Below are 144,179 nucleotides of genomic sequence, written 5' to 3'. Positions count from 1 at the left end.
AGGAAGTAAAAGAATTGGTCCAAAGTCTGTGTTCGGATCGTGATGATGTGCTCATTAACCGGATGAGGGATTCGCAGGTGATGGAGGAGAAGCGAAGAGAAAGAGGACCCGGTGTAAGTGGTGACCAATATGGTCGTGCGTATGATGCGCCAGGTGATTTAATAAGCTTGGGGGTCGAGATAGACCCGGATGTTCGTGAGAGGCCAAGAGTGAGGTGTATGGCTGGTCCGGAGGGTATGGAACGAGAGGTGCGAGGTGTGGGTGAGCAAGGTTGTGGTGGTATGGAATGGGTAGCGGGTTGCGGAGGTGTGACCCATGCATCGACACCAACAGGGGTAGTTGTTGGAGGGACCGGGGAGGCACGAGAGCCCCTTGGGGGTAGTGTACTGTGGGGGCCCGGCCGGTTCGGCCCCGCGCTGACCCCGCAAGGGGCGACGCACGGGGTCCGGCCGGCGGGCAACGACTCGCATACGAGGTGGTCCCACAAGGTCCCACTCGCGCCGTATGACGGCAAGAGTGATCTACGCGCGTACCTGGCGCAGTTCGACTGTGTGTGTAAGGGTAACGGTTGGGGTGAGGACGAAGGTGGAGTACACCTGGTGGCCGCATTGCGCGGCGCGGCGGCGGAGGTGCTGACGGCATTACCAGCGGGTGCTCTCACCCTGCCAGCCCTCCGCGACGCCCTAATTAATCGATTTGGAATAGAACAGCAGAGCGAGCTTGTTAAAGCTCAGCTCGCGCTGCGAAAGCGCAAGCCCCAGGAAGCCATCGGGGAACTTGCCCACGACATTCGCCGCGCAGTGGGGATCGCACATGCTAGCATGGCAGCGGATTCCCGGGAAAGCCTGGCGCTGGACCATTTTATCCAGGCCCTCCCGGATATTGAGCTCCGGCAACAGCTCGCCATGTGGCGCCCGCAGACTCTGAGCCAGGCGGCTGACGCTGCGGCCCGTTGGGAAGCAGCGAGGCCCCTGGCCCGGGGGGGCGAGCGTCTCGCAATGGCGGTCCGCCAGATGGGACCCCCGATGGAGGGCGGACCCCTTAGGGGGCCCGCCCCCGACGTGGGTCCTGACCTGGCGGGCATGGTCCGGAGGCTGGTGGACCAGCGCCTGGCAGGACCTGGACCATGGCAGGCGGCCCCGGAGGTGGCCCGCGGTGGACCACGAGCGGGTAATCCAATTCGGACCTACAGGGGGGGGAATTTGGAATTCCGGAGGCAAGCACCTTATCAGGTGAGGTGCTATACCTGCAACCGCCTGGGTCACCTGGCGCGGCACTGTCGAAACGCGCGCCGGGATGATCCCCGGCAGTTGAGGTCCTCAACTCCGCCCAGGGGGGAGCGGGTTAGCCGACCCCAGACACCCCCCCGCCAGACCCCGGGAAACTAGAAGGTGTCGGGCACGTAGGGCGGTGTTCGGCAGCAGAGGATGGAGGAGAGCCCTCATTGACGCGACAGGTCATTTATTGTGGCCAAATTGGAACCGGTAGCCTGACAATTAGATGCAAAATTGCCGGCGTGGGGGTAGACGCCGTCGTGGACACAGGAGCTAGCGCCACGATCATCAGCCCTGTGGTCCTTGATTCGAGCGCAGGTGGCTGGGATAAGATCCAGCGCCTGCAAAATTATAGTTTGCAGCTTGCTACCGGGGTAACGGCCCCGATCATAGGGCGTGGTTCTGTGACCCTCAAGTTAGGGTCGGTAAGGAGGGAGATAGATGTTTGGGTGGCGGAGGTGTGCGACCCATGTTTAATAGGGTTGGACCTGTTGACTGCCAGCGGTTGTAAAATCGACTTGTGCCGGGGGATCCTGCAGGTGGGAGTAGAAGAGCTGCCGTTAGGGGGAGTGAGCACGGCCGAGAGAGCGGAGCTGGAGGCTTCCGAGGCCGTGACCATCCCCCCCAGGGCCGAGGCGATAGTGCCGGCCCGGTGGGCAGCTCGCCCAACATGGCAGGAGTCCTGCGGCCTGGTCGAACCGGTGGCAGCGCAGTCCATACCGGGTTTAATCGTGGGCCGCACCCTTGTAAAAACGGACGGACCGGTAGTGGCCGTCCGAGTAGTAAATGTGAGTACAGAACCACGCACTATAGTAAGGGGCACGAGGGTAGCTGGCTGCACCCCAGTGGAGGAAGTCGCGACAGTGAGGGGCGAGAACGTCCAGCCGAGCCGACCCCGGGGGGAGCCTTCAATAACAAGTAGGAATTGGCCCGATCCCATTTGCGAGATGGTAAATCGTAGTAGCGTAGAGTTGGGAGGTACCCAGAGGGAGGCCTTACACAAACTGGTTGGGTCCCATTTGGACCTCTTCTCCCTGTCCACCGAGGATATTGGACGTACGGGCCTGGTGAAACATCAGATCCACACCGGTGAGGCCCGGCCTATTCGTCAGGCCGCCCGACGGCTCCCCTGGAGCAAGAGGGCGGAAGCTGACGAGCAGGTTGCAAAAATGCTCGACGCAGGTGTGATCGAGCCCTCGGGAAGTCCTTGGATGTCACCTGTTGTGCTGGTCAAAAAGAAGGATGGGACCACGCGGTTCTGCGTGGACTATCGCCAGCTAAACAACGTGACACTCAAGGACTCATATCCCCTGCCAAGGATTGATGACACCCTCGATGCCGTTGCGGGCTCCAATTGGTTCACAACTTTGGACCTCAAGAGTGGGTATTGGCAGGTGGAGATGGATAGGGCAGGGAAGGAGAAAACGGCATTTTCCACAGGTAAGGGACTGTATCAGTTTACTGTGATGCCGTTTGGTTTGTGTAACGCCCCCGCCACCTTTGAGAGATTGATGGAGCATGTACTAGGCGGCATGCCATGGCAGTCATGCCTGGTGTACCTGGATGACGTCCTGGTACATGCCCAAACGTTCCCCCAGGCACTAGCTAATTTGGACCAGGTGTTCGGGTGCCTCAGACAGGCAGGGTTGAAGCTGAACCCGAGTAAGTGCACTTTGTTTGCAAGAGAGGTGGCCTATCTAGGTCACGTGATTGGCCGCGAGGGGGTAAAAACAGACCCAGACAAAATTAAAGCGGTAGAGGAGTGGCCCGCACCACGTACCATCAAAGAGGTGCGGGGATTTTTGGGACTCTGCTCCTACTACCGGCGCTTTGTGGCGAAATTTGCGGAGTTGGCCCGTCCCCTCCACCGGCTTACGGAGAAGGGGACGCGATTTAATTGGACACGGGAGTGCCACGAGGCCTTCCAAAAATTGAAGGGGTGTCTAACATCCGCACCCCTTCTAGCTTACCCCACTAGTGACGGGACATTTACCCTGGACACGGATGCGAGCCAGGAAGGATTGGGCGCAGTTTTGTCTCAGACACAGGAGGGCGTGGAGAGAGTGATTGGTTATTATAGTCGGGCCTTAAGTAGGCCCGAGAGAAATTATTGCGTCACTCGCAAAGAGTTATTGGCTATGCTGGCTGCCATGAACCATTTCCACCCGTACTTGTACGGGCGGAAATTTTTGGTTAGAACTGACCATTCCTCCTTGCAATGGCTCCTTCGGTTCAAGGAACCGGAGGGCCAAATTGCAAGGTGGTTGGAAAAGTTGCAGCAGTACGATTTTGATGTGGCTCATAGGGCCGGGAAGGCCCATGGTAATGCGGACGCACTCTCTCGGCGTCCTTGTCTGGGGGAAAACTGTAAATTTTGTGCGAGACACGAGGAGAGGGAGCAATTGGGCGATTCCGCCCCGATTCTCGTCGTCCGGGCAACCCGGGTGAGAGGGCCAATTTTGCCACTAACCGCGGACGAGGAATTTGGAGAGTTGGCTTGGAGCACGGCCCAGCAGGAGGATCCTGTTCTGGGGCCGGTGTTCCAATGGGTCAAATTGGGGCAAAGACCAAAGGGGGAAGAGGTCACCCCCCTCGGGGCGCAGACAAAGGCATATTGGGCTCAGTGGCAGACCCTGGAATTGAAAGGCAACATCTTGTATCGCAAGTGGGTGGAGGTTCCCTCTGATCGAACTTCCTGGCTGGTGATAGTCCCTGACAAATTCAAGAACGTCATATTGCAACAGGTGCATGGTACCCGCTCCGGCGGCCATTTGGGCAGGACAAAGACAATATCTCGGGTCCGCCGGAGGTTCTATTGGGTGAATATGGGGCGCGACATACAGGACTGGTGTCGGAGATGCGACGCCTGTTCTGCCAAAAAGGGACCAGCACGGAGGATGAGGGCCCCCCTTCAATTACATCAGGTGGGGGCCCCCCTTGAGCGGGTGGCTATGGATATTCTAGGACCGCTGCCCCGCACCCGCCAAGGTAATAAGTATATCCTCGTTGTGATGGACTACTTCACCAAGTGGCCGGAGGCCTACGCCCTCCCCAACCAAGAAGCAGGGGTGGTAGCGCAGGCCTTCGTGGAAGGATTTGTGTGCCGGCATGGGATTCCACAGGAGTTGCACACCGACCAGGGACGAAATTTTGAGAGCAAATTACTAAAAGATGTGTGCAGTCTCCTGTCAATTCGAAAAACCAGGACAACGCCTTTAAGACCTCAATCTGACGGGATGGTGGAAAGATTCAACCGAACTTTAATCCAACAACTGGCACTGTTCACCACCACCCGTCAGGATGACTGGGACGAACATCTCCCTTACTTGCTCATGGCCTACCGAACCAGCCAGCACGGGGCCACCGCATGCAGTCCAGCGTTGCTTATGTATGGGCGGGAGTTACGGGCTCCCGCCGACTTGCTATGCGGTCCCGTGCCAGACACAGTGGTTAACCCGCCGAGGGAGGGGTACGCACGTCACCTAGAGGAAGGCATGGAGCTAGTCCATGCCTTCGCCCGCCGCCAACTCCATCTGGCGGGGGAAAAGATGAAGCGCAGGTACGACGACCGGAGCCAGGGGAGTCAATACGCTCCGGGGATGAAGATTTGGTTCTTTAATCCCCGGAGGCGGAAGGGAAGGTGCCCAAAACTCACCTCCCCCTGGCAAGGCCCAGGAGTCGTCCTGTCGCAAATCTGTGACGTGGTCTTTAAGATCAAAATGGGGCCACGAGCCCTCCCTCGGATCGTCCACGCCGACCGGATAAGACCTTACACCGGCGAGCAGGCGCCCCCGTGGATCGCCTCGGCTTTAGATGCCGAGGCGGGACCCAGTACCTCTGAATAAGGGGGGCTTATTAGTGCCAGAGGACTGGGGGATTGAGGAGCGATAGGCCCGGTGGGAGAGGGTGGCATCCCTGCCACCTTTCCCATGTGAGGGGGGCAAAGGAGCAATAGCTTATGGGGTGTATGGCAGTGAAAACTAGCCCGGGTGGGTTAGGATATGGTGTGTAGGGATCTAGCGAAGATGACAGTAGGTAACGTTAAGGTTAGTTAGTGACTGATACCTGTAGTGGGGACGCAGGTAGATTAGTGTGGATTATAATGACGAGGGAGCGCAATAGTTAAAGGGACGACTGGGAAGCGCAAGTTTCAGAAGGGAGTAGTTAGCTGAGATGATGCTGTGTGTGTGAGGATTGAACAGGTGTGATTGCACAGGTGTGCAACTGGACAGGTGTGTGGAGTAGTGTATGAGTAGTGAGTGTTGTGGATCAGCGCGAATGCGCTTGGGGAGAGAAGGGTGCCGGTGGCACCAGGTGTGAGAGCACAGGTGTGCAGGTACAGGTGTGTGGAGAGAGTTGGAGTAAGTGGTACGGAGTGGTGTGCATGGTGCGAAGGTGTGGATGGGGGAAGAGTGGACCCCCATCACGGATACCCGGGGCGGGTAGTGTAAGTGTTAGGTAGAGGGTGCAGGTAAATTGTGGTTGGATATTGGCATCTGTGGTGCGGTTGCAGAATGGTGTTGTGAATGGGTGCATTAGTGTTGTGGAAATGGCTGGGCGTGTAGCCTGTTAGTGTGTGTAGTTGGTTGAGCACTCCACCACTGTGAGGATGTCGGCCAGGTGAGGCCGCAGGGGGGCTCTGGGAGCCGGTAGAGTTGTGGATGGGGCCCGAGGATCCGGAGGACGGACCCGGGTAGCCCAGTGCCAGAGAGGGCACCGAGTGGGGAGAGTGCCAGAGGGCCTTCCCCAGGTAGTTAGGTTAGGGCAAGGAGCAGGTAAGCTCGGAGGCAACTGCAGTGGTGGAGGTGTGCAGGTGGGTAGACCCACTGGGAGAGGTACACGTCGCAGCCCTGAAATTGTGCGAGGGCACCGAGAGATGAATCGGGGGAGTGAGACCCCAAATTGAAGAGCACCACAGTTTGGCCAATGGGAATTGGTTTTTAGAACCCATAGTGTAAGAGGGCCAATGGTTTGGCCGGAGGAAGACCCCGGGTGGTGTAAAGTTGTTAAAGTCATTTAGGAAATAGTTAGGATTGAAGAACCTGTCGCACCATACGCAGCCACTTACCTGTGGTGATGATGATGACTCCACACCTGTGTTTTCTTTGTTCTGTGTGCAGGAAATGAGATTGCTGTGGATTTGTGAGACGCATCACGACGTGGATGAGACATTGGGGTGATTCCATCTCTCCCTCCCTAGGAGGGACTGATGATGAATTGGTGATGGCAAATTTTGATGTTCAGTTGGAGATGGCAAATTTTGATGAGAGTTGAAAATGGCAAATTTGATTGGTTAGGAGGGAGAGAAGACGAATTTGGTATACGGGAGGAACGGGGAAGACAGTAGGGATGTTTGTTGATTTGTAAAGTAGATGTTTATGAGTAGTGTAGTGTTGTGTGGATGCAGTAAGGGGTAAGGGAGGGGCCATGTAGGTTACCTGGTGGGGGGGGGGGCGTACGATAGGAACGTACCTGTCTCACCTGGTTCCCATGTGCCCCCAGTGTGCATTACCTTACATTGCGTGCACTTTTGCGCCCTTACCACCTTACTCACTTGTCTGCTTCTTTTGTCTCCCACCTCCGAGGATCTGGCTTTGGGGTAGAGAGAGAGGAGAGAGAGGTGCTGGCTGCGCAGTTGTGGGCCTGCACTTTCGCTGTTCGCTGCCTGGATCGGTACACCATATGGACCGCAATGTTTGTGGCCACCCACAATGGACCGCAGTTCGTTTGCGGCCAAGCACCACCCGGGGATGGACCTATGGATCAACGTGGCACCTATGCCATACAGGTGAACCACTAATAGTTAACACCACCAAGTGCACCACAAGAAGAGCAAGAGACACCTGCAGGGTTAGGGGTTGTCGCATTTATTTTTAATCATTGAACAATGGTGACTGCACCGATTGGTGGTGGGGTGGTGCTGTTGATGCTCGGGAAAGGGTGCTCTGCACGTTATTAAAGGCCGTCGGCCACAGAGCACTCGTGGGTTGGTGTATCGATGTTGGCAAGCGCGCTCTCTCTATGCATAACATCTGCATGTGTTCCTCCAAAAACAGGTCCTGGATCGTAGTGTAAATAGCAGCGTAGTCTTGTAAATAATGCTCCCTACCGGCTGTATGTTTAGTTTGAGAATTCTTTCCGGATTCGGTTATCCTGTGGGTGTGTTTCTGTGAGGAGAAGGGTGCAACGTCGCAGGGGGACATATTTACTCATTTGTGAATATCTGTAAAACTGTCGCACTCAGGGTAGAGTTAATAGTAGAGGGAACTACATTGCGTGCCACACTAAAGTAGGTAAAAATTTATCGGGTCGGGACGCCCCGAGGGTAGAGAAGGGTGCAATGTTGCGAATATGGAATTTGGCCTCCATATCCGCTTGTAAATATTCCCCTATTTTCTCCGATACTCCCCAACTCTCCCTTACCCCATTCCCTAGTCCCATTGTCTGTAAACAACACCCATTAGAGCCGATCTTCCCCTTCATCCCCCCATTAAATGTCGTGCCCAGGTCCCCCGCACCACACGTAGACAATTATAGGACATCTTGCTAGTTATTCTTAATCTATGTCAGTTAAGGACTTGTTTCCATTAATTATGACTCTTCGTTGCACCAGAATGTGATTATATGGCACCTGTTAGGAAGTTTAGGACCTCCCCATACCTCTCCGCATCTCTTCCCCATGAAGAAGCGCCAACTACAACAACAACAACAAAAGAGGGGGGCGGCGCGGTGACGGCATGGGGAGTGGGCGTCCTCCTTCCGGCTCGGTTAGCCACCATTGACCACGCGCTCCACGGGGTTACCACGAAGGGGCTCCCTGTCGGCCCCTCGTCAAGGGCGGAGCCGGTAACCCCCGCACCCAATGAGAAGCCATGGGCCGATGCCATCTGGGGCGGCGCTAACGAGCCGAGGGCGTGTCACTCCCCGCCGGAGATATACGCGGCCCCGCGCCGGACGTGAGGAGAGATGCGCCCCGAGCTTGGAAGGAAAAGACGCCACCCTCCCGAGCGCTGAGCGACCTCCCCAGCTTGAGACCAAAGTCGCGACCCACAAGCGCTGTGATACCTTCACGCATCTCTGGACACCACCGTACGTGATTCTGTCCCTGAGCCAGGTGCACCTGAGCCATCGCGACCTGCCTCCCCTTTTCATCAACCCCCGTGTGAGTCAGCATTTTGTCCCGTGTGTCTGTCGTCTGTCCGGGGATAATATAAGAGTGTGTCTAAGTGCCTGTCTTCCTGTAATATACCTCTAGCCCCTGTAATCTAACCTTTTTCCGTACGAATATACTTGAGAATCGAAACCCTGGTGTCGTATTGTGTCATTATAACCCAGCCGGGTGTCTTCTCTTTCCTATTGAGCCAGCGTAGCGCGATTAGTCAACATTCGGGCACAATCGGGTAACTTGTACGGATACGGCGGCCATCCCGCTCGGCCCACCATACCATCAAAGTCGTATCTGTAACAATATATATATATATACAGACTTGTCTTTTAATATGGAATATTTTTTTGTGGGGGTGAACTTACTTTTCAAGATCTCTTAGAACCAAAAGTTCATTGGAATTATGTTGAAATTGTTCTAGATTTTGTTAATGTGACCTTTAAAAGTAACAAAAACCACATTTGACATTTCGAAGCAAATAAATTGATCCTTGAAAGTGATGTAAACTGATATCGAACTCAATTCATGGACAGTACTGTGATAAACTTCTGTACGTTTTCCAGAAGTATGTCTTTATTTTGCACATTAGCCAAATTTTTTTTTAGCAAAAACAAAAGTTAAATTACGACTGGGATTAGGGACTTTAAAATTACAGTTCAGTACTTCGTGTAACCCCTACGAGCATTCAGGAGAGCACGTACACGTTGAGGCATGCTGTTCACGAGATTTGCCAAGGTTTGGACAGGAATCGCTTGCCATGCAGTGACAATAGCCTGCTGCAATTCACGCACAGAGGTCGGCTGCTGGTCCAAGTGGTCGATTTGACGCATTAATTCTGCCCACAAGTTCTCTATCGGATTCATATCCGGGGACATGGCAGGCCACTCCATATGCTCTACACTACGGTCAGCAAGAAAGTGTTGGATCATGCGAGCACGATGAGGCCGTGCATTGTCATCTTGGAAGACAAAGTTTCCTCGAAAGGCTGCACGAGCAAATGGAAGCAATGTTTCTTCCAGAATGGCCCTGTACTTGAACTGGTTCAGGTTTCCATTCAGAACAACCAGGTCAGTTTTGCCCCCTGCATGAAAAGCAGCCCAAACGGTCACCCCACCACCTCCAGCTTGGACTCTTGGCACTATACAATCTTTGTTGTAGGCTTCATGCACTTGTCTGCGCACTCGGACACGGCCATCTTGACGATAGACCAGAAATCTAGACTCGTCACTGAAGATCACGTGATTCCAGTGTCCTGGCTGCCATTGACGGTGCTCTCTGGCCCACTGCAATCGGCGCTGGCGGTGTTGTCTGGTCAGGCGTGGCTTTCTCAGGGGACGCCTGGCACGATAGCCTGCTTGAACCAGTCGTTGGTTGACTAGCCCTCTGGATACAGGCACATTTGTCAGTTGCTGCCATTCAGCCCTAAGCCGATTATCTGACTTGGTACGGCCATTACGGACTAACCGGTGCAGCTGGCGATCATCTCTCCTTGTGGTTCTGCAGGGACGTCCTGGCCTCGGTATTGGAGTAGGGACACCCCTCTGAGCATTTCGTTTCAGGATCTTTGACACCTGACCTTGAGTGATGCCATACTGCCGAGCAATAGCACGCTCTTTCGTGCCGTAATTTCGTAAAGCCACCACTCCATGACAAACAGCATTGTCGAGTTGACGGACCATCTCCAGAGGAAGCGGCAATAACCTTTGGAGACATGCAGCAGTTGTTTTCCACTAATACAGAACGCAACAACCCTTGTATACCCGACTGTGAAGCCAATCGTCAAATGCACCTGTCCATTCATTTTGCCACGCCACCTGTGATATAATCCTGTTGTTGACTTCTTGCTGCGACAGACAATCAGCGACATGGTTCTTTCAACAAATAAATCACCAAAGTGTAAAAGAAACTCACCAGATTGATATACTGAGTTAAGAAATTAAACCCGTCAAGAAAAAAAAAAAATCCATATTAAATGCCAAGTCTGTATATATATATATATATAGATATATATATAAATAACTATAAGAAATAGTAGAAACTCCACAGTACGAGCAGGGCGTCTCATTTGCATTGAATAAATAATCGGGAGATTGAATAAGACGCGGACGTAGCTTCAGGGCTTCGATCTTTAATTCGACAAGCTTTCGACCAACAAAGGTCTTCTTCTGAGTCGGCCCCTTCCGTTGAACTTGGGGCCGACTCAGAAGAAGACCTTTGTTGGTCGAAAGCTTGTCGAATTAAAGATCGAAGCCCTGAAGCTACGTCCGCGTCTTATTCAATCTCCCGATTATATATATATATATATATATATATATATATTTATATATATATATATATATATATATATATATTTATATATATATATATATATATATATATACATATATATTTATATATATATATATATATATATATACATACATATATATATATATATATATATATATATATATATATATATATATATATATATATATATATATATATATATATATATATATATATATAGGTGAGTCATTGTACTCAGTCATTTGAAATTGATTATCACTTTAATAATAATTATATTTTTAAACTAATACTTTTTTATGAAACAACAAAAGTAAATCTGCTAGAACGGCACTCGGTAGAGAGCATACCACAACCAGGCTGAACATTTTACGTTTTGTATTACACTGATAAGCCAGACCTTAACCAAAATTGAATCAGCTTGTTCTTTTCGCCGAAACAACACATCCACCCAGTTTTGGCATAAGTCATCCGCAACTTATTGAAATATCATGCGATATATTGCTTTTGTCCCCGTCACTCAATGGTGAAGAATCACTAAAAAAATTTATCTGATCCAGATCTGGATTTGAATCCTCAGCAAAATCGAATCAATTTGGCCTTGTCGCAAACCCAACCTGTCCACCAAGTTTCGTCCGAATTCGTCCACAACATTGGGATATCATCCGATACATTTTTTTTTCCCTCTCAATTTTGAAGAATCATTTAAAAAATTTCTCGGATCCAGATTCGTATCCAGATCTTCACCAAAATAGAATCATTTCGTCCGAGTCACACATGCAAACTCTCCACCAAATTTAGTCTGAATCTGTCCACACCTTTTTGAGATATCCTGTTCACAGACAGAAAAACAAACAAACAGACAAACAGACAGGGGTGAAAACATAACCTCCATCCACCTTCAGTGGTGCAGGTAACAATCCTTTGAGTTATATTCTTTACAAATGTGCTGTGATGGTGGTGATGGTTGGGATGATTTTGGCCCCATCATTTTTGATGCACTTTACAATAGTAGTAAATAAAATTCAATAGTTTGAAAATTAAAAAGGAATAAATATACTAGATATCTGCAATCACAAAGCAATCACCAAGGGTAAGCTTCCCTAGTTTACCCTTGTTGACCGCCTGCGACTTACCCTTTGCCCGTGATCCAATGATGGACATATTTTTTTGGATCACCATATGACCTTGACCTTCAACATTTAGGGATAGGATGTAAATGAAGAAAGTGTGTCCCCATCTATATTCTATCCATAAAACCCAACGTCATGACAATCAGTGGAAAGTTTTTCAAGTTATGATCAAAAAGGTGTTTTTTGTTCATAGTCCGAAAGGTCACAAAAAGGTCACAATCCGAAAAAAGTAGGTTAAGGACACTAATGAATATCAGTTGCACAACTTCAGTGCAAGTACACTATTATAATGCAAAGACATCTTGGGAAGGCAAGTGGTGTTTGAGATTTCGCATTGGTAAAATTGAGCGATGACAAAAAAACACATTTTCTTCAGACCGTCATTTGCCCTTGACAGCGGTATCTATTCAGACCACCATTTGAAGTTGATCTTTAACTCGTAGGGGTATGATATCAATTCAGGGTAAATGCGACTTGCTCTAGGCCAGGGATTCTTAACTTTTTCCGCCTTTTATGACCTTGGTCCGACTTGACCAGCCATTCACCCCCACCACATGAGCTATTTGAACTCGTTGACTGGCCAATGAAATTTTGGCAAAAAAGATAGAAAAGCAAAACATTGATTATACCAGTATTTATTGTACAATAATAAATTGTGAATAAAGAGAGAAAATCATATTACACTCGTGTGAAACATTATACATGAAAAGGTTAAAATTACACTATTTTGGAGTTGGTATATTTACCCCCAACCATGGGATTTTTTTTACCCACGAGCGGTCAATTTGCCCCCGGTTAAGAACCGTTTCGATCGGCTATCTAGAGAGGGCAATTTAAATTTAAACGGAAAAACCTGAGTTGAGTTATGGTGGAAAATATTAAAATGTCAATAATTGGGTCATGACCTTTAAATTAGGTCAGGGCCAAAAAGATATCAACTCCACCTATATATATATATATATATATATATATATATATATATATATATATACAGTATATATATATATATATATATATATATATATATATATATGTATATATATATATATATATATATATATATATATATATATATATATATATATATATACAGTCACGTGAAAAAGTAAGTACACCCCATGTAAAGTTTTGACTTTTTCAACATATTTCAACATACAGCTATTTGATCTTCATTTCAACAATATTGATAGATAAGCATGATATAATATAACAAATATCATGAAACATTTACATTTTGTAGTCCATTGTATAATTTAAATAAACATAAATGCAAATTTCGCATGTGGAAAAAGTAAGTACACCCCTCCATTTATCACTACTTCAAATACCTAAAATTAGAATCAGGTGCACCAGCTCAGGTGGAAATGATTAGAACATCGTCAGAGAGGATCTTGCAGGAACCTGTCTTATTTAAACCTCAGACATTTAGTTTGGTTTGTTCTTTGTTGTTGAAGTGTGCGGCATCACAATGCCTAGATCAAAAAAGCTCTCTGAGGCCTTCAGAAAGAAGGTTATAGATGCCGACGAGTCTGGGAATGGATTTAAAAAGATCTCCAAACAATTAAAAATCAACCACTCGACTGTCCGGAATATCATCTACAAGTGGAGAAGATTCCAAACAACTGCCAACATGTTCAGGCCAGGCCGCTCCAGCAAGATCAGCCTGAGAGCAGACCGCACGATGCTGAAAGAAGTCGCTAAGAACCACAGAATGTCATCATGGGACCTACAGGTAGCTCTTGCCACTGTTGATGTCAAAGTGCACGAGTCTACCATTAGATAGAGGCTGCACAAATTTGATCTATGTGGGAGGTGTGCCAGGAGGAAACCTTTGCTGTCCAGAAAGAACATCAGGGCAAGACTAAAGTTTGCCAATGAACACCTCGGCAAAGACCAGCACTTCTGGAACAATGTTCTCTGGACAGATGAGTCAAAGGTAGAGCTATTTGGCCACAGTACCAGAAGACATGTTTGGCGAAAACCAAAGACAGCATTTGACTACAAGAACCTGATACCAACTGTAAAGCATGGTGGTGGAAACATTATGGTTTGGGGCAGCTTTGCTGCATCAGGGCCTGGGCAGCTCACCATCATAGAATCCACTATGAATTCTTCATTGTACCAGAGGGTGCTTGAGGATAATGTGAGGGCATCTATCAGAAAGTTGAAGCTCAACCGAAGGTGGACATTGCAACATGACAATGATCCTAACTATACCAGTAAATCCACCAAGGATTGGCTGAAAAGAAAGAAATGGAGGGTTCTGGAATGGCTAAGTCAAAGCCCGGATTTAAATCCCATCGAGATATTGTGGGGGGATTTGAAACAAGCTGTGCATGCAAGTAACCCCTCAATCATCGAACAGCTGAAAGGATTCTGCATGGAGGAGTGGGCAAAAATTTCTCCCAGTCGATGTCAGAGACTGGTAGACAGTTATAAGAAACGCCTACTTGAAGTTGTTTCTGCCAAAGGGGGCAATACCACCTATTAGAGCAAAGGGTCTTAAGCTGAATGCCTGAACTCTGTGTTTGCCTCTAAATCTTGTGACCCAAACCCATCCCTCTCTGTACCCACCGTACACAGTCGTACCCAGCTGCTCCTGGACTCTGTGCCCTTTCCTCCCGGCAAGGTGGAAAAGTTTCTGTCAACCCTCGACTCTGATTCTGCAACTGGACCTGACGGCATCAGCCCACGGGTTCTAAAATATTGTTCTCCCGCTCTTTCACTCCCTCTCTCTGTTCTCTTCACCCTCTCTTTTGCTCAAGGTCATCAGCCATCTGCTCGGAAATCAGCTAACATCACCACTTTACACAAAAAGGTGCAAAAACAGATCCTAGCAACTACAGACCAATCAGCCTTCTCCCAATTATCAGCAAAGTCATGGAATCCATCATTGCTTCGGATATGAAATCTTTCCTCTTCTCCAATGGCTTGATCTCTGATCATCAATTTGGTTTCAGACCTGGTCATTCCACTCTGGACATGCTGCTTCTGCTTTCTCAACAATGGATGGAGGTCCTCAATGCCAAACAGGAAATTAGAGCAGTCTCCCTTGACATATCACGTGCCTTCGATACGGTCTGGCACCCTGTTCTGCTCACCAAACTCTCCTCCTTTGGTATCCATGGAAATCTCCATGCATGACTGGCGGACTTCCTCTGTCGTCGTAGTCAACGTGTGGCCCTGAATGGGTTTCTCTCATCTCCTCTTCCTGTTCAGGCTGGAGTTCCCCAAGGCAGTGTTCTGGGCCCTGTGCTTTTTCTGGTCTTAATCAATGATCTCTCTGACTCTCTTGAAAATCCTCTCTATCTCTTTGCTGATGACTCCACTATCTGCCGCTCCATTCCTCATCCTTCAGATCGGAGGTCTGCAGCCTCCTCACTCTCTGCAGACCTGGACAAAATCACAGACTGGTCAAACAAGTGGAACATGTCTTTCAATCCTGACAAATCTCACATTCTTACAATGTCTCTCCGAAAGGACCGACTGGAAAACCCTCCCATCTACTTTCTCAACAATCCTCTCCAAGAAGTTCTGTCGCTCAAGCTTTTGGGTCTCACTATCTGCCATGATCTTTCTTGGGAAAACCACATTTCAAATCTGGCCTCCAAAGCCAGTCGCTGACTGGGCATCCTCCGTCATGCGAAGTCCTTCCCTGGCACACCTGAGCTCCTCACCACATACAAGGCTTTCATCCGCAGCTCAATGGAATACTGCTCTCCCCTCTGGGCTGGTGCTCCTGCCCCACACCTAGCTCGTCTTCACGCTGTTGAAACCAAAGCGTTCAGAATCATTGTAATCTCCCGCGATGAAGCTAACTCCATGGGCCTTTCACTCACTCACCGCAGGCAGGTTGGTGGTCTTTCCGTCTTCTACCAACTCCTCTCCAGCCTTGCCCCCCCCCCCCAGCTCTCTCTGGGCTCTGTCCCCCAAATATTCCTACAGGTCGCACAAGATCTGCCTGCAACCGTCTTGTGGTTAAACTGCCAAAATCAAGACTCTCTGCTCACCTTCACTCCTTCATTCCTCTTTTCTCCCGCCTCTGGAACAAACCCCCTCACTCTCTCCAATCCCACTCCTCCCTCCAGGTCTTTAAAACATCTGTTCACCAAAATCTCTTAACTTCCCACATCCAAAACCTTGATCTTTTCTCCCCCCGCTAATTTCACCCCAAATCCACTTTTTTGAAATACCAACTTCTGTCCTGGAAGTCCTTGTGTTTTATACTTCTCCAACCCCCCGCCCCCTTCCCATGCCTCCTCCCCCCAAGCCCTCTCCCTTCCACACATCTCCCGATGTCCCTGATCTCAAATGTGTTTGTGTGCATCCCCTTCTATCCCCATCTTGTCTACCGCTCCCTCTTTTTATATATTTTGTTTGTCTGTTTGAATGTTTGTGAAATAAATGTTAGCTCTTTCACGAGCCTCGATCCTGTATCCAAAAAAAAAAAAGAGGGTGTACTTACTTTTTCCACATGCGAAATTTGCATTTATGTTTATTTAAATTGTACAATGGACTACAAAATGTAAATGTTTCATGATATTTGTAATATTATATTGAAGGAGCTGTGCTCCCACGTAATCGGAAGAATGGACGCGACAAAAAGCTGGAATTCGTCCGAGTTTCTTTATTGTCACTAAACAACTCGGGTACTCTCAAAAGCCCGTTTATCGGGCAGCAATATATATACACACATTATCCCGGAGTGTTTGCCCGGGAAAGGCGAGAGGGGGCGTGGCCGGGCGTCCCGGACGCGGCCTGGCAAGTTGAGCGCGGGCCTGCCCGGGCGTCCTGGACGAGCCAGGCATGGTGATCGCTCCGCGTCCTTGGTAGGTGCAAGGCGATTGTGTAAACCCAGCGGTAGCCACTACACACGTCCCCCCAGAATCGACTTGCACCGGCAGGGTCAATTTGAGGGGGGTCCTGATGACCCGGCCGAAGCGACCCCTGGCGGGTCGTGGGGGGGGGGGTCCGGTGTGGTGGTGGGTGGTCGAGTGGGGGGCACTGTGGACGGGGGGCGGCCTCGCCGCGGCGGAAGGGCCAACCGTGGCGGTTGGTCGATGTCCACGTGCGCCGGCTTGAGGCGGTCCACCGCAATCCGGTCTGACCTGCCGCCGATGTCGATGACGAAGGACTTGTAGTCCCGTCGCAGGACCCGGAAGGGCCCGTCGTACGGCGGCCAGAGTGGCTCCCGATGTGCGTCATGACGCACAGAAACGTACTCCGCTGTGCGAAGCGCTGGGGGGACGTAGGACTGGGGGTCACCGTGGTGGGATGTTGGCACGGGGGCAAACCGTCGGGCAGCCTCCTGGAGGTCCGAGCGCTGGTGAGCTGCGGACCAGGGACTGGTAGCGTCGGGCATGAATTCGCCCGGGACGCGTAGCGCCTGGCCGTAGACAAGCTCGGCGGTGGATGCCCGGAGGTCCTCGTTGGGGGCCGTGCGGAGGCCCAAAAGGACCCACGGGAGCCGGTCGGCCCAACCGCCGTCTTGAAGGCCGGCCATGAGCGCGGCCTTCATGGAGCGGTGGAATCGCTCACACAACCCGTTGGCTTGGGGGTGGTAGGCCGTGGTACAGTGGAGCTTGACCCCCAGGTTGCGGGCGACCGCGCCCCACAGCTCGGAGGTGAACTGCGGTCCGCGGTCCGACGAGATGTCCGCCGGTGCGCCGAAGCGGGCGACCCAGGTGGCGATGAAAGCCTGCGTCACGTCGGCGGTGGTGGTGGAGACGAGGGGAACGGCCTCCGGCCACCTGGTGGTCCTGTCCACCATGGTGAGCAGGTGTGTGAACCCCCGTGATGGGGGGAGGGGGCCCACCAGATCCACGTTGACGTGGTCGAAACGTCGTTCGGGCACGGTGAAAGGTGCCAGCGGGGCCTGGGTGTGTCGGTGGACCTTGGCCTGTTGGCAGGCTGTGCAGGTGCTGGTCCAATCGCGGACGTCCCGTCGAAGGCCGTGCCAGACGAATCGCGCCGACACCAGCTTCTGGGAAGCTTTCCGGCCCGGGTGGGAAAGGCCGTGGAGGGAGGCGAAGATGCAGCGTTGCCAGGTAACGGGCACGATGGGGCGAGGCTGGCCTTGGGAGACGTCGCAAAGCAGGACAGTGTCCGCGAAGGGGATGTCGGCCAGGCGGAGGCCCGTGTCCGCCGCCCGGAGGGCTTGCACCGTGGTGTCAGTGGTGTGGTCCGCCGCCATAAGCGCGAAGTCCACGCCGAGGTGGACCGCGTTCGCGCTGGCCCGAGAAAGACAGTCGGCCATGGCGTTGTTTTTGCCGGCGACGTGCCAGATGTCCGTGGTAAACTCCGACACGGTGGAGAGGTGGCGCTGTTGGCGGGCCGACCACGGCTCCGTGACCTTGGCCATTGCGTAAACCAACGGCTTGTGGTCGACGAACGCCGTGAAGGGTCGGCCCTCCAGGAGGTGGCGGAAATGGCGAACAGCCAGGTGTAGACCGAGGAGCTCACGGTCAAACGTGCTTTATTTGAGCTCGTTCGGCCAGAGCTGCCGGCTGAAAAAAGCGAGTGGCTGCCAAACCCCGTTCACCCATTGCTCATGTACGGCGCCCACCGCGTAGTCGGAGGCATCCGTGGTGAGGGCGATGGGAGCGTTGAGCACCGGGTGAGCGAGCAGTGTTGCGTCGGCGAGGGCCCGCTTTGAGCTTTGGAAGGCCGCGTCCATTGCTGCGGACCAGACGATGTCGTGCTTGGCCGGCTTGCCCCGGAGGGCTTCATAGAGGGGCCGCATGAGTTGAGCAGCGCGGGGCACGAAGCGGTGATAGAAATTCACCATTTCCAGGAATTCCTGCAGGGCCTTTATGGAGCGGGGACGCGGAAACGTGGTGATGGCCTCGACCTTGGTTGGCAGCGGCACGGCCCCGTTCTTGGTGATGTGGTGGCCCAAAAAATCAACAGCCGTCGTGGCGAAGTGGCATTTGGCCGGGTTGACGATGAGGCCGTGCTCGCTGAGGCGCCCGAACAGTGTTCGGAGGTGGGGGAGGTGCTCGGCCCGGGACTTGCTGGTGACGAGGATGTCGTCCAGGTAAATGAAGAGGAACGGCAGGTCACGCAGCACGCCGTCCATCAAGCGCTGGAACGCCTGAGCCGCGTTCTTGAGGCCAAACGGTATCCGTCGGAATTCGAATAAGCCAAACGGCATGATGACGGCCGTTTTAGGGACGTCGGCCGCCCTGACAGGTACCTGGTGATATCCCCGTATGAGATCGATTTTTGAAAAAATGACCCGTCCTGCCAGACGGGCGGAGAAGTCTTGGATGTGCGGGATCGGGTACCTGTCGGGGGTGGTAGCGTCGTTAAGGCGGCGGTAGTCGCCACATGGACGCCAGCCGCCCCCTGGTTTTGGGACGATGTGTAGTGGCGAAGCCCATGCGCTATCGGAGCGCCGCACGATGCCGAGGTGTTCCAAAGCGTTGAACTCGGCTTTGGCCACGGCGAGCTTGGCTGGGTCGAGGCGGCGGTCTCTGGCATAGACCGGCGGGCCCGTCGTTGGTATGTGGTGCTCGATCCCATGTCGTACTGCGACGGCCGAAAACGTCGGCCACGTGAGGGCCGGGAACTCCGTGAGCAGGCGAGCAAACTCGTTCGCCGCCAGGAGGGCGCATGCCAGCTCGGTCGGAGCGGAGCTGCTCAATGTGCATACCAGGGAGCTGAAGGTCTCGGCGTTGATGAGGCGACGCCGTTGGACGTCCACCAGCAGTCCGTGTGCGCAGAGGAAGTCGGCGCCTAGCAGAGACATGGGCACGCTGGCGGTTACAAAAGTCCAAGTAAAGCGTTGGCCGCCGAAGCAGAGGGTGACATTGCGCTGGCCGAAGGTGCGGATGGCCGATCCGTTGGCCGCAACCAAGGAGGGGCCGCAAACCGCGGACTGCCTGTCCTGATCGGAGGCGAGTATGACGCTCAGTTGGGCGCCGGTGTCGCACAGGAAGCGCCGTCCGGATGCTTTGTCCGTGATGAAAAGTAAGTTGCCCGTGTGGCCGGCGCTCATGGCTGGTAATGAACGCCGGCCCGGCCGTTTCCCGGCCTGCCGAAGATGCACGGGGGTCGGCATGTCCGGGCCTTCTGTCCGAACCTGGCATGATAGTAACACCACGCTTGGTCAGGTGGAGGCCCCGGTCGTCGTGCTGGAGGTGGTCGGCTTGGCGTTGCGGCCGCCAATTGCGTCGGCAGTTCGGTCGTCGACCGTGCCGGGTGCTCGGGCGCCATGAGCGTTGCGTCGGACGGTGGTGGGCCCCGGGTCGCTGCTGCAATGCGTTGGCCTGCCGCGGAGATCTTGTCGGCTTCCCTGGCGAGGGCACGGGGATCCGTGATCGTTGTGCTCGCCAGGGCGAGGCGTACCGGGCTAGGCAGCTGACGGAGGAACAGCTCCCGGAACAGGAATGCCGGAGAGTGCTCGCCGAGCAGCGAAAGCATGTAGTCCATTCACTCGGACGGGCGCATGTCGCCGAGCTCGGGCAGGTCGAGCAGGCGCCGTGCGCGTTCCGCCGATGGGAGGGCGAAAGCGTCGAGGAGGAGCTTTTTAATTGCGCCGTATTTGTCAGCGGCTGGCGGGCTCTCGAGGAGGCTCAGGGCGCAGGCCGCGGCGACTGAACCGAGCGCTGCTACCACATGGTGGAAGCGGGTGTCGTCGGCCGTGATGCCTCGCAGGGCGAACAGGGAGTCCGCCTGGGCAAACCAAACCGCCGCGTGAGCCTCCCAGAAGGTAGGCAGTTTAAGGGCAACTGCCGTGTCCATGTCGGTAGGTCACCAATGAAGGAGCTGTGCTCCCACGGACTCGGAAGAATGGACGCGACAAAAAGCTGGAATTCGTCCGAGTTTCTTTATTGTCACTAAACAACTCGGGTACTCTCAAAAGCCCGTTTATCAGGCAGCAATATATATACACACATTATCCCGGAGCATTTGCCCGGGAAAGGCGAGAGGGGGCGTGGCCGGGCGTCCCGGACGAGCCTGGCAAGTCGAGAGCGGGCGTGGCCGGGCGTGCCCGGGCATGCCCGGGCGTCCCGGCCGAGGCCTGGCAAGTTGAGCGCGGGCCTGCCCGGGCGTCCTGGACGAGCCCGGCATGGTGATCGCTCCGCGTCCTTGGTAGGTGCAAGGCGATTGTGTAAACCCAGCGGTAGCCGCTACAATATCACCTTTATCTGTCAATATTGTTGAAATGAAGATCAAATAGCTGTATGTTGAAATATGTTGAAAAAGTCAAAACGTTACATGGGGTGTACTTACTTTTTCATGTGACTGTATGTATACACACTCGAGTATATATATATTGTTGCGGTTTTGAGTTTGTACAATAGAGGTTAATTTCCCCCTCATAGTTTAGTCGCACTACAACACGTAGCCTCGCGATAGTTCAGTTATGTCTTAGTAAATGTAAGCATAGTCCTTTTCCTGTGTTAGTTTTGCGTTGAGTAGAATAATGAGAGTTCTGTCCTTGCATTGCCTTATGCCGCCTCGATACTGTGGTTTTTGGCGCAAATTAACACGAGGCAGGCCTGACAATTCGAGGCAAGACCGAAGGAAGGCGGAGGAGAAGCCGACGGTAAGAGCGAGCCGCCAATCAGGGCTCAAGGGAGTGGCTTACCGCTGCGTTCGAAGGCGTGGTTTTAAAACATTTGAGCGAACTCAGGGGGTTGGCAATATAACCCGTTGTGCGAAGCCCCCGACGTGAGTTATGAGAAGGGAGAGGCGCTTGTTGAACGAGTTCAAAGAGAGAGAGACAAGACGTGCCTGAACCAAGTTATAAGGCTCTCTTACCAGTTAAACGCTCGGTTGAGCTTGAGGCAGAACCTCTATTCTACGCGAGTGAGTTACGCGAGTGAGAGCGCGCCGTTAATTAATCGCGCTATGAGAAACCGCCAAGCCTGGCGAGAGACGCATACATTTTCCCACCTGCCTGCTCTGCCCTTTGTTCAAGAGACGCGCTGCAAGCATCCCTCCCGCCACCTGCTTGCCTTCATCGAGGGACGTGATGTGACCGGGGAGAGCCACGCCGGGCGAAGCCGTTCCTGGACGACCAAGTCGGCGAGTTCAGCGCCTGAACATCATCCTTTCTTCATTTCCCCCTGTGAGTGTGATCGGGCTCGTGTCTGGGATTTTTTGCTTACGACTGCTTAGCTGAAATTCTGCTCTGTGTCTCTTTGCCTTGTACATAACAATAATTAAACCTGTGTTCTTCCTCTTATTCGACCGTCTCATCCCTTCCATCATTGACTAAGCATGGTACGAATAAAACCGCACAAATCAGGTTCCAATACCAGAGATCTGCACGGACCACGTGGTATGTCATCCGCTCGGACATACTCAAATTACGCGTGGTTCGTGCGAGGCTTTATCCCCGCTTCTGAGGCGACGTGAGTACTTAGATACGAGCGAGAATTGTCCCAAAACCCTACCTTGCATCTGCCCGAGAGGGGCGATTCAAGTCTCTCGGTTGCGACGACCCAAAAAGAACAAGGGGCTTAATCTCCCCTTGGTAAGGGCAGGAGGGTCGCGCGGAAACCTTAACAATATATATATATACCTCTTTTTTTTTCTTCTTTTTTTGTATACAAGATCGAAGCTCGTGAAAGAGCTAACATTAATCACACAAAAGGTCAAACCAACACATAAAACACAAAATAAGGGGAGTGGTAGACAAGATGGGGAGAGAGGGGGAAGGACACAAACACAACCTTTGAGAGCAGGGACATCGAGAGAACTGTGGGAGGGAGAGGGCTTGGGGGGGAGGTGGGAGAGGTATAAACCATATGGACACTGCAAGGACTTCCAGGAAAGAAGTTGGAATTTCAAAAAAGTGTATCTGGGGTGAATTAGCGAAGGTAGAAAAGATCAAGGTTTTGGATGGGGGAAGATAAGAGATGGTGGTGAACAGTTGTTTTAAAGACCTGGAGGGAGGGGTGGGATTGAAGGGAGTGGGGGAGTTTGTTTCAGAGGTGGGAGAAAAGGGGATTGAAAGAGTGAAGGTGAGCAAAAAGCCTAGATTTTGGCAGTTTAACCATAAGAGGGTTGCTGGCAGATCTTGTGCGACCTGTAGGAATATTTGGGGGACAGAGCACAGAGAGAGTTCGGGGAGCAAGGCCGGAGAGGTGTCTGTAGAAGACAGAAAGACCTCCAACCTGCCTGCGGTGAGTGAGTGAAAGGCCCTCGGAGTTAGCTTCATCGCAGGAGATTCCAATGATTCTGAAAGCTTTGGTTTTAACAGCATGAAGCCGAGCTATGTGTGAGGCAGGAGCACCATATTATACTGTATATTCACAATATATAACATTCAAAGGCAATATATATATTCACATTATTGATGCAAAATTTCATTCAGAAAGTCTCAGCGAACTCCGAGAAACAGCTCAGAAATTGAGAGTGTTGGGTGCAGGAAAAATATTTTTCCAAATGGTGGTTTAATACTGCTGCCTGCCGATCTGAGGGATGAGGAATGGAGTGGCAGAGAGTTTGAGGTAAGGGAGGGGATGGAGGGGGAACAAACACCAGAAAGAGATTTGACCAGATGCCACCAGGATTTGGAAGAGGGAGACAGGTTTGAGAGTTCAGTCTTGAGAGAGGAGATATATTGTTTCCTGGCTCTCCTGAGGGTGGACACACACTTGTTTCGGGCTTTGTGAAAGGAAATGAGATATCTTTCCGTTGGATTTGCTTTCCAGGAGGCGAAGGCAAGTTGTTTCTGGGCAACTGCCTCACCACAAGATTCCGTGTACCATGGACGGGAGGAAGGGAATGACAACTGAAGACGAAATGGGATAAATCTGTGTATGAGAGAGAGCAGTTTGCTTTGGAAGAATTCCCAGGAAGAATTGATGTCAGAGGCCGTAGAGATGGGAGACCATTCCAGATGATTGATGGCTGCTTGAAGACCGTGCCAGTTGGCCTGAGTGAAATGCCAGACTCGTCGACGCTGAGGAGGCTCTCTGAGAATGGTCAGAGAGATGTCCACTTTAACAAGCACATGAGCCGATTGGAGCAGGAGAAGAGCATCAGACATTTGCAGGGAAGTTAGTCATAACCAAGTCTAGAGGAGAAGATGCTCCGTTGACTGAGATCCGGGTCGGGAAATTGATAGATTGTGTCAGTCCCAGTGAGTCGCAGAAGTCCTTTGCTGAGGAGCCATGGCTGGTGAGAGAGGTACCCACACCCAGCCAACTGGGTATGGTGACAAGTGAAATCACCACATATGAGGAAGAGAGAGTTGGGATGAGTAGATAAAAGTTGGTCCATATTATCAGACAGCGAGATGTAGATGGAGTCATCACTGTTTGGTGGATGGTACAACACACATATGAACAAAAGGTGGGAGTGAAGGGGAAGCCGCAGCCAGAGGTACTCCTGGGGGTGAGGCGGAGAGAGGGCAGTGCAGGGAGAGTGAGGAGGACAGTTTTTGATAAAGATAGCAAACCCACCTCCAGGACGAGGCTCAGGTCTATCATACCGGAGGAGGGAGTCACCGGGGAGACATATTAAGGAATCAGAGACATCCTGAAGGAGGAAAGTTTCTGTTAAGCAGATCAAGTCTGGTTTGTCAGAAGCAACCTGCATGGAGAGATCAGTCAAGTTTGAGCCAAGGCCCTGGATGTTTGAGGTCCGTACCGTTAATGATGAGGAAGGTGAGCATTGGATACAAAACAGGGGGGGGAGGGGTAGGGTAAGATGTGGAAGAGGAGGAAGAGTTAGGGGGAGCTGTTGAAAGTGTGTCAGAGATTTCAGAATAGCTAGGAGAAAGGGAAGGATGGGGTGGACAAAAGGTTTGATGGAGATTGGGTGAGGCACAGTGAGGTGTTATATGAGGGGGGAGGAGGGAAAGAGCGAGGAAGAAGTTTGAGTGAGATGGAGGTGAGAGTTGGAAGGCAGAAGAAGCGTGGAGGATGCTTTGAGTTGTTAGGGTGAGAGGGGTGAGAGGGGGGAAATGGAGAAAAAAATGAGGGTGGGGAGATTATAAGGGGAGGGGTGAGAGAGAAGTTTGTGAGGGGAGGGGTTAGGGGGGAGTTTAGGATGGGAGGGGTGGGGGGAGTTTAGGAGGGGAGGGGCAAGGGGGAGTCTCGGAGGAGAGGGGTGAGGGGGGAGTTTAGGAGGGAAGGGGCCAGGGGGGAGATTTGAAAGGGATGGGTGATGGGGAACATTTGGAGGGGAGGAGTGAGTTTGGATTTTAGAAAGTGTTGTATGATTAATGGGAAACGAACATTTATTGCAAAATGAGTTTCTTGTGACCTTTGAGTCAGAGATACATTTGAGGACACTGGAGGGGGCGGGGCGGGGGGGGGGGGTGGAGTGCAGGTGAGTTTAGGGAATGTAGAAAGGAGGAGCTGTATGAGATGGAATTTTTTTTGGAATGAAGAGATTTGGTGAGCAAGTCCAAAGCAACCTTTTAAAGAACAAGAAGAAAAAGTGTTATAATATACGACAGAATACAGCACTTCAGGGGAACGTTTAAACATTCTTAAATTGAACAGTGAAAACTATCTGGGGAAATGAGGGTGAAAATGTGGGTGAAATGGGGGTGAAACACGTGGTCGAAGAACAAACGAAAGAAAAGAACAAAGAAGGAAGTGTTTTTGTTTTTTTTTAGTTAAGATTTTAAACAAGGAAGTATGGGGTGAAAAGACTGGGAAAAAACTTAGAGAACGAGAGTAGATGGACCACAATCGACCGCTGAGAGAAAACAAAGCCTCAAGGTTAAAGAACTTGGCCGCAAATAACGCGGCACGAAATACTCGACTATTTTATACAGGTATAAAACATTAACACCGAGCATCTTCCTAGGGACACACTATAGGTACACACATGTAAGATAAATACAGTTTCGACAAAAATACAGTTGTGAACAATCTTACTATAATTCACCAAATGTCTGTCTGTCCATTCGAAGGTACCGCAAAAAACTGCTGAACCGATCGCAAAGATATTTTGGGTGGATAATCCTGGGATCCCCAGGAGTAAAATAGGCTATTTAGTTTTCCCAATTTCAGCTTTAGTCTCCAGCATTCTCAGGTTTGGACTCCCGGATAACATTCGCGTTTGCATGACGTTCATTGTGACGTCTTCTTACGTTGAGCAACGGGACCCACCCTATGGCAGGGCTTCAATTGGGAGGCCCAAATGGCCTCCCAATCCATTAAATCTCGATCGGTGCAGTCGTTTGTGCGGCATCCGGGAAAATAACGTCTTGCGGGAGCAAGTATCAGCAGGATGTGGCAGTGTGGGAGTCCACGTTTGCACTGATCGCTGCACTGCGGACCACACAAACGGCTGCACTGATCGCTGCACTGTGTGCCGCACAAACGACTGCACCGATCGCTGCACCATGTGCCGCACAAACGACTGCACCGATCGCTGCACGGCTGCATCGACCGGATGTGGCATGAAGGAGGATCTGCACTTCGGCATGAAGGAGGATCAGATCTAACAGATCGCTGTCTCCATCGATCTTGCCAAGGCCGTAACACCTAACGGCTCAAAATCCTTTTAACTGTTGATTTGGTACAGTTACACGTTTCGGGAATTTGGTACACGTATCGGGAGTACATACGACATAGCGATTGTGAACACGATTATCAATCACGATTCATGATCACGATCATCATGATCATAGTGTATCGCTCACGATTTGAAACACGATGGAATAATATTTACCGATATGAACAGTGATGTGGCTTTTATTGAAATTCCAAAGATACTGTTTAGATTTTGATGATTTGCGTGTAATATGATTCAACGGATGTTTATATGAATCATTAAAAAATTTTTAAAAGCCTTCAATTTCTGATATTTTGCCATCGCCATATGCAGATTCGCCACGGACCCACGACCGTTTGTTTGCGAACAGGTACGTTTTTCATGGAAGTCCTTCACGAACTTGCTGTTCATGTCTGACGTGCGACTGAAGGTGCTACAGGAATGTGGAATTTATTGGTTTCATGCTTTAGCATTCAGCGTATCTGCATTGCCTGTTTGCTTCTGTCCTCCCTCCCGTGCGTAGCACGGGTATTTCTCTAGTTACTTAAATTCGAGCGTGCGTGAAGATCGTGGACAGCTTAGAAAAACCCATTTTAGACGGCTTTGCCCTATGGGCTATGCAGTAAAAAGGATATGCGAGAGTAACATGACTAATTTGTGCTCAAAGGTTGCTGCAGTTACTTTATGTTTGAAGTTTATATAACGGGTTGGACAATAATTATCTGCATAACTTATATGGCAAAATGTGTTCATTTGAAAGAAGTGGCTGCCACAAAATAAGTTGGATGGAAATTCATTAAATTTGTACTTGCAACATAATCATACATCTTTTTTCTTGGAAGAAACGACTATTACAACTACTACAACTACTACTACGACCAGGAAAGCAAAAATGAGAGAAATGTGGTGGAACACTGTTCTGTAGGCCTGATGATCTTACTACGCTCACACATTGTTTCAGAGTATAAGGCAGCAGGATATTGTAACACTGTTGAAAAGTTTAAGGAAACATGGACCATCAATGATGCACTTTGCAGTATTTCCCCACAAGTTACTTTGCTATTAATTGTATAAATGTTGTTACATTACCCAAACTCTGGTTACGGTGCCCCTCAGCGTGTCAAGAGGGAACGCGGCAGAAAGATTTGATATTTTGAGTGTTCTAAACCATGGTAAAACCACACCAATGCAATTGTGTAGAACAAAATAAGTAATTGTATTAAGAACTCTCACATACACAATAATAACACTCGCAACGAAAGTACCATGAAAACATCACTTGTATCTCATGAACAATACACATGATGATACCATCATTTCCCAATACTCTCAAATTAATAAACTCATGATACGCCAAACGTGAGTGGAATGTAACAATCCCAAAGTCCGTGCACAAATCCCCACGTTGGGCGAAGGTCAAAGTCGTGCAGAACGGCAAGAACAATGGTCAGGTATTGGCGCGGCTGCGGACGAGGAGTTACGAGGTGAGAGGTCGGGCAGATGGCGGCGCGGGGTAACGATCCCCCAAAATGTGAGTGCAATCCATGCCCAGGTCCACCAACAATTAAGCCGATATGGAAATCAAAGGTGATCCACAAGATGATGTCGATATGGGAATCCCAACGACAAAACACAATGCACCAGGAGGACGGCCTCCTCGAGGAAAAATGGTGGATCGGCCTGCAATGGAGGCGCTTGCTTTCCCGCCAACAATAGTTCACGCTTGGTACCAAAAACCTGCGACGCAGGTTTCATTGCAATCGCAATATGGGACGATGTCACGGGCAATCCCTTTCACAGGAAGCCTCAATTCATTCGCAGACAATATCGAGGAAGTCCGCTCGCAGCCTCGATACAACTCACGGCTGTCTCTTTCCCCTGTCGATTTTCCTCCTCTTCCGGTTTCTTTTTCGCGTTTTTCTTTTTCCTCCACAAACATTTCTTTTTACCTTTTACTAAATTCATCTCCATTTCAAACAGAAATCTTAACACCAATATTACCTGAAACTAAACATCCTACAAGTATATAACAACAAAGGTGGAAGTGACGAATCCATAACAATGTCTTATTTTGTTTTTGATCTTTTTTTTTTTTTTTGCTGTGATCTGTGATCTTTTACATCTCCTTCTATATTGGTATTGCTTTATCTTTTCAAGTGCTCCTTCCACCTTGTCCACTGCAGCCCTGAACGTGGGATGAGGAAAGTGAGCAACATTAAATAGAACTGTGGAAATCTAACAAAAGTACAAGTACAAGGGCTACTACTACGACTACTACTACTACTACTTTTACAACCTACCTGTGTCATCATGACAGGACGATCTTCAATAGAGGCACTTGCGTTGGATTCTTCCACTCCATCTTTTGCTGCGTTGGTTTTCAAATAGTTTGTCAGACGAGTGTAAATTTTGTAACGACCCCAAAAAAGTTTTTCACATTTATATTGAATGATAAAAGGTTATCCTCTTTGCTTCTATGTCTTCAAAACTGTTTTGTCAGTCCAGGTATAATTTTCGATACCTGTAGGTTTATCTACGCAACTTAAGGTGGACAAAGGTTGTGTTTTCAGTCCTGATTGTTTGTCTGTCTGTTTGACTGTCTGAGCAGGATATCTCAAAAAGTTATGGACGGATTTGGACAAAACATTGTGGACATGTTGGTTGTTGGTGTGCGACAAGGAGGAATTGCTTAGATTTTGGTGAATATCGGGATCTGGATACAATCATTACCTCCGCCACCGAAGGTGGATGGAGGTTATATTTTCACCACCGGCTGTTTGTTTGTCTGTCTGTCCGTTCGTTTTTGAACAAAATATCTCAAAAAGTTGTGGACGGATTCGGACAAAATTTCGTGGACAGGTTGGGTGCGTGACATGGGCAAAATGATTACATTTTAGGGAAGATTGCAATCCAGATCTGGATCAGAGAATTTTTTAACTGATTCTTCACCATTGAGTAATAGGGCCAAAAACGATGTACAGTGCCTTCAGAAAATATTCACACCCCTTGACGTTTTTCACATTTTGTTGTGTTAGTATGAATTGAAAATGAATTTAATTTAATTTTTTTTGTCAATGATCTACACATAATACCACATAACGTCAAAGTGGAATTGTTTTTTTAAAGAATTTTTTTACAAAATAATTACCTCTGCCACCAAAGGTGGATGAAGGTTTTGTTTTCACCCCTTTCTGTTTGTCTGTCTGTTTGTTTGTTTGTCTGCAAACAAGATATATCAAAATGTCGTGGATGGATTCGGACGAAATTTGGCAGAGAGGTAGTGTATGTGGCATGGACGAAATGATTAGATTTTGGTGAAGATCCGGATGCGGATCCGGCTAGTATAATTTTTTAAGTGATCCTTCACCATTGAGAGATAGGGACAAAACGATATATAGCAGGATATCTCAAAAATTTTTGGACGGATGTGGACGAAACTTGGTGGACAGGTTGTGTGTGTGACAAGGACTAATCGTTTCGATTTTGGTGAAGATCTGAATATGGATTCGGATATGAGAATTATTTAATTTTTTCAGTGATTCTTCACCATTGGGAGATTGGGCCAAAAACGATACATAGCAGGATATTTCAAAAAGTTATGAATGGAATTGGCGAAACTTGTTGGATAGGTTGTGTGTGTGACAAGGACTAATCGATTCTGGTTTGGTGAAGATTGTGAATATGGATTCAGATACGATAATTGTTTAATTTTTAAATGATTGTTCACCATCATTGAGAGATCGGACAAAATAAATATATAACATGACATTTAAAAAAGTTATGGACGAGTTGTGACTAAACTTGGTGGACGAGTTGGTTAGGTGACAAGAACAAGCAGATTAGATTTTGGTTCAGGAATTACAGCTTTAAGCCTTTTTGGGTATATCTGAATTAGCTTTGCACATCTGGGTTTGGGGAGTTTCTCCCATTCTTCCTTGCGTTCACAACAATTGCGTTCCTTGAATTCACAATTATATCTCAGAGTTTTACAAACAGTTCACAAACAAGTCAGTGAACAGCAATCTTCAAGTCGTTACACAGATTTTCAATGTGATTCAAGTCTGGGTATTGACGGGGCCACTAAATAACTTTCACCTTCTTGTCCTGAAGCCATTCCAGTGTTGCTTTGGCTGTATGCCTGGGGTCATTGTCCTGTTGGAATGTAAATATACGCTGCAGTCTCAGGTCTTTTAGACGCTGAAGAAGGTTCTCCTAAAGGATTTGCCTATATTTGGCTCCATTCATTGTTCCCTCTATCTCTACAAGTCTCCCAGTCTGTGCTGCTGAAAAGCATCACCATATCATCATGCTGCCACTATCATGCTTCACAATAGGGTGATGAGCTTCGCTCATTTTCCATCAGATGTTGCACATTGCATTCAGATCAAAGAGATCAATTTTCATCGGATTAGATCACATAATATTTGACTCATGCTCTCAGTCTTTCACGTGTTTTTTGCATACTCTAGGGGTGCTGTGATGTGCCTTTTTCTCAGGAGTAGCATCCATCTGACAACTCTCCCATAACGCCTAGATTTGTGAAGTGCTGCAGAGACTATTGTCCTTCTGGCGGGTTCTCCCATCTCAGCCAAGGAACTCTGCAGTTCTGTCAGTGTGGCCATTTGGTTCTTGGTCACGTCCCTGACCAAGGCCCTCCTTGCCCGGTTGCTCAGTTTAGTCAGACGGCCAGCTCTAGGAAGAGTCTGGATAGTTCCATTTTCTTTCCATTTCCTAATGATGGAGCTCACTGTGCTCTTGGGAACTTTCAACACACTATAAATTGTTTTATACCCTTCCCCAGATCTATGCCTCCTCACAATTCTATCTCGGAGTTTTACAAACAGTTCCTCGGACTTAATGGTAGAGTTTCTACTGACATGCACTGTCCACTGTGGACCCTAATATAGAAAGGTATGTTTCTTTCTAAATCATGTTAATTCAATTGAATTGGCCACGGGTGAACTCCAATAATGTTGTAGAGAAATCTCAAGGAAGGAAAATGAATGCACCTGAGCTCAATTTGGAGTGTCATGGCAAAGGGGTTGAATACTTATTGACTCAAGACATTTCAGCCTTTCGTTTTTCATTATGACCTTTTTCATTGATGGAAAAAGAACAAGCTACATAGATGACATTTGACAAACAATTTTGCAGGTGTTCTTTCAGTGTCGGTATTCGAAGTGTTTCTGTAAGCATACAAAAGTGAGCCAACAATGGATTGCATGTATTGATGAGGAACTCTATATTGTCAAGGATTGTTTTTAATATTTGATGCTGTATTGTAAGGTGGAAACAAAATATGTAAAATTCCGTTCCATTTTAATAGCAACTTGACTTGTTTGTAAGAACACTGGTGGTAACTAGTGCAGAGCACATGATGAGTAAGAATTTCACAGGAGACCCACTGTCTTCTCAGTACAGTCACTTATGTTAGAGGAACTTTGATCCTTTAATGTATAAATCAGCACAACCATGAAATTTTTCTTGTCTACTTTTGCAGAGTGAACATGGGAGGCATTTCCAAAGTGAAGAGACCCAGGACCGTGGAAGTAGAGCTACTGTTGAAGATTGGATACAGACAACTGCACAATGCAAAATATTGACTGACCAGGTTATATATTTACATCGACTGACCCTGTACAAGAGACACATTACAAAAACTCACCAACTTCCAGCTGCATCATCTCCACACAATGTGGACATCAAATGGTTCGACTGAGTCATAAACAATGAAGTTATTTAACGTGCTAACATGCCAAGTGTAGAGACAATCCTATTGGCAAGACAGTTGAAGTGGGTCAGGCCTATCATAACAATGAGAGAACACCAAATCCCTAGAGCTGTGTTCTCCAGGGAGCTCTCTCATGGAGCCCGCACTCTTGCAACACTCCCGCTCTCCCGCAACACTCCCGCACGCCTGCTTCTGTGGCTGCCCAAAGCTATGCTACAAAGACTCTGTGAAGAGACACATCACCACAGTCAATATACCACTCGTCAGCTGGGAGTAAATGACCAAATACAGAGAAGTATGGTGGCAAACCATCTGATGGGAAACATCAACTGCATATTCCCCACAAAATGCATTAGCAGCAGCCGGACTGGAAAGGCGACATCAACATCAGCTGCACCAGCAGAGAGATCTACAGTAACACTTGAAGGAGATCAACACCAAGCCTTCCAGTGTGGCATCAACAGAAGAATCAACAGTCCCATAGGTTTCTTCGCACACCAATGGAAGTGCAACCAACAGCATGACATCCTCAGCTCGTCACGTCATCATCGATGATGAGGGACAGCAACATTACATTACAGTACTGCTTGTTCAGCTAGAAGTGCCTGATGTTCATGGTAGGCCTCTGACACTCCAAGCTGCTCCACATTTTCCCCCTCAGTATGTTACATAAATTAGGATGACTATTCATCCTTCCCCTTTGGTACTTCTCAATCATGTTACTCATTCATTCAACTAATTTATTTGGTCTTGCACTGAGGACAGAAGCTACTGCTTTGATGATGGTGTCCCGTAGCTCTTTCCATTCTTATCCAATATCAGAAGTGTGCTGATGTGATTGGAGAGCTTGTTATGGTAGGCTTTCTCTGCAGCCCCTCTTCCATCTCATGCATATCTGCTCTCATCTTCAACTTCCGACTAGCATTCTGCTCAGGCAGAGAATATCTCACTACCTGTTTTCACAAATCCCTCAACATCACATACAATAATTGTAACCACAATCGGAACCTGAACAGCAAAGCCCTCAATTAAAATAGAAGCAAACCTATCAATAAAAAGCAATATTTGTTTCAGGATTTTGATACTCCTAAAATACACTCACAAACCTGCTTACCAGGACTTCCATTCCCTCCACAATTTCCAAAGCAATATAATACAACATTAGCAGCCACACCACAGTACTCACGGCAACACCCCAAACTTCACACACCGATTTTGACTAATGTTGGAATCATTCTTAATACTGCACTCCTAGATTTTGCATTAAAAGTCAACGTATGCTTTGTATACAGAATCAAGGCTCGTGAAAGAGCTAACATTTATCACAAAAAAAATAAATCAAACAGACAAACAAAATATATAAAAAGAGGGAGCGGTAGACAAGATGGGGAGAGAAGGGAAAGCACACAAACACAACATTTGAGAGCAGGGACATCGGGAGATCTGTGGGAGGGAGAGGGCTTGGGGGGAGGAGGCGTGGGAAGGGGGAGGGGGGTGGGAGAAGTATAAAACACAAGGACACCAAGGACTTCCAGGACAGAAGTTGGTATTTCAAAAAAGTGGATTTGGGGTGAAATTAGCAGGGGTAGAAGAGATCAAGGTTTTGGATGGGGAAAGATAAGAGATGGTGGTGAACAGCTGTTTTAAAGTCCTGGTGGGAGGAGTGGGATTGAAGAGGGTGAGGGAGTTTGTTCCAGAGGTGGGAGAAAAGAGGAATGAAGGAGTGAAGGTGAGCAGAGAGTCTTGATTTTGGCAGTTTAACCATAAGGGGGTTGCAGGCAGATCTTGTGCGACCTGTAGGAATATTTGGGGGACAGAGCCCAGAGAGAGCTGGGGGAGCAAGGCCGGAGAGGAGTCGGTAGAAGACGGAAAGACTACCAACCTGCCTGCGGTGAGTAAGTGAAAGGCCCTCGGAGATAGCTTCATCGCGGGAGATTCCAATGATTCTGAACGCTTTGGTTTCAACAGCGTGAAGCCGAGCTAGGTGAGAGGCAGGAGCACCAGCCGAGAGGGGAGAGCAGTACTCCATTGAGCTGCGGATGAAAGCCTTGTATGTGGTGAGGAGCTCAGGTGTGCCAAGGAAGGACTTTGCACGACGGAGGATGCCCAGTCGGCGACTGGCTTTGGAGGCCAGCTTGGAAATGTGGTTTTCCCAGGAAAGATCATGGCAGATAGTGAGACCCAAAAGCTTGATTGACAGAACTTCTTGGAGAGGATTATAGACTGTCTTGATGAAAATACTGTCCTGTCAAACAAGAAACAAGAATACTGTCTTGTTGAAAATAACATTTCCTCCATAATCAGCATCTTACTATAATTCACCAAATGTCTGTCTGTCCGTCTGTTCCCAGGTACCGCAAAAACGGCTGAACTGATCGCAACGAAATTTTTGGTGGGTAATCCTGGGACCCCTGGAGTAAAATAGGCTGTATTGTTTTTTCAATTTTTTCAATTTCCCAATTTTCCAGTTTTTCCAAACACGATGGAATAATATTTACTGATATGAACAGTGATGTGGCTTTTATTGAAATTCTACCAATACTGGTTAGATTTTGATGATTTGTGTGCGATATGATTTAACATATGTTTATATAAATCGTTTAAAATAAAAAAGCCTTCAATTTCTGATATTTTCCCTTTTCATTTGGGCCTCCCAATTGAAGCCCTGCCCATAGGGCAGGTACCGTTGCTTGTGTGCAAAATGGAACAGATGGCACATCGCATCGGAATGCTACCCTACAACCATAGCCAAATATTGAAGCAGTTTCACCACTTAAAAATCACCTTACTCATCTGTGCGCATGTGCGCACATGTACAAGATTCCATACAATTGGTCAAATTCAGAGGCAAAGAACTGCTAAACAGCAGGTTTGTGTTCCGATTCATGTTCCGAATCATGTTCTACATTGTTCAAAATATATAATTCAATTGAAATGAAGTCGTTCCTCGATCATAGCCTGACGTCTGGAGACAGTCAGGTTGAACCAATTGCTTAATCCCCGCTTTGCGCTTCGCATGCGGGGTAAATTACATTGCATATTGGATAAGGGTATGCAAGGCTGACCTTTATGCATTTGTTAAGTCCAGGCATAACACCGACAAATTATTCTTCTATTAATATTTAATATTTTATTCTATTAATTCTATTAAATATTCTTTCTTCAGGACAAAATTTCACATGTTCACCCAACACAGCAGGTGCTCCTTGTTGTTTGAGACTCACAGAATACAATGTTTCCGCATCCCCATCTTAATGTATGGTTCTACAGAGCACGCTTTACGATATATACTCGATCCTAGATCTGATTTTGAGGCGTTCCCGCGTGTGAGTTTGTCTAAGGTCAAAACAAAATGAGAGTTTGAACCATGTTACTGATATATTGTAACTGAAAAAAAAAATCGAATGAAATATGAACAAAACCACATGTCATAACACCAGACACGTTTTGATCGCTGTTACCACATGAGGAGCAGAAATGCAATTTTGCATGGACAGGTAAGAAAGTCAAATATACTTCACAATGAGATTCCTTGGTTATGAAAAGTGGCCGAAAATAAACATTGAAACAATATTCAGATACGTGATACAATGACAGATTGCGCAAGATTTTTCTTTGAAGATTTGAGTAACTAATTCGCAAGCTAGGTATATGTTTGGGACAAATGACAACTATAAGTATAGCACTATTATACAACACAACACAACATGCATTTTAAAGGCCATTTTCCCTACTAGAGCGGGGGTTAGCCTTGCGGTCCCCATGACAATCTTCTCCATTTTGCCCTATTTTCTGCATCTCTCCTTGTTAACCCCCTTGCCCACATTTCTTCTTCCACCATCTTTGGCCAAGTCTTTCTCGGTCTTCCCCGTCTTCTACTTCCTTCTACATTCATTTCCATCACTCTTCTCAACCAGTCACTTTCATCCTTCCTCAACACATGACCAAACCATCTCAACCAGTTTCTCTTCACAGCATCAATCACAGGCTCTATTCCCATCATCTTTCGCAATTCATCATTTGTCTTCCTCTCTCTCAACGATACTCCGCATATCCGTCGAACTATTCGCATTTCCACCCTTTCCAACCTTCGTTGCTGCTCTACGTTCATTACCCATGTCTCACTCCCATAAATCATAACACTTCTCACACATGCAGCATACACCTTTCCCTTCAGCTTCAACGACACTCCCCTCATCATCAGCACGCCACTCAGTTCCCGAAACTTCTTCCATGCACATCTCACTCTAGCAACCATTGCCGAGTCTGATCCACCTTCTCCATTCAGCATGACTCCGAGGTAGCAAAATGTTTTCACACCTTCCAGCTTCACGCCGTCTCCAAGATCCAACTCAACATTTCCTCCATCTGCAGCTCCCTCTGTGCACACCTGACATTTGAATGTAGCTGCCACACTGGTTAATGACCCTCTCAGACCACTACATTTTTGATGAACCCACTCAGCGCACATTGTACATTGAATGGAGTTCACTCCGACACACTTCCTACACACAGCAAAGGGCCACTTCCCAGTTCTTTCCACCTCACCACATGCTTTACCACTTGCCATCACCTTCGTCTTTCCGATATTCACCTTAAGACCTTTTGTCTCCATACATTCCTTGCACTTGTTCATATTTTCCTTCAGTCCATCCATACTTTCCGCAATCAACACCAGATCATCTGCATACAACAACTCCCACGGTAAACCCTCCTTTACGTTCTGAGCCAGCACCTCCATCACAGCTACAAATAGTAGTGGACTTAGTACCGACCCCTGATGCACTCCCACCTTCACCTCAAACTCACCACTGTTCCCGTCCTTCGTCCTTACAGCTGTGCGCGCTCTTTTGTACATTGCCATCACTACTCTGATCAACCATTCCTCCACTCCTAACTTCCTCAATGCCCATGTCAATACTTTGCGTGGAACCCTATCGAATGCTTTCTCCAGATCAACAAACCCAAGAAACAACTTCTTCCTCTTCTCCATGTACTTGTCCTGCAACTGCCTCACAATGAAAAGCGCGTCTGTCGTTCCTCTTCCTGGCATAAATCCAAACTGCATTTCCTCGATCTTCACTTTCTTCCTTATCCTCCTCTCCAACACCCTTTCCAATACCTTCATTCCATGCTCCAATAACTTTATCGCTTGGTACGAGCCACACTCCAGAGGGTCACCTTTCCCCTTGTATAGAGGGACGAGGGTACTCAGTTCCCAATCCACTGGAATGCGGCCTGCTTTCACCACCAGATTACAGATCTCTGTCATTCTCTTCACACCCCAACTTCCTGCAGCCTTCAACATATCTCCCACAACTCCCGTCGGCCCTCCCGCTTTTCTACCCTTCATTGCTTTTATCGCTTCCTCAACTTCCTTCTCAGTTATCTTCTCTGCCGGTCCTAAAACTGGGTTACTCTATGTTGCCATTCCATTCATTCTCTGTATTCAACAGCATTTCCATACATCTTTTCCATCTTCCTTTCATTCCATCTGGGTCGACAACGATTTGTCCCACTTCATCCTTCAAGCAAATCACCCTCATCACATCACACCTCTCTTTCGCTATCTGCTTTGCAATCCTGAATACTGCTCTCTGACCCTCTTCCGAATCTAAGCGTTCTCGGAACATTTTCCTACATGCCTCCTGCGCCTTTGCTACCTCTTTCTATGCAGCCTTCCTGGCTGCCTTATAACTTTCATGCTCTGCTGCTTCTGCTCCCGTACCCTTCGCCTTCTGGCACTCCTTGAACTTCTTCCTCTTCTCGTCAATCCTCTTTCCAACTTCATCATCCCACCACCATGTTTCCGAGTGCCTCGGTTGTCCTTTTGTCCATCCACATACCTCACCAACAGCTCCCAACAGACTAGCTTTCATTGACATCCAACCACTTTCAAGCTCAACCACATCATCCTCGACCCTACTCAGCCTCTCTTTTAATGCCTCCCTTACTGTCACCTCCTTCAACGTCCACACCTTCATTCTCGGTTGGTACTTCACCCGCCGAGCTCTCCTCGCACCTTTCACCCTTATGTCGCAGACAACCAAGTGGTGCTGTGAAACAGCCTCCTCCCCGGGATCACCTTTGTGTCCTGGAGGTGCCCCCAATCTCCAGGAGGTGCCCCCTATCTGTCCACTCTTCTTCTGACCAATACTTCCACCACTTCTCCTGATCTCCCTGTCATTGTCCCTACATTCCATGTCCCAAACCTCAGAAACCGATCTCCACTTCGGGCTGTACCCTGCCCATATGTAGTTGTAATTGTCATGGTTCTCTTTTTTGAGGCAATGTTTTTATGGCCGGATGCCCTTCCTGACGCCAACCCTCTTAGTCGTCTCTTACGACACGCAGGGATACGGTGTACCTATTCTAATCCAGGGTACACACTGGGAAACGTTTAAAACATGGAAATTCTGGGGGGGGGGGGGGGGGGGCGTCAGCATCACGGCTGCGGTTTAAACATATTTAAATAATATTTAAACAAAACCACGAAAAACAATCTGGGAAAAGTCTCTAAGTAAGAACGTGGATTTGAGAAAGCAGGAGCAGAGGTGGAAGGAAAACGAGATATAGGGTGCGGGGCACAAGTCGAGACGAGGAGGAGAGCGAACAAGCACGTGTCCGGGAGGAGAGAAAGAATTAATATCGAATTTTGTTTTGTTTGTTTATTTGTTTGTTCTGTTTTCAAAACGCTGGACAAAGGATAAGATGTTCATGAGAGGTAGGGGGGGGGGGGGGGGGGGGGAGAAAAGAAAATCAAAGAAACAAGCAAATACTATGAAGGAAAGAACTTATATTCACAAAACACTGACGGGGGGGAGGGAGCCTGGAGAGACCAGGCCGCACGAGGCGCGAACAAAAAAACGACTAATTACACACAAATTTGCAACAACTACAAAACGAAAACCAAATAGAAACACACAATAACACATACACAACAAAATACCCAGCGGAAATTTGACAAAGACACGAACGGGAAAACACTCAAACTTTGATGCCGTGGAGAGATCGAAGCAAGCCTCATCGCTCGAGGGACCGGAAGTCGGAAGTGTCTATAGCACTATTATATCAATTATTATTATTCAATCATACAAATTATTATCGTGGTTTACTCCTCCATTTTATATCTTATGTAGCAAGCAATGTAACATGTCGTATTCCAACGAATTAACACGTAAAAATGTAGAAAAAAATAATCACTCGGACTCGGAATACTGAATAGCTGGCTCCAACTCTGATTTGAATGTGCGATTAGAAATCGATATTGCAATAATCGGAACAACCACACAGATCAGTACATAGTCACAGTTCGCTCTGCAATACTAGTGCTTCAAGTCGCAATGACTGCGAGAACATTTGCAATGAACGAGGGTGAGCAGTTCCTCAGGTGCAGGATCCGTGGTCATCCCCACAATGCTCAGAGCATCTCCTTCAACACTCCAAGCTGGTTTATTATTATTTATTTATTTTGTATACAAGATCGAGGCTCATGTAAGAGCTAACGTTAATCACAAAAAGACAAACTGGCACATAAAGCATAACATAAAGGGAGCGGGAGACAAGATGGGGAGAGAGAGAGGGAAGCACGCAAGTACAACATTTGAGAGCAGGGACATCGGGAGATCTGTGGGAGGGAGAGGGCTTGGGGGGGAGGAGGCACGGGAAGGGGGAGGGGGTGGGAAAGGTATAAAACACATGGACACAGCTAGGACTTCCAGGACAGAAGTCGGAATTTCAAAAAAGTGGATCTGGGGTGAATTAACGGGGACAGAAAAGATCAAGGTTTTGGATGGGGGAAGATAAGAGATGGTGGTGAACAACTGTTTTAAAGACCTGGAGGGAGGAGTGGGATTGAATAGGTTTGCTGGACTTGGTTTGCTGGACTTGAGGCATGTATATACTGCTTTTTTTTGTGGATTGCACTTTAATAATTTGATCCCAGGCAATGCTGCCACAAAAAGCATCACTTGTTGGAGGCAGAAAGCGACCCTCATTTCGTCCTACACAAAAAGACAATATTGAGCTTCTTCAACAGAAAAGCATTTCTGTCCGTAAAGTTCACAAGCAAACTGCTCGAGCAACGGACACAGGTATTCAAGAAGATCGAAGTTCTGGCCAAGTTCACTTAATGTATTGTGGTAACATGATGATGCCTGGACCATAATCGAGGGACTTTTCATTTGGCTCTGAAACAGCTGGTCGAGTCGCATCCCGTGAACACCTGCACGCCAATGAGGGACGTGCATAAATCTTCGCCGAGTCAACGGAAGACCGAGCTCAAATCTACTGTCCTAACCGTTTTTCCACAACCGGTATGGAAATTAACTCTTCCAGTGATCTTGTGCAAGTTAGACAGTAATATGATGGTGACATCCATATCAGGACTGTGTACCTGGATGATGGATGAGGGGTCAGCATTGGCTGTGTATCTCACGTTCAGGGCTAGTCTCTTGTGTCTACTTCTTCATGATCGTTTCTTCATGAGCATGATCCTTTCATGATCCTGCTGTGTCACTTCTTCATGATCCTTTCATTATAATATAATATTTTACGAATAGCTGTAACTGTATAATAAATTTTAAAAACGGGCAATGCCACTGAGCTCACCTGGTGGAACCAGGGATCCATTGTAGGTGTGGATGAACTACAAAATATGTAACAGAGAATAAAGTAAATACCTATTTTGGGGGGTTAACCCCCCGCCCCCTAAACTCCCTTCGACCCTGATTTCTTTAATACCGTGATCAAACTTTGGGACATCATGGGTGAAGGTTGTGGTCAAGTTTCATCGAAATTTTGTGTGTAGTTACGGAGAAGTTCTGAATTTTTACATGTAGCTTGACTCACTGTCTTGTTGACTGATGGACACCACACGAAGCCAATACGTTCGAGGTGACCTAAAAGCGAGATGTGTGCATGTTAGTGTGTCTATATGTATGTGTGTGCAAGTGTGTTTGTGTTGTATGTGTTAGTGTGTGTTTGTGCTTGTGTGTGTGGGTCGTATATGTGAGTGTGTAAGTGGTGTATAAGTGGTAAGCGTTGTGTAAATATGTTTGTGTGTGTTTGTATATGTGTGTGTGGGGTGTGTGTTATTCTATCTGGATTCCTCATGTGCCCGGTTACTAGAAACGCGGATAACCTATCCATGGGATCAGAGCTATCCTGCAGTAAATTTTTTATCCCAAGGTTAACTATCGGAGGGATAAAGTATGGTTTGATAAGGGGAGGAAATCTATCCACCAGATAAGGGCTGGATAATGTATGGATAAACTTTTGATATACAGTATATATACATATATATATATATATATACAGACTTGGCATTTAATATGGAATATTTTTTTTCCGGGGGTGAACTTACTTTTCAAGATGTCTTAGAACCAAAAGTTCATTGGAATTATGTTGAAATTATTCTAGATTTTGTTAATGTGACCTTTAAAAGAAAAAAAAACCACATTTGATATTTCGAAACAAATAAATTGATCCTTGAAAGTGATGTAAACTGATATCGAACTCAATTCATGGACAGTACTGTGTTAAACTTCTGTACGTTTTCCAGAAGTATCTCTTTATTTTGCACATTAGCCAAAATTTTTTTTAACAAAAACAAAAGTTAAATTACGACTGGGATTATGGACAGTAAAATTACAGATCAGTACTTCGTGTAACCCCCACGAGCATTCAGGAGAGCACGTACACGTTGAGGCATGCTGTTCAAGAGATTTGCCAAGGTTTGGACAGGAATCGCTTGCCATGCAGTGACAATAGCCTGCTGCAATTCACGCACAGAGGTCGGCTGCTGGTCCAAGTGGTCGATTTGACGCGTTAATTCTCCCCACAAGTTCTCTATCGGATTCATATCCGGGGACATGGCAGGCCACTCCATATGCTCTACACCACGGTCAGCAAGAAAGTGTTGGATCATGCAAGCACGATGAGGACGTGCATTGTCATCTTGGAAGACAAAGTTTCCTCGAAAGGTTGCTCGAGCAAATGGAAGCAATGTTTCTTCCAGAATGGCCTTGTACTTGAACTGGTTCAGGTTTCCATTCAGAACAACAAGGTCAGTTTTGCCCCCTGCATGAAAAGCAGCCCTAACGGTCACCCCACCACCTCCAGCCTGGACTCTTGGCACTATACAATCTTTGTTGTAGGCTTGATGCACTTGTCTGCGCACTCGGACGCAGTGATCTTGACGATAGACCAGAAATCTAGACTCGTCACTGAAGATCACGTGATTCCAGTGTCCTGGCTGCCATTGACGGTGCTCTCTGGCCCACTGCAATCGGCGCTGGCGGTGTTGTCTGGTCGGGCGTGGCTTTTTCAGGGGACGCCTGGCACGATAGCCTGCTTGAACCAGTCGTTGGTTGAATAGCCTTCTGGATACAGGCACATTTGTCAGTTGCTGCCACTCAGCACCAAGCCGATTAGCTGACTTGGTACGGCCATTGTGGACTAACCGGTGCAGCTGGCGATCATCCCTCCTTGTGGTTCTGCGGGGACGTCCTGGCCTCGGTATTGGAGTAGGGACACCCCTCTGAGCATTTCGTTTCAGGATCTTTGCCACCTGACCTTGACTGATGCCATACTGCCAAGCAATAGCACGCTGTTTCATGCCGGAATTTCGTAAAGCCACCACTCCATGACAAACAGCATTGTCGAGTTGACGGACCATCTCCAGAGGAAGCGGCAATAACTTTTGGAGACGTGCAGCAGTTGTTTTCCACTAATACAGAACGCAACAACCCTTGTATACCCGACTGTGAAGCCAATCATCAAATGCACCTGTCCGTACATTTTGCCACACCACCTGTGATATAATCCTGTTGTTGACTTCTTGCTGCGACAGACAATCAGTGACATGGTTCTTTTAACAAATAAATCACCAAAGTGTAAAAGAAACTCACCAGATTGATATACTGAGTTAAGAAAGTAAACCCAAGTCAAGAAAAAATATATATTCCACATTAAATGCCAAGTCTGTATATATTTATATATATTTAATTTTAAAACCAAAATTTATAGCACTTTGGTGGAATTTGTTTTGAAAGCCATTAACTAGACCTATTGGCCGATGTATATTCCAAGTTTCAGTTCGTTTCAATGTATAGTCCTTGAGATATAAGCGCCAACACATTTTGGGCGGACAGACGGACGGACTATTTTTGGATTTGGACGGACTGATTTTGAGGGTTTTCTAAATAAAACTCAAGAATGCGGAAATAGACGTTGCTGAAATTTGGAACATATTACCTCGATGTACAAAGCATTTACTTCTGAAATTTGCAGCCGATTTCGTCCAGTGGAAGCCGAGAAACGTATTTTTAGTCCCCAATGTTAAAGCTGCATACAGAGAAACGATCCCTTATAAAAAGGGAGGGGTGCTTTGCAACTCCCTTTGATACATGCTGTGTTTGGCGACAGAAGAGCATGTAAAGGTAGGCTCGTACCTGCCGTGTCATCATGCTCGTACCTGCCGTGTCATCATACTCACTCCTGCTGTGTCACCATGCTCGCACCTGCCACACCTGCCGTATATCATGTTGCATGTGTCGATACTGCATTATATTGCAGTGATCAGGAATGAATATCGTTTTCTACCAGTTCGCACCACACGGTTATTTGCTGGCCAGCAAACTTTACTGAAACCAGTGTCATGACGCATGTGGATTGATTTATATTAGAGTGCCACTAGATATATTAGTCAGGGCCCTTAGGGATATTTTGGGGCCGTTTGGTTCAAATTCTTCCAAAAGCACCAAATTTGGCCCAGATGTTGCCCATGCCATACTCTTTCGATTTTTGACGGGCGCCAAGACGGGCGCCCCCCCCCCCCCCGGGGGGCCCATATTGGCGAAATACTAAATGGTCACCACCCGGATTAGAGGAAAATCAGTTAAATAACCAAAAGGGTTGGAATCATGTATGATACCACTTTTCAGGGGTTTTCGAGGTCGAGAAATCCAATTATGATGTTATTTTGATGATTCGAGGTCAAGGTCAACCCTCAAGGTCATCTTAAAGGTCATTTTTGAGTCAAACATGTCGGTTTTTGAGTTTTTTGTGAAGATTTACGCGAGGTTCACCATTTTATGTTTCTGGGTTGGGTAATCGAACTCTGACCTTATTTTTGACAATTAGCGGAAATATTTACATGTCTATTTCCTAATTTTCAGGCATATGCAGTTCATCAGTCTAATTACAAAGGTACGGATTTTGATGTTTTATGAACTGTATGCCATATCCTTGTGTTTAATTTTTGTGCGATCATGATCCGGGTTCATGTATACATGATTGTATACATGTCATAAATATGACGTCATAGGTCATGTGACCTGGCGGCCATATTGGATTTTATGAAAACCTTAAAAATGGATCCCTGCCTTCATTTTTCGATCGATTCATTTTGAACTTTGACCACTTATAGTACGCCATGTGATTGGATGCATATCCTAATTATGACGTCATAGGTCAGGTGACATGGCGGGATGGACCGGTATGGTCCCCGGATCATACCGCCCTTGGCGCCCGTCAAAAATCGAAAGAGTATGGCATGGGCAACATCTGCGCCAAATTTGATGCTTTTGGAAGAATTTGAACCAAAATATCCCTAAGGGCCCTGACTCTATATCATATATAGTGTTCAAATATTTATAAACAAATAAAATATAGGAAGACCAACAAGCTGACTACCTCGTATAGGTACTTCCTTTACCATGAATGGTAAAGCACTTTACCTTTACCTAGAAACCCGGATAAGCACTATCCCAAGGATAAATAACCTACCCAGAGGGTAAAATGTATCCACAGGGTAGTTTCTGATCCTCAAAGTCTGGATAACTTTATCCTCAGGATAAATTTGTGATTTTTCCGGATAACTTTATCCAGTCTCCTCTGGCCCGGATAATGCCTTATCTGTGGTTAGTGACGGATACGTAGGTTTGTCCAATTCAAAATGTCAGACGAGCGTTGAAAGGAAATTCCTCAAACTTGTTGATCCAGTGTATCATGTATGGATGTGCAAACGTATTGATCCAATGTGTCATGTATGGACGTGTAAACGCATTGATCCAGTGTATCATGTATGGACCTGTAAACGTTCCCCATGTTCAAAGGGTTTCTTTCCATTTCCCGCAGTTACGTCAGAGTGCAGGTGGCGCGGACGTGAAACAGGCCTGTACACTGAGAGTTAATAAATGTACGACAATCGATCGTTGTCTGTCGACTTACATTACACAATGTGTGAACCCTTTCACCTTCACTTCCTCCACCGAGAGAATCAGATAGTTTTCTCCGACACCGTTGACGGAGCTGTGATCGTCAATGTCACCTTCTTCTTCACATAATTCGTGAGGGTTTTGGAAAATTTACTCCTAATGAGCTTTATCTGATCTTCTGCTCCCCAACATAACATATCCCGTTCGGTGGAGTACAATTTGCCTTCCTCTTTCTAGTATGAATGACTTCACCCGCCATGACTGTTTTGCAAGAGGACGAGGCGGTGCAATGCATTATGGGATACCATATGTCAATCAAAACTTTAACCACGCCTTATCCAACCCTTAACCATTCAGGGTTGCCAAAACTGTACCTAAGGCGCCCAACTGGGCTCCTTAGGACTTGCCCGCTATGCCACAGAAAAAAGTGCCACGCTTCGTCAAAAATTGGGCTCCTTTGGACTTGCCTGCCATGCCACAGAAAAAAGTGCCACACCTCGTCAAAAATTGGACCCCTTTGGACTTGCCTGCCACACCACAGAAAAAAGTGCCACACCTCATCAAGAATTGGGCTCCTTTGGACTTGCCTGCCGCGCCAAAGAAAAAAGTACCACACCTCATCAAAAATTGGGCTCCTTTGGACTTGCCTGCCACACCACAGATAAAAGTAGACGCCTCATCCAAAATTGGGCCCCTTTGGACTTGCCTGCCGCGCCACAGAAAAAAGTGCCACGCCTCGTCAAAAATTGGGCTCCTTTGGACTTGCCTGCCACGCAACAGAAAAAGTGCTACGCCTCGTCAAAAATTGGCCCCCTTTGTAATTGCCTTCCATGCCACAGAAAAAGTGCCACGCCTCGTCAAAAATTGGGCCCCTTTGGACTTGCCTGCCGTGCCGTCAGAAAAAAGTGCCACGCCTCGTCAAAAATTGGCCCCCTTTGTAATTGCCTTCCATGCCACAGAAAAAGTGCCACGCCTCGTCAAAAATTTGGCCCCTTTGGACTTTCCTTCCATGCCACAGAAAAAGTGCCACGCCTCGTCAAAAATTGGGCCCTTTTGGACTTGCCTGCCGTGCCACAGAAAAAGTGCCACGTCTCGTCAAAAGTTGGGTCCCTTTGGAATTGCCTGCCACACCACAGAAAAAGTGCCATGCCTCGTCAAAATTGGGCTCCTTTGGATTTGCCTGCCGTGCCACAGACAAAAGTGCTATGCCTCGTCAAAAATTGGGCCCCTTTGGACTTGCCTGCCACGCCACAGAAAAAAGTGCCACACCTCGTCAAGAATTGGGCTCCTTTGGACATGCCTGCCGCGCCACAGAAAAAAGCGCCACACCTCGTAAAAAAATTGGGCTCCTTTGGACTCGTCTGCCACGTCACAGAAAAAAGTGCCACGCCTCGTCAAAAATTGGGCCCCTTTGGACTTGCCTGCCACACCACAGAAAAAAGTGCCATGCCTCATTAAAAATTGGGCTCCTTTGGACTCGTCTGCCACACCCCAGAAAAAGTGCCATGCCTCGTAAAAAATTGGGCTCCTTTGGACTTGCCTGCCACACCACAGAAAAAAGTGCCACGCCTCATTAAAAATTGGGCTCCTTTGGACTTGCCTGCCACGCCACAGAAAAAAGTGCCACACCTCGTAAAAAAATTGGGCTCCTTTGGACTTGCCTGCCGCGCCACAGAAAAAAGTGCCATGCCTCGTAAAAAAATTGGGCTCCTTTGGACTTGCCTGCCGCGCCACAGAAAAAAGTGCCATGCCTCGTCAAAAATTGGGCTCCTTTGGACTTGCCTGCCACGCCACAAAAAAAGTGCCGCACCACAGAAAAAAGGGCCGCACCTAGTCAAAAATTGGGCTTCTTTGCTCTCCATCAAGGCACGGCACTCTTTTTTAATTTCAAGATGCTTTGCAGCGCACTCATACACTCGTCACTCGGTGAAAACAACCAGAGCATGTTTTCGAAGTAGCACCAAGCACGATGACATCACGATGATTGGATGATGTGATTTGGCCAGGCCGGGCCACTCGGGAGTCAGGACTCGGGGTTGGGACTTGGGGGGAGGAGCTATACGTTCCTGTTCGTTATTATTGTTGCCAAGTGATGCAATTATTGTTATCGTTATTAACCCTTTGCGTACGGGATTTTTTTTTGATAAAAATACCCCCGGTACGGGATTAATTTGGCATTTTGGTACGGGAATGCAACCACGTACTGACGATCTATTTACAGGTATAGTCGATGACGTGTCGTAACGTCATCCATACACAAAACTTTTTCGCAGGTTGCGGCACTGGATGTGATCCGTACTCAAAGGGTTAATATTGTTAGTACTAATTAATACAGGCTTTGTCACAATGTTATCATTGTGTTTGTTATTTATTTTGTAATTGGAACATCATGTCGTGGAAGCGCACATATGAATCTGCCCGATCTTTGCCACTGCCCTCTATACACCTCAACATGATACATTTAAAAACATGGGAATTTCTTCCAGATTATTTGTAGTTAATTAGCCTAATCAACTCAGATTTATGTTGATTTTGGTGTATCAAATTCGACATCAGAAAGCTCCAGTACAACTCCACAAACAACTTGTCACACACACACACACACACACACACACACGGCCAAAAATAGAGGGGAACAATAGGTGCGTGTGTGATAAACGATCGAAATGATTGATAACTCGGAGAAATTATCTAAATGACGACATGATCAACGCTTAACAGCTCAGGAAGGAGAACGAGCGAAACACACTTTGGGTGGTGTATAAACGAGAACGAGCGAACCAAACGATCAATGCGAAAGAGCATATCCATACCGTGATCAATGCTAAAGAGCATATCCATACCTTAACCCAGTGGTTCTTAACCTTTTTAAAGGCGCCGAACCCTAACGAAACCCACCGAACACTCGCGGAACCCCTCAAATTTGACAAAAAATTAAGAAATGCATCTTATTGCGTTTTCTGTTCTTCTTTTCGGGAGGCAATCTGTGAAATGCGTGGTTGTGTTTTGGCAAGGGCCACCCTCAAATCATTTTCGCATGCAAGCCTGCTCCTTTTTTTTTTTTAATGTCCACCAGTTTCGAAAACGCATGCTCGCAGAGATACGTTGTAACGAACGGCGTGAGGGTCTCAAGGGCAATTTTAGCGATGTGAGGATACCCTTCCATTTGGCGGCACCAAAACGTTGAGAGCGTTGTTGTGCCAAAGAGTTGTTGTTGAGTCTGGCTCTGCTGAAGTTCGATGAGGTCGTCGAGGTATTGGTCGTTGACATCTGCCGTTGCAACGTCGAAAGTAAACGGCTGCCGCACCCATGCTGGGTATTGCGCTTGGTCGGGGAAGTAGCCGTCAAATGACTTTCCCAGCTCATCCAAGTGAGTGGCAATCGCTTGCTTGAGCTCCCCCGGTACAGCGGTGCCTCCAACTTCAGATTCATCTTCGATCCGGCTCACGCACTCGTCCAGTAGCGAAAAGTTTGCGAAGTTGTCGTTCTCTGTTTACTGCCTCCACAACGGTAACTTCTTTCGGAAAGCGCTCAGCTTTTCTTTAGATTCGATGACATTCACTCCACCGCCCTGCATCTGGCAATTGAGATGATTGAGTGTGTCGAAGATGTCAGCCAAGTACGCCAAGGCGAGGATGAACTCTGACTCTTGGAAGTGCGTTGCATGGCAATGCTGGTGTTCTCGCAAAAACAGGGCTAATTCTACACGCAAGGCAAAAACACGGCCTACCACCTTCCCTCGTGATAACTATCGAACGTTAGAGTGGTAGAGAAGGACTTCGAATTCAGAGCCGATTTCATTGCACAGCTCTTTGAAGATGCGATGATTCAGAGCACGGCTTCGCACGTAATTCACAGTTTCAACGACGATTTTCAGAACATTGGCCAGTTTTGGAGGCAGGGTTTTTGATGCCAGCGCGTGTCTGTGGAGGACGCAGTGCGTGACGATGATCTGTGGTGCATCGGCCTTCACCAGCGCTCCAAAACCGGAGTTGCATCCCAGCATGGCTGGAGCTCCGTCCGAGCAAACTGCAGACACCATGTTCTACAAGAGGCCGTTGCTTCTGAAGAAGTCGTCCACAAGCTTCTTCACATCAGCTGCCTTCGTTGTTGTTGTGAAAGGCTTGCAGAACAGAAAGTCTTCCTTGATCTCGTCTCCTTTGACATAACGCACAAATAAGATGAGCTGGCTCAAATTCGAAACATTGGTGGTCTCGTCGAGTTGAAGGCTGAATTTCGTCGGGCTCGCGACTAAATCTGCAACTACCTGGGTGAGGATGTCGTCGCTCATGTCATCGATTCTGCATCTGATGGTGTTATTTGAGAGTGGAGCGAGAGACAACTTGTTTTCAGCAGCTTTTCCCAGCATGATGTTGGCCATCTTCAACGCGGCCGGTTTGATAAGTGTCTCGCCAACGGTGTGCGGTTTGCTTTGCTTTGCGATCAGGTATGCAACTTCATACGACACGGTGAGGATCGGTTGGTCAATTGGAACGAAGCCGAGAGTGGGCAAGGTAGGTAGCACTTGCGTCAAATCGGACTCTCTTCAATTTGAATTCATCCAGCGTTGCGTCTTTGTACTGCCCCTCATCGTGCAGTTTTTTGAAGTGTTCCCGTAGTTTTGCTGGTGCTAGGCTGGAGTTGCTCAACTTGACATTGCAAAGCATGCATTGAGGACGCTTACTTCCGTCCCGTTCCGTCAAACACGTGAACCCGTACCGCACGTAATCCTCCGACCACTTCCTTTTTTAGCTCGACATACTGCAAAAAAAAAGAAAAAAGGAACAAACTGATCTTAATTGAGTTCCGGCAAATAGTTATATGACAAAAATTTTAAAAGGACCATGCTTAAATATAATCAGTACCCCTCTGAAAACTGAGCAATTTTAACGAAGAAAACAAAACTTATAGTTACGATTACGGGATTTATTATCTCCTCAACTCTATGTCACCTCAAATCCCATTATAATATTACATAGAAACTGCGAATTGTTAGTTTTGAATTGCAACCAAAGGAGTTATATCACCTCCACCTAATTTTCTGAGTAATTCAATCATATTTTATAATCACCTCTTTTGACTCAATAAATTTGATTTTTGATTAATTAATTAATTTTCGGGTGACACCGTCACAATTTCGGTCTTCGAGGCCGGCCGATAGGCACAGTGTGACCGGAAGGGACGAGGTTCTCCTGACCACGTGGCCCTTGACTTGGTTTGTCCGCACAATGTGGGCGCTTTCAGGATGAACTTTAGCCGGGGAGCGTTTGGGCGCCCCGGTCTGATACTGCCGCCCACGTGCAGAACAACTTGTGAGTGCACGTGGGTCCCGGCGGTCCCACTGGCCTAGCGCTACCATGTTTAGACAGCGAACTCCGTCCCCGGGCACCACGTCTGACTCTCTTATTCAGGGAGCATGGTGACGTGGGCAGGGTAGGACACCCGCGGAGCCCCGGCGGACCAGGGACGCGCGAGCCTACGCGTTAGCGTGCTATGGCGGAATCAACGGCTTCGGCCACGGCCGGGCCGATACTCGGCCCGGTCGCCCGGAAATGAACTGGTTCGACGCCCGCGCTAGGGAGGTCGCGGGCGACTGAGATGTATTAACAAATAATTAATTAATTTGAGACGTCCGATTTCTAGTGTTTGGAAATTTGGAAGAGCTTGACCCTAGCCTTTCCCTTGCGAGGGCAAGGAGGAACTTAACACTTGACACTTAAGCTTAGTTTGAAGTACACCCTGCCAGCGCTCCCGGTTGGACAGCAGGGCAACCAGAAGGGACGAGGTTCTCCTGACCACGTGGCCCTCGATCTGGGAAGCGAGAGGCGTTCCATTAGTGGACGCGCCCCTCACGCCCGACATTTGGGCGGCCCCGGCAGGCCGTTTGTTTTGACGTTCCGTGACAGGCCCCGCACCCCCACCTCCGGGCCGACCGGGCGACCGGAATGAATCCCGGTGTCCCGATCCGAACCTTCAGAGCGGGCCGGCTGGGGAGTGCCAAGCACCCCGTACCTGCACTTTCCGTCCCTGCGGTCCCAAATACCGGAACCACCCGAATACCACTTTATTCGACAAAATGAGGTGCGGCCTACAGCCTTAGAAAACCAACCCTAAATAAGTCAATACCTCCAACGAGAGGGTGGTGGGAGGGTGATGGCAGGGTGATGGGAGGGTTATATTTGATTCAAATTTTAATTTGATTTGAGTCAAATCTTAATTTGATTAATTAATTAATGTTAATTTGATTCAATAAATCCACTTTTGACTTTAATATAACTCTGAACCCGCTCTGCATATCCACAAACATTTCCAACTTACTTTTCAATTAATCAGTCCCCGTGTGTACCCCGGTTTAGAATAGGTACACCGTATCCCTGCGCATCGGGAGAGGCGAATAAGGGTTGGCGTCAGGAAGGGCATCCGGCCATAAAAATTTTTTTGCCTCAAACAGGGAACCATGATTGACATGGGGCCCGCAAGGCTAACTCCTGCTCTAGCGGGGAAAATGGCCTTAAAACGACCATTCATTCATTATTCATTTTCAATTAATCAGTAACTCCAAAGTAAGGCGCGACCAATGACGCACGGCACACGGCAAGCTAATCGAGGCTATTCACTGGAATTTCCAAACACCTGCAAAGTCCAAAATCCAGTTAGTAAGTAAGCAAGTAAGCACCATCAACAGAATAATTAGCAAGTTGCTCATTGATTCACCTTACTCCAGTCAGTGTGAAACAACTTATCTTAAACACAGACGAGAGAAACCATGACTGGTATGGGAATACAATTACAAATAACATTTCCATTCGTTCGTAACATACATAGCAAAATAATAATAATATTAATAATAAGTGTAATTACACATAGATTCAAAATTGATACAAAACTAAAAAAAAAAAAAAAAAAAAATTGCAATGCGTTTCAGAGGACCTCCGCCGAACCCCTGAGAATGGCTCACTGAACCCCTGGGGTTCGATCGAACCCAGATTAAGAACCACAGCCTTAACCTATGAGTACCTTGTTCTATTTTTGTAAAACCCAAAAATTATGGGTTTTTTTTTAATCAAAAGTGCCCTCAGGCGATTTTGAGCAATTAAAAAAAAAATGGGGCGCCTTTTGGTGCATTTGCCGCGCCATGGCAAAATTTTAGTTGGCGCCCCTGTATAAACTGTTCACCCTGGCAGAGGTATGCTCTCTACCAAGTGCCGGTCTTGTTGTGAATTGCTTTTGAGCTTTGTCCTCTCCGATTCCCATGACACGTCAAATCAAATGGTCACTGTCCTAGAGTTTATTTTTCTACTCAAGTTTCTTTGAAAATATGGTATTGTACTCGCAAAATAAAAGTAAAATGACATTCTTCCCATCATACCTGTCATTCGGCCTTTCTCTTGTGGAAGAAAAAGAATACCCGTTCCGTGCTCACATCACAACTTGGGCCGCAAAATATGCATATAGTTGTATATTCACCTCCTCTGTCCACTCACCTTCCTCATCTTGGCTGTTGTAGATATTAGACAATTAATCTCCGAGGGTTTTCACGGTTTGATTCAATATCAATTACCAATCTGACGAATAGCTGGGTCTGGTTTCAGGAAACTAGTACACCCACTCCAAACAAGATCGGCTGGAAGAGTTATGTTATTATTTTCTGTGGGGTATATCGATTACAGTAGATCTAGGCTCGGGCATCAAGGACGTCAGAGATGTATTCAGTTACCAAGTTTCTTACAGAGAGCTTGTCAAGTGGCTTAAGCATTTGAGCAAGCACTCCATTCGAAACCGTTGTTAAGGAACGGCTGGCATGGCAAGCGTTAGCTAGCTACTTAGTAACTGAACTCGCAGTGAGGTAATCTTCATTCTGATAAAATAACACTTACACGGAAGGAAGGAAGATAAGATTCATTATGATTCCGGACAGGGGATTTATTTTATAGCCGGCGAAGCCGGTGTTGTCAACAAACGCGTACGTATTATGTCGAAAACCAGATTATGCCTTGGCTTGAGAATTCCGAAGCGCAATGGAGGCCGCCATCTTGCGGATGCGGAAGTACGCATAACAAATTGAAAACGTTCAATAGGAGTTTCTTTCACCCGTCTTTGTTTGATTCACAATCTTATGCACTTCTAATTTATTATTAAAATACTTTAAGACCAACCTCGGCCCGCACGGGCCTGGTTATCTTCAACGAAAAACGTCACCAAACACCGGAACCAATGAGATTCGAGTATTTGAAAAAATATTTCTAAAACCAAATCACGCAATGGAGGCCGCCATCGACCGGATGCGGAAGTTTGCATAAAACAATTGCGAAAAAGTTCAATAGGAGTTTGTTTCACCCGTCGTTCTTTGATTCACAATCTAATGAACCTCTAATTTGTAATTAAAATACGTTAAGACCAACCTCGTTATCTTCAACGAAAATCGTCACCAAACACCGGAACCAATGAGATTCGAGCATTTCAAAAATTATTTCAAAAGAGCTTATTACGTGTTTCGGAGGGTGAAAACGGCGTCAAATATTCTAAAATTGACGAAGAATTATTTTTTAGAAATAACGGCGTGATCGTCTGATCTGTCGGCACTGATCTTACTGCAAGCTAACTTCTTCTGGTGGAGGAAGCGGCAATGCCCGGAGAGAACCAGCCCTGACAGCGACTGAAGTTAGAAGACGACACACATACTGTGAAAACGTATGTTAAGCCCAGGTAAAATTTCTTAAAATAGGCCCTGAGCTAGCACATCGTATAGTTACTTCCTGAAGCTTCTTGTGACATTTATTGTATGTAGGTATTGGGGAGGACTGTCTGCTCTTCTCTTTTACCAAGTCTTACCAGGTATGGGACCTACTACACCTACCTACTACCAACTACCTAACCTACTGATGCCATAGTGATGGGTAAAATAGTGGCAAGAGGCTTTGGCTTCGCCGGCTCATTGCGGCTTTGCAGTCGGGTACTAGTAGCCGGCGAAGCCGGTGTTGTCAATAAACACGTACGTATTATGTCGAAAACCAGATCATGCTGTATCCCTTGGCTTGAGAATTCCGAAGCGCATTGGAGGCCGCCATCTTGCGGATGCGGAAGTATGCATAACAAATTGAAAAACGTTCAATAGGAGTTTCTTTCACCCGTCTTTGCTCGATTCACAATCTTATGCACCTCTAATTTATAATTAAAATACTTTAAGACCAACTTCGTCCCGCATGGGCCTGGTTATCTTCAACGAAAATCGTCACCAAACAAGGGAACCAATGAGATTCGAGCATTTGAAAAATATTTTAAAAAAGCTTATTACACGTTTCGGAGGGTGAAAACGGCGTCAAATATTCTAAAATTGACGAAGAATTGTTTTTTAGAAATCTCGCGGCCGTCGGGGATAGTTTTTCACGGCCCGAAATATCCAAAGTTGAGACAGAATTCACCGAATTAATCAAGAAGTAAATTCTATCAATTTTAATCTCATCCAGAATGCAAATGGTACCTACTACACCTACTACACCGACGGTACCTACTACACCTACCTACTACCAACTACCTAACCTACTGATGCCACAGTGATGGGTAAAATAGTGGCAAGAGGCTTTGGCTTCGCCGGCTCATTGCGGCTTTGCAGTCGGGTACTAGTATCTGTTACCTCAGTTTTCTTGTCTGTGCGTCTATCTCTCCCTCTCTCTCCCTCTCTCTTCCACCCTCCCACGCTCTCTGGTAATAAACCCTTTGCTCTTAAAAACCTTTCCATGGTTATTCTAGATCGAGGTACGGGACTTTGTCATTAAGTACCACTGGATTGGCTTTAAAAATCCGGTAGAGGGTTTTGGAATATGAACAGCGGTACTTAAAAACATATTTAATGCACTATTAAAATATTACTGTAACTCAACACATTTTAGTGGAGCGGATGCAAAAGTTGTGCACTTCTGGCAGAAAGCATGAAATTTGGCACACAGGGGGTTTCGAGTATGCTAAATTCAATAAGAAGAGGAGGCAAGTCGTAAAATGATTGCTTCCGGTTCAAAATGGCGGATTTCAAAATGGCCGCCAAGTAAACCGATAAAAACGTGTATCTCATATATTGGTTACATAGCGATGTGTTTGCAAAGCCAAAATAAGTAACATCTTCTTCTTCTAACATCTACCGTCTTCTACCGACTCCTCTCTGGCCTTGCCCCCCCAGCTCTCTCTGGGCTCTGTCCCCCAAATATTCCTACAGGTCACACAAGATCTGCCTGCAACCCTCTTCTGGTGAAACTGCCAAAATCAAGACTCTCTGCTCATCTTCACTCTTTCATTCCTCTTTTCTCCCGCCTCTGGAACAAACTCCCTCACTCTCTTCAATCCCACTCCACCCTCCAGGTCTTTAAAACAGCTGTTCACCACCATCTCTTATCCTCCCCCATCCAAAACCTTGATCTTTTCTACCCCCGCTAATTTCGGTCCCCTTGTGTTTTATACCTCTCCTCCCCCTCCCCCTTCCCACGCCTCCTCCCCCCAAGCCCTCTCCCTCCCACACTTCTCCCTGCTCTCAAATGTTGTGGTTGTGTGCTTCCCCTTCTCTCCCCATCTTGTCTTCCGCTCCCTCTTTTTGTATATTTTGATTGTCTGGTTGATTTGTTTGTGAAATAAATGTTAGCTCTTCCACGAGCCTCGATTCAGTATACAAAAACAAAAAAAACAAAAAAAAAAACAACAATATCATTATGCCAACTCTACATTGCTTCTGCACACTAAGATTTACATTTAGTGCTGCCCGAAAGGGCATGACGGCATACGGATAATGCTTACGTCTGCGCGCCTATAAAATTGAAACAATTGGTACAATATCGACACAATTTTTTTAATTAAACATGATTGATTTTACATAGTATTATGTTGAATAATATCACTTGAACTGTGAAAATACATTGCAACCTTAACGCTTATCTAATATCATTAAAATATAGAAATTGTCCGCAACAAATATGGTAGCTTAATGAGAAATACATTATATACACGTAAACGTCCAGTGTTCTCAGTCCCTGGAACATTGGCCTGCACATAAACACAACTGGGTACACGGAAGGCTTGCTTTAGAACATTTGCGCCTCCTAGAGCAGCTCTTTTTGCATTGACATTTTATAAGTTCGCGGCACGCTTTCGATGCTTCCGGGAGAGTTGTCCACAGGGGTGTCCAGCTGTCATCCGTGTCTGCCATCCAGCCCCATTCCTCTGGTGAGGGTAGAGTTGGACTTGGGACAAGTGCTTGTCCCCAAATATGACCAGCTTGATACGCAGCCCGCTTCTACGTGTTGCTTCAGGGCGCCGGCTGTTTGGAAGAATGTTCTCAATCTTCCGATTACCGTAGGCAAAGAGATGTTGACCAACCTCGTTGACCGTTTTCAATGATGAAGTCCTACTGTAAAGCAGCACGAAATACCTCTCCAATTCGCTCTTATCACTCTCAGATACCTCGCTAGGTGTACGAGACAGGTTGTTGAAGATATGTCCAAGATGTGGAAGAGAGCGCCAAACATCCCACGCTGTCTTCTTCCCTACACCATGGACGAATGAGACGGTGTCACATCCCGATACAGCATGCAAGAACAGCAAACCCCACGACCGCTCAGCTCCCAAATTAGCCGCAATGCTGTGGGCTGGAATATACCGAAACTTGGTTCCATGACCAAACGCCAACCAAAGCTCACATCCACCCAGGACACTGGCTGTTGCAATTGCCAATACCAAAACATCGGTGTCAGTCGCTTGAATTAGAATGTGCCGATACCCCAGATGATACGCATGTGAGGCATGCAACAACATTCTGGAATCTGCCTCTTTGTGGGTGCAATTTTGGATGGCCGATATCTCGTATTCAGATGTCGACACTATGTTTTCGCCATCTGAGGAGAGTATTACCTTGCCTTCTGGGAGAGTTGTGGATTTAATTTCATTGGCCAAGAACGTGAACAATTCGGTTTTGTTTGAATCAACTCGTAGAAATTTCGCCCAATTTCCAGGCACGATTGTGTTTCCAGCAACCCGGACAGCTATGCCATCACCACGACTCTGCCTGACATGCGATTTCAAGCTATTGGTTTTGTAGACATCCCAAACCACATCTAAACGCTTGGAGGTCTGAAGTTCTCTATGTACGTAAGGCATGAACACTCGTTGCGAATAGTCACTGAACGATTTGATTGTAACTGTGGATTTCTTTGGATCTAATGCATGTACTAAGGTGGCACCATCTATTATCTTCACCTCGAACACGGGCGTTACCACGGGATATGGAGCAAGACTTTCAAGGCAAACAAGCAAGTTCGATTTCTTGCCTTGGCCCAAGGCATTTTCTTCAGCTAGCGACGGTGGCCATGCGTGGTTTTCATGCTGGAAGAATGTTTCTAGATCCCCATCTCTGGATTGGCAAGATATATACATTCTGGAGAACAACTCAAGGTCTGTTTTCAGGCTGGCTAGTTTCGTCTTTGATTTTGATGTTTTCTTGCGTCCAGACTTGAATAGTGGTAAGTTGTTTTTGGTGATGGTGTCATAGAAAGGAGTATGCGTGCTTGCAATTCGATCGTCGACAAAGCTCTTGTACTGGGTTTTGCCAAGTTCTTCTACAGTTCGTACACCGTTAACCACTTCTTCCGACATGGTTACTTTCGTGTCCAAGGAATACAATTCGTCACTATCATCTGTAAAGGGATTACCCATTCCATCATCACATGCACCACATTTGTCACATCAGAAGCAAATGATTTCTGTGTACTGGGTATCTGTTCATGTTGACGACTGTCTGTACTCCTCGACAATTGACTGTCCTCATACTCGTTTAGAATTCTTGATACCTCCGGCCCAGCTACTATCCAACGTCGCAAAGCTCCTTCGTTCTCCGTGATACCAATCGCTCCTCCTTCACCTTTGACCATAGCATTGAGCTGTTCATGAACGTGGTCATGGGCCATCGCAGAAAATTTGTGACAGGTCTTCTGAGTCACGAAATGTCCTTTGTAAAATTGAGATAAAGCATTCGGGCATTGTTCCTGGAGCTGTACGAGATCACAAACATGTACAGTGAGCCATCGGGAATAGTGGTAGTGGTCCAAACCGAACATCCATGGAATGATTTTACCAAGTGCTTCCACATACAATTTGAAGTTCCCCTCGCGTTGTGATCGAAGAAACTGCAGGAAGAGGAGCTCTAGTTGGAGAGTTTTACTCCAGTAACAGAACTGTGGATGGTTGAGTTCCATCTGGTTACACCATTCACGAAAAGGCAAAATATCATCTGGTGCAGTAGTCTCTATTGCAGCGCTATATGATTTCATCTGCAGCATGAAGAGAGCAGCGGCTGTTACCTGGTGTGCCCACTGTGCTCTAGCTGTATCAGAACCCCTCTGCAAATTATCAGCTCGGCCTTTGGTAGTAACGTTTGCACTTGACAAAACAGCCGTCCAACCACTTCCTTCTAACCAGTCTCCCATGAGGTTGAGCATTTCCATCTCTATATGAAGGCTCCCTAGTAATACAACGTACTTGTCCTCTCCATACAATGAAGGCCAAGACCACTGAACCTTCTTTGCAAGAGCATATAGTGGTTGGTCCAGTGTGATAACAGGAATTTGTCCTCGATTGACGTGTTCTGTAGATTTTTTGATGAGATCCATGCCATGTTTTACCATGGCCAACGTGTGGGCACAGTCACGGAACAAGGGCATCAGTCCTATGACAGCTGGAGGACGTGGAACCGAATCTTGTAGACTTGCAAAATATGCCGACCAAGATATATTGTCATGACTATCCAGTTCTTCTTTATGAATGAGTTCACGAACTTTGGACAGCCATTGATGCTGGGTCTCATCTGCCTCCAGTAGTGTGGTATCTGGTATACGGCTGTGATATATTTGACATGTAGGCTCAGGCTTGGCCACTGGGAACTGTGCTGGTGGGACATATGTATAAGCATCTGGTAATGGTTTAATCGTTCTGGATTTACACACAGAAGTTTCACTTTGAACAACTTGCTCATTCCGCTCACGAGCAATACCAGGATTGTCATGTGTCACATGTTGCGTTAGAGATAATGCAGTGCCATGAAAGGAATCTTGAGCTGATGATGACGAGGGATTGTGGTCTATATTGTCGAGGTTCCCGGTAGTATAGAGTCCGGTTCTGATTAAAGTAGGGCAAACAACACCATCTCGCTCAAATTGATCAATCACTTTATTAGCTTCGTCAGTGGATACTTGTAGTACCCTATCGTACGATACTGATATACCTTTCTCAAACATGATGTCTACCAAATCACGCTTTCTCGTCTTGTTATGGACCAGAAGACCCAAGTATAGTGGAAGTTGAGTCTCACGATCGGGATTGTGCCTTACAAGTTTAGTTTCCTTGCGAAATCGTTTCACAGCATTGTAGCATAACAACTGGGACAACGATGATACGGTGCTCTGTATCTGTAGCTCTGTATAGCTCTGTACTGTGTTGCTGGCAGTTTGGCTCTTGATATTTGTACCACAGAGTATCATCTGGACCAAGGCTAGCAAGGATGACGGAAGGTTGCTATAGTGAGTATCCAGTAAAGACCCTGAGAAGGACTGTTTTACCTCAAACAACTTTCTGCGTACAATTTGTGCGGCCCTCATGAGTGTGACAGCATCACTATCTGGGTCTGTCTGACTAGCAGTAAGTATTGCATCACCTATATCATCTTTGAATGAAAGGATCACATCATTTGATTTAGTCTTGTTTGCCTCTAAGCCTGGTAATATAGCGAGGAGCTTTTCCTTGAGTCTAGTGGCATGAATATACCCTGGTTTATCAGCTGTGAGCTGATGTCGGCGATCCTTGTACAAAACAAAAAGATCTGCCAGTTTAAAAATCTTGTTTCGTTTCTCATCGCTCTGGTGTGCATCTTCTACGTACGAGACCAATTCTGCTAGAGCCATCGAGTCTGGCGTAATATCGCGAGCTTTGTTTGTAGTGTCTTGGTGTCGTTGATATGATCTGTACCTCGTATACAAATCAGTCATACAGATCTTGTGATATGTAGCGTCTTTAGCTGGCATGTCGCCAGAACTAAGTTTAGCGAGCAACTTTGTATCATTCAGTGCTGTCGCCATTAGCCGAACATTCTGATCGACATTCATTGTCTCTACACAGTGATATTTGTGTTCAGTTTGTATAGGTTGATCGCAGAAGAAACATACGGTAGCGTCATCTGACTGACCGAAGGATAAGTTGCACCAAAGTTTATTTTTAACAGGCGTTGATGCTTTTGACGAAGTACCTGTGTCCTGTTTGGCATTTCGTTTCCGAACCCTGTCAATTTGTTCTTTGTTACAGGATAGATAACATGTTTTGTGCCATTTAGCGTTATTTCTAGTAAGCGTATCTTCAATACCAGATCCATCGTCCAATCTGGCAATATTCATTGAGGATGGAACAGCGTCTAAATCCTTCAATGCGTGGAGATTCTCTGATAAAGTCTGGTATCCTATAGATCTGTAGGACACATTGCGGTTCCTCTTTGGATCTACCAATACTTCGGTGCTGGCTTCTTGACATAGAACACACAGTGACCAGTCTGTGCCTTGACCTGGTGTGTCTGGTAACACGAGCTTGATTTTCTTTGACATCACTTCAGTGTAGCAAGGAGACTACCACCAAACACCAAACCCTGGAAAGATAGAACACACCTCAATCAGTACAGATGAATACTATTCATAGACTTCAACATCATTTATCATTTATGTTACGCAAATATAAGATAATAACCAGTGGACTGTTCGAACCATATATCCACTGTACCAAACTGTAGAGAAGAACAACAACACAAGTTATTTTTACCACATTTTAATGACCATGGCACTTTCACTAAACATACCAACGGCGCTGTTAGCTCACCAACGTTATGTCAAAATAAACGTGATGACAAAATGAAAACGTCACAAAAATTCATGGTGGGATATTAATGAAAAATATTGTGTCAATATGGTGTCAGTTGTGTCAATTTTATAGGCACGCAGGGTTGAACGTTATTAATATGCCTTCAGGCCCTCACTGGTACCAAATGTACATCTTGATATGAAGAAGCAATGTACAGTTAATAATAATGATATTCTAGCTATTTTGGTTATGCAAACACATTGCTATATGCCTGATATATGAGATACACGTTTTTTATCGGTTTACTTGGAGGCCATTTTGAAATCCGCCATTTTGAACCGGAAGTAAACATTTTACGACTAGCCTCCTCTTCTTATTGAATTCAGCATACTCGAAAACCCCCGTGTGCCAAATGTCATGCTTTCTGCCAGAAGTGCACTACTCTGGTGTTTTTTGGCACATATCCGCTCCACTATGTCACTTTCAGTCATGTCAGCCCCCATACGGTTTTATCAGAACGAGCCGATTCGTCACGGTCATGGATTGTAAACCCCAATTACGAAACGCTATTTCTTTAATTAAACCTTACTAAGAATTTAACACTCGACCCAAACAAAGCCGGACACTGTATATTCAGCAGAGGCCTATGCAGGCCTAATGTTAAGCTCACCAGGAAACAATATGGCTGCCATATCGTTTCATCTCGACACGATGGTGGGCGCAGACGAGCGTCAGATGTGGGATCGGTCAGGCGGCTGTCCGACCAGTGCGTGCACATTTCAAAAATCGACCCCCAACAAGAACCACCAATAACAGCAGCAGCAACAAAAAACTTGTCACAGGTAAAAATAGATGGTATTCAGAGAATACTTACCCTGCGCAGTCAACTTGGTGTGAGCCAACTCTTCTGTTTTTGAACATTTTTTTCTTTGATCCAATATGGCTGCCAGACCACGTGAGCGATGACATCATAAATTTATATTCTCTAATATAATTGTTGCATAGATCACGCTCAATACATTTCAAGCTGATCAGACTAAGCGTTTTCCCTGTCAAATTATGACGTGATAATGGTGGCACCAATGACGTCATCATTAACAACACCTATTCACCATATGGAGTTCTTTACAATGAGCCATGTATAATTTGTTTTCCATGCAGCGGTTTTGTAGATATAGAGGTGCAACATTTTTCGCTTTTTCCAGGATGGTGCCTGTACCACATGACCGATGACATCATGATTATCATTAAAATATTCTAAAGGAGGAGGCCCTCCTATGGTGAAAATTTCGTGTCCATCAGACCAATAGTTGCTGAATTTTTTAAAATAATGATCGGATGGATAAGTGTGTATTTGTCGAATTATGACATCATAACGAAGGGACCAGTGACATCATCATTAACATATCTTATTCCCCATGGCGAGTAGTTGACAATGAGCCAGGTCTTAATTTTTTCCATTGAGTGGTTTCAGAAATAGAGGTGCGAAATTTTTCAAAGATGGCGTCTGTACCACGTAATCTATGACGTCATAATAATCATTAAAATATTCTACAGGTGGAGGCCCTCCTATGGTGAAAATTTAATGTCAATCGGACCAACGGTTGCCGAGAAAATGAATTTTTAAAATGCAGACACGTACGGCACACGGCACACGGAAACGTACGCAACTGAATGCTAAACCACGCTTTTCGATTCGCGAGCGCAGGGTAATTATGCATTGCATCTCATCATCTCCTGTAGAAACATAAACAACCTTCAGATATTTGTACCTCTCCTTGACTGTAAGAAGAGATGCCCTAAAGGGGTGGAAAGCATGGTAGTGTGAATTAATAAATTTGATATCATTAAGAAGGAAGGTCAAGGAAACAAGTATTTTTGTGTGGAGTATAGTAGGAAGTCCTGCTTGAAGACATAGTTAGCTAAAGACAGTTATTGCTCGATATAGTTAGAACAAAGAGCTCCATTGACTGCGCCACTGTTAAATATTTACCACTGCTATGAAATGAAGGGACTGCAAGTAGTCTTTTTGTCAAGACAACAAGAAGAGTACACTATTTTCCAGCATTAATAATAATAATACATTTATTTTATGCAGCGCTTTTCAATAAGCCCAAAGACGCTTTGACAGAGTACAAAAAAACAAGTGCAAAAAGACAAAAATCAACAGGTAAATAAGCAAAGCAAAAGGAAGGAGAAGGAGAAGAGATAGTCAGGGGTTAAATGCTGTGGGTTAAATGTTGAATGCAGTGTTGAACAGGTGGGTCTTGAGTGATGTTTTGAATGTGGTGAGTGAGGAGGAGTCTCTGATGGTGTGAGGTCGTGAGTTCCAGAGGGTGGGAGCAGCGATGGAGAAGGCCCTGTCCCCCCAGGATCTGAATTTGGTCCGCATGGGGGGAGGGGGGTCAGGAGGTTGGTACCAGCAGAGCGGAGGTTGCGGGTGGGAGTGTGTCTGGAGAGGAGGTCAGTCAGGTAGGATGGGGCCAGGTTATGGAGGGCTTTGTAGGTCAAGAGGATTTTGTACTGGATTCTCTGGGGGATGGGGAGCCAGTGAAGCTTGTAAAGGACGGGGGTGATGTGGTCACGGGTCCGGGAATGGGTGAGTAGACGGGCAGCGGAGTTCTGAATGTTTTGGAGTTTATTGATGATTATTGAGGGTGAACCAAAGAGGAGGCTGTTGCAGTAGTCCAGACAGGAGGTGATGAAGGCGTGGATGAGGGTTTCTGCAACCGTTGAGGAGAGGGATGGACGGAGACGGGCGATGTTTTTCAGGTGAAAGAAGGCCCTAAAAGAACCCTAAAAGGGTTTGAACCCTAAAACCCATTGAACCCATTGAACCCATTGAACCCATTGAACCGTTTGAACCCATTGAACCCTAAAAGAGAAGTTGGCAAATGCTTATAAATTAACAGTGTAAATAAGTACTCTAACTATTATATTATCAAAGTGAGAGAAAACAGAGAATAAACATGAATCATGCTGATTTCTACTGTTCGTTGTCATCTGTAATCTTGGGTAGGGATTAACCTTAACACTAAATATCATAACGTTTCCTTGGTGATTAATCATTTGATGTTTTGTAGCTTATGCCAGCAGGAGTTTTTAAAGAGTGAATAAGGAATAAATAGCATTGCATTTACATGGTTTAATTACCTCCGCCACTGAAGGTGGATGGAGGTTATGTTTTCACCCCTGTCTGTTTGTCTGTATCTCTGTTTGTCTGTCTGGTTGTCTGTCTGTTTTTGTCTGTTTGTTTGTTTGTGAACAAGATATCTCAAAAAGTTGTGGACGGATTCACACAAAATTTGTTGGACAGATTGGGTGTCTGACAAGACCGAATCGATTCGATTTTGGTGAAGATCTGAATATGGATTCGCACACGATAATTATTTAATTTTTTAAGTGATTCTTCACCATTGAGAGATCGGATGAAAAGCGATATACAATATATTTCAAAAAGTTATGGACGAGTTATGACTAACCTTGGGGGACGAGTTGTTTAGGTGACAAGAACAAGCCGATTAGATTTTGTTTCAGCTCCGAATCCAGATCCGGCCTATTAGTGGGAATCAAAATATCGACTGTTCAGCCTGGCAGAGGTTTAGAGTGGTGGCAGACTGGCAGACCACAACCAGAGTGGTGCTCGACCGAGAGCCGTTCTAGTTTCTACTGAGATTCCATGTCTTAAGGGGGCGTGAGATAATTCATAAATGGTAATATGAGGCAATAGAACATTTAACAGACAAACATAATGCTTATGAGAGTAAAATATCAGTGGAAAAGAATAATGTAAAAGTTGACAAGTACATTGCTCAACATAGATCGATGAAAAGGGGAAAAGACGAACGAATGCGAACACAATTTGAAAAAGGTGTTTATTACCATGAGGGTTGATCAATGGAAGTGCGTAGTGATGAGATAACACCGGTGATAGTTACAGTAGAAAATCGTCTGTGAAAGGACAGGTTAGAGTTGGTCAAGCAGAGAAAGGCTCTTTCTCTGCCAACAATCTCTCTGTGGGGAGTCTAATAAGCTTTGTGTCTTTCCTCCTGTCTGAAGATGCCAATACTAAGACTTTGGTCTTACAAAACAATCGGATGCAAGATACATTTCCCCACTTTGCGAATAACAACCAAGCTCCTTTGAGGCTACATGCCAATGTTGGAGGGGTGTCAAAAAAAAAAAAACAGAATGAAAACTTAGCCCTAAAGTCCGAAACAATAAACACTGAAAGCAATTATCTCCTGAGAACACAGATTGTTAAAAAAAAAAAAAAATGGCAATAATAAGCTGTATACATGAATGGTCGATGGTAAAGATACGTGATTCCAGAATTCTGATAATTTCTGCTTGAAACGGATGTCAGATTTTCTTGCGAGTGAATGTTTTCCTCGAGAAAGGCAGAGTAACAATGTGAGACATAACTGGGTCGAATGTGACACAAAGTGATTGAACTCCTCTTCTTCTTTTTTTTTCAATTATATGTCATGGTAAGTGACAAATACATGTGGTCAGGCTTTACAATGACAAATATGCAGTCGCAACCTGTCACATAGGTTTGTTATTGTTTGATACAAATATGTTTTATATGACTATATGAAGAGAAACGAAACCTGATTACCCATGTGTATGCATATATATATCATCTGGGTCAAACCCAGATTCAAACCATCTGGGGCAATCCTCAAAATATGCGATGCGATGCTCGAGGGGTTTCTTGCATGCACAATAATATGAATGAATGATCGTTTTAAGGCCATTTTCCCCACGAGAGCGGGGGTTAGCGACCCAGGGACGAAGGCCCCAAGGCCCCATGACAATCATGGTTCACTATTTGAGGCAATGTTTTTATGGCCGGATGCCCTTCCTGACCAACCCGTTGGTCACGCTCTTAGGATGCACAGGGATACGTTGTCCCTATTCTAAACCGAGGTACACACCCAGCAAGCTGGTACTCAATTTGCCGACCTCGGAAGGATGTCCAGGCTGAGTCAAACCCCCTGGCGTTAATTCAGCGATCAGACCAGGATTCGAACCCAGGATCCTAGGTTATCCCAAGCCAGCACCCTAACCGCTAAGCCAACACCAAATCTATTCATATTCATTCATATGACTATATGAAGAGAAACGAAACCTGATTACCCATGTGTATGTATATATATATATATATATTGTTGCGGATATGAGGATGGCATTTTTTAAATTGTATTGTATTGGAAATGGTGATGAACATTGTTTGGATATGGCCCCTCCTGCCTCTGGAGTTGTGTAAAGATAAAAAGGGCGTCTCGGTAGTTAATTCCATAAACACCACATTGCAGGACCCGATAAAACCCTTGTTCAGTAGCTTATATCTTATTATGTGTTTTATAGTAAGGCCTTGTCTTCCATTAGAATAATACTCCATTGCACCGAGTGAAAAAGAGATAGATTCCCTTCATTCCCATTCCCAAAAACCTCCATTCCCCCTTTCGTCGATTGGCAATTACATCCCCTCCAATTGCCGCCATTGACCACGAGACAGGGTCAGAGAAGAAAGGCGTGTCTCCACCTCGTCATAGAGGGGATGAGTGAGCCAGCCCCACTCGACCAACCATGAACAAGGGGTTTGGCTAGAGAGGGCGGAGGAAGAGCGATCGGGGAGGTTCGCAAAGGTTGAGGGGCGGGGCCTATATAACCCGCCGGCGGGGCGTTCCCCAAAGAGTTGAGTCGAAGAGTTGAGACAAGGAGAGAGGAGACAAGAGCTGGGTCGAAAGGGATGAGCTTTTACAAGGATGGAGAGACGAGCACAAAGGAAAGAGCTGGGTCGTCAGAGAGTTGCGCTTTTACTGAGTCCAAAGAAAGAGCTGGGTCGTCAGAGCAGATGCGCTTTTACTGAGACAAGCAGCTCCGACCCGTGACTCCGCGCACACGACAGGCTCGGTGGCATCAGCGGCCGTCGAGGTCCAGCCCGACGTCCCGTGCGGGATCAAGCTCCAGCCCGACGTCCCGTGCGGGATCAAGCTCCAGCCAGCTCCGTGCCGTCCTCCCCCTCCAGCCACACACCTCCTTCCAGCAATCCACTCTGCAATTCCCCGCGTGAGTCAGTGTCTTTGTTTGTTCTGTCCGGGGTAGTAAGTAAGCCTGTTAGATAAGCTAAAGATTTCAGTGTGTCACCTGCGTCTCATGTCCCTGTAAATAAACGTGACTGCTTTCTTTTTGCTTATGTGTGTAAATAATAATAAACCCAGTTACTCTTCTGTACGTCTTCTTCCTCTTTGCATTCGGTCGCTTTAGAGTTTTCCAGATTGAGCAGCTGCGGCGCGATACGGCCAAGGTTTGGGTAAATCGGGTTTTAGTCGGGGAATAACTGTTCGGCCGCGGTTATACCACCGCTCGGTAAAAATAACATCCTAATCCGCGGACCGTAACAAATTGGTGTCAGGGAGTGAGATACGAGGCCCGAAGCGCGCTTAACGCGGCGCTCAAAATTACGAGCTGCTGGAAATTTGTGTTGTAAAGAAAAACCCGAATTTTGAAATCGCGCCATGGCTGGTCAAGGCGATCGGATGCCGGTGGGTGAGCTAGAAGAGGGGTTAGGAGTAACCCAGGATCAAATGGAGGGGAGCCATGAGGAGAACAATGAGGAGGTGGTTGCGGAGGTTTCAGACGCGCAAAATGGCGCTCTCGCGCACGCGGTTACAGCGGCACCAAATCTAGCTGCGCCGGAGACCGCAGCGCTGGGGAAATTGGACCTCTTTGCGGCGCAGATGATGGGGTATATGGAAAAAATGGGTGAGCGAATGAGGGACGAAGCAAGGGCTAATAGTGAAAAAATGGAAAACAGAATGATGGGGGCCCTTATGGGAGAAATGGGGAACCGGATGGATGCTCAGAGTGAGCAAATGAGGGCTCAGAGTGAGCAATTGGGGGTAATGAGGGACGGAGCGAGGGCTGATAGTGAGCGATTGGGGGGCGAAATGGGGGGCAAAATGGGAGAAATGGGGGAACGGCTAGAAGCTAAATTTGAGGGGTTAGACAACGGGATAAAAGAGGTAAAGAATGGGTTAACGGGGGTGGAAAATAGAATGGCTGCCCAGGAGAATCAGATAGAGGGGGTGAAAAATGGGTTAATGGGGTTAGAAAATAGGATGGAAGACAAATTGCGGGAGATAGGGGAGCAATCCGCCCGAGAAATTAAACAAATGGGAGAGCAGATAGAGGAGGTGAAAATCGGGGTAGAAACCAAACTGGATGCTCAGAGGGAGAAATTGGGACAGATGAGGGTGGCATCTACAAAAGAGAGGGAGGAGATGAAAGAGGAGATACGACGAGGTGTAAGTGAGGAGGTCTCGGGGGTACGCGAGGAGGTAAAGCGAGGCGAAAAGCGTATAGAGAAAGAGGTGAGAAATGGAACGGCTAGGTTACAAGGGGGAATAGAAGATCTGACGGAGGAGGTGGAACAGCTGACGGTGGGACAGACGGAGTTAGTGGAGCAGGTTCAAAGGAACACAGCGGTACTAGGAGGGTTAAAAGCGACACAAAACGACATTAAAAATGACTTAATAGCGACACAGAGGCAATGTCAGATGGTACGTGAGGGACTGACAATGAGGATGGACGAGGTGACAGAGATAATGGAGACGAAGGACCGGCAGGTGAGGACGCACATAGAGACGGTCAAGATAGCCATAGAGGACGAAATTGAGGAGACGCACCGGGAAATAAAAGAGGTGAAGCAAAAATTAGAGGAAGTGGAAGAAGAGGTGAGTGAAATTAAGAAGAGACGGACAGAAACTAAGAGAGAAATCCAGGAGGAGGTGATGGAATATGTACAAGGTCGGTGCTCAACTCATAATGGTGTGCTAACTAACCAAATAAAGAGTTTGCAGGTGGTGAAGGAGGTGCGGAGACGAGGTGCCAAGGTGAGTGGCGATATACGAGGAAATGTACATGATGTGAGGAAAGCTTCAGTCGGCTTGGGGGTTCATGTGGACCCGGGTGTTCGTGAGAGGCCGTTGGTGAAGTGTGCGACAGGTCTGGTGTGCGAAAGAGGAGGTGTGCGAGAATGTCCGACTCTGGGGTGTGTGAGGAAAAAGTGCGCGCCAAGGAGTGAGTGTGCTGTCGAGAGTGAGTCGGTCGTAGCGCGTGTGCGAGGGAGCACATGGAAGTGCGTAGTGAGGAGTGTTACAGAGGATGTAACGGAAGAGTGTACACCTGTGGTGAATGTTACAGAGGGTGTAACGGGAGAGTGTGCGCGAGAAAGGTGTGTAACGGACGAGTGCATGGGGAAAGAGTGCGCTGTCAAGAGTAAGGAAGAATGCACACCTGTGGTGAGTGTTACAGAGGAAGTAACGGGAGAGTGTGCACAAGAGTGTGTGCGAGAAAGGTGTGTAACGGACAGGTGCATGAGGAAAGAGTGCGCTGTCGAGAGTAAGGGTGAGTGCGCTGTCAAGAGTGGTGGTGAGAGTAGTGCGAGTGACACGGAGCGTGAGTTGGTTGTGACAGGTGAGAGAGGATGTACACCTGGAATGGAAGGAAGCACACCTGGAATGGTAGAGCGTGTATGGGAATGCACGCTGGAATTAGTAGTGAGACACGTGGTAGGGTGTGCGAGTGAGAGCACACCTGTGGTTGTCACAGAGGAGGTGACCGAGGAGGGGGTGCGAAGAGGTGTGTTGGTGAGGTGTGCGAGCGACGAGTGTGTGCAAAGTTGTTCGTTGGTCAGGTGTGTGACCAAGTCTGTGAGCGGAATGAGTGTACCGAGGTGTGTAAGAGAAGGTACGACGAGGAGCATGGGAACAGCTGGATGTATGAGCAAGAAAGGGGTAGCGTATGCGTGTAAGCATGCAGGTGAGGCATCGACGGTAACCGGGTTAGCGGATAGAACGACATTTAGCCGAATCGGGCCCTCGGTGCGCGTCGGGCAGCTTCGCGTGCCGCGAGGACCAGCGGGGATCCAAACCACGGCGGGTTCGAAAGGACCGCCGTACGTGATCCACGCTGGGCCACGTTTCGAACGCCTGCGTCCGTGCTCCACTAAGCGGAGCGGGCATTCCGATAGGGAGGGTCGTCATGGCGACCTCCTTTTGTGGAGACGTTCCGGCAGGTCGAGATCGGGCCATTGGATGGCTCCGTGCCGAGGTGGTGCGTGGGATCTCGGCCCGGGTAAGCCCCCGTCCCTGCACCGAATGCGGGACGCATCCAGCCGCCGGCACCAAACAACCCGCATTCATTGCTCGGCTTTACGAAGCCAGGCTGTGGAAGTGAATTGGCGCACCGAGAGGCACTAGTGAGTGGACGGTGATGATGGTGATACTGATAGTGTTTTTGGATTCGAAATTTTGGGATAGAAAATTTTTGATTTGTTGAATTTGGACAAGCAAAATTTATAGTGAGAGACCCCCGATGTGGTGGGATGGCAAATCCACCATCCCTCACAGAACGGTGGGCAAAGGAGCACTAGATTTATGGGGTTGATGGCAGTGAAAACTAGCCGAGGGAGGGTTTGGATAATGTGTAGGGCCCTAGAGATTGACCTTAGGTAACGTTAAGGTTAGTTAGTGACTGATACCTGTAGTGGGGACGCAGGTAGATTAGCGTGGATGATAATGACGTGGTATGTGCTTAGTTTAAAGGGAAGACGGGGAGCACTAAGTTAGCAGGGCAACAGGTAGTTCAGATGATGCCGTGTGAGTGTTGGTGTATTCAAGTGTATCGAGCAGTGTGTGAGGATTGAACAGGTGTGATTGAACAGGTGTGATTGCACAGGTGTGCAACTGAACAGGTGGATGGAGCAGTGTTTGAGTGATGGTAATGGTGAGGTGTGTTGTGTTGACCAACTGGTCCAGGAAGGGGAGGAAGGTGCAGGTGGCACCAGGTGTGAGTGCACAGGTGTGCACCAACAGGTGTGTGGAATACATGGAGTGTGGAATATATGGAGTATTGTGTATCGAGCAGTGTGTGAGGATTGAACAGGTGTGATTGAACAGGTGTGATTGCACAGGTGTGCAACTGAACAGGTGGATGGAGCAGTGTTTGAGTGATGGTAATGGTGAGGTGTGTTGTGTTGACCAACTGGTCCAGGAAGAGGAGGAAGGTGCAGGTGGCACCAGGTGTTAGTGCACAGGTGTGCACCAATAGGTGTGTGGAATACATGGAGTGTGGAATATATGGAGTATTGGAATGGATGGTCGTGGAGTGAGTATGATGGAAATTGTGGAGTGGAGTGGATGGTGCGAAGGTGTGAATGGGGGAAGGATGGACCCCCATCACGAATACCCGGGGCGGGTAGTGTAAGTGTTAGGTAGAGGGTACAGGTAAATTGTGGTTGGATATTGGCATCTGTGGTGCGGGTGGAAGAATGGTATTTGGATGGGTGAATTAGTGTTGTGGAAATGGCTGGGCGTGTAGCCTGTTAGTGTGTGTAGTTGGTTTGGGCACTCCACCACTGTGAGGATGTCGGCCAGGTGAGGCCGCAGGTGGGCCCTGGGAGCCGGTAGTTGTGGATGGGGCCCGAGGATCCGGAGGACGGACCCGGGTAGCCCAGTGCCAGAGGGCACCAAGGGGTGACAGAGCCAGGAGGGGCCTTCCCCAATTAGATAGGTTAGGGTGAGGAGCTAGGTAAGCTCGGGTGGCAACTGCAGTGGTGGAGGTGTGCAGGTGGGTAGACCTGCTGGGAGAGCTACACGTCGCAGCCCAGAAATTGTGCAAGGGCACCGGGAGATGAATCGGGGGAGTGAGACCCCAAATTGAGAAGCACCACAGTTTGGTCAATGGGAATTGGTTTTTAGAACCCATAGTGTAAGTTGGCCAATGGATTGGCAGGGAAAGACCCCGGGTAGTGTAAAGTGTGTTAAAGTCATTTAGAGGATAGTTAGGATTGGAGTCTCCTCGCACCATCTGCATCCACTCACCTGAGGTGACAGGTACTCCACACCATGCCATGTTTTGTTATTTTACTGTGCAAATGTTTGGATTGTGAGACGCATCATGACGTGGGTGTGACATTGTGCTTGATGTTCCATCTCTTCCTCCTTATGAGGATTGATGACGAATTGGGTGATGGCAAATTTTGGTTAGAGGGATTGAGGAGACGAATTTGGGATTGAAGAAATATGGGGAAGACGTGACAGTAGTGACGAATTTGTAAAGGTGTAGATTTTGTACATATGGGGTAAGGGCAAGGGTAGTGTAGGTGACAGGGGGGTGACGTACGGTAGGGACGAGCTTTCTCACTTCGCCCTCCATACGCATTTCGCCTTGCATTGCCTTATTGATGTGTACCCTTGTGACCTTACCCCTCGCTCATTTGTCTTCCCTCTTTTGTCTCCCACATGACCTGTGCGCCATTGGGCGCTGAGGGGAGCGTGCGTGAGTCGGCCATTGTGCGCCCGGAACCCTCAGAACCAGCTGTCTGCATCGATGCACCACATGATGGACCACATGTTTGTGGCCGAGCACCACTTATGGACCCCATGGGTTGGGGCATGGCCCCTCTGCTGGAGCCGGCCATGAGGGCCCGAAATCTTGCTGGCGGACCTTGGCCACAGGGCATCGATGCCCCACAGGTGAACCACACTAGTCGGCCCTGTGGGCCATAAATAAAAAAAATAAAAATGGACACGTTGGGTGCATTTCATGTTCAGTTCAAATAGGCCGCCAGTAAGAAAATGAAGGAAAATGACAACAACTGGAAGCAATAATAATAGCCAGCAGAGGGAGCCGAAGGGCAAGAGATCACCTGCAGGGTTAGGGGTTGTTGATTTTATTTTTATTCTTTGAACACTGATGAACTGTGGTGACTGCACCGATTGGTGATTGAGGGTGTTTTGGTGCGTTATGGGTGCTTTCATGGTGCGTCGATGCAGAGCAGACTGTCTCCCCCCCAGAAAGAACAATTACAGGTCCTGGGTTAGTCTTGAAAATAAAAGTAGTGTCAATTGTAAATAATGCTCCCTACCGTCAATGTATAGTTTGAAGACCATTCCGCAATTCGGTTAACTGTGGGCGTAAGTCTGTTAGGCAGGGTGCAATGGAGCAGCGGGACACATTTATTTATGTTTTAAAACTGTCGCACTCAGGGTCAGGTTAAAAGTAGAGGGAACTACACCTACGTGTCACACTAAATAAAAGTTGTAGGCCCGGGTCGTGCCTAAGAGGAGGAGGGTGCAGTGTTGCGGATATGAGGATGGCATTTTTTTTATTGTATTGCATTGGAAATGGTGATGAACATTGTTTGGATATGGCCCCTCCTGCCTCCGGAGTTGTGTAAAGATAAAAAGGGCGTCTCGGTAGTTAATTCCATAAACACCACATTGCAGGACCCGATAAAACCCTTGTTCAGTAGCTTATATCTTATTATGTGTTCTGTATCTGATGCTCCCCCTTCCTCTTCATTAACGGTATGGACCTCAAACATCCGGGGCCTTCGTTCAAACTTAACTGATCTCTCCATACAGGTTGCTTCTGTCAAACCAGACGTGATCTGCTTAACAGAAACTTTCCTCCTTTATGATGTCTCTGATTCCATAGTATCTCTCCCGGGCTACTCCCTCCTCCGGTATGATAGACCTGAGCCTCGTCCTGGAGGCGGGGTTGCTATCTTTATCAAAAACTCTCTTCCTCACTCGCCCTGCACTGCACTCTCTCCACCTCACCCCCAGGAATACCTCTGGCTACGGCTTCCACTTCGCTCCCACCTCTTGTTCATATGTGTGTTGTACCGTCCACCAAACAGTGATGACTACATCTACATCTCGCTGTCTGATGATATGGACCAACTTCTATCTACTCATCCCAACTCTCTCTTCCTCATATGTGGTGATTTCAACTGTCATCATGCCAGTTGGCTGGGTGTGGGTACCTCTCTCACCAGCCATGGCTCCTCAGCAAAGGACTTCTGCGACTCACTGGGACTGACACAATCTGTCAATTTCCCGACCCGGATCTCAGTCAACGGAACATCTTCTCTTCTGGACTTGGTTATGACTAACTTCCCTGAAAATGTCTGCTGCTCTTCTTCTGCTCCGATCGGATCATCTGATCATGTCCTTGTTAAAGCGGACATCTCTCTGACCATCCTCAGGGAGCCTGCTCAGCGTCGACGAGTCTGGCATTTCACTCAGGCCAACTGGCACGGTCTTCAAGCAGCCATCAATCATCTGGACTGGTCTCCCATCTCTACCACCTCTGACATCAACTCATCCTGGGAATTCTTCTAAAGTAAATTGCTCTCTCTCATGCACAGATTCATCCCATCTCGTCTTCAGTTGTCATACCCTTCCTCCCGTCCATGGTACACGGAATCTTGTGGTGAGGCTGTTGCCCAGAAACAACTTGCCTTCGTCTCCTGGAAAGCAAATCCAACGGAAGGAAATCTCATTTCCTTTCACAAAGCCCGAAACAAGTGTGTGTCCACCCTCAGGAGAGCCAGGAAACAATATCTCTCCGTTCTCAAGACCGAACTCTCTTATCTGTCTCCCTCTTCCAAATCCTGGTGGCGTCTGGTCAAATCCGTTTCTGGTGTTTGTTCCCCCTCCATCCCCTCCCTTACCTCAAACGGCTACACAGCTGACTCCGCACGTGAAAAAGCTGAATGCCTCAACTCTGTGTTTGCCTCTAAATCTTGTGTCCCAAACCCATCCCTCTCTGTACCCACCATACCCAGTCGTACCCTGCTGCTCCTGGACTCCGTGTCCTTTCCTCCTGACAAGGTGGAAAAGTTTCTGTCAACCCTCGACTCTGATTCTGCAACTGGACCCGACGGCATCAGCCCACGGGTCCTAAAATCCTGCTCTGCTGCTCTATCTCACCCTCTCTCTGTTCTCTTCACCCTCTCTTTTGCTCAAGGTCAACTGCCATCTGCTTGGAAATCAGCCAACATCACCGCTTTGCACAAAAAAGGTGCAAAAACAGATCCTAGCAACTACAGACCAATCAGCCTTCTCCCAATTATCAGCAAAGTCATGGAATCCATCATTGCTTCTGATATGAAATCTTTCCTCTTCTCCAATGGCTTGATCTCTGATCATCAATTTGGTTTCAGACCAGGTCACTCTACTCTGGACATGCTGCTTCTGCTGTCTCAACAATGGATGGAGGTCCTAAATGCCAAACAGGAAATTAGAGCTGTCTCCCTCGACATATCACGTGCCTTCGACACGGTCTGGCACCCCGCTCTGCTCACCAAACTCTCCTCCTTTGGTATCCATGGAAATCTCCACGCATGGCTGGCGGACTTCCTCTCTAGTCGTCGTCAACGTGTGGCCCTGAATGGGTTTCTCTCATCTCCTCTTCCTGTTCAGGCTGGAGTTCCCCAAGGCAGTGTTCTGGGCCCCGTGCTTTTTCTGGTCTTCATCAATGATCTCTCTGACTCTCTCGAAAATCCTCTCTATCTCTTTGCTGATGACTCCACTCTCTGCCGCTCCATCCCTCTTCCCTCAGATCGGCAGTCTGCTGCCTCCTCACTCTCTGAAGACCTGGACAAAATCACAGACTGGTCAAACAAGTGGAACATGTCTTTCAATCCTGACAAATCTCACACTCTTACTATGTCTCTCCGAAAAGATCGACTGGACAACCCTCCCATCTACTTTCTCAACAATCCTCTCCAAGAAGTTCTGTCGCTCAAGATTTTGGGTCTCACTATCTGCCATGATCTTTCTTGGGAAAACCACATTTCCAAGCTGGCCTCCAAAGCCAGTCGCCGACTGGGCATCCTCCGTCGTGCGAAGTCCTTCCTCGGCACACCTGAGCTCCTCACCACATACAAGGCTTTCATCCACAGCTCAATGGAATACTGTTCTCCCCTATGGGCCGGTGCTCCTGCCTCACACCTAGCTCGGCTTCACGCTGTTGAAACCAAAGCTTTCAGAATTATTGGAATCTCCCGCGATGAAGCTATCTCTGAGGGCCTTTCACTCACTCACCGCAGGCAGGTAGGTGGTCTTTCTGTCTTCTACCGACTCCTCTCCGGCCTTGCACCCCCAGCTCTCTCTGTGCTCTGTCCCCCAAATATTCCTACAGGTCGCACAAGATCTGCCAGCAACCCTCTGGTGGTTAAACTGCCGAAATCTCGGCTCTCCGTTCACCTTCACTCTTTCATTCCTCTTTTCTCCCGCCTCTGGAACAAACTCCCTCACTCCCTTCAATCCCACTCCTCCCTCCAGGTCTTTAAAACAGCTGTTCACCACCATCTCTTATCTTCCCCCATCCAAAACCTTGATCTTTTCTACCCCCGCTAATTCACCCCAGATCCACCTTGTTTGAAATTCCAACTTCTTTCCTGGAAGTCCTGGCAGTGTCCATATGTTTTATACCTCTCCCACTGCCCCCTTCCCACGCCCCCCCCCCCAAAGCCCTCGCCCTCTCTCAGATCTCTCGATGTCTCCATGTCTCTCGGTCCCTGCTCTCAAATGTTGTGTTTGTGTCCTTCCCCCTCTCTCCCCATCTTGTCTACCGCTCCCTATGTTATATGTTTTATGTGTCGGTTTGTCTTTCTGTGTGATTAATGTTCGCTCTTTCACGAGCCTCGATCTTGTATACAAAAAAAAACAAAAAAACAAAAAACAAAAACAAATGTGTTTTAGAGTAAGGCCTTGTCTTCCATTAGAATAATACTCCATTGCACCGAGTGAAAAAGAGATAGATTCCCTTCATTCCCATTCCCAAAAACCTCCATTCGCCCTTTGGTCGATTGGCAATTAAATCCCCTCCAATTGCCGCCATTGACCACGAGGTAGGGTCGGAGAAGAAAGGCGTGTCTCCACCTCGTCATAGAGGGGAGGAGTGAGCCAGCCCCACTCGACCAACCATGAACAAGGGGTTTGGCTAGAGATGGCGGAGGAAGAACGATCGGGTAGGTTCGCAAAGGTTGAGGGGCGGGGCCTATATAACCCGCCGGCGGGGCGTTCCCCAAAGAGTTGAGTCGAAGAGTTGAGACAAGGAGAGAGGAGACAAGAGCTGGGTCGAAAGGGATGAGCTTTTACAAGGACGGAGAGACGAGTACAAAGGAAAGAGCTGGGTCGTCAGAGAGTTGCGCTTTTACTGAGTCCAAAGAAAGAGCTGGGTCGTCAGAGCAGATGCGCTTTTACTGAGACAAGCAGCTCCGACCCGTGACTCCGCGCACATGACAGGCTCGGTGGCATCAGCGGCCGTCGAGGTCCAGCCCGACGTCCCGTGCGGGATCAAGCTCCAGCCAGCTCCGTGCCGTCCTCCCCCTCCAGCCACACACCTCCTTCCAGCAATCCACTCTGCAATTCCCCGCATGAGTCAGTGTCTTTGTTTGTTCTGTCCGGGGTAGTAAGTAAGCCTGTTAGATAAGCTAAAGATTTCACTGTGTCACCTGCGTCTCATGTCCCTGTAAATAAACGTGACTGCTTTCTTTTTGCTTATGTGTGTAAATAATAATAAACCCAGTTACTCTTCTGTACGTCTTCTTCCTCTTTGCATTCGGTCGCTTTAGAGTTTTCCAGATTGAGCAGCTGCGGCGCGATACGGCCAAGGTTTGGGTAAATCGGGTTTTAGTCGGGGAATAACTGTTCGGCCGCGGTTATACCACCGCTCGGTAAAAATAACATCCTAATCCGCGGACCGTAACAATATATATATATATATATATATATATATATATATATATATATATATATATATATATATATCATCTGGGTCAAACCCAGATTCAAACCATCTGGGTCAATCCTCAAAATAAACACCTGAACAAGGAGCTCACTACAAAATGACCAAACCTGTCACTGCAATACAATGCATTAGAAGGCCAAAATTAACTTCATTTCATTGAAAACGTGTGACGACTGCCTTTCTGAATATTTATTTCTACCCATCCATTTGGTGTGGTATGCCGAAGGTCAGGCCCATGCTGCTGGAGCAACAAGGATTGTACTGGTTCGTTTTTCATTGACTTCCCAAATATGGCTTTGGGGCCAACATTATTCAGCAGTGTTCAAACTTAAAGCAGAGTGTGTCTGTTTCTAACTTGAACATTTCAATGTTGAGGCCAAACTATAAATGTTATATATGTTAATCTTCAGATGAATCCCATGATATACAGTCGTGGCCAAAAATATTGGCACCCTCGCAGTTTTTTCAAATAACTAAGATTTTTCACGAAAAATAAGTTAAAATTGAGAAAAGTATTTGGTCTCCACAGTTATTCATTTAGCAGTTAATATAAGAGAAACTTTGTTTTTAATTCAGAACTTAATATATCCTTTTAAATCAGAAAATAAAAATAAATGTCATTGACAAAATTATTGACACCCTCGACTTAATATTTGAGAGCACATCTTTTGGACAAAATAACTGCAGTCAAGCGCTTCCTCTAGCCATGAATGAGCTTCCTGCACCTCACTACTGGCAATTTGACCCACTCTTCTTTTGAAAACTGCTCCAGTTCTTCCACATTTGAAGGGTGACTTCTCCCAACTGCTGTTTTCAGATCTCCCCACAGGTGTTCAATGGGATTTAGATCTGGACTCATTGCTGGCTACTTCAGAACAGTCCGGCGTTTTGTATTGAACCATTCCTGGGTGCTTTTTCAAGTGTGTTTGGGGTCATTGTCCTGCTGCCAGACCAACGACCTTCGACGGAGACACAGCTTTCTGACACCGGGTTTAACATTGTGCTCCAAAATTCCTTGGTAATCTCCAGATTTCATGATGCCATTCACACATCAAGGCACCCAGTGCCTGCCAGAGTGCCAGAGTGCCCAGGGGTTGCAGCACAGCAACCCCAAAACATCACTGAGTCCACTACTATTTGTAGCTGTGATGGAGGTGCTGGCTCAGAACGTAAAGGAGGGTCTACCGTGGGAGTTGTTGTATGCAGATGATCTGGTGTTGATTGCAGAAAGTATGGATGGACTGAAGGAGAAGAGAACAAGTAAAAGGAATGTATGGAGACAAAAGGTCTGAAGGTGAATATTGGAAAAACGAAGGTGATGGAAAGTGGTAAAGCATGTGGTGAGGTGGAAAGAACTGGGAAGTGGCCGTGTGCTGTGTGCAGGAAGGGTGTCGGAGTAAATTCCATTCAATGTACAATGTGCGCTGAGTGGGTTCATCAAAAATGTAGTGGTTTGAGAGGGTCATTAACCAGTGTGGCAGCTACATTCAAGTGTAAGGTGTGCACAGAGGGAGCTGCAGATGGAGGAAATGTTGAGTTGGATCTTGGAGATGGCGTGAAGCTGGAATGTGTGAAAACATTTTGTTACCTTGGAGACATGCTGAATGGAGAAGGTGGATCAGACTCGGCAACGGTTGCTCGAGTGAGGTGTGCATGGAAGAAGTTTCGGGAACTGAGTGGCGTGCTGACGAGGAGGGGAGTGTCATTGAAGCTGAAGGGAAAGGTGTATGCTGCATGTGTGAGAAGTGTTATGATTTATGGGAGTGAGACATGGGTAATGAATGTAGAGCAGCAACGAAGGCTGGAAAGGGTGGAAATGCGAATGGTTCGGTGGATGTGTGGAGTATCGTTGAGAGAGAGGAAGACAAATGATGAATTGCGAAAGATGATGGGAATAGAGCCTGTGATGGATGCTGTGAAGAGAAACAGGTTGAGATGGTTTGGTCATGTGTTGAGGAAGGATGAAAGTGACTGGTTGAAAAGAGTGATGGGAATGAATGTAGAAGGAAGTAGAGGACGGGGAAGACCGAGAAAGACTTGGCTAAAGATGGTCGAAGAAGAAATGCGGGCAAGGGGGTTAACAAGGGGAGACGCAGAAAATAGGGCAAAATGGAGAACATTGTCATGGGGACCGCAAGGCTAACCCCCGCTCTTGCAGGGAAAATGGCCTTAAAATGCCTGTTGTTGTTGTTGTTGTATTCACACATTCCAGGCACCCAGCGCCTGCCAGAGTGCCAGAGTGCCCAGGGGTTGCAGCACAGCAACCCCAAAACATCACTGAACCTCCTCCATGTTTGACTGTGGGGAAGGTGTTATTTTCTTTGAAGGCTTCATTTTGTTTTTTGTAAACATAGAGATGATGTGCTTCACCAAAAGCTCTAAATTGGTCTCATCTGTCCACAGGACATTCTCCCAGAAGGATTTTGGCTTGTTCAGGTGTGTTTTGGCAAACTTGTTCCTTGGTAATCTCCAGATTTTGGCTTGTTCAGGTGTGTTTTGGCAAACTCCAGTCGGGCTTTCTAATGTCTATCTCAGCAGTGGGATCCTACCATAGAACCCCCTTTCATTGAGTTGACGACGGATGGTGCGATTTTAAACTGTCATACCTTGTGTCTGAAGGTCAGCTTGAATCTCTTTGGAAGTTCATCACGGTACTTTCTCCAACATTCGAACAATCCTTTGCTGCAATCTTTGATCAAGTTTTCCCTTGCGGCCATGTCCAAGGAGGTTGGCTGCAGTGCCATGGGCCTTAAACTTCCTGATAACATTGTGTACGGTTGACACAGGAACATCAAGGTCTATGGAGATGGACTTGTAGATTTGAGATTGTCCATGCTTGGCTACAATCTTGTGTCTGACTTCCTCAGACAATTATCTGGTTTTCTGTCTTTTCTCCATGCTCATTGTCATACACACAGTGCCACAAAACAGCAGAATGACTCATTTTCTCCATTCAAACTTGTTGAATAAGTGATTTTTATATTGCAGGCACCTGCAACTCACCACAAGTGAGGTCAATTCCAAAGTAAAGGAGAATTATTCTGCAACTGGACCAGACGGCATCAGCCCTCGGGTCCTAAAATCCTGCTCTGCCGCTCTTTCACTCCCTCTCTCTGTTCTCTTCACCTCTCCTTTGCTAAAGGTCATCTGCCATCAGCTTGGAAATCAGACAACATTACCGCTTTACACAAAAAGGTGCAAACATATCCTTGCAACTACAGACCAATCAGCCTTCTTTCAATTAAAGCAAAGTCATGGATTCCATCATTGCTTCAGATATCAAATCTTTCCTATTCTCCAAAGGCTTGTTCTCTGATCATCAATTTGGTTTCAGACCAGGTCACTCTGCTCTGGACATACTGCTTCTGCTGTCTCAACAATGGATGGAGGTCCTCAATGCCAAACAGGAAACCTATCTTATGGTTAATCCCTCTGATGGTTAAACTGCCAAAATCTAGGTGCTCTGCTCACCTTCACTCTTTCAATTCCCCTTTTCTCCCACCTCTAGAACAAACTCCCCCACTCCCTTCAATCCCACTCCTCCCTCCATGACTTTAAAACAGCTGTTCACCACCATCTCTTATCTTCCCCCATCCAAAACCTTGATCTTTTCTACCCCCGCTAATTCACCCCAGATCCACTTTTTTGAAAATTCCAACTGCTTTCCTGGAAGTTGTTGCAGTGTCCATATGTTTTATACCTCTCCCACTTCCCCCAAGCCCTCTCCCTCCCACAGTTCTCTCGATGTCCCTGCTCTCAAATGTTGTGCTTGTGTCCTTCCCCCTCTCTCCCCATCTTGTCTACCACTCCCCTTATTTTGTGTTTTATGTGTCGGTTTGACTTTTTGTGTGATTAATGTTAGCTCTTTCACAAGCCTCGATCTTGTATACAAAAAAACCCAAAAAAAACCGTGCCTTCGATACGGTCTGGCACCCCGCTCTGCTCACCAAACTCTCCTAAGATGGTATCCAAGGAAATCTCCATGCATGGCTTGCGGACTCCCTCTCTGGTCGTAGTCAACATGTGGCCCTGAATGGGTTTCTCTCATCTGCCCTTCCTGTTCAGGCTGGAGTTCCCCAAGGCAGTGTTCTGGGCCCTGTTCTTTTTCTGGTCTTCATCAATGATCTCTCTGACTCTCTTGAAAATCCTCTCTATCTCTTTGCTGATGACTCCACTCTCTGCCGCTCCATTCCTCATCCCTCAGATCGGCAGTCTGCAGCCTCCTCACTCTCTGCAGAACTGGAAAAAAATCAAAGACTGGTCAAACAAGTGGAATATGTCTTTCAATCCTGACAAATCTCACACTCTTACTTTGTCTCTCCAAAAATACCGACTGGACAACCTTCCTGTCTACTTTCTGAACAATCCTCCCGAAGAAGTTCTGTCACACAAGCTTTTGGGTCTCATTATCTGCCATGATCTTTCCTGGGAAAATCACATTTCCAATCTGGCCTCCAAAGTCAGTCGCCGATGAACTAGTCCCAGGTTCCAAATCCCACTCCTGACACCAATTGTTGCGGATCTCAGACGTCGGCTCTCCCCTTATCAAGGGGGGGGGGGGGGTTAATCCCATTGTCCTTTTATCTGGCCGACCCGGGTCCTGGAAGTTATACGCTCTTTCCGGTCGGTATTAGGTAGGGTTATTGGTCAATTTAGTCCCAAATACCAAATTACGAACACCGACCGTGAAGCAATGAAATAACCCCCGCCAGAACAATGGCGTTAGTGGACACGCCGAGCAAAGCGAGCCGCGATTCGGGCCGTTAACAGGGACTAAACCCGATTATGGCGGTTCCGATCGTGCCACGTTTACCCAATGAGAGAAAAGACGGATGCGATCGGATAAGAGGAAACCAAGAAAGAACAGGGCAATTTCTTCACAATGTACAAGAAAAGAAGAGGAAACGAAAGGAATATACAAGATAGGAAGAGGAAGAAGCAGAACACAGGGCAGCCTTAGACAGTCTTATTCGTAATACCCAGGACAAACATACACACTCACACGGGGATTGTAGATGGTAGGGTGGAACAGGTAGAGGTTCCGGCGATGGCGTCCACCTCATCCGGTCCCCGACTCGTACCATGCAGCAGATGGAAAACGGCAGCAGCTCTCCGCATGTAGTGGAACACGACTGGACAATTTATATAACGGGGGGAAGCTGGTACACTGCGTATGTAATATGAGCACTATACAAAGGCACCAAACACCCCCTCTCCAATGTACTCCTTTGATAAGGTCCTTCTTTCATAAGCGCCACTGCATCAGTCTCGTCAATGCAACGCGCGGTCTGGTAAGTAAGTCAGTCAAGGCGAGCTCTCTCACGCGGTAAGTCTTTACAAAGGTGCGCTCTCCCGATCAGTAGGTTCATGCGCGCTCTGGTAAGTAAGTCCTGTTGGTAAATGTGCTCGCTGGCAAGTCCTGTGAAAGGGCTTTGCGTTCGCGCTTATAACTCACCAAGCAATCACTCCGCGAACCCCAAAGCCACGCCTGTCAGCGATCCTACCTCAGCCCTGTTTGGCTGGGCATCGCTTACCGGCCACGCCCTGATGGTGAGCTGACGTGGCCACACCGTCTTCCTGGCGTTCTGCCCCCTTTCTCGGGCCTAACCTCGTGGCTTATGGCAGCATTTGAGCGAGCTCCAGCTCATGGCAGCGAACGTTGCTAACAAAGGCGCATAACAAATTGGGAGGGCCATGGGCAGAATAGAGGGCACGTAATGGCGTGGCTTGGAGAGGGAGGCTTTCAAAATGAACGGAATGGGCCGACTTCTTATTTGATTGACACAACGCAGATTCAAATATTGGAAACATGGCCTTATCTAATACACATACTAATGAAATAACTGAAGTCCTATGGTGGCCTACGTGTTGCTTGTGGCCTAACTATGGGGTGCAACCTTTAACCTTTTAATAATGTCATATTTACACAAGTGTGGGTTCTAAAACCGCAACAATATATTATATTATATATATATATATATATATATATATATATATATATACATATATATATATATATATATATATATATATATATAAATATATATATATATATATATATATATATATATACATACAGTCAGGTGAAAAAGTGTGTACACCCCATGTAATTTTTGACTTTTTCAACATATTTCAACATACAGCTATTTGATCTTCATTTCAACAACATTGATAGATAAAGGCATATAATATAACAAATATCATGAAACATTATCATTGAAACATGAAACAGTTCATTGTATAATTTAAATAAACATAAATGCAAATTTCGCATGTGGAAAAAGTAAGTACACCCTTGGCTCGAATCAACCTCAAGTAGGCGTTTATTATAACTGTCTACCAGTCTCTGACATCGACTGGGAGAAATTTTTGCCCACTCCTCCATGCAGAATTCTTTCAGCTGTGCGATGTTTGAGGGGTTTCTTGCATGCACAGCTCGTTTCAAATCCCCCCACAACATCTCGATGGGATTCAGATCCGGACTTTGACTTGGCCATTCCAGAACCCTCCATTTCTTTCTTTTCAGCCATTCCTTGATGGATTTACTGGTATGTTTAGGGTCATTGCCATGTTGCAAGATCCACCTTCGGTTGAGCTTCAACACTCTGACAGATGGCCTCACATTATCCTCAAGCACCCTCTGGTACAATGAAGAATTCATAGTGGATTCTATGATGGTGAGCTTCCCAGGCCCTGATGCAGCAAAGCTGCCCCAAAACATAATATTTCCACCACCATGCTTTACAGTTGGTATCAGGTTATTGTGGTCAAACGCTGTCTTTGGTTTTCGCCAAACATGTCTTCTGGTACTGTGGCCAAATAGCTCTACCTTTGACTCATCTGTCCAGAGCACATTGTTCCAGAAGTTCTGGTCTTTGCCTCGGTGTTCATTGGCAAACTAAGTTTTGCCCTGATGTTCTTTCTGGACAGCAAAGGTTTCCTCCTAACACACCTCCCATGTAGATCAAACTTGTGCAGCCTCTTTCTAATGGTAGACTCGTACACTTTGACATCAACAGTGGCAAGAGCTACCTGTCGGTCCCGTGATGACATTCTGGGGTTCTTAGAGACGTCTTTCAGCGTCTTGCGGTCTGCTCTTGGGCTGAACTTGCTGGGGCGGCCTGGCCTGAACAAGTTGGCAGTTGTTTTGAATCTTCTCCACTTGTAGATGATCTTCCGGACAGTCGAATGATTGATTTCAAATTGTTTGGAGTTGTTTTTAAATCCCTTCCCAGACTCGTAGGAATCTATAACCTTCTTTCTGAAGGCCTCGGAGAGCTCTTTTGATCTAGGCATGGTGACGCCACACACTTCTCAACAAAGAGCAAACCAAACGAAATGTCTGAGGTTTAAATGAGACAGGTTCCTCCAAGATCCTCTCTGACGATGTTCTAATCATTTGCACCTGAGCTGGTGCACCTGATTCTAATTTTAGGTATTTGAAGTCGTGATAAATGTAGGGGTGTACTTACTTTTTCCACATGCAAAATTTTCATGTATGTTTATTTAAATTATACAATTGACAACAAAATGTAAATGTTTCATGATATTTGTTATATTATATCACCTTCATCTTTCAATATTGTTGAAATGAAGATCAAATGGCTGTATGTTGAAATATGTTGAAAAAGTCAAAACTTTACATGGGGTGCACTTACTTTTTCACGTGACTGTATATATATATATATATATATATATATATATATATATATATATATATATATATATATATATATATATATATATACATACATACATATATATATATATGTGAAGAATCAGCTCTTCGGTTTCAAAGAAGTCCACAATAGCCTGGAATGGCGCAGCTTTATTAATAACCAACTTATACGGATCCGGAGGAGACCGACGTCTACAGCAATCTACAGCAAGAACATGCCAAGTCAAGCCTTCCTGAAAACACATTGATTCCCAGTCCATTTATATAGGGACACGTTTTATCAGGAAATCTCCGAGGGAACAAACAACACTGGGAGAGGTTCCTCCCACCGTTATCATTCGGGGGAGTCAGCCCGTCCTTATCATTTCTTCAAATGTTTCTCTGGGCTCCGAGAAAAACAGAAATGTAACTCACAATGAGGAGAGTGTATGCTTAGCCAAACAAACCCATATATTTTATGGGTTTGTGTACATGAGTAATCCAAAGCATGTTTATACAGAGTCATGCGTTGCTGAGATTAAAACAAAATATATATGGTTAACGATCATGTCATTCTACTAGCATTACGCTAAAACAAGCGCATGTGGGCGTGGTTTTATGACCAGCCTTGAAAAAAGCACACGTATACCATTGTCCGGCATGACCTCATTTTAAACACAAACTGAAGCAAAAACCTCATTGTAACTCAGGCGTCACTGTCATTAAACAAAACAGTTAATGTTTTTGGCAATTTATCAAAGGATTTATGTCTACGATTCAAGCAGCCTACCTAAGGTTCGAATACATTTTATTAACTCATGAAATAACATTATAGAACAGCATTTTATAACATAGCTTACGTGGTAATACGTCAGTCAACCGGCATTTATAATTGAGCATTAAGCAGTAACAAATCTGAGACCTGACATTCCTTCCTCTTGTCTCGTCGAGACAAAGTATCTCAAGAGACAACGTGCCACATCGGGCTTTATTGAAAGACCATCGTGTAATGCGGGTATCTCCCAAGGGCATACCGTGCGCCCCTAGCGCCTCGCCCGTGCATTTGGCGAACGTGTCGTGTGGTGCGTGCTCGGAGCCTGAGGGCTCAAAACATGAAAGTTCATTAACGTTTCGGATCCACAACGAAGACGTCTGGTCCAGATGAGGTTCTGCTCCGCCAGAGGGTGCATCACTTCCCCTGCGGAACTGGCTCCCCCCACCCTTTGCAGACGCAGTCCTTGCAGATCTTCGAAGTTAATCAACGGTCATGCCCATGAGGTCCCTCACGTGTTGCTGTTCTGGGGAATACAAAATGTCGTCAGTATCTTGTGTCTCAATTTCCTGGTCAGGGTACAGAGCGTAAAAATCCGATTCACTTGAAGCATTTGAACTTAAAACATTTGGAGAAAAGAGAGGGACTTCCTTTATGTCAAAGTCTCCCTTGGGCGCCTGGTCGGCTTGCGGGTCTAGGATATCCACGTCGGGTCCCTCGACCGCCAGACCCAGTGTCGCAATCAGATCCATAGTTGGGTCGGAAGGGGGCGTGCAGCTGTCCGTTTGTAATACATAAGCAGCGTTAGCCAGTACACGCAAGGGGTTTATAGCACAAGTATCACAGTCATCACATACACCGTTACAGGCAGCAGCCAGTTCCCACATGGGATCCACACAAGTATCACAGTTGCCACAAAATTCAATGCAATTTTCTGGAGCGCCGGTCGCAACTGCCTTGTTGAAGGACCCGTTCAGGTCGACGGCCTCTGTGGTCAGAGCCATAGTTGTTGTCGGCGGCTTCTTCACTTTCCATCCTGTAAAATACTTTCTCATACAGAGGAGGACTAGAGATTTCATTAGTGCCCCCCAAATTACTACCCCGATTATCACAGCCAGTGCGGTCAATAACCACTTCACTATGGTGCCCGTCCATCCCTGGAACCAGTCAGTGAGCCAGCTAAATGTATAAGAATTTTCGCGCGCGATCCGATCGATCCAATAGTATGTCATGAGCCGTAGCGGTGTCGTTTGCCACCTTTTCTAGGGCCAAAGCCAATTTGTCTATCCGGAAACTATCCATGACTGTGCCCGCTCCTGGGAAGAAGAAACCAAACACCTTTTCCCATAGACTCCCGTGTAGTTTAGTGGTTCCATCTTCGTTCATGACTGACCTCTTATAACGCCTGTCCAAGGACTTTGGGTCTAGCTCATCCAGTATCTCAACGTCAGGAAGGACTGAACCCAGATAACATGTGCCCCCCCAATTATTTGGTAAAATAGGGGTAAGCCTTGTCGCCGCATATAAACATTGTCCCATGGGGTGGGACCAGGTGGGTGGACAAGCACTGGAGTCCCTTTACCACCCCATTAATCCTACTAACCCCCCTAGAGAATGTTATAGCCGTTATGTTGTGGTTGTGTTTATCTTGCAGTACTATTCGTAATGTAATCCCCGAGCTCCCTTGTCCCAGCTTCCCGGGGAGAGTGTAGGCGCATTCTGATTCTCCCATACGCAAGTGGCCGGAACCCTGGAGGCAGACCCTCCCTTTCTGTGGTTTGACCCAGACGGGGGCAGGCCTCTCGGCCACATGGGCAATCATTGACGGGCGATAATTAAATTGTCGATTGCAACTCTTGCCGTTGTCAACCCCTTCTCTTTCCAGCGTGGTGACTAAACATGGGGAATCGATAGGTTGTGAGCAGAGGTCATTGAGGGACGAGGGTAGCACTATCATGTGTATTCCTGTGGTGCCTGCTTGGGGAAAGTGCATGCACGACCAGCAGTGTGTCCTATTTTGAATTGTTGCCACCTCCCTGGCCACTTTCCAATATGTGTTTTCCCCCCTCTTTGGGGCCTTATCCTGGGGTTGTGGCGTGAGTATGTATTCGATGCATGGTATGTAGTTCCTTTCGCCACCGGCCGCGCCAGGGGTCCAGACGCTGCACCGGACCTGCATGGTCATGTCTTTCCCTAGGCGTGTGCGTGTTTGTAGCTTAAAATCAGGGGTTCCCCATTGGTATCCTGGTTGGGCCAAGGTCTTAATGCTAGCTTGCCCGTCTTCCCGGAACTCTCGTTGCTTTTGTAGTATCATGCCAACGCGTCCAGGCCCTGCCGACAGTGCTAGCCAATTTATGTTCACCCAATTTGTGTGCAGGGCTTTCTGTTCGAAACATGGTAGTGATACTCTTTGTCCCCATGTTACGGTGAGGTGTCGGGTTTCGTTTTCGCATCTATTGGAATCGGAGTTTCCCCTAGCTGCTGTCGCTATCAATAGTATTGTACCTATGATTAGGCCCATCCTTACTGTGGTTTCTGTGGTGTAGTGTCTGGTGCTTGTATGGCCAACTTACAGTGCGTGGCGTGGATCCACGAAGTCTTGCCCTCGCAAAAGACTGCCGTTGGTGTAGTCAGCAACACCTGGACTGGTCCCTTCCACCTTGGTTCCAAGGCGTTCTTGCAGGTGAAGTGCTCCACGAACACCTGGTCTTTTTCCTCTGGTGGAACACCTGATCCACAAGTCTCCTGGGAGCGCCTGGTCTACAGGTCTCCAATTTCCTAATCCACTTTTTCCCAAGTGGATCCAATTTTATTCAATATTCAATTTTTAAATTCAATCCCATTTAATCCAGTCCAATTCAAATTAAATTCCATCCTTCTCTCAGCATCCCATTACCTGTTTCCAACATCAATAAAAATAAAATTATAAAATTAATAAAAAATCAATCATCTCAACTCTCAAATCGAATCAAAAAAATAAAAATAAACGAAAATTACTTCAGCGAGAGTTTCAACTAGAATTAACACAAACAAACCACCATTAACCTCCATTAACACAAACAAACCACCATTAACCTCCATTAACACAAACAAACCACCATTAACCTCCATTAACCTCCCCCTATTATTTATTTATTTTCACGAATAAACAAATAATAGAAATAACCTGGTCTACTTCCAATTTCAATTCTGGTCAGTTCTGGTGTCTGGTCACACACAATGTTTTCCTCACCCACTGTGATTCGCTCAAAATAGATTCTCACTGTTATGTCTGAAATTCGTCTCATGAAAACCCATTCAAGAGTCCGGTGTGACAGACAGCCAAACACATAGACACGCCGAAGACCCCAGGGTACCCATCAAACTAGCTTGTCCGCAGATCCACAACACAGCGAAACATGTAACTTTACTAAAATAATCACTTACTCATAACTAGCTGGATAACTAGCATAACTAGCTCAACACCTGGAACTCATAACTAATACTCATACCACTAATTACTCATATTAACTCATAATTACTTCTGTAATTACTCATGCCAATACTTACTCAAAATAATGTAATATCCCAATCTTCACCCCTTATGCAAATCGAAGCACCCCGGACAACCCACAACCAATATCAACCACTGTAGCCGCCTTCCCCTCCAGGCAGCCACACGCAGCCACATACATCTCCATCCACGTCACACAAGACAACAGCCAACGAGTGTGTCCACCACACAGAAACCTTTGGCAATGCAACAACCGAACTCCCAGACAACCAACAACAAAACCCAATCCATCTCCATGGCTCATCAAGCAGTTCCAACTTAATCCAGCTTCACATACCGATTTCCCCAAAAACTCGTGAAACTTCACCCCCCTTTTGGAAAAACCCTGGACTAAACCCTGACACCCTAAATAACTTCAGACCCATCTCCAATCTACCCTTTCTGTCAAAAATTTTGGAACGTGCTGTGGCCACTCAACTCAAACATCACCACTCTGCCAATAACCTGTATGAAACATCCCAATCCGGATTCTGCTCCAGCCACAGTACTGAAACTGCTCTCCTCAAAATCACCAGCGACCTTTTCTCTCCTCTGATGCCGGCAACCTCAACATTTTCATCCTCCTCACCTCAACGCCTCCTTTGACATCATCAATCACACCATCCTCCTCACCCTGTTTAGACCAGCTTGTGCCTATTAAACCCAAATCAGTTCACCCCCAAGCCTACAAGGACCACCTACAGCACTGCAAAGATGTCCTCTACTCCACCTACTACCCTCAAATTATCCACTCTGGCTCCGGAATCCCAAAAGCACTCTTCTCTACAATAAACAAACTAAATAAACAAACTTTACAACGTGAACAAACTCCTCAGCTCCCTGGATACCACCTTTTCTCCACACACCTGTTGGTGCACACCTGTGCACTCACACCTGGTGCCACCTGCACCCTCCTTCCTTCCTGGACCATTCATCCAAAGCAAAATTGACAGCATCTACAACAGCTTAATCACCACAATTCACTCCCCCTTAAGGTGTCCCCCAAGGTTCAGTTCTTGGCCCCCTCCTCTTCGTCCTGTACCTATCCCCCCTTGGTCACTTAATCCGTCATGCACCATAGCCAATGCACCATGGTCTCCAATTCCACTGCTTCACCGATGACATCCAGCTTTTTCATCTCCACCAAATCGTGCTCCACCACCACCCACTCTATCCTGACAAACTGCCTAACTGAAATAAAATTCTAGCTTCAGATCAGCTTCCTCGAACTTAACTACGCTAAATCTGAATTAATCTTCATTCCCCCCAACATCGATGGTTTCCCAGTATCCACATCCGGAATCTTGGCATCATCATTGACCAAAACCCTCTCCTTTGGAAAATACACTAAACAGATCATAAAGACCTTAAACCTTAATCATAAAAACTGAAAAATGCTTCGCCATGGAATAATCCACCACTCATGTAAATAATCATAAGAGTTCTGCGAAACATCTCCATCTTTAAAACTTAGCCAACCAAATTTAAACCACATGTTTTCCCCCCAAAAAACAAGTCACATTCTTTGTATATTGCCAACATTGTTCATCGTTTAAGTATCATCCAGACCTAAATTTTTATAAACCATCAACTTGTAGATGCATTTATTTATATTCCATTAACCCAAGAACTCTCAATTGCTTGGTTATATTTTAGTAATGTCATATATCCATATTTCCTTTCCAAATTGTTCCTGATATACACATTAATCCCATCTGTCTTCGTTTCCAGATGAACTCAAATCAGGAAATCAACACAAATCCTTATTACCTCCAATCAATTCAAAATTAAATCAAACAATTTAAAACCAGATCGGATCAGCGATCAGAAATCACTTTTCCAATCAACACATTCCAAGCAACAATTCATTCAAAGACCAAGCTTAAAAACACAACTCTCATCTTACTGTGACAAATAAGCAACCAACCTACTTCACACTAAAACAAATAACTTTTCATCACCCCTTTCTTGATGGATAATTTTTCATCCAGATGGGCACAGCATCCCATTTTTGGCGACCCAGCCCTAAAACAAGCCCTTGGACTCCTTGCAGGCTGGACCAAAACCCCCGGTTTAACGTGACTCAAATCCATCTCAAATCCCCACAGCTCGATCGAACACGTCACTGTACTCGACCCGGTTAAATTAAATTCCAAGCGTACTGTACCTGACTGACGCTTCCACAACAACAAAAAACTCGATATTCTCTGTCCACTAATTATGTACATGATTTTGGTTTTACCCACAATATAATGTCCCGATATTCTCCAGATTTAAGTCCTATATATCCTGTCGTTAAAGCAACACCCTGTAGACTGACTCCGCCTGTCGTTCTTCCAAGGTTAGTGAATTACCTCTGACCTTTCCCTTGCATATCTCGAACAAAGGTCAACTAAACTTTAAAAGGTCAAACTTCGAATTGGGGTAACCAGCGCTTTATTATCCCACAAGTAATGCAAGTCCGGCGACAATGGACAAATGACCATTAATGTGGCTCTACATAGCATAATGCTAACTTCTACGAATCCAACAACCGTCACACTTCGTCCAAGGACCTTCCGTACGAGGCGTGCTTCACAATGCCCATCGCACATCCTTCCTCGTTCGCACAACGCTTCATCAACGCACCTCCTCGCGTCCACACCTTGGCACAAGCCACACCACATACCGACAGTTGAAACCTCGACCGTCCTCCTTCCTCGGATCAGCGTTCTGTTGAAAACGTGACATTTCTGCTCAAATTATTGAATTTCCAAATACTCTCCCTGCAGCGCCCGTGAGGCAGCTTGTCCCACATTATCTGCCTCCAGACCCATATGCGTTTTAATAACTTAACCTTATCAGCATCGTTCGCCAGCATACCCTTTGTCCGGCGCATCGATCATCCCAAATGCTTCGATGCATCTTCCAGCCGCCACTCCGCACTGTACCTTACTGTATGAACAAGACTTCCTGTTGGAACTTGACTCCGGAAATTAATTACTCTGTCTTGAAATCGTTTATTTTAGCCATCTTAAATAAATCCATCCATCTATCCATCTTATAAATCCATCTTAAATAACGTATTCGTCCTGTGACATTGCCTGGCATATATGTCGCAGCCGGCCACTATTCCGACATGGCTCATGACTCATGTCTAATTCTGACAAGAAGATGAAGGATGAAGGACATGACATGAAGAAGAAGATTCTGACAAGATACTGACATGTGAACGTCCGACATCCAGCAAAGTCGAAATGACCCACAATGCATTTGGGCACACACTTCCTCTGAGAGTGGGCGAGTTATCGCCGGCACTCTGAGCAACCTCATCGCACCCGACCCCAAAATGCACTATATGACACCAATTCCAAAGGTGAGCTGCCTCAGCGATACATCCCACACATACAATACACAATATCTGCCATTGAATGAACTCTTCAATTCAAGTAAAACACACATATTGATTCGAATTCTGCAACCATCTCCAAGAAACCGCTTCATATCAACAGTAGATCGACAAGGGCACTCCGGGTGCTTTCCTGACCCGATTTATATCAATTCGCTTCCCAAACAACTCCCAAACAGATGAAAATCCGGACTCAGTTCAGGACCTCGCCTGTTCTCTCGGATAGACGTTAAAATGGACATTCCCGGCCTGAATTTCCCGCACGTCGAGCAGATCGCTTACAAAGTTTCACACCGAAACCCTCTGCTTTGCACATGACACACAGACAAACACATTAGCCAGACACACACGTCAATTAACATCCCAATATACATTCATTCCTCATTCATGTTACGTCTCTCATTCAAGGAAAAGGATTTTTTTTTGGGACGGGTTTGGACGGGGGGTGGGTTGAGGTGGAAAGGGGAGGCAGGGCGGGGGGTGTTGGGGTGTTGCCTAGAGCCCCGGGGCTGAGCTCAGGTCTTGGGGGGGGGGGTTGGGGGCATGGTGGCTACCTCCCCTTTCGCGGGGTCTTGGTCCGGATTATGGACGAGCGGCATTAGCCGCTGATTTGCTTGCTTAACTACCTCCTTAATTGTTTCACCTGGCCCATTTCCTGTGAGCTTATTTATTTTCTCTTGTCCACCAGGTCCTGGCCTGCTTTATCTGGACCTCTTGTCTAGAACTTCCTGGCTTGACCTCGTAGTTGTCACTACCTTCTTGTCAAACCTATGGTACCTGCGCATTTCCCTTTTCCTGGCCATGTCCCTTTGGCCTTCTAAGTTAACCTATGGCCTTTTATCTAAGTTTAGCCACAGCCCTTTGTTCCCTGGCATGCAATGGCATACCCCATCTTGTCTCTGGGCTGTTCCTTCCTGGAAAAATCTTGGCCACCTGGTTTCAGCCTATATGGCTGTCCGACCTCATTTTCCCCTCCTGGTGCTAACTGTAACTTTAAGCTTCCTGTTAAATCCTTACTGATATCCTTACTTGTTTATCCTGGCTTTAACAAAACTACGTCATTCTGAGGCCTAAATGAGCCTCTACTTACAATTTCTGTTCGAGTGCAGACAGCGGGGAAGACAAGGAGACTGAACCCGCTCGAAGGAGGAAGGTACGAATTTGGAATAATAGCCCTCTGATATAAAACAACTCCCACCTTTAATCAAATCAACGTGCCGGCGCCGGCCTCAGGTCAGCCTTCCTCCTGTCCCTCGGGCTCCGTTTCCCGTCCTCCGCGTCTGTTGACACCCCACTCCTGGTACCATCTGTGAAGAATCAGCTCTTCGGTTTCAAAGAAGTCCACAATAGCCTGGAATGGCGCAGCTTTATTAATAACCAACTTATACGGATCCGGAGGAGACCGACGTCTACAGCAATCTACAGCAAGAACATGCCAAGTCAAGCCTTCCTGAAAACACATTGATTCCCAGTCCATTTATATAGGGACACGTTTTATCAGGAAATCTCCGAGGGAACAAACAACACTGGGAGAGGTTCCTCCCACCGTTATCATTCGGGGGAGTCAGCCCGTCCTTATCATTTCTTCAAATGTTTCTCTGGGCTCCGAGAAAAACAGAAATGTAACTCACAATGAGGAGAGTGTATGCTTAGCCAAACAAACCCATATATTTTATGGGTTTGTGTACATGAGTAATCCAAAGCATGTTTATACAGAGTCATGCGTTGCTGAGATTAAAACAAAATATATATGGTTAACGATCATGTCATTCTACTAGCATTACGCTAAAACAAGCGCATGTGGGCGTGGTTTTATGACCAGCCTTGAAAAAAGCACACGTATACCATTGTCCGGCATGACCTCATTTTAAACACAAACTGAAGCAAAAACCTCATTGTAACTCAGGCGTCACTGTCATTAAACAAAACAGTTAATGTTTTTGGCAATTTATCAAAGGATTTATGTCTACGATTCAAGCAGCCTACCTAAGGTTCGAATACATTTTATTAACTCATGAAATAACATTATAGAACAGCATTTTATAACATAGCTTACGTGGTAATACGTCAGTCAACCGGCATTTATAATTGAGCATTAAGCAGTAACAAATCTGAGACCTGACATATATACGAGTATATATATATATACATACATACACACATTTTTAAAATGCAAAAGGATGTTGGGATTGCAATGACAAAACGTATGTAAACAACGTATGAATGGCAGCATGAAAACACACATTTCTAGTTAATTTATTCGTGTGTTAAGAAATCTGATTGATTTGCAGGAGTCCTGTCATACACATCTGCCAGGTTTTTTCTATCTTATATGCGACTTTCAAATTACATAATCTGCCCCAGATATCTCGGTGTGCATGTACAGAAACCCCTATTAATTAAGTAAATCAGGGCAGTCTGGACATACAAACTGGATCCTCAATGAAATCAATCAATGATGCTCAATCAATGAAACCGTATTCTCAATGTAATGAACATTAGAGCACATTCCATGCCTTTGAGATAAGGATTGCAGAAAGAAACAGCTTTGAAACTTTTAAAGAAGCTGAAAGTATATGTAAGCAAACATGCGAGATCGGAGTTTGCCTCTGCACAACGAAACAGTTGGAGAATGTCCTGATCAACACGTTCAAGAAGTTAATAATGTCCAGTATATTGGAGTTTGTATTGCATAAACTCCCAACGATGTGCGCCCGTGGAACGCCAAAGGTTTGTAGATGGGTGTTCTAACCAAACGTTTGTGCTTCTTAACACTGATGGGAAGGTGAAACCTGGGGCTTGTTGATGCACAAAGTAAGTTTAATGTGACTATATTTTCTATCAATTATGTTTGGGAAGAGGTGGGAGATGTATGGGCTGTGAGTGTCATCACAAGTATGTATGTTTTGTTTGGTTCCGGGGCCACTGGAGGAATTATGCTCGATTTTGGCATCTATTGGTGAAATGAGAAGCGTGTGTGTGTGTGTTATAACTGTGGCCACTGCAAGAATGTACTAACACTAACAGTAAATGGTACGAACCCGACTCCTCTCATCCACGATTATTTCTCGTATTCCTATATTTCCGTGAGCCCAATTTGCATTCAGGAACACAACAATTATGGTTAACCTTTGAGAAATTGCCACTCTTTCATCTAAATGCTGAAAATCCTACCATTAATTTGCAATTGGTCACTGGTTTTGACACCAATACAATTTTGTATTACACACCCAAGGCATCAAGAAGCTACATATATCAAATAAATAGTTTGAAATGCCTCGTCGCCATTAGCGCATTTAAATTGCATCAGATGTGGCAATAAATGTGAATTGTTGCTCCCACCTTGCCGGCTCGATGACAGAAGAGGCCATTTGCATTTTTGCTACCTTCATCGCTACGCCGTTTAGAATCCCGTGTGGACATGGGCAACTTGCTAGTTATGCTTAAAAGACGATTTGAATGACATTTTGCGCTGGCAATAGCCGGTTAAAAGTTCTCAACAAGCGAACCAAAAAGCGTAAACACTCAGCGCTTGGGCAAAAGGCCTCATTTAGCATTCATACATCATTTTGAAAGTCAAGTATTAGTACTATTGCTTGTAATTTGCTTGAGGCTATGTGCACTGCTGAAACCTGACCACAAGTAGGCTTTTAAAGGTGAGCAGCAGGTACTTGTACATTGCTGAAAGTATCATCACTGATCACAGGTAGAAATTCAGCTAGCTCCAAATAATGCCTTGCAATTGGCCTGCTGTCATTTATATTTGTACATTATGCCACTGAGTCTGGTGAGATTGAAAACTGGTTTGGAAAACCTGGTCGGTAAAACTTTTTCAATGACTTCAAAACTGGTGGTTGCACTCGAGGTGCGCATGGGAAGGTTTAGGTGGAAAATTAAAATTCATAGTGCCAAGGGTTAGGTATGGCGAGAGCACCCCATTTCCGTCTGTCCATGCAAGTGTGTAGCGTATTTCGCCGCTCCTGGTGGGAGAGGATATTACATGGTAACTTGTCCGAAATTCTGGGGGAATTAACCCATCTGTAAGGACGGTTCTTCACTCGTATATTTTTTAAGTTGACAAGTTTCATTTCATCCCACATTTCACAGATGGGGAAACAATGGCCTGGATATATGTCATGGGGAAAGGCACTTCCCAGTACTATGAGTAGTATCGTGCAAAGCCATGGATCACATGGACAGGGATTACTGCGCATTCAATTTACTGAACGAATAATTATTAGATGGTATTAATGGGCCAACATCCTTTAGCTTGTCATCATTCTTGCTGCATGAAGTGGTCAACTGTTGATTTTCCAAGACAATATTGGAAATATACACCAAGTTTTATTTGGGAAGTCTCCCATTCATTGCTGGCAGAAACTCATGAAATTTGCCTGACAGATTCTGAGTTTTATAAAACATCCCTAATCTCTAGTTTGACCTATTTTGCAATATACCTTATCACTTTCCATCATGATGTTCAAATCCCAGGTGAAAATCTGCCATAGGGAAACCGAAATGCATTGGGACATGCGGTACATTCGGACGTTGTTTCTGGCAGCTATTATTGGCCAATATTATTTTGTAACAATGTGTTGTTATTGATATCAAGCGGCAACACATTTGCACTTACAACGTTTTGATGTAATGCCCAATGTGTTTGCACTTTATACAGTAGATTCAGAAAGTATTCAGACCCCTTCACTTTTTTCACATTTTGTTATGTTGCAGCCTTATGCTGAAATCGTTTAAATTCATTTTTTCCCTCACCAATCTACACTCAATGCCCCATAATGACAAAGAGAAAACAGGATTTTAGAAAGTTTTGCAAATTTATTAAAAAGAAAAAACTGAAATATCACATTGACATAAGTATTCAGACCCTTTGCTATGACACTTGAAATTTAGCTCAGGTGCCTCCCATTTCTCTTGCTCCTCTTTGAGATGTTTCTACACCTTGATTGGAGTCCACCTGTGGTCAATTCAATTGATTGGACATGATTTGGAAAGGCACACACCTGTCTATATAAGGTCTCACAGCTGACAATGCATATAAGAGCAAAAACCAAGCCATTGGGTCGAAGGAACTGCCTGCAGAGCTCAGAGACAGGATTGTGTCGAGGCACAGATCTAGGGAAGCCTACAAAAAAAATTCTGCTACAGTGAAGGTTCCCAAGAGCACAGTGGCCTCAATAATTCTTAAATGGAAGAAGTTAGGAACAACCAGGACGCTTCCTAGAGCTGGCCGCCCGGCCAAACTGAGCAATCGGGGGAGAAAAACCTTGGTAAGAGATGTGACCAAGAACCCGATGGTCACTCTGGCTGAGCTCCAGCGATCCTGTGTGGAGATGGGAGAAACTTCCAGAAAGACAACCATCACTGCAACACTCCACTGATCTGGGCTTTATGGCAGAGTGGCAGGACGGAAGCCTCTCCTCAGTGAAAGACACATGAAAGCCGGCTTGGAGTTTGCAAAAAAGCACCTAAAGGACTCTCAGACTGTGTGAAACAAGATTCTATGGTCTGATGAAACCAAGATTGAACTGTTTGGCTTCCGTCTGGACAATCTGCCATAAAGCCCAGATCGGTGGAGTGTTGCAATGATGGTTGTCCTTCTGGAAGTTTCTCCCATCTCCACACAGGATCTCTGGAGCTCAGCCAGAGTGACCATTGAGTTATTGGTCACCTCTCTTACCAAGGCCCTTCTCCCCCAATTGCTCAGTTTGGCCGGGCGGCCAGCTCGAGGAAGAGTCCTTGTTGTTCCAAACTTCTTCCATTTAAGAATTACGGAGGCCACTGTGCTCTTGGGAACCTTCAATGCAGCAGAAATTTTTTTGTAAGCTTCCCCAGATCTGTGCTTCGATGCAATCCTGTCTCTGAGCTCTGCAGGCAGTTCCTTCGACCTCATGGCTTCGTTTTTGCTGTGATATGCATTGTCAGCTGTGAGACCTTATATAGACAGGTGTGTGTGCCTTTCCAAATCAAATTGGACAAATCATGTCCAATCAATTGAATTTACCACAGGTGGACTCCAATCAAGGTGTAGAAACATCTCAAAGATGATCAAGAGAAATGGGAGGCACCTGAGCTAAATTTCAAGTGTAATAGCAAAGGGTGTGAATACTTATGTCAATGTGATATTTCGTTTTTTCTTTTTTTTAAATATGCAAAACTTTCTAAAATCCTGTTTTCTCTTTGTCATTATGGGGTATTGAGTGTAGATTGATGAGGGGGGAAATGAATTTAAACGATTTCAGCATAAGGCTGCAACATAACGAAATGTGAAAAAAGTGAAGGGGTCTGAATACTTTCTGAATGCACTGTAAGTTGGGTCCATTCGGTGCGCGGCCTCGTGGCATTCTGTAACCCAGTGCCGATACTATTGTGGATTTAACAGGTACGTAATTGCTTGCTCGCAGGAAGCTACAAGGAGATGTATGTTTGAATTGCTTTCTTTGCAGTGCTAATGATCTACATTATTTTGTGTTCTAGGATGAGTAGAGATGTAGTTCAATAAAACCTCGTTTCTTGGAAGAGATCTGAGTTTTGTTTTACAACAGCAAGCATCCTGAAATAAGCTCAGGTGGCATCAACATGTGAAACAGATTCTTACCATTGTCGACGAGACCTCACAATTCCCATTTGCATACCCCTGTGCTGATATGTTGTCCACGACAGTTATACGCTGTCTTCAGCAGCTGTTTCTCATGTTCGGCTATCCCGCATATGTACACTCAGACCAGGGAACCGCATTTCAGTCCAGGGAGGTTAAGCAATTCCTCCAGGAACGGGGAGTAGCCTCCAGCTGTACTACAGCATATAACCCCCAAGGCAACGGCAAGGTGGAACGTTGCAATGGGATTGTATGGCAAGCAGTTAGGATGAGCTTGAAGACGTGCGGTTTAGCTGTGAAATCGTGGGAGCGAGTGTTACCTGAGACGTTGCATGCCATCTCTGTACCGCGACGAACGAAATCCCTCAGGAGCGGTTATTTCGCTACCAACGACCCAGTGCCAGTGGCAACCTCTACCCTCATGGCTGTCGGAGCCTGGTCCTGCCCTGCTGAAGCAAGAGGTCAGGCAAAGCAAGTACGAGCTGTTGGTAGACCTCGTACAGATTTTGGAGGCCAACCCAGAATACGCTCACGTTAGATTACAGGACGGGCGAGAAACTATGGTATCGATCCGACATCTCGCGCTCTGCGGAGAGATACTGAATGAGAGGGACACTAAGGCTAATGGCATCACAGAGATCCCCAACAGATTGAAGCCAGATGATTCGCCGGAGTCTGCAGACGGGATGATCAGAGATGATACTTCGTTACCTGGGTCGCCAATCGAACGGTGGCAGATAGTCCGCAAAGAATCCTATCAGACACAAACGAACTTCCCGCTACAGGCAGTGAAGGATTTGGCCGGGAAGCGAAATATCGCACCCGTTCGGTCCATCTGTGCCAGCCACCGAATCGCCTCGGTTGGTAGGAATTCTGTGCTTTTATTCGGCTGCTCCATTTTCTTGTTATTGCTTTATTGCTGGCTTGATTTTGACGGAGGGTGAATGTGATGAAATATGATGTAATGTCTTGAGCTGAGTGAAGAGACGATTCGGGTGAAGGGATTACTTTGAGGGAGCTTACATAAGTTATGTCTATTCAGTGTGCGGCCTGGTGGCTTTATGTAACCCAGTGCCGACACTATTGGGGATTTAACAGGTACGTAATTTCTTGCTTGCAGGAAGCTGGAAGGAGATGTATGTTTGAATTGCTTTCTTTGCAGTGCTAATGATCTACATTATTTTGTGTTGAAGGATGAGTGGAGATATAGTTCAATAAAACCTCGTTTCTTGGAAGAGATCTGAGTTTTGTTTTACAACAGCAAGCATCCTGAAATAAGCTCAGGCGGCATCAAAATGTGAAAACCTTTTCATGGGGGGAATAATTTTGCAGGCCACTGTAAATATACTCTACTTCACATTTTTGAGTTGTATTGTGACACCAACTACTAAGTAAGCAAATTGATCAGAATGTTTGCTTTTCAAATTCAAAGACAAACTATGTGATTTTCAATGATGTGTTATTACTTGAGTTTGAGGTAAATCGCCTTTTATAATATAGTGGCGATTTTGAATTTTTATCCACTGAAATAGTGTCATCAATTGTGTATTGAGACACATACTAAGCATATTGACCGGTTGATTAGATATACAAACTTCAAGTTCAATGAAAAACACTACAGGATGTTCAAGTTTTTACATAATTGCATCCAATTTGGTGGCCATGTTGAATTGGTATCCATTGAAACACGGTCATAAGTTGTGTATTGTGACACAATTTTACTTTTGTTTAAATTTCTGGAAGGAATAAAATGAAATTGGTTCTATGTTTGAGTCAAAAGAATTGTATAAGTAACTTATAAGGTATTGTATAACGTTCCGTTGGATTTTTGGTGACCATTTTGTTGTTTGGTCCTAAAAAATTTCGTCAAGGGCTCCAAGGTGGCACCTGGCTGATTTTGGTTCAGGGTGATTCAAATCAACTAAAAAAAGGTTGTCCGGACCCTATAACATGGTCAGCCAAATATCCACTGTACTATGAAGCAGTATTTTTAGAAATGCCTTGTGTACAGTGCTGTCATGTTTCATCCAGGCTAGGGAAACATCCAGTATGAATTAAAGACTTGTCACAATGACGATGTACATGGTGTTAAAAAAAAAAAAAAATTGAGACAATACCCTTGAGGTGGATACAGGATATCGCGGACTGGTAAAATGGCCTCCTCATATTCCAGATTAAACGCCACTTGACCTTTTTTTTTGACACCTGAAACCAGTGGTTTATACCACGAAACCATGTACTAGTGAAGATCTAAATAATGAAATCAGAAAATAAACGTTCAAAGGTACGTAAATACAAGAATTGGTATGTGTATACATGTCAGGGGCTAACAATTCGAGCAATTATTGCAATAAAATTGTAAAATAAACATCCTTATGATTCTTTTGAAACACTGAACTATGAAGTAAACCAGTCAAAAAACAAAGGATCTCTCATAACACGTTTGTGGTGATAATTATTTTCAGTGTTGCTGGTTGATAATGATTGTGTATAAACCAGGTGAAAATAGATCTCACATTTAAAACGCAATGACATCTATCTATAATTCCAGTAATCTCTGTATGTCTGTATGTCTGTGACCGCTGTTTCTCGACAACCACGGGTCCGATATACTTGAAACTTGCCAGGTATATTGCTGGGGACCCGAGGATGTGCCTTTTCAAGGTTTCATATTAATCGGACAAGTAGTTACCGAGCTATGTCCAAAAAACGATTCAACCAATCAGAGAGCAGCGAGTTATCACGTGTGCCGAACGTGGCGAACAGACTCTGCCTCGGACGGCACATTTGAGAGCGTATTCATTTATTTCACGTTGGCAAACTATGTTGCCGCTATGTTGGCGTTAAACTATGTTTTAAAACTAATTAAAACTAATTTGCGATTCTTTCGCTTTCCTGCGCGTTTGTGCACGCTATGGCGATTTCTTTACCAAACTCCGCAAGCCGTTCGCTTTGGACCAAACCATTTCATGTAAATAGAGGGGGGGGGATTGTCACCGTACTCGCAAGCCGTTCGCTTTGGACCAAACCATTTCATGTAAATAGAGGGGGGGGATTGTCACCGTACTCGCAAGCCGTTCGCTTTGGACCAAACCATTTCATGTAAATAGAGGGGGGGGGATATAATTTTAGATATATATATATAGTACGGGCATGCCCTAGTGTTGTAAATGAAGTCAGGGCGCAGAATCAACAATGGCGCAGAATGCAAAGGGCAGAGTGGACTCGTTCGTTGTGGTTGTTCAGCCAAACAAACAAAATCCACTTCACTCAATGGTCTTGGTAGTGTGGAATAAAAGTCACCATTAAATATTAACGTGTTGAGTGACTCGTGAATAAAAATTAGAATGTCTTGCAAGGAAAAGTGTGCTTTGAGCTCCTAATCATGTTGTAAGATGAGCTCTCTCTGAGGCCTCTCTTATCTGCAGTGCCCATTGGCTCTCTGAAAGGACTATACTGGTTGGCTAATAATGTTCCATGCTTGCGTTCTTAGTACGACCCACTTTCGCTATTAGCAAATGTAAAGAAACAAAATAGGGGCAGTACCCCCAAGGTGCCCATCTAGTAGAATAAAGCAGTATACCACACCGAATAAAGGTATTTTAACCAATATCATGGTATTTTCAACCAATTTCAATGGTTGCTAGGAGACAGGGCAACATGTAGAATCACACTAATATAATCATAAGACTTTAAACAAACAGGAAAAAACTAGAACAATGCGACTGTGTCAACAATATGCCTCCGCATAGTCCCACAACGGGTAGATGCCATCACTCTGCATATGTATGGGTAAGGGATCACGTTTGTGAAGTTTCGTCTTGATCAGATAAGGTTCGTTTTTCTATCCAAGATGGCTGCCAAACCACGTGACCTATGACATAATAATTTTCAAACTATATGCAACAGTGTTGTTAGATGATATTTCTAAAATTTTGCATCGATAGGGTAAGCGGTTTCAGAGATATAATTATTTAATATTTTCCTTCAATCCAATATGGCTGCTAAACCATGTGACCTTTGATGTCATGAATTTAATATTTAAATATAAATGAGTCATAGATCATGTGCATGCAATTTCAGATTTTTAAGATAAGGAATTAGATTAAAACATTTTTGGCTGGTATACCACATCACATATGATGTCATCATTATCATGCTTTTATTCCCCATTGGGAGTACTTGGCAATGTGCCAAGTTTAAAATTTTTCCATTCAGCGGATTCAGGTGCCAAGTTTAAAATTTTTCCATTCAGTGGTTTCTGAGGAATATGTTTTCATTATTTGCTTTTAATCCAAGATGGCTGCCATGCCACATGACCTATGACGTCACAATTGTCATGAAAACATTCTGCATGGGTTGCAACAAACTTGAGTTGCAACATACCAAATATCATTTTAGCCAAGTTTGGTCACAATCCCATCAGCAGTTTCTGAGAAGAAGTTGCAAGTTTTTACGGACTGGCCGATGCACCATCCCAAAGCTCCCCAGAACTACGTTCCAGGTGAGCTAATTAATGAGTCATGACAAGAGCCCCGCTCATGATCGACGACCAAAGGGAGATGATTGGTAATTATGGAGACTTCAGCTCTTATTAAATGCTTGTACAAATATCTTTGGCCAATGGACATATCTGCCGGAATGAGTTTTCTTCACGTCTGATGCAGTTGTTGGTGGCAAAGGGGTTGATGCAGATGTCGATTGGGCTTAACTCGGTGCTGTTGTGTGTCGGCTCAAGGGAACAGTGAGAGTCGATGCAACTAGAGTTTGTGCTGCTCTCGCAGTGGGATGGGTTTGATGAGACTCTTTATCTATGTAGGCGACCTTGACTCTGTCTATACTGACCATTTCAGACTTCCCTTTGAAATGTACGATGCAGTACTTGTCCTTCCTGGTAATGACTCAAAGGGGTCGTGGTCGGGAGGTTGCAGAGGAGCCCTGACAGTGTCTCCGCGTACAAAACATAGGTACAAGACAAAATATCTTTGTGCAGATGTGTAGATCGCTGCTGAACTCTGGTGGGGGTGTGATGTAACTCACTCATTGTCCTTCACAGTTTAACCACATAATTATACTTCTCGTCGGAGTTTCAGTATACTTGATGTCGTCGGAGTTCCAGCGCTGCAACAAGTATTTGTATGTAGGTATATCTAGCATTTATTTTTTATCAGTCTCGTTTGAGTCCATCTGACAAATTATGCACTTGTGAAAGTTTGTCAGCTTCTTTCTTTTTACAGGTATCAGGTACAATACCTCCTGGCTCTCTGGACTGGCCATTGTTCCAGTTGTTTAGTGGGATTTATTCAGATGTTCAATCTGGAATCACATAATATAACAACAATGTTAATCCACAGTATGATGTCCAATCATTATCATAAACATGGCAATTTTAAATATTAATTTTAAATTATCCAGTAAATACGAAATTCATAGAAACACTAAAAAATGAACTAAAACATAAAAACATATATTTTGCTGCTATTCCAGGAGGACCTGAGAAAAATGAAATCATTCAACACAAACTACAGAAAAGGTTTGACTTGACAGGGTAGTATACTCTAATAAAAGAGATGCAAGGACCCAAAATGTCCATGACCAATGAAGGATAATAATTTGTGATATGTGGTGGGTTTTTATGCCTCCCCCGACAAAGTCGCCGGAGGCATTATGTTTTCAGGTTGTCCGTCTAGCTGTCCGTCCGTCTATCCGTCCGTCCGTCCATGATAGGTTTTCGTTACCGTGATAACTAGAAAATGGTTAAAGGGATCTTAGTCTAACTTGGCACAGGTATGTATAATGAGGTAAAGATGAACTGATTAGATTTTGGGGTCACGAGGTCAAAGGGCAAAGGTCAGAGGTCATGTTGGGTAAAAAAAAATACTGTTACCGCGATAACTTCTGAACCAGTGATGGCATTCTGACCAAATTTGGTACATTTGTGGAAAATGATGTAAAGATGAACTGATTAGATTTTGGAGTCAAGAGGTCAAAGGTCAAATGTCAAAGTCTGTAATAGGTCTATAACTTGAGAATGGCTGAAGCAATCTAATTCAAACTTGGTACAGGTATGTATAATATTGTAAAGATTAAGTGATTCGATTTTAGGGTCAAAGGTCAAAAGTCAAAGGCCGACTTATGTTTACAGATATTTTGGTTTACAAACATTTGTGTGATTTATCTCTGGACTGCAGCTTCAAGTTAAATCAGCATGCAAAAATTCTGCTTTCTAACCCACCTAGGAAGTGTTATACACGTATTATACATTTATATTATACTACTAGTGGGGAATGCTTTCACACTGCAAGCAGATACTGGAGTGCATCCTATGTGCAGACACGATAAATAAAAACTATATATTTGATGAAGAGGATAAATAACTGATGTAAATCAAGAATCAGTGATCCAAATGAGCTCTTTATTTCACAGTTTAAAGCTAAAGCAATTTTAAATGTAAATATGTGAAAAAGTTATAGAATAAAACTATTCTTTATATTCTAATTGGTTCAAAGGAAATGCTAAGAGATAGAGTTTATGATTCTAAGTCAAAAACAACATTAATGGGCAGAACTGGAACTCATAAACAAAGTGGAAAACAAACAATAATTGCCATATTCTTGTAGCTGCTCCTCCACCGCAAGTCCTTAACAAAAGAGCCAATTGGAGTTATCATCATGTTAAGTTACCATCTTTCCATTCTCATACGTTGATTGAATTAACATTCGTAATAATTTCCAGAATAGGCTATCAAGAGAAGTAATGATTCCATGTCTGTGTTCATTTACAGACCTGATGATGAATGCAGTACAGTGCAGTATAACAGTGATTTTGCATGATTTTAATAGATGATAAAGAAGTTATTTCTTAACGGACAGACAAAATGCTTCTGCAAAGCATAAACTAATTTTCCAAAAAAACACAAAATTCGGTCTCTCCAAGCACTTGACTTGTCTTAGGGGGTGAGTCCAAACAAGCTTCATTCACCTAGCTAGTCCATTTCCTTGGCAATGACTCAAGGCGGAGTATTTTCTCACCAGAGGGAGGAAAAGATGCAGGCAGTAATAAAATTATTGTTTATTTTGATGTTCTTTTGGTAACATACAGATAAGCCCCTGTATTTCAATGGTTTTCCAACTGTAACACTTAACACTCGACAACGTCAGTAAATGTTAAATGTTTACGACTTCCAACCACTGTATGACATCTGTAAATGACAAAAAACGATACCGTCCGTAAGTGGAAAAAACCCACAAACACTTTTCAAATCATACCGCCATAAAACTAGAAACACCATAGCCTTATGTACCACCGATTTGCCACAATGTTATATTTTCATTGCAACTTTGTTTAACTCCTGGTTGATAGAATGGTATTTTTCACCACTGCCCTATGTACCTCCATGAAACACCAGTAAATGACTGTGCCCATGCAAGATCAAATGACTATTTATGATATAATTAATACAGTGCCCTCCATAAGTATTGGAACAGTGAAATCGAATTTGTTTATTATTACTATATACTCAAGAAATTTAGATTTGAGATCAAAAGATGAATATGAGGCAAGAGTACAGAAGGGCAGCTTTTATTTATTGGTATTTGTATGGATATATGTTTTACCATTGCAGAACAATAGCAGTTTTTATGTCATGTCGACCCCATTTTACGTAAGCATAAGTACAGTCGTGGCCAAAAATATTGGCACCCTTGCACTTTTTTCAAATAACTCACAATTTTCTCTAAAAATAAGTTAAAATTGACAAAAGTATTTGTCTCCACAAATCTTTATTGCACTGTTAATATTCCAGAACCTTTGTTTTTGATTCAGAACTTAATGTATCCTTTTAAATCAGAAAATAAAAGAAAATGGTATTTACAAAATTTTTGACACCCTAGACTTAATATTTGGTAGCACGGCCTGTGGACAAAATAACTGCAGTCAAGCGCTTCCTCTAGCCATGAATGAGCTTCCTCCACCTCTCTACTGGCAGTTTGACCCACTCTTCTTGTGCAAACTGCTCCAGTTCTCCCTGATTTGAAAGGTTCCTTCTCCCAACTGCTGTTTTCAGATCTCCCCACAGGTGTTCAATGGAATTTAGGTCTGGACTCATTGCTGGCCACTTCAGAACAGTCCAGCATTTTGTCTTGAACCATTCCTGGGTGTTTTTTTAAAGTGTGTTTGGGGTCATTGTCATGCTGCAAGACCCATGACCTTCGACGGAGACCCAGCTTTCTGACATTGGGTTCAACATTTGGCTTTAATTAAGTTCAATTAAAACCATAACACAAAAGTTGGGCATAGCAAATACAACAATTTGGAATATATGGAAAAAGAAAGAAACCACTAGTGTACGAATCAATAGACAATGGCTAGGCCAAGGAAAACAACTGCAGTTGATGACAGAAAATTCATCAGAGCTGTGAAGAAAAACCCTAAAACAACTGTCAGTGACACCAACAGCCTCCTCCAGAGTGCAGGGTGAAAATATCACAATCTACCATTAGCAGAAGATTTTGTCAGCAGAATTACAAAGGCTACACCACAATATTCAAACCTCTCATCAGCACTAAAAATACCAGAAAGGCCACATTAGAGTTTGCCAACAAGTACGGAAGTGATCCAATGAGTTCTGCAACAAAGTTTTATGGACAGAGGAGACCAAGATAAACCTTTACTAAAGTGAGGAAAACTGAAAGTTTGGAGAAAGGAAGGAGCTGCATGTGATCAAAAGCATACTACCTCATCTGTGAAGCTTGGTGGATGTAGTGTCATGTCTTGGGCTTCTGAGACCTTGAACTGGCTCACTCATCTTTATTACCCTGCGCTTGCGAAGCGAAAAGCGGGGTTAAGCATTCAGTTAAGTACATATGTGTGTGAGCCGTACGTACGTGTGTGTGCCATACGTGTCTGCATTTTAAAAATTCATTTTCTCGGCAACCGTTGGGCCGATTTACATGATATTTTCACCATAGGAGCGCCTCCTTCTGGAGAATATTTTAATGATTATGACGTCATAGGTCACATGGTACAGGCGCCATCTTGGAAAAACTTCGCACTTCTATATCTCTGAAACCACTCCATGGAAAAAATTGAGACCTGGCTCATTGTCAAGTACTCCCCATGGGGAATAAGATATCTTAATGATGATGTCATTGGTTCCTTCGTTATGACGTCATAATTCGACAAGCGCAACACTTTTCCGATCATTATTTAAAAAAAATCAGCAACTGTTGGTCTGATGGACACAAAATTTTCACCAAAGGAGCGCCTCCTCCTTTATAATATTTTAATGATAATCATGATGTCATCGGTCATGTGGTACAGGCGCCATCTTGGAAAAACCGAAAAATGTTGCACCTCTATATCTCCAAAACCGCTTTATGGAAAAAATTTAAACATGGCTCATTGTAAAGAACTCCATATGGGGAATAGGTGTTGTTAATGATGAAGTCATTGGTGCCATAATTATGACGTCATAATTCGACAGGGACAATGCTTAGTCTGATCAGTTTGAAATGTATTGAGCGTGATCTATGCAACAATTATATTAGCGAATATAAATTTATGATGTCATCGCTCACGTGGTCTGACAGCCATATGGGATCAAAGAAAAAAAATGTTCAAAAACAGAAGAGTTGGCTCGCAATACGTTGACTGCGCAGGTTATGTATTCTAAGAATACCATCTCGTTGATGATGTAATTAAAGATGGCAGCAGCAAAATAAATTTGGAAGTGTACAAAAACATTTTGTCTGCCTATGTCCAAGAAAATGTCTCCAAACTCATTGAGCGGCGCTTCACCATGCAGCAAGACAATGATCCAAAACACTGCCAACACAACCAAAGAGTTCATCAGGGGGGAAAAAAGTGGAAGGTATTAGACTGGCCAAGTCAATCTCCTGATTTAAATCCAAAGAAGCATGCATTCAAAACAGTTGTTCACCACCATCTCTTATCTTCCCCCATACAAAACCTTGAACTTTTCTACCCTGTTTTCAAAACAATTCCCTGTTTTCTTTCTTGGAAGTCCTTGTAGTGTCCATTTTGTTTATGCTGTGTACACCGCCCCAGGCCTCTCTCTTCCACAGATCTCCTGATGTTCCTGTTTCCTACTGTTGTTGTGCTTCCCTCTCTCCCTCTTGTCTCCCGCTCCCTTTATTATATGGTCTTATATACAGGTACCACTCACACTGCTTTATATATATACTAGCTTGGCTCGGCTCGCTGCGCTCGCCTCATGTTGATACTGTGGAGCGGGCTTATTTTAGCTGAGGCTAATGACTGTACCTGCGTTGCTGTGTTGTCATGATTTTCACCAATCATAATACAAACAATTACTTGGCACAAATGTATTTGTTGTGTTTGTGATATTACATTTTTATAGGCAATTTAGGTTGAAGATTTAGGTTGAATGTTTTTTTTTCAAGAAAGAACCCCTCAGCACATACATAGGGGAGGGGTAGGTGCAGACGGCAAGTTTGGGACGATTACACCTCACCACCACGAAATTAAAAACATCTCACCACCAAGTAATTCAAAACATCTCACCACCAAGTAATTCAAAACACCTCACCACCACATAATTCAAAACACCTCACCACCACGTAATTCAAAACACCTCACCACCACGTAATTCAAAATACCTCACCACCACGTAATTCAAAACACCTCACCACCACGAAATTAAAAACATCTCACCACCAAGTAATTCAAAACATCTCACCACCAAGTAATTCAAAACACCTCACCACCACGTAATTCAAAACACCTCACCACCACGTAATTCAAAACACCTCACCACCACGTAATTCAAAACACCTCACCACCACGTAATTCAAAATACCTCACCACAAAGTAATTCAAAATACCTCACCACAAAGTAATTCAAAACACCTCACCACCATAAAACACATAATAAAAACACCTCACCACCAGGAAATTAAAAACACCTCACCACCACGAAATTGAAAACACCTCACAGCCATCAAGCACGTAATAAAAACACCTCACAGCCATAAAACACACAATAAAAACACCTCACAGCCATAAAACACGTAATACAAACACCTCACAGCCATAAAACACGTAATAAAAACACCTCACAGCCATAAAACACGTAATAAAAACACCTCACAGCAATAAAACACGTAATAAAAACACCTCACAGCCATAAAACACGTAATAAAAACACCTCACAGCCATAAAACACGTAGTAAAAACACCTCACAGCCATAAAACACGTAATAAAAACACCTCACAGCCATATAACACGTAATAAAAACACCTCACAGCCATAAAACACGTAATAAAAACACCTCACAGCCACGAAATTAAAAACACCTCACCACCACGTCATTAAAAAACACCTCACCACCAAGTAATTCAAAACACCTCACCACCACATAAATCAAAACACCTCATCACCAACTAATTAAAAACACCTCACCACCACCTAATTAAAAACACCTCACCACCATGTGATTTAAAAACACCTCACCACCATGTGATATTAAAACACCTCACCACCACATCATTTAAAAACACCTCACCACCACATCATTTAAAAACACCTCACCACAACATAATTCAAAACACCTCATCACCAACTAATTAAAAACACCTCACCACCAACTAATTAAAAACACCTCACCACCACCTAATTAAAAACACTTCACCACCACGTAATTATAAATACCTCACCACCACGTAATTCAAAACACCTCACCACCATGTGATTTAAAAACACCTCACGACCATGTGATTTAAAAACACCTCACCACCACGTCATTTAAAAACACCTCACAACCACATAATTCAAAATACCTCATCACCACGTGATTCAAAACCACCACAACGTTATTAAAAACACTTCACAACCACGGAAACAAAAGTTTGAGGGAGTCGTTAAGTGACAACACAGACACCGCCCAGATGTGTAGATATATAGATAAATGACTGTACCCGAGTTGCCGTTTTGTCATGGTTTAAACCAATCATAATTCAAACAATTATTTTGCACAAATATATTTGTAATATACGTCATATCACATTTTATAAACAATTGAAGTTGAAAAAAAAAATGTTCCCCCAAAAAAAAAAAAAATTGGAATTTAAAAAAAAAAAATACCGTTAGGACATACCGACGGGAGAGATATGTGCATTCCAGAAGTTTGGTACGTTTTCACAAAAGTTTGAGAAAGTAGTTCAGTGACAACACAGGACAACACAACACAACACAACACAACACAACACAACACAACACAACACAGGACAACACAATACAACACAGGACAGACGCTGCACAGATATATATATAGATATATATTTATAAATATTCACTTGCTGCAGAGGAGACCAATGTCAGAAACCTCCCAAAACAAACAACACTAAAATGGCTGCAGTAAAGGCTTGACAAAGCATATCAAAGGAAGATGCCAAGAGTTTGGTGATATCGATGGGTCACAGGCTCGATGTAGTTATTGCATGCAAGGGATATGCAACCAAATACTAATTATTATACTACTTTTATTTACTTTAAGTTAATCTGTTCCACTACTTATGCTTTCCTGAAATGGAAGGACTGAACATAAAACGTGCTATTGTTCATCTATCTATAATTCCAGTAATCTCTGTCTGTACGTTTGTTTGTCTGTGACCGCTGTTTCTCGACAACCACGGGTCCGATATACTTTTAACTTGCCAGGTATATTGCTGGGGACCCGAGGATGTGCCTTTTCAAGGTTTCATATTAATCGGACAATTACTTACCGAGCTATAGCTATGTCCAAAAAACGATTCAACCAATCAGAGAGCAGCGAACGATCGCGTGTGCCGAACGTGGCGGGCACACTCTGCCTCGGATGGCACATTTGAGAGCGTATTCAGTTATTTCACGTTTGCAAACTATGTTGGCGTTAAACTATGTTTTACAACTAATAAAAACGAATTTGCGATTCATTCGCTTTCCTGCGCGTTTGTGCACGCGATGGCGATTTCTTTACCAAACTCCGGAAGCCGTTCGCTTTGGACCAAACCATTGCATGTAAATAGAGGGGGGGGATTGTCACCACTCGCAAGCCGTTCGCTTTGGACCAAACCATTTCATGTAAATAGAGGGGGGGGGATATAATTTTAGATATAGATATAGTACGGGCATGCCCTAGTCTATCTATAATTCCAGTAATCTCTGTACGTTTGTACGTCTGTACGTTTGTCTGTGACTGCTGTTTCTCGACAACTACCGGTCCGATATACTTGAAACTTGCCAGGTATATTGCTGGGGACCCGAGGATGTGCCTTTTCAAGGTTTGAAATTAATCGGACAAGTACTTACCGAGCTATGGCGATTTAGCCGTTCGCCGTTCGCTTTGCCGTTGCGAATGGACCAAACCATTCATGTAAATAGAGGGGGGGGGAGGGTTCTGTGGTCGTTCGCTTTGGCTTTGCGAATGGACCAAACCATTCATGTAAATAGAGGGGGGGGGTTCTGTGGTCGTTCGCTTTGGCTTTGCGAATGGACCAAACCATTCATGTAAATAGAGGGGGGGGGGTTCTGTGGTCGTTGCGAATGGACCAAACCATTGTTTTTTTTTTGCAGTTTTTTTTTTTTTTGCAGTTTTTTTTTTTTTGCAAGGAACGGGCACCCACGTACGGGCACGTCCTAGCTTATATATAGTACGGGCATGCCCTAGTAATGGTAAAACATATATCCATAGAAATACCAATAAATAAAAGATGACCTTCCGTAATCTTGCCTGGTATTCATCTTTTAATCTCACATCCTAACTTCTTGAGTACTGTATATCTTACTATAATTCACCAAATGTCCGTCCATCTGTCTGTCCATCTGTCTGTCCGTCCGTCCGTTCCCAGGTACCGCAAAAAGGGCTGAACCGATCGCAACGATATTTTGGGTGGGTAATCCTGGGACCCCCTGGAGTAAAATAGGCTATATTGTTTTTCCAATTTCAGCTTTGGACCCAGCATTTTCAGGTTTGGACTCCAGCCTAACGTTATTGTCCCGGGTACCGTAAAAACGGCTGCACCGACCGCAACAATACACCTCCATGCCCATGGGATTCCCACAGGTGACCCCACTAGTATAAATAATAACAAATTTGACTTCACTGTTCAAATACTTATGGAGGGCACTGTAGATCTTAGCTCTTAAAACTATTACTCCCGATCGCTGATCAACAAATCAAGCATGGTTACTTACAAATACTAGGGCATTGCCCGTACGTGGGTGCCCGTTCCTTGCCCAAAAAAAAAAAAAACGCTACCCGTACGCTCTACCCCGCCCGTACGCCCGTAAACAAAAAATAACAACGCTCTTCGCTTCCGCCCTTCGCTCTGACTGAATTGGGAGAAATAATGCGCATAAGAAATCGAATTACGTACCGTAATGGCGGTCAGCTCGTAACGCGCACACTGTCCGGAAGTTCGCATATCGCATATCTATCTATCTATCTATTAATGCCCAATTATTCAATTATCGCCAACGTATTTTGGCTTTTTGCAATTTAATCGCAAGGAAAAGTAGAAAGAGAAGAGGGAAAAAAAGAAAAGCCTTGCCTTGCTGCAAACAGCTGCTGCAAACAACAACAACATGGAAGGCTGCACTGTCCGGAAGTTGGCATATCGCAGTTACGATTATTTTAGTGTTAATGGCCAATTATTCAATTAGCGCCAACGTATTTTGGCTGTTTGCAATTTAATCGCAAGGAAAAGTAGAAAGAGAAGAGGGAAAAAAAGAAAAGCCTTGCATTAACGCATTAACGCTTGCATTGCATTAACGGTTCGGCACACGTGATAGCTCGCTGCTCTCTGATTGGTTGAAGCGTTTTTTGGACATAGCTCGGTAGGTACTTGTCCGATTAATTACAAACCTTGAAAAGGCACATCCTCGGGTCCCCAGCAATATACCTGGCAAGTTTCAAGTATATCGGACCCGTGGTTGTCGAGAAACAGCGGTCACAGACACACAGACACACAGACAGACACACAGAGATTGCTGGAATTATAGATAGATAGGAGCAAACAGTTGCGCATGTGCATAACGTGCCCATATCCGGTTAGCAATCGGAAACCCTCAAATTCCACTGAATTGGAACCAGTACTCGGCAGAGTTGGTGATCCGAGTCCGAGTCGCAAAATGTTGTGATTTGACTCGGACTCAACAAAATTGATTTGAAAATCGCACTTGGTGTCTTGGGACTTGCAACTTGCTTGTGACTTGATTTTATAATGACCTGTTGACAATTTTTGGAAAATCATCGTTGAATAAGCATGGAGTTAAATTGGGTTTAAAATAAATGGTTAATGGTTTACAGTTTAGGGTCTGCGTGGTTCGGGCAATGATGACGGTCACGACATATATCGAGTTGTGCAACACGACAGTGCTCACGGCTGCCGGGTGGAATACCGTCCGCCACCAAGGTTAATGGGAGTGTCACTCTCCAGACAGCATGCCACATCCAAGCATCTTAGACCAACATGGCTACGTAGGAAACAACTTTTTTCAAAAGCAAACCATGAACATTGATGCCGTGCGATGCCTGGCCCCTGATCGGTAACCCCGTGCACATCACTACCCGATATGGTTGTCTTGTTTTATAACCATCATGGGAATAGGCCCTCAGGATAATAGGCTGGAAAAAACCACTCAGCTGCACATTGTGAGAAACAGTGATAGTTCAGCCATCTTTGAAGTCTTGGCTTCACTGTGCATTGTGCAATTATAACTGCTTGGGTGGAGTTCCATCTTGTCAAGAGCTTGCTGTCTCTGTGACATTATACTTAACATAATGGCAGTGGAAAAGAAAGTAATGCTTCTGCAACATTGAGAAGCACCAAAATGTTGAAGCCAGAACCAAAAAATGAAATAAAGACCAAAGATATGTGTACCAAAAGTGAAACTTGATAAGACTGGAATGGAAATGTTAAGACTAAAACAATTAATAAGAACAGGGGGCTTTAAGCCCCTGTCACACCTTGACGATTTAGCCAGCGTATGCCGACGTATCAAAATTGAGTGCTGGTGTGAGTCATACGCTGGCATACGTCGACAAATTTTGTGCATGCACGAAATTTGTCGACGAGCTCGGCGTACTACGACGTATGCCAGCGTGCTTCAGCGTGCTCTTAACGTAGCCAAATTTTTCATACGTCGGCATACGCTGGCTAAAACGTCAAGGTGTGACAGCGGCTTAAGGAGATTAAAGGATACATTCCCAGATAGAATAATATTGAAGAAGATGCTAGAATTGTATGCACAGTTTGACCATCAATTAAAAATACAATTTTCAATTATACAAATGCGCTAAGCTCCATCAATGTAGAACATTGGATACTTAAACCACTGACATGCTAATGGTAATCATACTAAAATACGCAATTTTGTGTCTGTCTGTCTAACTGATACATTTTCTCGATGCTTCTCCAATCTCAACCAAACTTGACAGGAGAACTAAGTCACATGATGGAGGTTGAATCGACTTCACTTGACACCCACCCTCCCCAAGAGGGTTTTCCATCTTGGGGGAAATCCATGTTAAGGTGTATATCCGTGTTCAGATAGCTAATTGTGGCGTTTTTCCAAAGTCGCTTCTAATAACAAAAGTAATAACAACACTTATGATAATAGCATGATATTTATCTTATTACAAAACAATATCAATATTAATAATATCCCCCCTGCCAAAGGCGTTTTTGCTCCTTGAACAAACACCGTGTTAATGTGTACAAATAGCTTATCGTGGCGTATCGAGCCTAGATCTATTGTAATCTATATACGCCAGAGAGGATACATGACTCTTCCTGCCGCTCCCGTATGGAACGAGTGTACAAGTACCTCAAATTTCAGAGACTCTCATCAAAACCATATAGGGGCCTATTCACTTGTGCCCTTCGAGTTATCAAAGATAAGGTTCTTTCTAAGGGTGCCTTCACATACACGGATTATTCTTACGAGTCCTTACGGATCGCCAACTCGTAGTCAATCGCAAGCATCCGTAAATAACGGAAGATGATTTTTGACATGTCAAAAGTTGTTGCGAGTTGTGACGAGTTATCTACGGATAGCAGCGAGTTATTTACGGATGCTTGTGATTGACTACGAGTTGGCGATCCGTAAGGACTCGTAAGAATAATCCGTGTATGTGAAGGTTGCATAAAGGACCTAATGACAGAAATAAGATCAGTTGACGAGGTAAACAATGTTGAGGAATTAAAACAGAGCATATAGGCTAACCAATGGATTTTGTCACAAATAAGACAGAGCAGGGGGTGCAAGGCCAGAGAGGAGTTAGTAGAGACAGCAAGACCGCAAACATGCCTGCGGTGAGAGAGTGAAAGGCCATCAGAATCAGCTTCATTGCAGGAAATACCAATGATTCTAAAAGCCTTGGTTTCTACAGCGTGAAGCTGAGCAAGGTGTGAGGCAGGTGCAGCAGCCCAGAGGGGAGAGCTGTACTCCATAAAGCTGCAGATGAAAGCTTTCAAAGTGGTTAAGAGCTCAGTCGTGCCAAGGAAGGACTTCGCACGATAGAGGATGCCCAGTCGGTTACTGGCTTTGGAGGCCAGCTTGGAAATATGCTTTTCCCAGGAAAAATCATGGCAGATAGTGAGACGTAAAGGCTTGGATTACAGAATTTATTCGAGAGGATTATTGAGAAAGTAGATGGGAGGGGTTTCCAGACGGTCTTTTCAGACAGAGAGACATAGTGAGAGTGTGAGTTTTGTCAGGATTGAAAGGCATGTTCCACTTGTTTGACCAGTTTGTGATTTTATCCAGGTCTGCATCCTAGCAACTGGTCTGCAAGGCTGCTGCCTGCCGATCTGAGAGATGAGATATGGAGCGTCAGAGGGTGGTCATCAGCAAAAAGATGGAGAGGATTTTCCAGAGAGTTGGAGAGATCATTGATGAAGACCAGAAAAAGCACAGGGCCCAGAACACTGCCTTGAGGAACTCCAGCCTGGACAGGAAGAGGAGATGAGAGAATTCCATTTAAAGCCACATTCCACACATTGACTATGGCGGGAGAGGAAGAATGCGAGCCGTGCTTGGAGATTTCCATAGATACCATAGGAGGAGAGTTTGGTGAGCAGAGCGGGGTGCCAGACCATATTGAAGGCATGAGATAGGTCAAGGGAGACGGCTCTGATTTCCTGTCTGGCGTTGAGGACCTTCATCCATTGTTGAGACAGCAGAAGCAGCATGTCCAGAGTGGAGTGACCTGGTCTGAATCCAAATTGATTTTCCGAGATCAACCCATTGGAGAATTGGAAGGATTTAATATCAGAAGCAATGTTGGATTCCATGACCTCGCTGATGATTGGGAGCAGGCTGATTGGTCTGTAGTTGCAGTGATCTGTTTTTGCACCTTTTTGTGCAAAGCGGTAATGTTTGCTGATTTCCAAGCAGATAGCAGATGACCTTGAGCAAAAGAGAGGGTGAAGAGAACAGAGAGATGGTGAGATAGAGCGACAGAGCAGGATTTTAGGACCCGTGGGCTGATGCCGTCTGGTCCAGTTGCAGAAATGGAGTCGAGGGTTGACTGTACTGAGGGTATAAGTATCAAGAGTATTTGTGGGTACTAATTCACTTATCTTTAAAGTGATTTCAGGGTCCAAAAGAACACAACACACTCTATCACGAGATTCCTCATATGAAAGGCAATATATTTTATGCAGGGCACACTCTCTTTTGAGGGAAGGGTATTTTTATACTTTATCCAATCTACTGATAGCATTTCGAAAATTGTTCGATTATAAAAAGAACAATTTGTTGAAAACCCGTAAACCATAAAATTAAAAATAAAGTCGGTATCCTAAAATAGAAACTGATAATATCACTCAAAAATCCTTGCTGAATGGGCGCATGCAATTCAAATCACATCTTAAAGTGATACACGATAAATATGTGGTTCTGTAAATTGGGAAGGCCTCTAATAACAAAACATTTACTTGCAAACATTTCTATGATCAAGTTATTTCAGATGAAGTTGGTGTATTAAAAATAAGGGACATCATCCATAAATACTGAAGCTAAAAAGATTGTTGATAAACATATCCTTTACTCTGATAGCAGTAAAATAGGACTAAACACCTCCCAAATAAAAAATAGGACCACTCCCAAAATTTTGTTTATGTATCCATCTTGTCCACCCCTTGCATTCTCCCCTAACCCTCATCGTTACCTGCATCTTTTGTTTGTCCGTTTCCATCTACCTTCTCCCTCTGCCCAGCTGTGGCATTTCCTCTTTCTCCTGCTGTTGCCTTTGTTATGTTGTGTCCTGGTCTGTTCTGTGTCCTAGATCTTCCATGAGCCTCGACCTTGTGTATATACAGTATATATATATATATATATATATATATATATATATATATATATATATATATATATATTGTTGCGGATCTCCCGAAGCCCGTTCCCGTTACAACGGGCGGATTAAACCCCTTTTTCCACCTGGGTCTTCGGGTCTGCGAGGCCGAATCGCCACTTCCGGGCAAATGTGAAAAAGGGTATCAGGACAAATTCGCACGTACCTTTAACCCACGCTGCCAGGAAAGCAGGGATCGAGCCTCGCACAAGCCATGCTTAATCGAGTACGCCCGAGCGGTATGCGTATCACATGACTCGTGCTGTTACTTTTATTGGAATCCGATTCGAGCGGTTTTATTCGTACCATGCGAAGCCAATGGATGGAAGGGACAGCACGGTCAAATCAGAGGAAGAACATGATTTATTATTATTTACAATGATAATGATGAAGAAAAGGGGGGCACAGAGCAGAGCTCAATCAATCTTACTTATTTCCCAGATGAAGGGCCCACTCACGCACACGCGGAGATGGAGGAAGAATGTTTGTGCCCAAGCACACTTCGCCGTCGGTCGCTCCGGAGCAGCTCGCCTGGCGTGGCTCTCCGATGTTCGCGGCACGTACACAGGCGAAGGCGGGCAGGAGGAAATCGCGCGTCTGTGGCCCGGCGCGGGTCGTCCTCTCGAGCGCGCGAATAATACAGCACAGAGTGCAGGGCACGGGGAAAGTTCGTTTACAATCGGCAATTCAATTCGTTCGTCCTGCAGCTCCACTCGCGTTATCAAGCTCAACCCAACTCACTCTCACGTGGAACTGTAAATCGTCTCACAGGGAACTGTAACTTGCACACGACTCTGATCGAGAACTTCTCTTTCGCAACTCCTTCTCATCTCAGGGAACTCGACCCATCTCCTTCTCGACTCGGATCTGAGGTGGGGGGCTTGGAGCAGGGTTATATGGCTCCGCCCCGGCCCGACTCGAATGTTCCAAACCCCGCCTCTGGTCGTCGTGGTTAGCCACTCCCCTCGAGCCCTGATTGGCGGCCCGTGCTTAGCGACCACTCCTCCTGCCACGCCTCCCTTCGGCCTCGGTAGACTTGTTCAGGCCTGCTACGTGGCATTTCAGCGCCAAAACCAAAAGCACCTAAGCTCACTGGCCTACTCAACGCAAAACTAAACAAAGGAAAGGACTACGCTTACATTCACGAAGAAATAACTGAACTATCGCTAGGCTTCATGTTGTGGTGCGTCTATCTACGAGGGAGAATTAACCTTTATTCTAAAACCGCAACAATATATATTAAACGAAACACAAGGAAATTCCCATCCATGTCCTAGATTCCTAAAATGCATCAAATCATTGCAAGATGAGATTTATTATTGCAGTAAAAACAGAACTGTGAAGGCACTGGAATAAAATGTGACAGCAGCAATTAAACTGGCTTATCAATGTAGATAAAATTATAATAACAAATCAAAATTCTACTCTGGGATTAATGGTGTTGAATAATAGATATCTCTGAACATGTAATTTCTAAGATGAACCAAAGCTAAATGTTTATACACATTCGCTTTATCCAACACAGCACACAAGGATTCTTCCTAATAAGCTGGCGAGAAAGTTAAATCAGGTGCTAGGCAAAGCATTTCATGGAGGTCAGAAAAAGCAAAACAACCAATTGTTGACAACTGTAGTGCAGGTTGTGATGGGTCTAATGGCTACCTCCTGCACTGAAGTTGCTTGGAAGGGATCACATGTATAACAATTATTGCATAAAGCTTGTGATTGAAAATGGCTGCTCTCAAATCAGTCAAAACGTTCAATGAATGGAAATTCCGATGGGATCTGATCTCGCACCATTTTTTTGCAAATATATTTTTTGACCAAATGTATGAATCTGATTGGCTTCATAACAAACGTACAATCCAATAATTGTTCGTATTGGGTATAAAATGCAGCAGTATTTCTAGATTCGTAGTCGACCGATTAATTAGCGGTGAATGATGGGAACACTTAGGACAATGTAATTGCCGTAAAGAGATGTATCGAAAATAATTAGTTATTTCAAAAGTGAATACATGTGTTCAGGCAGTGTCCTTTTTTTTTTAGACCTTGAAGTCTCCATACGACAGAAGTTTAAAAACAAAGCTGTGTGATAAAAGACATGCGTCTCCATTTGCAATAGTCAGAATGCCCATTGCAATATTTTAAAGAAATTGATACTCTAGAAAATAGCTGAATCATTCATCAGAATAGTTTATATGAGAAAATGTCAGGGAGATATGATAAACCAACCTAGAAAATGAATGATAGGAATAAAAAGACAAGGAACTGAAATACACATGTTGAAATTCCCAATTGCTTGAACTTCAAGATGACAGCAATGAGAATTAATCAAGTTTAACGTGCCACATACACAAATTCTCATATATTTGTCTAGTGAATAACGGAATTATTTTTATTAGGCTTCCAGTGAGGTTCCCACTGGAAGTCTGTTGTTCTTGTAAGGATTATTATTATTATTCTCACACACTTTGTGGAGACGATTCTGAGAAAACCGTAATAGTTAGCTAGCTCCACGAAGCTTTAACTCATTATCTTAATATAATTCACCAAATGTCTGTCTGTTCCCAGGTACCGCAAAAACGGCTGAACAGATCGCAACGAAATGTTGGGTGGGTAATCCTGGGATCCCCTGGAGTAAAATAGGTTATATTGTGTTTCCAATTTTTTTTCCCAATTTTCCAGTTTTTCCAAACACGATGGAATAATATTTACCGATATGAACAGTGATGTCGCTTTTATTGAAATTCTACAAATACTGTTTAGATTTTGATGATTTGCGTGTGATATGATTTAACGGATGTTTATATAAATCGTTTAAAATTTAAAAAAAGCCTTCAATTTCTGATATTTTGCCTTTTCATTTGGGCCTCCCAATTGAAGCCCCGCCCATATGGCGGTACCTTTGCTAGTAGATACCAATGTAACTTAGTGCATCAGGAATTTTTTTTTTGCAATTTTGACTTCCATTGGCTGCCATTGCTTATGATGTCATAAACTTTAAACATCTTCTCCAGAACCGCTGAACGGATCAACACGAAATTTTACTTATATGATCGCCTATCCATGGGGACAAAAGTTTGCAAAAAAAAAAGTCATTAGTCACGTGGTTTGGTGGCCATATTGGATTTAAAAATAAAACTTAAAAAACCCACTTATCCGTAATTGCTTTTGCGATTGATAGAAATCTTGAAACACATTTTCACATTCTGACGGGGGAAAATATTTGCAAATGATGATGTCATCAGTCATGTGGTTTGGCTGCCATCTTGATTTTAAGCAAAAAATTAAACAATACTTTTCGGGAGTACCTCTTAACGGATCAATGCAAAATATCATACATATGATCAACTTCTGATGTGGGGAAAATATTAATAAACTATGATGTCATCAGTCATGTGATATGGCAGCTATATTGGATTCAAGGAAAACCTTTAAATATTGCTTTCTCCAGAAATGCTGAACGGATCAATACAAAATTTTATATGTAAGATCAACTCCATATGAGGAAAAAAGTTTCTGAACTATGACATCATAAGTCACTTGGTATGGAGGTCATCTTGGATTTAAGGGAAAATATTTGAAAACCCATATTTCCAGAACCACTCAACAGATCAATCCAAAACTTCATATGTATGATTGACTACACATGAGGATTTATTTTTTGAAAACTATTGCATCATCAGTCACATGGTATGGCGGCCATCTTGGATTTAAGGAAAACCTTTAAATATTGCTTTCTCCAGAACTGCTGAACGGATCAATACAAAATTTCATATGTATGATCAACTCCATATGAGGAAAAATTTCTGAACTATGACATCATCAGTCACGTGGTATGGCGGCCATCTTGGATTTAAGGAAAAATATTTGAAAACCCATATCTCCAAAACCACTCAACAGATCAATCGGAAACTTCATATGTATGATTGTCTACACATGAAGATTTTTTTTGCAAACTATGATATCAGTCATATGGTATGGCGGCCATCTTGGATTTGAGAAAAAAAAAAAAGTATATATATATCTCCAGAACCGCTTAACCGATCCAAACCAAAATTTACAGATATGATCAACTACCCATGAGGAAACATTATAGAAAATGATGATGTCATCAGTCATGTGGAATGACGGCCATATTGCCTGGAAGCCTATCATCACTGCTTGCAGTTCTAGTTGTGCTTATTATTTATTGCATTCATCCTACGACGACCTGGAGTATATTGCACTCATTCAGCATTACCCAAGAAGGCCACTTGTGGGTGATTGTGCAAATAATATATTTAACTTATGAATTGACTTTTGATTAACATTTACATTTCTGCAAAAGTTTCTTTCATTAAATAGTAAATTGAAAAGAAGCACATTGTTTTGACTTTGTGTTTTATAATACCTGAATAACACCCCTAATGCCTTTAAGCTTTTAATGACAAATTCATTTTGACAAATTCAAATGCCATTCAATTTTAATGACAAAAAAAAAAAAAAATTGAAACACATTGAATAAAATGAAAAAAAAAAACTTCAAATAATCTGAAAATGCAAAGCCCGTCTGCGTCTGCTTTGGATTCAGATGCCTGCTTCTTCTTCCGAATGGTAAACATGACGAAAACAGTGAAGAAAAAGTACAAAATGAAAATTGACAATTTTATTCAGCCCTGACTTTTAATGGAAAAAACAATCAGCTTCTAGCTTTTGATTGGTGAACCAATTATGTGACCCAATATGCAAATTCTTAAAATTTCAGTTCAATCGGCCGAAAATTGACGATTTTATGCAATCTTGACCTTTGACCTTTTTATCTAAAAAAAAAAATCGGTTTATAGCTTTTGATTTGTGAACCAATTCAGTGACCTAGTATGCAAATTCTTAAAATTTCATGTCAATTGCATGAAAATTGACAATTTTATGTGACGCTGACCCTTCACCTTTTCACCATTTGATCAAATTATTAATTTGTCTTCTCAATATTCTCATAATAAAGCTTTGTTAAAAATGTTATTGCAAAGCTCAAATGGTAAATTGAAATTTCAGGGCAATTAGATGATAATAGATTATTTTAGGTGATGTTGACCTTTGACCTTTCTACAAAATTATAAATTTGGCTTCTCCATATTCTCATAAAGCTTTGATGAAAATTAGTTTGCAAAATCTCAAATGGTCAAAAAGTTACAGACTGGATGGACACACACACACACACACACACACACACACACACACACACACACACACACACACACACACACACACACACACACACACACACACACACACTATCGCAGAACCCCGTCGCCCGCTGTATAGCGGACGGGCTAGAAATGTGCTCTTACGTTTCCTGTGTATTTTGGTATAAGTGAACAATGTGTGTGTCTTTCTGTTCATGTATTTCATGTACTTGGTTGAACGACCTCTTTGTGTTCTATCTACACTTTACAGTATGTTATGCATAGCTTGCTAATCAAATTTTCTTGTAAATTATTGACAGTGTAATCTTGGATCTTGGATCTACAGTGTAAATGAAGTAGATGTAGTATATCTAAAGTGCAAAGTTAGATGATAAAAGGACGGTAATTGTAAAAAGAAAAAAGAAAAAAAGAAAAACTAGAATCTCAAACTTTGTCATCTGGCTTTAGATTGATCTCCCGACCATCACTATTTTTCTCTGTTTCACTTCCTGCTCTCCCAAGTCTACAAACTTTATAGCTTTCTTTGACTATTTCAAATCGTGCCATGAGGCCATGGCATCCGAACACCCTCAAGCCGAATTCCTCCATTTATGAGACTTCAATGTACACCACAGGGAGTGGTTGAAATCATCCCACATGGATGTTGGGGGAGTTGAAGCTCTTACATTTTCCATTCTCAATGATATGGAACAATATCTCCCATCCTACCCATATTCCAGATCGTCATGACCACTCTTCCAATACTTTGGATTTGTTTTTCACTGACAATCCGTTGTGTTATAGCTACACAATTTCACCTCCAATTTTCTTTTCTGACCACAATATTGCGAACATCACTTTACTTCACTCCTTCTCCTCTGGCTGCTCCGACTAAACGCCAGTATTGGCATTTCAATAGTGCTGACTGGACATGCTTTACAAAACTTGTTTTCTGACTTTCCCTGAAAGGACTGCTTCTAATAACAGCAGCTGTTAGGGTTAGGGTTGGGGTTAGTTGTTAGGGTTACTGTTTGAAGCCGTACTGCCTCTCCTCGGTTGACGCCTCTATCTCTGCTGAGCGTATAGGTGAAGTTACTGTCATAGGAATGGAGGCTTATATCCTCTTCTCTTTCAAGTCTATCTCTCCTACCAACTCTTGGTTCAATAATTCCTGCTCTGCAGGCATTCGTGCAAGGGATGCCGTATATCGGACATGGACAAACTCTTCTTCCTCCGACTCGCATTCAGCTTTCATATCTGCCAGAAATCATTGCAAACATGTTAACCGTGAGGCGAAGCGTTCCTTTATCTAAAAGAAATGTGACAACCTCTCGTCTTCAACAAATAGATCTTTCTGGTCCTTAGCTAAAAGTATCTTCAACAACTTCTGTCGCTCTACTTTCCTTCGCTTTTCCGTTCCTATGATTCTATCGCTGTCTCTCCGACTGAAAAGTAACTCTTTTTGGTTCTCTTTTCTCCTCTAATTTTACAATGGATTACTCTTACATTCCATCTTCCTCTGATGCACCCATTACCAATCCTATACCCCTACCTATAATCTATTTTCATGCAGTCAAAAAATACTCCTCTCTCTGGACACAAGCAAGGCATACGGACAAGAAGGCATTCCTCCTCGTGTCTTGAAGAAGTTTGCTTCAGAAGTGTGCTCCCATGCTTGATTGTTTGTTTTTATTTAAAAACCAAAGCTTTTCCTCTTTCCTGGAAACATGCCTTAGCATCTCCAAACTTTGTAAAGTTGTAAATAAACAACTTTAAACAAACAAACTGCCTTAGAACCTCTAAACTTTGTAAATAAACCAAAGCCTATTGTAAAGAAGGTTGATCGTTCAAACCCTTCCAACTACCGTCCTATTGCTCTGACTTCTACCATTCCCAAAGTCTTTGAAAGTCTTCTCAATTCCCATTTCCTCAAGCATCTTGAATCTCACAGTCTCCTATCTGACCATCAATATGGCTTTCGCAAGGCAAGATCTACCGGTGATATCCTTTCTAACATTACGAATGTCTCGGCCTCTTCTTTGAGAGACTTTGGGGAATCCTTTGTTGTAGGCCTTGGTATCTCAAAAGCCTTTTAGTCCGGCAGCTAAGCTAAATATAGCATAACAATTGTGCATTTTGTGAGGAAAGCACCAAATTTGGCATGCTAGTAGACTATCATATTATGAAAAGATCTGGATATTGGGCCATCTCAGATTCAGAGATTTGATTTTTGCAAGAATTGCAGATTTTTCAGATTTGTAAGCTGAGATTGCAACGCCAGGGACGGCCGTCTCCTTCCTGCGAGCTGCCCACGTCACCCGCACAAGAAGAGCTCATCAAATCACTGCAGCGGCACTGCACATCCTGCAACACCGTGCGTATGAACGCCACTGTATGACATATGCTGATGATGCAGAAGACCTGCCTGAGTTCGAAGACTGGTTTCACCAGAGAGGAGAAGACATTCCCAACTTTCAGTACTGGGCAACTGTGCTGGAACTAGAGATGTTGGTACTGGTCTACGTGCGTTCTCTGCGGCAGGCTTCATTCACGATGTACCTTGATGCCCTGACGGAACTGGTCCCATGGTTCCATGCCTTAGACCACACACACTATGCCAGGTGGGTCCCTGCTCACCTGAGGGACATGGTTGCCCTCCCAATGAAGCACCCAGATGTAGCCAGAGAATTCAGGGCTGGCAACTTCACTGTACAGAAGACGAAGAAGGTGTTCTCTTCGATCCCAATCGAATCGAAATCTTGGGATGCCACTTCTTCAGCCTTGTCACGCAAAGGGATGGCTCCCTTAGAGACGACTGTGCCAAATGAAGATAACTGCCTTGAAATACTCCCAGTGTTTGTACAGTTGACTGCGCTACCCAGGGAGTTGAGAGACTGTCATCAGGCAGTCCTTGTGACAACTTTGAGGCAGTCTTTGTGAGAGAGGTGCAAGCGTCATCTCATGGAGAATTAACAGCAGTGCCATTATTTCCATCTTTCTTCCGAGAGGGATTGATAAGCCTACATACAATAGGTCCAGTGATAAAGTCCTTCGTGCTCTTTTTGGCTGCATGGAGGAAACCTGGTCAGGATAAGTGTGAAAAAATGTCTAGAAATACATTCCTTTTATTTAAGCAGTGGAAGCGAATACAATCCAAGGGAGGATTCCGATACTGTGCTGTGCAGGAACCAATGGAAGGACACTTTGAGCAGCTCCTACTACTGCAGGTGATGAAACGTAGGATGTTTGAAGTTCGACATGACTAACTCAGTCATCAGGGAATGGAACGGACCATAGTACTTGTACAAACAAGGTACTATTTGCCGGGAATGTATGGGGATGTCCAGAAATGGTGTCAAGAGTGCGAAATATGCGTGATGGCCAAGAATCCACATCCTAGTTTGAAGATAGCCATGGGTACCCTACTTGCAAAAGCAAACTTTGGAGGTCTTGGCTATCGATTTGATCATGCTGGAGCCTGCAGATGGCAAGGAAAATATCCTGGTAATGACAGACATGTTTACCGTACACATGGGCAGTTCCAACAAGGGATCAGCTTTGACTGACGACCTCCACGTCCCTAGTGAGGAGTGGTTCCTCCGGTATGGAATGCCTCTACACGTGCATTCCGACCAAGGAAGAAACTTTTAATCCCAGCTAGACAAATACCTTTGTAATATACATGGCATCAATAAGTCCTGGACAATACCATAGAGGCCACAAATGAACAGCCAATGCGAACAGTTTAATCGTTCCCTACATGACCTTCTGAGGACATTACCAGCTACCAAGAAAAGGCATTTGTCAGAGCACATAGCAGAAGTACTATGTGCCTACAATGCAACACTGCACAGTTCAACTGGGTAATCACCCTTTTACCTCATGTTTGAGAGAGATCCAAGGATGCCAGTGGATTTGTTGTTTGACCCAGGCAACGACAGTGATGAGGAGCTACCACCTATAAATAACTGGATTGCCAATCATCATGCTGCTTTATCTGATGCTCATGATGAAGCAGGGAAACCAGCAGCTGAAAAGTGTATTCGACCGCAAGGCAAGGAAAGCTCCTATCCCCATAGGCCAACAAGTGTTGCTCTGGAATTAGACTTTCAAAGGTCGTCACAAACTCCAAGACATTTGAGCTTGAATGTCTATAAAGTGGTGAAATGGCTGGATCCTGAGAAAGCTCTCTACAAAGTCATACGTGCTGACATGTCGGGACCATGTGGATGTGTAAACGGTGCCGAAATGAGCGCATGCCAGATCCCACGGGCATCCATGAGAGCAAGAACCAAAGAGATCTTGCAACCCTGAGAAACGGCAGATGCTAATAGTGAATCCTCCGATAGTGAGGAGTTTGGTTTGCCATGGCTAGCTTATTCACCTGGAATGGAAGGGGCTGAACTGCATGAGACTGCATCGGAGCAGACCCAAAGTGAGACCCAAAAACAAAAGCACATCTAGTTGCTGGGATGCCACTTCTTCAGAGATCAATGTGATCTGTAGAAGGGAAACATTCTAACCTTCCTAAGGAATTAAACACTCAGCATGGAAATTGATGTTGTTAGACTTGCGATAACTTGAGTGATACCCTTGGAGAACGACTTGTGCGAATTGCTTTCCAAGAGATGGATGCCTGGTTAGCGGGGATTACTCCAGAAAATGAGCCAAGGATAATAGTGTTTCGGGAACATGTTATTTACAGAGGTACTGTAGATTGTCGCGGATGACAATCGGAAGCAGGGGAGATTGTCGCATCGTGAATGCCAAACGATCACAATGTACTGTTTTTCTTACACGTATTTCGGTGATGTGTGCCATTCATGACCTACCTTTTCTCTTCCCCTCGCCCTTTTTCTCCGAGACAGACGGAGACAGATCCCTGGTGATGTAGTCGTGTAAGAAACACAAAACAGATATTGTTTGTAAAACAAATCTTCTTTATACTTCCTTATTAATCTCTCTGCAACAACAATGGATGTGATGTCATGATGCTTAAACAAGCAACTCTCCCACCCGACCACCTCCATACCACCTTTCTCCCATTACCTCCATCAACCGCACCTTAATCTCTCCTACATATTATTTTGACCTTGCACTTCAATGAGTGCTTCTCAGTAAGACAATGAAAATGCATCAAGTGTCAAGTCTGGTGATAACTGTCTGTGCTGACAGGTGCAAATCATTTTCGGAAATGGAAACGTTATTCAACACAAAGCACCACTGCAGGGACGGTGTATGAGTGAATCATAGAGGATGAAAAATTTGTTAGTTATTAATTAGTTGATTGAAAAATTAGTGCTCATAGATTCCCATAAAATTCAATAATGAGCAGTCATTGAATATTGACTCAGCTATAAACTGTTACCCTGATGTTTCATCTGCAGGGTGATGGATCATTGGGCGTACTGAGGTTAAGCAGGAGGACTCGTCTGCTCGTAGTGGTTAGGCGATGTTAAAGATCCAACGGCGATAATCCACTGTTCAGTTACTGTAGATAATATGTTTGTTTCCTGGTGTTGTGTTTGTTCATCGTGATGGTGGAAGGTTTGGGGTTGAATAGATTCTGGAGGATCCATCTGATTCATATTGCAATTGAATGCCAACACATTTACATTGTTATTATGTAGATCGAACTCATGCACTGTATATGCATGTGTTTTATCTATATAATAATACAGTATACTTGTCAGTCTGCCCCTCCATCACATACCAATCACCCCGGCTCCATCACAACACTTAATTTAACAGATTCCATCATCTCGCGAGATTGTGAATTCAACGTTTGGTTGTTTTTAAAATGTCATGCCATATGAAGGCACACATACAGTCATGTGAAAAAGTAAGTACACCCCATGTAAAGTTTTGACTTTTTCAACATATTTCAACATACAGCTAATTGATCTTCATTTCAACAATATTGATAGATAAAGGTGATATAATATAACAAATATCATGAAACATTTACATTCTGTAGTCCATTGTATAATTTAAATAAACATAAATGCAAATTTCACATGTGGAAAAAGTAAGTACAACCTTGGCTCTTATGGGTGGTATTGCCCCCTTTGGCAGAAACAACCTCAAGTAGGCGTTTCTTATAACTGTCTACCAGTCTCTGACATCGACTGGAGAAATTTTTGCCCACTCCTCCATGCAGAATTCTTTCAGCTGTGCGATGTTTGAGGGGTTCCTTGCATGCACAGCTCGTTTCAAATCCCCCCACAACATCTCGATGGGATTTAGATCCGGGCTTTGACTTGGCCATTCCAGAACCCTCCATTTCTTTCTTTTCAGCGATTCCTTGGTGGATTTACTGGTATGTTTAGGGTCATTGTCATGTTGCAAGGTCCACCTTGCCCTGATGTTCTTTCTGGACAGCAAAGGATTCCTCCTGGCACACCTCCCATGTAGATCAAATGTGTGCAGCCTCTTTCTAATGGTAGACTCGTGCACTTTGACATCAACAGTGGCAAGAGCTACCTGAAGGTCCCGTGATGACATTCTGGGGTTCTTAGAGACTTCTTTCAGCATCTTGTGGTCTGCTCTCGGGCTGAACTTGCTGGGGCGGCCTGGCCTGAACAAGTTGGCAGTTGTTTGGAATCTTCTCCACTTGTAGATGATCTTCCGGACAGTCGAATGATTGATTTCAAATTGTTTGGAGATCTTTTTAAATCCCTTCCCAGACTCGTTGGCATCTATAACCTTCTTTCTGAAGACCTCAGAGAGCTCTTTTGATCTCGGCATGGTGACGCCGCACACTTCAACAACAAAGAGCAAACAAAACTAAATGTCTGAGGTTTAAATAAGACAGGTTCCTCCAAGATCCTCTCTGACGATGTTCTAATCATTTTCACCTGAGCTGGTGCACCTGATTCTAATTTTAGGTATTTGAAGTAGTGATAAATGTAGGGGTGTACTTACTTTTTCCACCTGTGAAATTTGCATTTATGTGTATTTAAATTATACAATGGACTACAAAATGTAAATGTTTCATGATATTTGTTATATTATATCACCTTTATCTATCAATATTGTTGAAATGAAGATCAAATAGCCTTATGTTGAAATATGTTGAAAAAGTCAAAACTTTACATGGGGTGTACTTACTTTTTCATGTGACTGTGTATATATATATATATATATATATATATATATATATATATATATATATATATATATATATATATATATATATATATATATATATATACATATATATATATATTACAGTGAGGTCCCCGTGCTATGCACGGATGGGAGGCCATAAGTAAACAGACAAAGAGAAACGGTGAATGCCAAACCATGAAATCAATAAATTCCACATTCCTGTGACACCTTCAGTCGAACGTCAGTCATGGACAGCAGGTTCGTGAAAGACTTAGGTATAAAAAAACGACGAATGGGAAAACTTGGAACCAATAAATTCCACATTCCTGTGCCATCTGTAGTCGAACATCAAGCATGGGCAGCTGGTTCGTGAAGGACTTCCACGAAAAACGTACCCGTTTGAACGGTTCCATGCCCAGTCAATGGCGAATCTGTATATGGCGATCCACGAATGTTACGGTTTAGCAACCGTCACGGCATTTCGTCATTCACTTGAACTCAATATCTCTATTTTCATTTCAAACAGCATAACTCCAAGCACAAATTAAATAGCATTAATATAAAAAATAAACTTTTATCAACATTTGTGACATAAACAAATATTTAAATCCGGATGTGAAGTAGTTCCGTGCGGTTGGGTTTTTTTTTTTTTTTTTTGTATACAAGATCGAGGCTCGTGAAAGAGCGAACATTAATCACACAGAAAGACAAACCGACACATAAAACATATAACATCGGGAGCGGTAGACAAGATGGGGAGAGAGGGGGAAGGACACAAACACAACATTTGAGAGCAGGGACCGAGAGACATGGAGACATCGAGAGAGGGCGAGGGCTTTGGGGGGGGGGGGCCATGGGAAGGGGGCGGTGGGAGAGGTATAAAACATATGGACACTGCCAGGACTTCCAGGAAAGAAGTTGGAATTTCAAACAAGGTGGATCTGGGGTGAATTAGCGGGGGTAGAAAAGATCAAGGTTTGGATGGGGGAAGATAAGAGATGGTGGTGAACAGCTGTTTTAAAGACCTGGAGGGAGGAGTGGGATTGAAGGGAGTGAGGGAGTTTGTTCCAGAGGCGGGAGAAAAGAGGAATGAAAGAGTGAAGGTGAGCAGAGAGCCGAGATTTCGGCAGTTTAACCATCAGAGGGTTGCTGGCAGATCTTGTGCGACCTGTAGGAATATTTGGGGGACAGAGCACAGAGAGAGCTGGGGGTGCAAGGCCGGAGAGGAGTCGGTAGAAGACAGAAAGACCACCTACCTGCCTGCGGTGAGTGAGTGAAAGGCCCTCAGAGATAGCTTCATCGCGGGAGATTCCAATAATTCTGAAAGCTTTGGTTTCAACAGCGTGAAGCCGAGCTAGGTGTGAGGCAGGAGCACCGGCCCATAGGGGAGAACAGTATTCCATTGAGCTGCGGATGAAAGCCTTGTATGTGGTGAGGAGCTCAGGTGTGCCGAGGAAGGACTTCGCACGACGGAGGATGCCCAGTCGGCGACTGGCTTTGGAGGCCAGCTTGGAAATGTGGTTTTCCCAAGAAAGATCATGGCAGATAGTGAGACCCAAAATCTTGAGCGACAGAACTTCTTGGAGAGGATTGTTGAGAAAGTAGATGGGAGGGTTGTCCAGTCGATCTTTTCGGAGAGACATAGTAAGAGTGTGAGATTTGTCAGGATTGAAAGACATGTTCCACTTGTTTGACCAGTCTGTGATTTTGTCCAGGTCTTCAGAGAGTGAGGAGGCAGCAGACTGCCGATCTGAGGGAAGAGGAATGGAGCGGCAGAGAGTGGAGTCATCAGCAAAGAGATAGAGAGGATTTTCGAGAGAGTCAGAGAGATCATTGATGAAGACCAGAAAAAGCACGGGGCCCAGAACACTGCCTTGGGGAACTCCAGCCTGAACAGGAAGAGGAGATGAGAGAAACCCATTCAGGGCCACACGTTGACGACGACTAGAGAGGAAGTCCGCCAGCCATGCGTGGAGATTTCCATGGATACCAAAGGAGGAGAGTTTGGTGAGCAGAGCGGGGTGCCAGACTGTGTCGAAGGCACGTGATATGTCGAGGGAGACAGCTCTAATTTCCTGTTTGGCATTGAGGACCTCCATCCATTGTTGAGACAGCAGAAGCAGCATGTCCAGAGTAGAGTGACTTGGTCTGAAACCAAATTGATGATCAGAGATCAAGCCATTGGAGAAGAGGAAAGATTTCATATCCGAAGCAATGATGGATTCCATGACTTTGCTGATAATTGGGAGAAGGCTGATTGGTCTGTAGTTGCTAGGATCTGTTTTTGCACCTTTTTTGTGCAAAGCGGTGATGTTGGCTGATTTCCAAGCAGATGGCAGTTGACCTTGAGCAAAAGAGAGGGTGAAGAGAACAGAGAGAGGGTGAGATAGAGCGGCAGAGCAGGATTTTAGGACCCGTGGGCTGATGCCGTCGGGTCCAGTTGCAGAATCAGAGTCGAGGGTTGACAGAAACTTTTCCACCTTGTCAGGAGGAAAGGACACGGAGTCCAGGAGCAGCAGGGTACGACTGGGTATGGTGGGTACAGAGAGGGATGGGTTTGGGACACAAGATTTAGAGGCAAACACAGAGTTGAGGCATTCAGCTTTTTCACATGCGGAGTCAGCTGTGTAGCCGTTTGAGGTAAGGGAGGGGATGGAGGGGGAACAAACACCAGAAACGGATTTGACCAGACGCCACCAGGATTTGGAAGAGGGAGACAGATAAGAGAGTTCGGTCTTGAGAACGGAGAGATATTGTTTCCTGGCTCTCCTGAGGGTGGACACACACTTGTTTCGGGCTTTGTGAAAGGAAATGAGATTTCCTTCCGTTGGATTTGCTTTCCAGGAGACGAAGGCAAGTTGTTTCTGGGCAACAGCCTCACCACAAGATTCCGTGTACCATGGACGGGAGGAAGGGTATGACAACTGAAGACGAGATGGGATAAATCTGTGCATGAGAGAGAGCAATTTACTTTGGAAGAATTCCCAGGATGAGTTGATGTCAGAGGTGGTAGAGATGGGAGACCAGTCCAGATGATTGATGGCTGCTTGAAGACCGTGCCAGTTGGCCTGAGTGAAATGCCAGACTCGTCGACGCTGAGCAGGCTCCCTGAGGATGGTCAGAGAGATGTCCACTTTAACAAGGACATGATCAGATGATCCGATCGGAGCAGAAGAAGAGCAGCAGACATTTTCAGGGAAGTTAGTCATAACCAAGTCCAGAATAGAAGATGTTCCGTTGACTGAGATCCGGGTCGGGAAATTGACAGATTGTGTCAGTCCCAGTGAGTCGCAGAAGTCCTTTGCTGAAGAGCCATGGCTGGTGAGAGAGGTACCCACACCCAGCCAACTGGCATGGTGACAATTGAAATCACCACATATGAGGAAGAGAGAGTTGGGATGAGTAGATAGAAGTTGGTCCATATCATCAGACAGCGAGATGTAGATGGAGTCATCACTGTTTGGTGGACGGTACAACACACATATGAACAATTACAAATTGTTCAAATGGTGAATCACAATCACAAATCAAATCAAATCAAACAATCACAAATGGTGAATACAATTACAAATTCAAAATCGTAATTGTATTCACTCAATTCCAAACATCATTCCAATCATAAATTGATACTTCAGCAAAATACTGTGTTAAATGACGATTGTATTGAGATATTAATTTTCAAACCAGGTCATTGCCGTCATGTGTTCACTTCCAGATTCGAAGCAGGTTCGTATCGAGTTAATTTCTGAATCAAAATTTTTTGGAGGAATTTTTGAAACCTCCTACCTACCTTACAACATGCGCTGGGACCCCAAAACGTTCCACAGGAGGTTTGGCGGGGCTAGCCCCAAAACTGAGGGAGTAGTTTGGGGGACGGACAGACAGACAGACAGACAGACAGAGACACTCCTGTTTTATAATATAGATACGGTATATATACATGACCAATGCAACCAGTAATTAGATAAACCACAACGGTGATGGAGAACACATTTACACAGTTGATCTTATTATGAAGAAACAAGTCCCTTGCATGTATTGCTCTTGGTAATTTCGGACTTAAAGGAGAGGATGTCATATATGGATGTGTAAACGTTCCCCGTGTTCAAACGGGTCTCTTTCCGTTTCCGGGAGTTGTCAGAGTGCAGATGGCGCAGATGAGAAACAGGCCTGGACCCGGAGAGTCAATGAATGTACGACAATCGATCATTGTCTGTCGATTTACATTATACGGCCCAAAACTGTAGGAGAACGAAGCGCGACAAACAAACACACACCGTCGTGAATTATATAGTAAGGATGGTCAAAATGAATTTCGTATGGAATTCCTGAGTGTTATCCGAATGGCAATACACACGTTGGACAAAATAACACTAACATTAACACAGATGTTACACACATTAACATTAACACAGATTAACATTAACATTAATTAATTAACATTAATTTAATTAACATTAATTAATTTAACATTAACATTAACATTAATTAACATTAATTAATTAACACAGACATTAATTAATTAACATTAATTGTTAACATTAATTAACATTAACACAGATGTTACGAATGGCAATACACACGTTGGACAAAATAACACTAACATTAACACAGAATAACACTAACACAGACGTCGTGAATTATATAGTAAGGATGGTCAAAATGAATTTCGTATGGAATTCCTGAGTGTTATCCGAATGGCAATACACACGTTGGACAAAATAACACTAACATTCATCAAGTTACGTTAGCGGTTAACTTCATTACTGTTCTGTGTATGAATGCTCTGCCAAAAGCTTCTATCATTTTCACCTTGCAACATTTACCTTTCGGAAACGAGTCTGCACAGCGTGTCTCATCAACACAACAGGGGCGGCAAAGATGGCGCCTGGCACGACTCCTTGCTCAAGTGACATTACGGTACTGTACTTTATTGCATTACTGTACTTTATTGCACTTCGGTTAAAACAAACACAAATGACATTTCTTTCAAAGTAAGTAATCAGAATCTTTATTTTCAAAGGACCAGACCATTTTGTTTTGCTGCCCTCCTACAGTCTAGCGTATGGTATTCCCAACAATCTGCGAAAACAGCCGTGACTGGGTGTTTGGCCCAATACGATGTGGTTTTAGCCAATATTTGCAGTTGAAAGACTTCCCAGCGGATGGACAGGGGGCATCTCACCAGCCTCCACTAAAAGGGTGGAGACTGGCATATGGTACTAACCTCTAAAACTGGCTCCTTACCTCTAAAACTCATGACGTGCTCACAAACCAGTCCTTCGTCACCCTCTGTTCTTTGAGACCCTTTGTTCCACAACCCTTCTTCCTCAAATGAGTACTCCTGGTCTACCAGGCCAGACTTTCTCTCGGTGCGTCTTCTTCACCCTTTGACCTCCACACTCCGGGAGCTCTGGTGTGTACGCTCTCTCAGACCATCCTCGGTCTTCCGGCCGGAGTCCTCTTCCAGGCCGGTCGACCCACGGGGCGGCCACAATAAAAATTAAAGTCTTTGCTTCCGGTCCCTAAATTGCATAACATCACCATGGCTTGCACACATCGGCCTGAGAGGTTGTGACGGCTTTTTTGGAGCGTGTGACATGTGTGCCTTTTTGTGATAGGAAGTCCTCACCTGGCTCCACCTGCAAACAAGAGGTGTTTATGCATACAATATTACCCTGACTAACCTGTCTATAAATTACATACTCTGCCTCCTCAGCATCACGACCATGTTACACTTACCACAGTCCAGCTTTGGAACTCCTCTTCCATGTAAGGATATGCAAATATTGTCTGTTTGTGATTCTGCACGACACTGAAGCTAAATATTAGTATTCATGTAACCACCTCGAACATAAATCTTTCATACAGATGACATTTACTTGCAAGTGGGATGCCGTGATGGAATGATATCATTTTAATGAACATCTTTCATATAAGCAAGGCATAAGTTTAGTCACAGTGTAACGCGCAAAGCATGATGTCGTGAATTTCAATGCTTGGCCTGCCTTAATTTCCTGCATTTTTATCTTCACCCTATTTCTCCTGAAAAATTGCTGCACTGTGAGAATCCTAATTGTATGTGCGTTTGGCGACAAAATGAGGAGGTTCGCAGCGTGATCGGGATAAATTAGAGGGTCATTCTACCTTTTATCTGTCCTCCTTGCAGTGTAACCTCATCCGGCATATCGATATATTGCCCAAGGTATTCTGATACTGTATCCAGTTCACACCTCGCTTTTTCCGTGTTCGATTACACGCAGTTTTATGGAAGCTCCGCTTTCGTCATTGTCATCTCAGTTTTGCAAAATGCTCCACGGGTGGGATTACTTTTTGCTGTGGCACATCAGAGATGTGGATGACGAATCTCGCTCTCAATTCCGTTGAAAGGTGACTGTCTCTGGAGTCGGTCTGATAAGTCGCTGTCTATACCTTATTAATGTTTTCAAAAGGACATCTGATATTTCTGTCTTTATAGAAGGATGTAGGTTAATGGTATCTCGTTTCGGAGGTGACATTCTTTTTGAACACCTCCGACTGACAAATGTTTGAAGATTGCAAGAATCTTCACAGTGAGCCTTTTATGAGGAAAAGGATGTAATATTTAACTGGTGACTAAGATCCATTGAGGAGTCAAAGTTTGGCAAAATGGAATAATTCATGCAGGAAATGTCCCAGTGGTATAATGGTTGGAGCGTCTACTCAGAGTCTGGGAGGTCAGCAGTTTCAAACCCTGGCTGAATCACACCAAAGACTTTTTTTAAACTGCAGAGTTCATATAATACCTTAGCCCACACTGCCCTTGAGAAACCAGTAGGCCTACATGGGTGTGGTCTACGAGCGTCAAATTTGATTGGTCGTGATGACTAATATTTTGTCCAAGTACTGCTCAACGGAAGAGTTTTGAAAGTGTCAAAAAGGCGATTTGTGTTCTTCAGGGGAAAAGTATATAATTCAAATATAAATAAAATATAGATTTTAAAGGTTGTTGTGAGAAAATTCTGAAAGTTTACCATCGTTGATGCAGCGTCTTATACACCAACTTATTTAACACACTACGTTAGTTATTCATGCCTGTTGTTTGTGTCCTTTATGACGTCCTTAAAACAGTAGGTTTCCTGTCGGAATTATTTTCGATTTTGTTTGACTGTCAGGTAGGCAGAAGAAGAAGAAAGAATACCACCATTTGAGGCCATTGTTCCCCACAGAGCAGGGGTTGGCCTTTTTAGGACACCGTGGTCCCCTTTTTGAAGCAATGTTTTATGGCCGGATGCCCTTCCTGCCGCCAATCCTGGTAGTCGCCTCTTGCCACACACAGGGAATTACCAATGAACTGGTATTCAATTTGCCGACCTCGGAAGGATGACAGGCTGAGTCAACCCCCCTGGTGTTAATTCAGCGATCGACCGGGATTACAAACCCAGGATCCTAGGATCCCAAGCCAGCACCAGGCAGAGTAAGTAAATTATCTCACTCATCCCGACATGCACGATCGGGATGAATTCAGAGCCAAAGTATTGCTAAACTGCAGGTTTGATTTCGGATTCATGTTCCGATTCGTTTTCAAAATAAAACATTCAATTGAAATCAAGTTTTCTCTCTATCATAAACCGACGTTTGTAGGACAGAAGGACAAACAGACAGAAGTAAGCCAATTCCTTAACCCCACTTTTTGCTTTGCCTGTGCGGGGTAATGGCCCATGCTGCTTCCTTGCTTGCCATTCAGCATTTGAAAGGATAAGAATATGGACAATCTCCAGAGGTCAAAGTTAGCATGCTGTGGTGAACGAGTGAGAGAGTTCTTTTATTAGTAATGTATTTTTGTAGCTTTTGTTGGCAAAGAGTACAATTATTTATGAATCATGTCTGTGAATGTGAATGGGTTAAAGTTTCTGCTGCGATTTCTGGTGCAGGCCCGAACAGCAAAGTGCATCTGATTTGCTCCTTGACAAGGAAACATGGGACAAACCACAAAAAAAGATGTGCAGTATATGAGTGCAATGACTAATATTGTTGGTTCATTAGCAATAGTTGCAGCTCCGGAAATGTACGGAAGAGTTGTCTTTGTGGTTGGAAGACCATTTGTCCAAATGGAACAACTTTATAGCGTTGGTACCCAGATTATCGTAATGTACATCCTTTTATTGCTCATCATGTAGCTGTACCATTGTTGGAACAATTGGGAGAGCTAAGATCAACCATGAGGCGTTGCCTCTGTGATACCGCGAGCCTGCCCTACTTCATATCTTGTCTTTCATAAGAAAGTCTCCATTGAACTGAATTGGAGAGATCCATTGTTATTCCTTTTCATGGTCGGAATTCTAAGGTTTTTTTTATCTTACTATAATTCACCAAATGTCCATCTGTCCGTTCGAAGGTACCGCAAAAACGGCTCAACCGATCGCAACGATATTTTGGGTGGGTATTCCTGGGACCCCTTGGAGAAAAATGGGCTGTATTGTTTTCCAATTTTTCCAATTTTTCAAAATTTTCCAGTTTTCCCAAACACGATGGAATAATATTTACCGATATGAACAGTGATGTGGCTTTTATTGAAATTCTACAAATACTGTTTAGATGTTGATGACAATTACGAACCTGCAGCGAAAAACGGAGGTGGACAGATGACAGCAATGCGCAGGTTTGATAATATCCAAATACAACCATCATTCAATCGTAATGTTAAATCGTTAAACGTTAATCGTGTTAATCGTTTTGTTAAAGTATCAATTTATGATTGGAATTGAGTGAATACAATTACGATTTTGAATTCGTAATTGTATTCACCCAACCGTACGGAAATTCACATCAGGATTTAAATATTTGTTTATGTCACGAATGTTGTTAAAAGTTTATTTTTTATATTAATGTTATTTAATTTGTGATTGGAGTTATGCTGTTTGGAATGAAAAAACGAGATATCGAGTTCAAGTGAATGACTAAATGCCGAGACGGTTTCTACTTTCTAAACGTGAATTTGTGGATTGCCATATGCAGATTCGCCATTGACTGGGTATGGAACACACGTACCCGTTTGTTTGCCAACGGGTACGTTTTTCATGAAAGTCCTTCACAAACTTGCTGTCCATGTCTGACGTGCGACTGAAGGTGCTACAGGAATGTGGAATTTATTGGTTTCATGCTTTAGCATTTGCCGTTTCTGCATTGTCTGTTTGCTTCTGGCCTCCCACCCGTGCATAGCACGGGTACCTCACTAGTTTGAATAATGAACTGTGTTGCTTTGTATGTAAGGCAAAGAAACACTTGAGCGTGGACTGGCCCATTGTCTTAAAATAAGTGCCTGCTAATCAGTGTCCTGACCAGCCCAAGGAAGATACAAGTGTCACTGCATAGTCGTGTCACTATGAAGATACATATCTTAAAAGGAGTATCTGCTCCTCTGGGCCATGCAGAGCTGAACGAGGAAGAAAGTATCACTTCAGAAGTTTCTGTTCCATCTCCTAGTCCTGGCTTATCTTCTGCTGTGGATCAATGGCAGATGGCAAAGTTAGAGAATGGGAAAAGAGTGCAGAAGAGAAAGTCAGAACCGCCAGACGAGAGGGCTGTTGATCACATTGGCACCTTTGAAGATTCAACTGATAAAAACTTGGCAAAGCGATCTGCAATGTCACGTGTTCAGGAGTGTGCAAATTAATCTGAACAAATGGAAGAAGAAGATACTGTTCCTTGGGTAACAAACCATGAAAGCGAACGGCTGTCCATTGTAGCCAGAAGCCTGTTAAAGAGTGAACGGAGAGATAAATTATCCATTACCAATCCCAGTGTGGTAATAATGAATAACTCTGTGGCATCTCCTGACTTAGTCGAATCAAATGAGACTGAGATGTCTGTCAAAAAGGGAATACATCCTGATGCACCAATAACAACTGTAATGAAGCTTCAATGTAAACCAGTGATTGATACATTCACGGTGACAGTTCCTCAAGAAAGGACCACGACTCGGGTTTTAAATGAATCCACAGACTCCTTTCTTGTTGAAACATACATAAAAAGGGACCAATCATACAGGCAGCTCAGGCATCACCTACACTGACCGAGGGTTCGAGTGTTGTCTCTGCAGTATGTGCAGATAGGGAAATCAACTAGCACTTTTCACCAAAGCACCTCAATCGGATGAACTCCTTATCCCTTTAAATGTAGTGTCTAAGTTCATACAGCTTTCTCTAGTAGTGAAGCAATGACTGCATCATTTACACCAGCAGAATGTTCACCTGTGTTGCCAGAAGCCTGTGCTAAGTCCATTTTAAGTAATGACATGGTAGAAGATTTGTCACACAGTGAAGACATACCAAAGGGGAGAGACCTTGCTCTCCCAGACAGTGAAGATGATGAGATTATTGGTGACTGGGAGGGAGATTAAAAAGCAATGATGAGATTTCAGTCAGAACTGTCTTCAGGGCATCATACTTGTATTCCCGGCTATGAGATATTATAGATCCGAGAAAACGTTTACACAATAGGATGAAAGTTGTAACTGCCTTAAAGTGGTGAAAAAACGACAATTTACTTGTACATTCTCTGGATGTACTGAGAAAAGGACAAAAAAGTAAGACTTCAGGCTTGGCTGAACAAGTCTGATACAGGATGTTTCTTTCACAGCTGTTGAGTTATGTGGCGAAGCATGAATTGGCTTATTCTGGACCTTTCTCCTCTTAATTTAGAAAAAGGAAAACTAATTTATACAATGATGACAATATGTTTTCATCTGGGATCATTGAACGTTAATGGATGTAAAGATGCATCCTGGGTGCATCAAGTACAGGATTGTCCTTATGTTTGAAGGAGAAACTTGGAGTAGCCTTTATACAGGAGACCCACGCAACTAAAGAGTCTGCTTTCCGATGAACAAGTCAATGGCAAGGATTGGCTTTTTTCAGTCACTTAATGAATAATACATCCTGCGGATAGCCATCTGTTTTTTAAACCTGATATTGAAGTGTGGTGCTGCGCACACAACTTGCTTGCCAAAGCGGTAGGCCACAACGCGTTTGATAAAACCAAGTCTTTATTATGAAAGCTCGAACTGCAGCACTGAGCGGGCCCGAGCTTAGAGCCCGCATATATGTGCTGAGGCCACGCCTCGTCCCCGGGTGTGGCCGATCAGTCGATAGGCGGGGCATGCATTCCAGTTCCCCGCCTGGACGTTCGCGCCACCTGCTGGTGCGCTGAATTCGTGTACCTTGCTTGTGTCCGCCACACGCGCCCCCCCCCAGAGTTCCCGCGCACCTGAAGGGTGAGTTTGCGGGGAAGCCGGATGACCCGGCCGAAACGCCCCCTGGCGATGGGTGCCGGTCTGGGGGGTGGCGGGACGGCAGGGCTGAGGGGTGCCGGGGGTCCGACCGCCGGGGGGCGGCCTCGACGCGGAGGCAGAGCTGCTGGCGGGGGTGCCGGGGGTCTGACCGCCGGGAAGCGGCCTCGACGTGGAGGCAGAGCCGCTGGCGGGGGGTGGTCCAGATGGAGGTGGGCCGGCTTGAGGCGGTCCACGGAAATGCGATCCGGGGCACCGCCGATGTCGACCGTGAAAAACTTGTCCCCGGCCTCCAACACGCGGAAGGGCCCGTCACACGAGGGCCGCAGCGGTGCCCGGTGGGCGTCGTGCCGGATGAACACGTACTTTGCTGTGCGAAGCTCCGGGGCGACGTGGGAAGGCCGGCAACCGTAGTGTGCCATTGGCACCGGGGCGAACCTCCGGGCGGTCTCCTGAAGGGCGGAGCACGGTTGTGCCGCGGATCAAGGAGCCGTGGAGTCGGGGATAAATTCACCCGGTACCCGCAGTGGTTGCCCGAAGACCAGCTCCGCCGAGGACGCGCGCAGGTCGTCCTTAGGTGCCGTCCTGAGGCCCAGCAGAACCCAGGGGAGTCTGTCGACCCAGCCACAGTCGCAGAGGCTGGCCCGGAGCGCGGCCTTCATGGAGCGATGAAAGCGCTCGCACAGGCCATTGGCCTGGGGGTGGTAGGCCGTGGTGTGGTGTAGCTTCACCCCGAGTCCTTGCTCCACCGCGGCCCAGAGCTCCGAGGTGAACTGGGGGCCGCGGTCGGACGAGATGTCCGAGGGGGCACCGAACCAGGCAACTCAAGTGGCGATAAAGGCTTGCGCCACCTCAGCCGCAGACGTCGCCACCAATGGGACGGCCTCCGGCAACAGTGTGGTGCGGTCGACCATGGTGAGGAGGTGGGTGAACCCTCGTGAGGGGGGCAGAGGTCCCACCAAGTCGACGTGCACGTGGTCGAACCGCCGCTCGGGCACCGTAAACGGGGCCAACGGTGCCTGGGTGTGGCGGTGGACCTTTGCGCGCTGGCACGCGAGGCACGTCCTGGCCCAGTCGCGGACGTCCTTCCGGAGGCCATGCCAGACGAACTTTGCCCCGACGAGTTTCTGGGATGCCCTCGTGCCAGGGTGGGACAGGCCGTGGATGGCGTCGAACACCGGGCGCTGCCAGCCATCGCGCACGATGGGGCGAGGCCGGCCGAGGGAGACGTCGCATTGGAGGGCCGTGCCCCCGGCGTCGAACGGCACCTCGGTGAAGCGGAGGCCCGTGATGGCGGTCCGCAAGGCCTGGACGCCGGGGTCGGCGGTCTGGGCCTCCGCCATCCGGGCATAGTCGACCCCGAAGTGGACCGCGTGCACGACGGACCGGGAAAGGCAATCCGCCACCGGGTTGTCCTTACCCGCCACGTGAGGGATGTCCGTCGTGTACTCGGACACGGCAGAGAGGTGGCACTGCTGCCGTGCCGACCATGGCTCGGCGACCTTGGCCATCGCGAA

Source organism: Myxine glutinosa, chromosome 1, assembly GCF_964187855.1.
Source record: "Myxine glutinosa chromosome 1, kmMyxGlut1.1, whole genome shotgun sequence".
Lineage (NCBI taxonomy): Eukaryota > Metazoa > Chordata > Myxini > Myxiniformes > Myxinidae > Myxine > Myxine glutinosa.
This window is presented reverse-complemented; position numbering follows the sequence as displayed.